The 137,865-nt window shown below is 34.1% G+C and overlaps 12 protein-coding genes and 6 non-coding genes across 23 annotated transcripts; 9 read left to right on the top strand and 9 right to left on the bottom strand.

The window, feature by feature from the left end:
- The first annotated feature begins 424 nt into the window (after positions 1 to 424).
- Positions 425 to 5,671, top strand: LOC123895468 (protein saal1-like). 3 transcript variants are annotated; one of them, XM_045945826.1, is made up of 10 exons: positions 425 to 626; positions 847 to 1,164; positions 1,934 to 1,999; positions 2,140 to 2,279; positions 3,434 to 3,560; positions 3,760 to 3,911; positions 4,071 to 4,206; positions 4,517 to 4,601; positions 4,721 to 4,971; positions 5,164 to 5,671. In XM_045945826.1, exons 1-10 carry the CDS (start codon positions 537 to 539, stop codon positions 5,299 to 5,301), a joined length of 1,503 nt encoding a protein of 500 aa, XP_045801782.1. In that variant the 5' UTR covers positions 425 to 536; the 3' UTR covers positions 5,302 to 5,671. The 3 variants fall into 3 exon arrangements, with proteins under 3 accessions (XP_045801782.1, XP_045801783.1, XP_045801784.1); XM_045945827.1 differs by having other exon boundaries at positions 446 to 626; positions 4,769 to 4,971; XM_045945828.1 differs by having other exon boundaries at positions 461 to 626; positions 900 to 1,164.
- A 1,207-nt stretch (positions 5,672 to 6,878) lies between these two features.
- LOC123895469 (threonine--tRNA ligase, mitochondrial 1-like) lies at positions 6,879 to 13,185 on the bottom strand. 2 transcript variants are annotated; one of them, XM_045945829.1, is made up of 14 exons: positions 12,935 to 13,185; positions 12,454 to 12,542; positions 12,273 to 12,369; positions 12,116 to 12,193; positions 11,763 to 11,847; positions 10,950 to 11,044; positions 10,181 to 10,213; positions 10,007 to 10,093; positions 9,233 to 9,325; positions 8,996 to 9,088; positions 8,685 to 8,906; positions 8,204 to 8,275; positions 8,049 to 8,120; positions 6,879 to 7,146 (listed from the first exon to the last, which is right to left on the bottom strand). In XM_045945829.1, the coding sequence occupies exons 1-14, from the start codon at positions 12,953 to 12,955 to the stop codon at positions 7,051 to 7,053; spliced, it is 1,233 nt and encodes a 410-aa protein (XP_045801785.1). In that variant the 5' UTR covers positions 12,956 to 13,185; the 3' UTR covers positions 6,879 to 7,050. The 2 variants fall into 2 exon arrangements, with proteins under 2 accessions (XP_045801785.1, XP_045801786.1); XM_045945830.1 differs by having other exon boundaries at positions 8,207 to 8,275; positions 12,935 to 13,160.
- A 13,187-nt stretch (positions 13,186 to 26,372) lies between these two features.
- On the bottom strand, positions 26,373 to 29,306 carry LOC123895471 (GDSL esterase/lipase At5g22810-like). Its single transcript, XM_045945831.1, has 5 exons — positions 28,925 to 29,306; positions 28,188 to 28,318; positions 27,722 to 27,955; positions 27,384 to 27,639; positions 26,373 to 26,748 (listed from the first exon to the last, which is right to left on the bottom strand). Exons 1-5 carry the CDS (start codon positions 29,160 to 29,162, stop codon positions 26,555 to 26,557), a joined length of 1,053 nt encoding a protein of 350 aa, XP_045801787.1. The 5' UTR covers positions 29,163 to 29,306; the 3' UTR covers positions 26,373 to 26,554.
- Positions 29,307 to 33,839: 4,533 nt separating this feature from the next.
- TRNAR-UCU lies at positions 33,840 to 33,912 on the bottom strand. Its single transcript has one exon. It is a non-coding gene; the product is annotated as a tRNA-Arg (tRNA).
- Positions 33,913 to 43,084: 9,172 nt separating this feature from the next.
- Positions 43,085 to 47,108, top strand: LOC123895472 (BTB/POZ domain-containing protein At3g44820-like). Its single transcript, XM_045945832.1, has 4 exons — positions 43,085 to 43,442; positions 43,807 to 43,876; positions 44,877 to 46,094; positions 46,188 to 47,108. The coding sequence occupies exons 1-4, from the start codon at positions 43,393 to 43,395 to the stop codon at positions 46,755 to 46,757; spliced, it is 1,908 nt and encodes a 635-aa protein (XP_045801788.1). The 5' UTR covers positions 43,085 to 43,392; the 3' UTR covers positions 46,758 to 47,108.
- A 1,144-nt stretch (positions 47,109 to 48,252) lies between these two features.
- TRNAS-GCU lies at positions 48,253 to 48,334 on the top strand. The gene has a single exon. It is a non-coding gene; the product is annotated as a tRNA-Ser (tRNA).
- A 1,537-nt stretch (positions 48,335 to 49,871) lies between these two features.
- Positions 49,872 to 49,953, top strand: TRNAS-GCU. The gene has a single exon. It is a non-coding gene; the product is annotated as a tRNA-Ser (tRNA).
- A 2,132-nt stretch (positions 49,954 to 52,085) lies between these two features.
- Positions 52,086 to 53,512, bottom strand: LOC123895473 (ribosomal protein S1, mitochondrial-like). Its single transcript, XM_045945833.1, has 2 exons — positions 53,380 to 53,512; positions 52,086 to 53,017 (listed from the first exon to the last, which is right to left on the bottom strand). Exon 2 carries the CDS (start codon positions 52,943 to 52,945, stop codon positions 52,328 to 52,330), a length of 618 nt encoding a protein of 205 aa, XP_045801789.1. The 5' UTR covers positions 52,946 to 53,017; positions 53,380 to 53,512; the 3' UTR covers positions 52,086 to 52,327.
- Positions 53,513 to 55,736: 2,224 nt separating this feature from the next.
- Positions 55,737 to 55,818, top strand: TRNAS-GCU. The gene has a single exon. It is a non-coding gene; the product is annotated as a tRNA-Ser (tRNA).
- On the top strand, positions 55,763 to 59,582 carry LOC123895474 (protein RETICULATA-RELATED 1, chloroplastic-like). Its single transcript, XM_045945835.1, has 7 exons — positions 55,763 to 56,437; positions 56,540 to 56,638; positions 57,683 to 57,903; positions 58,191 to 58,260; positions 58,417 to 58,496; positions 58,809 to 58,873; positions 59,076 to 59,582. The coding sequence occupies exons 1-7, from the start codon at positions 55,976 to 55,978 to the stop codon at positions 59,267 to 59,269; spliced, it is 1,191 nt and encodes a 396-aa protein (XP_045801791.1). The 5' UTR covers positions 55,763 to 55,975; the 3' UTR covers positions 59,270 to 59,582.
- A 5,569-nt stretch (positions 59,583 to 65,151) lies between these two features.
- On the top strand, positions 65,152 to 77,202 carry LOC123895475 (AP-2 complex subunit alpha-1-like). The gene is made up of 27 exons (XM_045945836.1): positions 65,152 to 65,659; positions 67,685 to 67,816; positions 67,978 to 68,103; positions 69,065 to 69,127; positions 69,204 to 69,301; positions 69,397 to 69,604; positions 69,770 to 69,841; positions 69,920 to 70,012; positions 70,599 to 70,700; positions 70,896 to 70,993; positions 71,242 to 71,323; positions 71,443 to 71,531; positions 72,572 to 72,677; positions 72,757 to 72,822; positions 73,149 to 73,255; positions 73,349 to 73,453; positions 73,546 to 73,666; positions 73,769 to 73,960; positions 74,099 to 74,329; positions 74,622 to 74,702; positions 74,845 to 75,009; positions 75,092 to 75,178; positions 75,544 to 75,669; positions 75,754 to 75,834; positions 75,974 to 76,045; positions 76,407 to 76,486; positions 76,574 to 77,202. Exons 1-27 carry the CDS (start codon positions 65,528 to 65,530, stop codon positions 76,743 to 76,745), a joined length of 3,087 nt encoding a protein of 1,028 aa, XP_045801792.1. The 5' UTR covers positions 65,152 to 65,527; the 3' UTR covers positions 76,746 to 77,202.
- A 6,122-nt stretch (positions 77,203 to 83,324) lies between these two features.
- Positions 83,325 to 90,842, bottom strand: LOC123895476 (DDT domain-containing protein PTM-like). Its single transcript, XM_045945837.1, has 9 exons — positions 89,874 to 90,842; positions 88,489 to 89,154; positions 87,214 to 88,252; positions 86,839 to 87,112; positions 86,288 to 86,412; positions 85,743 to 86,200; positions 85,579 to 85,607; positions 84,812 to 85,297; positions 83,325 to 84,723 (listed from the first exon to the last, which is right to left on the bottom strand). The coding sequence occupies exons 1-9, from the start codon at positions 90,659 to 90,661 to the stop codon at positions 83,810 to 83,812; spliced, it is 4,779 nt and encodes a 1,592-aa protein (XP_045801793.1). The 5' UTR covers positions 90,662 to 90,842; the 3' UTR covers positions 83,325 to 83,809.
- Positions 90,843 to 95,700: 4,858 nt separating this feature from the next.
- Positions 95,701 to 105,395, top strand: LOC123895477 (DNA repair protein RAD5A-like). Of its 2 annotated transcripts, XM_045945838.1 has the most exons (20): positions 95,701 to 96,411; positions 96,503 to 96,636; positions 96,786 to 96,921; positions 97,061 to 97,114; positions 97,200 to 97,325; positions 97,412 to 97,563; positions 97,645 to 97,729; positions 97,828 to 98,097; positions 98,236 to 98,382; positions 98,481 to 98,636; positions 99,507 to 99,574; positions 100,230 to 100,352; positions 100,425 to 100,524; positions 100,637 to 100,749; positions 102,166 to 102,444; positions 102,575 to 102,775; positions 103,151 to 103,244; positions 103,344 to 103,415; positions 104,075 to 104,173; positions 104,582 to 105,395. In XM_045945838.1, exons 1-20 carry the CDS (start codon positions 95,917 to 95,919, stop codon positions 104,702 to 104,704), a joined length of 3,027 nt encoding a protein of 1,008 aa, XP_045801794.1. In that variant the 5' UTR covers positions 95,701 to 95,916; the 3' UTR covers positions 104,705 to 105,395. The 2 variants fall into 2 exon arrangements, with proteins under 2 accessions (XP_045801794.1, XP_045801795.1); XM_045945839.1 differs by lacking the exons at positions 103,151 to 103,244; positions 103,344 to 103,415; positions 104,075 to 104,173; positions 104,582 to 105,395 and having other exon boundaries at positions 95,779 to 96,411; positions 102,166 to 102,440; positions 102,575 to 102,776.
- Positions 105,396 to 111,046: 5,651 nt separating this feature from the next.
- On the bottom strand, positions 111,047 to 111,118 carry TRNAP-AGG. The gene has a single exon. It is a non-coding gene; the product is annotated as a tRNA-Pro (tRNA).
- A 4,843-nt stretch (positions 111,119 to 115,961) lies between these two features.
- TRNAP-AGG lies at positions 115,962 to 116,033 on the bottom strand. Its single transcript has one exon. It is a non-coding gene; the product is annotated as a tRNA-Pro (tRNA).
- Positions 116,034 to 116,932: 899 nt separating this feature from the next.
- On the top strand, positions 116,933 to 120,034 carry LOC123895478 (splicing factor U2af small subunit B-like). 2 transcript variants are annotated; one of them, XM_045945841.1, is made up of 6 exons: positions 116,933 to 117,542; positions 117,645 to 117,726; positions 118,259 to 118,385; positions 118,479 to 118,939; positions 119,055 to 119,063; positions 119,783 to 120,034. In XM_045945841.1, exons 1-4 carry the CDS (start codon positions 117,219 to 117,221, stop codon positions 118,921 to 118,923), a joined length of 978 nt encoding a protein of 325 aa, XP_045801797.1. In that variant the 5' UTR covers positions 116,933 to 117,218; the 3' UTR covers positions 118,924 to 118,939; positions 119,055 to 119,063; positions 119,783 to 120,034. The 2 variants fall into 2 exon arrangements, with proteins under 2 accessions (XP_045801797.1, XP_045801796.1); XM_045945840.1 differs by lacking the exon at positions 119,055 to 119,063.
- A 3,992-nt stretch (positions 120,035 to 124,026) lies between these two features.
- LOC123895479 (histone deacetylase HDT1-like) lies at positions 124,027 to 127,498 on the bottom strand. Its single transcript, XM_045945843.1, has 9 exons — positions 127,352 to 127,498; positions 127,092 to 127,165; positions 126,752 to 126,975; positions 126,286 to 126,308; positions 125,917 to 126,185; positions 125,668 to 125,745; positions 125,471 to 125,561; positions 124,384 to 124,501; positions 124,027 to 124,299 (listed from the first exon to the last, which is right to left on the bottom strand). The coding sequence occupies exons 1-9, from the start codon at positions 127,362 to 127,364 to the stop codon at positions 124,239 to 124,241; spliced, it is 951 nt and encodes a 316-aa protein (XP_045801799.1). The 5' UTR covers positions 127,365 to 127,498; the 3' UTR covers positions 124,027 to 124,238.
- Positions 127,499 to 130,249: 2,751 nt separating this feature from the next.
- LOC123895481 (uncharacterized protein At4g22758-like) lies at positions 130,250 to 131,634 on the bottom strand. Its single transcript, XM_045945844.1, has 2 exons — positions 131,006 to 131,634; positions 130,250 to 130,708 (listed from the first exon to the last, which is right to left on the bottom strand). The coding sequence occupies exons 1-2, from the start codon at positions 131,370 to 131,372 to the stop codon at positions 130,476 to 130,478; spliced, it is 600 nt and encodes a 199-aa protein (XP_045801800.1). The 5' UTR covers positions 131,373 to 131,634; the 3' UTR covers positions 130,250 to 130,475.
- Between the last annotated feature and the right edge of the window lie 6,231 nt (positions 131,635 to 137,865).

The following is a 137,865-nucleotide window of genomic DNA, read 5'->3' on the forward strand; positions in this document are numbered from 1 at the left end:
GCTTTTCCTTCACGCTTCCGTACTGCGTCAGTTGGTATCAGAGCAAATCGGTATACAGTTGTAACTTGGTTGTTTTATCCTGATACTTCGTGGTTGATAGTCTGTTTGCACAATTTTGGGCAGTGCCGCGAAACGTCTTAAAGAGAGCGATTTAGTTCGCAACTCAACCCAATAATTTCTTCGGTGATTGAAAAATTATTTTAACTTTTTTTTTTAACTCCGAAAACAACTGTTTCTAATTGCTAAACTAACATAACAGAAAATAATAATGCCAAAATTTTTATAACGTCTATTGTTTAAATAGCAGACGTAATTTTGGTAAGCAGCCGATAAAAATTTTAGTAGGGTGTTTTTTCTCAAAATTTCTGATAACTACGGAAGGGTAAAATGAAAAATACTTAAAGGCACGTGAGTAGCTGGTTGGGTGCCGAAAGGAATTCTCTAATACAAATTCAAACAACACTGTTTCAATCTCTCAAATTTTCACTGCGTGTAGCTTAAAATTGGAGGGAACAACCAAAACCGAAGAGAAGCCCATGGCGGTTCCGGCAGATCCATCCATTGAAGAAGAAGACGAACACCAGCACGATGGTCCCACACATCATCCTTCTGCTCCGTCACACGAGGTTATCATCTAAACCACCGCTTAATCACAAACTCTACTTTTAATTTCACTCACATTTTAATCCATTTTCATTTAAATAAGCTCCAACTTATAATTAATCCCTATTCATTTTAAATTAGTGTTACTGGTAATTGAAAATGAAAACAAGTTTATATTATTTGCCGCTTTTTATTTTTAATTTTGTTTTAAATTCTTATTAATTGATTGTTTTGAAATTGCAGTTTTTTGATTTATCAACAACTGTTGATCCTAGTTATATAATCTCCTTGATAAGGAAGCTTTTGCCTTTGGATTCTGCTTCGGTTAACCGAGGATCGGTTACAGTTAGTAAAGAAAGGGATGCACCATCTGTATCCAAGAGTAAATCTGAAAATATGGATGTTGATGTTTCTTGTGAATCTTCGCACTCGCGAGGTGAATGTCAAGATACGGGTGATGGAATCGAACATTCTGGTGTCTCGGTTTGTGAGGATGTGTGGGAAGAATGTGGTTGTGTTTTGTGGGATTTAGCTGCTAGTAAAACACACGCGGAACTCATGGTATTACTGTATTTTTGTTTCGTGTTTAGTTGAGTTTTTTTGTCTGCATGGTGAAAATGTTAAAATTGATCGTATCTCTAAAACGTGATTCTAGAAAAGTTAAGGTAAAATACATCTAGGGGTCCTTTAAGTGTTGCGATTGTAATAGTTATAGGTCCTTTAAGTTTTTTAGGCAGTTAGGTTCTTTTGTTTGTTGATGGTGAAAAGTGTTAAAATTGATTGTAACTCTATATCGTGATTTAAGAAAAGTAAACAAGTTAAAGTTAATTTCGCCTTCAAATTTCGGTTTGACTAGAAGTGATAAAATAAATATACTTTGTGTTTGGTTGAAGAATTTAAAATCGAGTCTTACTCGGAGTGAAAATAGTTAAACATAAATCACTTTACTTGAACTAGATTTTAAACAATTCAAATTTACCAAACCAATCAAAATCATGATTATCAAATGTACACCTGGATACATCATATATTAGTTTCAATTCAAAGTAAGAGCTCATTTAATGTGCGATGCAGCCATAATCTGGTCCTCACGAAACCATTTTTGTCTTAAAGTTTTTCACTTATGTGGGATTTTTAAGATGATGGTAAATGATTGTTTGAATGTATTCAGATGCATGTTTTCCGACCTTGACCACTCTGCCCATCATCAATCAAGCTTCCAATAATTGATATAAAAACATCATGGCCAATTTCTCTCATTGATTTATGCCGTTTAATCTTTTTCACTGTATAAACTGAAATAAGATGGGTTTATGGTTTAATCATGCAGGTGGAGAATCTCATACTCGAAGTTCTTTTAGCAAATCTCATTGTTTGCAAATCTGTGCGTGTTACTGTAAGTCAATGTTAAGATATAAATATGTACCTTGATTTAGACTGCATTCTTGTAATGGCTTGTTAAAATATAATATTATCAGGTGATGAGATGATCTAAGTTACTCTGTTACTTATTTTTGTATTAATTACATGCTGCAGGAGATTATTATAGGAATTATCGGGAACCTTGCCTGCCATGAAGTTCCAATGAAGCATATAGTGTCAACAAAAGGACTGATTGAGATAATTGTGGATAAATTATTTATGGAAGATCCTCAATGCCTATGTGAAACATGTCGGTATGATGCTTTTTGATGCATGTAAATGTAGTTCTTCTCACTTTCATTTTTGTTAAGGACCAAATTACCTGATTGGTTATGATTTCTGTATTGTTATCCCTGTTTTTCACTTGCTAGTATCAAATGTTTTGTATCGTCTTTTTATATTAAAGAAAAACGTGTACATGTTCCATGCCGATCTAATTAGGCCTTATCCATTCTGTCCATTTCCTTTTAACTTCTTTATTTTTTTCATGAATTTGCCTGTTAGAGAAGTTACCGAGTTATAGTTTCTTTTACTTTTGCTGAATTTGTTCATCTTTCTTCTAATTCTGGTGAAAGACTTGGCGCTCTTTACTTATGAGGGGTTTTCTCTGGTAAATCTTGTTTTCAACTCCTTTCCCATTCTCCTAAGAGTCTCTACAGCTCATTCTAAGGTCAAATCTTATGTTTGGACTGTAGTTTTTACATAATTAATTAACAGCAACCTTAATGACATGTTACTGGAGCATAGAATCTCATTGCGTTGTTTTCCAAAATGTCTATTATGCAATTCTAGTCCATCAACCAGAGATTATCTCGTTTTGCATTGTTTTATTGCTACTTTTTCATAGAGTAAGCTGTGCGGGATTTATGGAGGATAGTAGATTTGTCCTACGGATATGTGTTAATTTCTTTCTCTTGATTTGGAGGTTTTGCTCTCATAAAAGCTAATATTTTTGTGGCAAAGCTCGGTCTCTGCAATTCTTTGTGGTATATGTCTGGATAGGAAATTCTATAATTTTAAAGGGCTCCTGTTTTACTCCAGACTTATTTTTCACAGGGTTGTTATTTTGGGCACCGTTTGGTGTTTTGGACCTGGTGTTTTTAGAACTGGTTCTTTCAGACATGCAGAAATATTCGTGTGTTTTGCTTTTTCAATGTTATTTTCTTGAGAAGTTGACATCCACTTTCTTTGTATTATTATCTTCTTCCTTAATAAATTTCTTTCGGTAAAAGAAGAACATGCACACAGATATACCAGCTTGAATGGATAGGAAGAGGGGGTGGTGTTTTATTTATTTATTTATCAATCCCTAAATTTTATTTGTGTTGTGCTGGAAATTAGGTATCATACTACTTTTTTCTTGATTATCTCTATTTTAGTAACAACCTTTCTTGTGTTATGAAAACAGATTGTTGACTGTGGGCCTTCAAAGTGGCGAATCTATTAAATGGGCTGAGGCATTGCAATCCGAACAAATATTATGTCAAATATTATGGATTGCAGAAAATACTTTGAACCTTCAGCTTTTAGAAAAGGTAATGAATACTTTGTAATTCAGTAATTATCGTAGTTTCGAAACTTTGTGAAAGGTATGCTGTGGAATATTGCACAAGAAACAATTTTGGGAGGAAAAGTAATACAACTATTTTGCTTGCATTTTTTTTTGGCATTGTTTCTAAGTCAGAATGCAAGTTCATGCTAATCGATTGCTAAGAGTATTTTAATTTTTAACAGTGTGTAGGGCTTATATTAGCTATATTAGAAAGTCAGCAGATTATTTTGGATGATCTTCTTCCATCCATGATGAAGCTTGGTTTGGCAAGTATATTGATCAATCTCTTGACTTTTGAGATAAGCAAATTAAAGAATGACAGAACACCTGAAAGGTACCATGATCCACAACCCTCCATTTCACATCAGTGAAATTACGCAGTTCTTATTATCTTCTAAGACCAATTCTGACCACATTATTGACACATGTTTGTAACTATTCGTCCATCAGCTTGGTGGAATTGATTTGACAACTGAATATATTAAAATTTCAGGTATTCAATTCTTGATTTAATTCTTCGTGCAATCGAAGGTCTTTCTGTTATAGATGAACATTCTCAGGAAATATGTTCAAATAAAGAGCTTTTTCACCTTCTATGTGACTTGGTCAAGTTCCCAGATAAAGTTGAGGTACCGTGTTGATATAGTTAACACTTTCCTCAAGATGTATTTTAGTTTACATCAACTTTTGATATCAATAATTTGGTATTTGATGACCTGTAAATTTTTGTTTTCATCCATGTTAGGGATTGAGATATTATCGAAGGAGTATCTTAATCTGAAAAATTATATTCATAGAACTCACGCAAATATCATAACGACTTCTCCAATATAAGCAATACATGCTCTTTTGCCTATAATATGTTCTCGTAGACTGATAAGAAATGAAAATGATTTGGACAACTGAAAAACAATGGTGAATTGGTCATATCTCCTGTAGGTTGGGAACTGCTGTGTTACTGCTGCTGTTCTTATTGCAAATATTTTATCTGATGTACCTGATTGTGTTTCCGAAATATCACAGGGTAAAACATATATCTCCTTCACTCTCGTTCTTAGACGTCAATGCTCTATTTATTTGTTTTCGGTGTATCTGGAGGATTAGTTGTATAATGGTAAATGACATTGTGTTTGTCCTTTCCAGATTGGCGCCTCTTAGGTGGTCTGCTTGATATATTTCCTTTTGCTTCAGATGATTTGGAAGCAAGAAATGCAGTCTGGAACGTACTTGTTAGAATATTGGTCAGAATACACGAAACTGAAATGAACTCGTCAAGTTTATGTCAGTTTGTTTCAGTTCTTGTCAGAAGAATTGATCTGATTGAAGATGAGCTTCTGAACCAACAATGTGTTGACTCCAGTCCTGTTTCAACAACGGATGCTAGAAACACATCTGTATCCTTCTCTTTTAGTTATTTGGGTTTATTGTTTACAATTCTAAGGCCCCCTTGGGATGGTAAGAATTGAAATTTATGAAGAATCACGATTCTTGGAATTAGGTTTCAGTTTCTTACAAATAAGATTTTGCATTAGGCCTTAGACTTATATCTTCCTATGATCTGTTAACCTTAACCTTAATTATAATAGCTCATGAGAATTACCAGCATTGTGAATCAGTGGACTACTGTAAAGGAGGATGCTGAGAATAATGGGAATGCTGAAGTTCTTTTCAATGAGACAGATTTGAAAAAGTTGTTGGATTGTTGTCATAAATTCTCCAAGTAGAATAGTATGTTGTAAATTACAGTTGTCCAGACAATCTTTGAGGGTTTGACTTGTATTGTTTAACTCACTCCTAAAGCCTCATTGTGTAGATTTGAGAGAAGCTTCGTAAGGCTGAAAAATAAAACAAATCTGTTGGTATAAATTTTAGTAAAGTGTCCAATTCAATTTATGTAAAATATATCTAAATGTGGAGGGCATACAATTAATATGTATGCTAATCTGTTTTGCCTATTATATGTATATACCCGGTTTGAAAGGGTATATATTTCTTATGTAATATTGGATACTTGTATTCTTGGAAGCAAATTGAGGAGCTATTGCTCAAACCGATGAAAATTATGAATGACAGGATGATCAAATATTTGAGAGATGCCTTGCTATAATGTGGATAAGCCATTGTACAGAATCATACAATGAAGTTTGACAACAAATCTATAATTGGATGGATCTAAGCAGATTTGAGGAAAAATATTATGGAAATCGGTTTGAGAATATACGAGATATCATTTAGAGTGGTGATCCATTGTATAATACAATGATGATGTTAATTGGATATGAGCCAATGAAATAAATTTATAAGTAGATTTATTTTATTGATCAATAAGTTGTCACTTAGTAATCATCTAAGTAGACTTGTATAAACTTATTGTGAAAATCAAGTTTAATTTATAAACTCAAGAAATTGTGAGATTAATTGACTTTGAGACGTCTTAGTCAATATTTGTGAATTTAGCGGATCCGGATACTAAACCCCTGAGAAGAAAATTGATAGGAATGAACTATGCCATTGAAAAATGACAAGTAATGAGAACCCAACCTTTGTGATTGGAGATCCCATGAAGAAGGTTCATATAGGTAAAAACAAGTTACTTGTTAGTTATGTTAGCACTAAAATAATTTTGTCCATTTCCTATGTGTTATGCTAATGGCTATGAAAAGTGCTAAATTAAAATTAATTTGAGGATTAAAATTAATTTGAGGGGTAAGCTTTAAAGGCTTTTAATGATTACCATAAGCCCTTATGGGTGGTGTATGGTTGTAGCATACACCAGATGGAATCACCTATATGAGTGTCAAGTGGAGCCACTTGCATGAGACCGTGGCGGGTCTCCAGAGCACTCATGAAAACCAGACACGCGCACAGCCTAAATGCGCAACACCGCGTAACACGAGAATTGTGGGGGAGTGATGTGGGTGGTAGACCGCTAACATACATCAAGTGTCTTTGGTTCATATAGCTTGCTACACCAAATTCACTGTGTGTTAAGTATATCATTCTAGCACTGGTTCATATAGCTTGCTACACCAGTTTGATGCATCACACTAAAAAGTGACTCTGACAATATTTTCAAAACAATTTTTAGTTTATTTAATTGTTTTTAAAACTTTTGAAATATGTGGGGGATTGTTGGAAATTTTAAGTATATTTCAAAAGTTTATATTATATTGTGTCTAATGATTTTTAAATGAGAAAACCAAATATATATTTTATCATGAAATTATTGAATTTAATACCCTACTTTTATTTTTCTTAGATACTAAATTGAGTCTCGCAATTTCTCTCAAACTAAAATGAATTGTCACTCAATAGTAAATAATAAATAACACCAATCACTCTAAGCATATACTACATGAGCAACATCATTGTTAATTAGTCAAGTTGAAATGTAAATAATGCACACAGATATGAGTATGACTAGAAAGTTATTGGTGTATAAACTTGTTTGAACAGTTTTCACAAGCAAATTATCAGTGGAAAGCTGCAACTTCTTCTCTGAAGTGTTCGAGCAGGTTATCGATACTCATAACGCCATGGTCTGCCTTATCCCTGACTTGTACACTCACCTGGAGCAATGAAAAACTCTTAGCTTCTTATTCGGAATAAAAAGACTCATCGAAAGATGGCAAAAATATTTTTTTTGAACAAGCGATGGCAACAATATTAAACAAGTCTTAATATAGTTAACTACTTAAAACATAGACGATACTCCTATTCTGATGATACTTCCTAAGATAATGATTTGGATAGAATTAGAAAGCCTATTAAGATTAATAGATGATACTTCCCTATTCTGAATGAGTCCAACCTTCCATCAAATTTATTGGTCTAAGTTTAGCCAAACATTATTGTGCTCGATTCCAGTCTTACATCAAAGTTAAAGATGTAAATTCAGCAATTTTAACAAGCTTTATAAGCAAAGTAAAAGCTTTGTTTGGAGAATAGGTCAAGGATATATTTGTTTCAATCTCATACTCTATTTTATATTTTGAACTTTAATGTTGTATGCGTTAAAACATTGACAAGCTATCGACATTATTCAGACACATAAACACAACTATTTGTGCTCAACAGTTAAAATAAGGTGAATTCTTTGGTACACATATTATGTGGATATGCACCGGTACATTTGTTGAGGTGAATGACTCTAATTGGTTTACAAATAGTATTTATTAATTTTTCTATATTAAATACTATTTGTGAATCAATCACAATCATCCACCTAAGCCGTGTACCGGTACATTATCCACATAATATGTGTACCGAAGTGTTCACCTTAAAATAATCAACAAGTTTGCTTGCGCGCACGCACTCATTAAAAAATTTGATTGACTACAAACCCTATGTCAAACACAATTATATGCATGTTATTATAGCAAGGAAAGGGAAGAGGCTGATTTGGCAACAACCCTATCAGAGTTAAATTTATAAACAATTAATTCATCAGAGTAGTGAAAATAGGAAGAACCTGTCCAGTATTAGCTTCCTCTTCTCCAACAACCAAGATGTAATTGTATTGTGCTAACTGAGCTTCTTGTACCTACAGATTTATTTCAACCTTAGATTTTTTTACAATAAAAGTGTACTAAATAAAAATGTGTTGCCGCTAAAAGGTTGTGATACCTTCTTCTGAATCTTCATATCAGTTGTAATAGCATCTACTTGATACCCTGCTAGATGGATCTGATCGCGTACCTAGAAAGTTGCAGAACAATAGTATGTTATAGACGTAATTACCTTATATTAAAGTTGACTCAAAACAATTTTAGCTATGGTATAAAACAAGATTAGATTTTAATAACCTTGGTCTTGAAATATTCTTATGCTATAATAAATATGAAAATTGTCTTTTAGCAATTATAAATTAAAAAACAATCCATATTGAGTATTGGTCGGTGGTACCTTTAGTGTAATGGTTTAAAACGAAAGAGAGTGTGCTAAAACTAAAGAAGGTGAATAACTATAAATAAGAAGTGTACGAGGCAGTGTGATGCAGTTTTGAATTGAAGGTAATTAGCTTTAAGTATGGCATATTGCTCTTATGAGTTCGCGAATGGGTTCTGACTATGACACCAACAAACAACAGAGAGTCAGAGCTATGTACCTGCATTGCATAAGCATGTGATTTCTTGGACACAGGGCACACAATTGCTTGACGAGGACTGAGCCAGAAGGGCCATTTACCCTTGTAGTGCTCTAAAAGTATGGCAAACATGCTTTCCACAGATCCTAGAATGGATCTGTGTATCATAACAGGTCTCTCAATTTTGGCTTCATCCTCGGTAGAGAATTCTAACTTAAACCTATTAGGAAGCAGAAAGTCAAGCTGCAAGCAGACAATTTATCCAATGATCAGTAAAAAAAAAATTTAACAACTTAATCATATGAATGCAAGTCAAGAGAAACAATCTAAACCTGTAGAGAACCACATTGAAATTTCCTATTCAATGAATCATATACACCAATGTCTATCATTGGTCCATAGAATGCACCATCGTCTTTATTCACCTAGAGAGTTTTACTCAAAAGATAAGCACAATAAAGATCTATGTAAGTATAATAACATAAAAATAGGTTTGGTCAGAATTACAAGTTTACAACTATAGATTTGAATCAACATCTTACAGCTCACATTAAAAACCTCTAGAATACCTGCCATGGCTTGCCAAACTCATCCAAAGCTTCCCTGAGAGCATTTTCAGTCATCTCCCACTTTCCAATATCTACAAGGCATTTCGCTGGCCTCTATTGAAGGGGACATAAATAACTGAGTTATTAAATAGATTATAACAATTACTATTAGCAATGTCTATTTACGTATCAAAAGAGAAGAAGCTACCAAGCTTAGATAATGATCAATATTCCCTACACTAATCAATAGAATTCCAATCTCAAAATACAACATGCATCTCTTATTGCTGTTCTTGGAGATTTAGGTGTAAATCCAAAGAGGGTTAAGGGACATAGGGTTGCAGCAAAAGCAACATGGGACTCGTGAAAATCCACCTGCGATAAACTTGCAATCCCATGAGTTGCAGTGAAACTCACAATTTTACTGCGGTCTTCAGCCATGATCGCAGCACGAGCAGAGGTGTTTTGATTGCTATCAATCTCTGAAGAGAAGGAAATAACAAATGGAAAGGCTCCCAAACGTCAATGATCCCTAGCCCCAAAACTATTTGATTATCACTTTCCTATATATAACAAACATCTCTTATTTTTTGCTACCACCCTTCCTTCGCTCTCATTTCCTGTCTAACGTAAAATTAGGGTCCTTAAAAGATCAATACAAGCATCGGTTGGCCAAAACACCTTTTCCTTTGCTGGAAATCAAGATAAGGAAGGAGAAAGAATTTCCTTCTTTATATCATATGAGCATCAGGGCTAAGTGACGGGCATTGAAAATAATAAAGAGCAAAAGCATACCGTTGAAAGTTTCAGTTCATACGTGAAACCAAATATTTGATAGACATCATCTATGAAATTCAAGGCTTTCTTGACTTCATCTTTTATCTGTAAAATGAATTGAAAAAATAATTTAAGCTTCAGCTCAAAAAATATTTCTAAAAAGTATGTGGCATAAATTTACATTCAACACACCTGGGACTCCCTGCAGAAAATGTGTGCATCATCCTGTCAAATACACAAAAGCAAAGGACATAAATAATACAAAACTTTAATGCTCCTCCGGTTGTAATTGTACCAAACCTTTAGATAAATGAAAACATAATCATGATAGAAGAAAAATTGGAAATTTGTTTACACTGCAATTTGCATTCACTCCAAAATAGTGATAAGATGAGCAAACCATTGTAGGTGTGCAAACATAATCCCTAGTTTGTATAAAAACTAAACATTTCCAAGACACGTAGCATTGTTTCCGCACCAAGTTACAACATTAAATTATCAAGATTAAAAAGGCGTAGTTTTAATTCCCATATGAGATTTTTGTATTTCCTAGTATTCATTGTGTCTGTGTACAATACCACAAAATTAAAAGAATTCCCTGTATACCTTTCACTTACATGAATGTGATCCCTAGTTTAATAAACAAAAGCAAATGCCTGACTAAGCAGCATGCAGGCTGGTAAGAGTCAAATATGATGGAATTGAGATATCAACAAACCCCATTGTAAATCCAGTTCCCGTCACCAAAGTGCATGTTATTTTTCAGGCTCACCCACCCACCCCCCCAAAAGTGAGTTTGAATATAGTGTTCACTTTCAAAGCAGCAACATTCAATTGCAGGTCAAAAGCAAAAGCCATCATCACCAATCTACATTTTGAGCATGCCAAGACAAGAAAGTCATTTTGGACACCGAGAAGTTTATTTTATTGTTCTTAAATATAGCAAAAGAGAAAGGTGTACCTTTTGAAATCTCCTAGCATGTGTCAATCCACTCAAGGCACCACTGGCCTCATTACGATGCAAAACCCCAAAATCAGCAAAACGAATCGGAAGCTCTGTAAAATAATAAAAATGTGGTGAGATTACATTTCATTTGAATATATCCACTCACCAAAATCTATTCAAACTATACATTCAATTACTTACAAATTGGAAACTAAATTATCTCTACCGCCCATATGTAAGGACCCCCAGAATTGAATACAAATGAACGAACAATTTTATTAAAAGATTGAAAAAGGAGAGAAGGAAATTGGAGAGATCTCTCCTCCAAGGGTTTCCTCTTCACAATAGAGTGACCACTCTATTCACAAATGTTTACGATATTCAATGCTACCCTTCTCTATCACTATATTCCCTATTTATACAAATACTTCTCTACCTAAACAAATAACTATTGTTTCCTATTCTATATCCTAATACCATTAACCCAATGTTATAACTTTTTAGTCCATTTGAATTCAATTTGGGACATAGATGATGGAGCTCTATATGCCAAAATGATATTATGTGGGAATAGTACAGCTTGAAAATAAAGCACCCAGTTGTGCTATATATGTGAATATGTAAGGATGATTCCATATAAAATCACACCAGACAGGTATTTTTCAATGTAGGCAAAATCAATTAATTGTCAATCAATTATACAAGAAGCTCAAACAAGTGCATTATCCCGATTTTAACAATAGATAAACTATGAACCAACTCAGCCACAACAAGTATGAATACAAAAGATGCCATATGAAGGCAGACATTTATGTAAATGAAAATTACCTCTATATGATCGAACCTTGTGCTTAAACACCAAGCAGTGCCCTGGGCAATTCATTGGTTTCAATCCAAACTCTTGTTTGTCAATCTAAAACATCCGATGGTTAGATTAGATGACTTATTGCTTTCAAAATAAAAACTTATTCGAATGGTGAAAGGAGATAGTAAAACTAAAAAACTAGATGAAATAATTTTCGCGCAAAAGGCATATACTAAGCCCATAAATATTTACAGCAATTAAGCTCGAAGACTCAAAGGGTGACAATGAAACTGTAAATTATTATTTACTAATTGAACTTAGACCATTTTTTTTCATAAAACTTAGACTATGTTGTTGCATCTGATGAAAAAATTACCTGTAAGACAAACATATCCTCTTTATTAGATTTTGCTTGTGCCCATAAATCCATGTTGAAGACATTAGGCGTTATAACCTGATCATTCCAAGCCATTGAGCATTTGGAAAAAAATTGTTTTTAGTAATATCAAGAAACTTCTACAGTAAACCTTTACCTCTTGATAACCTCTGTTCCAGTATTGATTTCGAATTAAGTCCATGAGTTTGTTGTAGATATGTGCGCCGTGTGGAAGAAAAAACCAGCTTCCCGGGCTAACATAAACGAAGACAGACCAAGAGTCAGCAGTAAGAAAAACTTCCTGAAATCAGACAAGAATGAACTAACTATACCAATACCTCCACTCATGTTGAATAATAAGCTCTTGTTTGACACCCAAAACAGTGTGATCATACTTTTTAGCCTCTTCAAGCCCATGGAAAGATTCCTGAAATCAAATGATGAAGTTGTAATAAACCAAATGGCATGGGGCCACAATCCTACCACTTGACCACAGCGATTCATTAAATACAAATAAAATAAGTTGTCCAATTTCACCCTGAAGAATAATGGACCACCACATTGCTTAATAACAGTTCCTAATCCCAATGTCTGAAAAATCAAACTGGTCTTTAAGTAAAAAACTCACTTAAATCTTTTAGGGTGGTTTGTTTCAGATTATCTTTCTTAAAAAAATCACTTAATCTTTTTTTGTAAGTAACCTAGTGGCTAGAAAGATAAGTGGAGTGTCAGGGTTGGAACCCCACCTCCTGCGTATATAATAACGCCATGTCCCTACCAACAGACAAATCACGTAAATTTTACAAAGGAGTTGTTTACCATAGATTTCGCGAGCAACATGCAAAGGAGTTGTTTGCAGCAACCGCAGATTCAGATGAGGAGGAATGGTAAATGAAGTGAAGAAGAACAATCGACGCGTACGGAAGAAGGTATTTAGGGTTTTGAGTGTGATGATGATAATGTTGTTAAGTTACTTATAAATCATGGCTCGCCATTGGTTTAAGGGAGTGTTTGGTTTAGAATAGGGTGGCAAGCAATTAGTCCGGGAAAGTATAAGATTTTTCCATCATGGTCCAAGTGAGTCTCCACCATTGATTATTTATTTAAATTTTTTTTTGGTTTAATGATTATATTTATTTAATTGATTATTTATTTAAGGCTGATCAATTTATTCGTGTAAATTTAGGAGTTTTTGGTTTTCTTCATGTATCTTTTTTTGTTTTAAAATAGTTCTTGAATGTTCAAATCCATTTGGTTTTAGTCCCTAACGTTAAGTGTTGTTATAAAATTGATGACGTGTCAAATAGATGTTGACGTGACAATGTGTGACGTGGCAAACGATGATGTGCAAATAATGATGCTCAGTCATCCACTTAAATGACCAAATTCAAAAATAATATTGCAGAGAGGATTAAAACCAAAAAACGAAATTAAACCCAAAAATAGACTCATATTTTTCTAAATCCAGAAATTTGTGTTGAATGTACTAAAACGATATTTTCTTCTTCTTTCTTCTCCCCAACCTAAAATTCCATAAAACTCTTTAACCAACAAAAAATTGAGTTTCTTATGCACCATTTATTTTGATTTAATCAAAAGATCATATTAATTTACTAATCACCATCTTCAAAATTTGACATGAATTTTTAATCAAACAACTTTATATATTATAAAATTTGAGTTCCATTATATCATCAAATGTCAACCAAAAAATTCACAAACTTTTAAGATAAAATGACTCATTTTTAGTCATTTTTTTCCTTTTGAATCTCTCAAATCGCATCTATTAAAACATGTTTTGCAATTTATTTATTTTTTTGGATACATATTTTGCAATTTATGGGTTCATATAAATATGAGTCAATTTATGAGTTTAGAGAAAAAAATTGTTTTTGGATGTAATTTTGTTTTTTTGGGTTTGGTCCCTCTATGCAATTTTATTTTTGGATTTGGTCCCTCTAAGTGGATGACTGTGCATCATCATTGAAATGTCATCCTCGTTTGCCATGTTTATTTTTGGATTTGGTCTCTCTAAGTGAATGATTGTGCATCATCATTGACACATCATCATCGTTTGCCATGTCACACGATGCCACACCAGCCTCTGTTTGCCACGTCATCTAACATTAGAGACTAAAACCAAAAGGATTTACACATTCAGGGACTATTTCAAAACAAAAAAAAAAAGATAAAGGGACGAAAACCAAAAACTTACGAACTTGCAGGGACAAATTGATCATTTAAGCCTTTATTAATTTAATTTACAGTTTGTTTCGATAGATTTAGAAAAAAAGAGAGAAATAAGGAAGAAAAATATGACAAAAAAATAGATATTTAACGGCAGCTTGTTGACAGTCAAACACACCCTAAATAGATACTATCGTGGGGTTAAATTAGAAAATACAGTAGTGTTTGATTAAAAAAGTCACGCTAAACAGTGTCTCCAAACACTTGTTAAGCATATTAAAAATAGAAGTTAATGTTTTTTTAGGAAGATAACTTTTTATGATTTTAATGTATTAAATGCGCAAGTTTTATGTTTAACTAGTGATTCTATTTAGCATTTTTCAAAAAAATAAAAAATAGTCGGTTAAAATTTGGTGTCAAACTAACGGATCATCACTATAGTTTGGATAAATAAATAAACGAGGAGAGAAAAATATAATTAGTGTAACGGTCCAAAAAAACATTTTTCTGTATGACAAACACAATAAGCTAGTTTATAGCTGTTTACGTTGGAATTTGGTAAACAACCGCTAGTTTAAGTATTTAAACTCGCGAGATCAACTAGTAAATCTCAGGACAATTTTGTGTTTATTCGCTTCAAGAAAACTGTTTGAATGTTCGTTTGAATAAGGAAACAAACACTTAGGAATTAAAATATTTTAAAGCATACAAGAGAAACTAATTCGAATCGCCTCGAAGTAGCAGTTTCTCAAGCAAGTATCTGGATTCAGACTTAGAAAAAATTACTGGAAAACAAATTGCATTGCATTGAATGAAAAACAATTACAAATAAAGATGGTTCACAAAACATACATTTCTCCTTCGAATTCCGTTCGTTCGATCGCTGAGTACTTAGAATTTTTTAGAGAGAATGTTTGTATAAATTTTGTGACCCTTGTTCTGAATGAAAAACTGCTATAAATACTACTACAAAGTGGTAACTGTTTCTTGATCATCTGGACGCTCCTTCATTTGCCACGTCGACCACGTTTTCCACTTTCATCTTTCATTCCTTCAGCGCGCGCCAAGGCCTTTTGGGCCGTTCGTTGTTTCTTTTTTGGGCTTGGCCCAACTATCTCTCGATTCGATTTTGCGCCTTCGATAGCCTTCTGGTAAAACCAAAACTATACGCATCCTCTACAGCTCTCGAGACGCTTTTCTGCTTCGACATAGGGAGTTCTCGACACCAACTTTGAAAGTTTTGTTTTGATAATATAACCTCCAAAATAAATATTGGACCCACCAATTATATTTAATTGATAAATACCAAATTTATGTCCAACAAATTGCCCCCCAAAAATGCCATTTTCGACGGTGTCTATCGAAAGAGGAAGTGGCATTTTTGAAAGTATTAATGGATAACTTTCTTTTCCATTTATCTCTCCTATCGTTTAGGCTGCCATTCAAACTTTGGATTGGCTCCAAAACTTGTTTTTTTTTTTTTTTTTTTTTTTTTTTTTTTTTTGAACACCACTTCGAACAAGCTAATAGTTGCAATGCAGAGGTCACAACTATCAAGGCTGCCTCTGATGAAGCTCTTGAGCAACTTGTGGCTTGTGAGAACAATATTGCTCAATGGCAATCTGAAATCGAAGCGCTAAAGGCAAAGATTCGACAAGAGGAGGCTAAGATGGAAAAGCTAGCTGCAGTGGCCATTGAAGCACAAAAGGTTAAGCTTGATGAGCTAGCACGTGAAGGTATCCAACACTACAGTGATGGTCTGGCTGTCCAGAAGCGAGTTGAGCACCTTGCTAGTGATAAGGAAATGCTACAACGTAAACTGGCGTCCATTCGAACTCAGTATTACCAATTTCAAGCGGCCAATCGAAAGCCTCCTTCAACATCCCAACAACAACCTTGACTTTATAAATTTTCCTTTTAGTCTCAAGTTTTTGTTATTTTTGGATGTCGTAATTGTAAATCTTTTAACACTAGCAACCGTCGAACAATGTCGTACATGCTTTTTTAGATGTATGCCCTTTTTGGCCTTTTATGCTGCATGTTCATATATTTGCTGAGTATTTTATTTTTCTTGTTGCTTGCTTTCCCTCTTTTGGGCTATTCTCCCAAGCCTTATTAATGACACTTTGTAAGGAATGAAGCGAACATGTTTCCAAAGCAGTCAACATAATTAACTACATGGCTTTGAGCATTAATGCAATGGCCTTTCCTATGCAAACTGAACGTGGTTAGTTGTAACTGCCCAGTCATTAACGCGTCTTAATTCTTCTATAAATACCCACTGCAACTCTTTTTGCTCGTCACTTCATACAAACTAACGCATCAACACCTCTCCACAAAGGATGGATAACAAGAAAAATCTTCCTTCCTCTACCCCGGGCTCAAGCACACCACGTCCTCTTGGAAGGGGACGAATCAAGATTCCAGCTTCCAAACCTCCACGCACTAGAATCCTTCGCCCTAGGCCGGCACCAGCCAAGGTAGTAGAAACCATCATTCTCTCTTCTGATTCTTCAAGCTCTAGTTCAGATGATGAAGATGAGGATTACCTTGAATTCCTCAGTACCCTAGAACCTGATGAAGAATACCCAGGAACTCCAACTCCTTCTTCTGAGGATGAAGACTCTCAGATCTCAGAACTTTCCAATTCTGATTCAAAGGATGAGGGAACTCGGGTTCAGGGTAAACCTTAAGTGTTTATCTTTCAACATTCAACCATTTCTTGTATTTCTTGACTGATTGGTTGTATTGTTGATTTTGTATGAATAAAAATTGATTCTTGGCATTTTCTTTTACCATTTCGCAAATTTTATTCTTACGTTATTCATTTTTTATGGTTATTTCTTGCAACATTGGCTTGTATTTCTTTAAATATTTGCCATTCATGTTGACTGAACGTTTCTCAGGAGTTAACTCTTCAATCTCATAAGCTCCATTTGACAACACTTGAGAAATCTTAAATGGTCCTTCCCAATTGGGTGACCATTTTCCAAAGACTCGATCTCGCCTGTCCATGGGGAGGATGACTTTCCAAACTAAGTCTCCTACGTCAAAGAGTTTGGATTTAACCCTTTTGTTATATGCTCTAGCAATTCGTTCTTTTTGTCGAATCAAAGCATCTAACGCCTGCAACCTTTCCTCATCCACGTCTGTTAACTCATCTAACATTATGTTCTCATAGTGATCAGGAGGTAGTTCCCATTGCCTTTGTACTCGAATCGACTGCATCATTATTTCAACAGGTAACACGGCATCGTGACCATATGTTAGTCGAAAAGGTGTCGAACCTGTTGACTCTTTAGGGGAATTCCTACATGCCCATAGGACTTGATCCAAGGTCTTATGCCAATTCTTTGGCTTTTGAGCAACGTGCTTCTTAATTAAACTAATTATAACCTTGTTGGCTGCTTCAACTTGGCCATTTGCTTGAGCATAGTAAGGCGTCGAAGTCATTAGCTTAAAACCCAATCGTTCAGCAAAATCTTGCATCTTTCGACCAACAAACACCGTTCCTTGGTCTGTAGTGATCGTCTCAGGAAGCCCAAACCTATAAATAATATGGTCTTGGATAAAATTGATCACTGTCTCCTGATCCACATTTGTCAGGGCAACAGCCTCTATCCATTTGGTAAAATAATCAATCCCAACTAGTATATAACGTTGGTTCTTGGATGACGCGGGCCTTATCTCACCAATTAAATCTAAAGCCCAGCCTCTAAAAGGCCAAGGTTTGATAATCGAATGCAACTCACTGGCAGGGACGTGTTGTATCCCCGCGTGTTTTTGACACTCTTGACAACCTTTCGCATATTCTATGCAGTCCTTAAGCATGGAAGGCCAATACAAACCCTGTCGAAACAAAAGCCATTTCATCTTGTGGCCTGCTTGATGGGCACCACAGGCTCCACTATGGGCATTTGAAACTGCTACATACGCTTCGTTTTCATTTAGGCATTTCAACAAAACCCCTTCAGGAGTCTTCTTAAATAGTTCATTTCCCATGATTGTGTAATTCAAGGCTCTATACTTAACCTTCCTATCGGCTGTACCTGTTGGATTTTCTATGTATTTAACAATGGGTTGTCTCCAATCCGTGTCAGCCAAATTGTCAATCACAAAGACTTCAGTCATTACTTCATCAAAATGTGCATCAGCCACTTCGGACTCCCTTTCGCCATTTGGTTCATTTGCCCCCAGCTGATAGGGTATTACCTCACATGAGATTAGTTTTTCTTTAATTTCAACTATCTCATCTAATTTTTTCCCCGTTACCTTATAACCAGAAGCAATTTGGGCTAGGTCATTGGCTTCTTGGTTTTCGATTCGAGGCACGTGTTGAATGTCGCACGAATCAAACCGTTTTAGTAACGAGAAGGCAATGACAAAGTATTTCATCAAATGTTCTTGAATGCATTTGTATTCCTTTGTCAATTGTTTTATTACTAACTCAGAATCTCCTCTGATTTTAACATGTTTTGCCCCCAAGTCCAAAATAATCTTTAGACCTACAATTAAAGCCTCGTACTCGGCTTCATTATTGGAGCAAGTACCATTAATCTTGTACTTAAACTTTGTTGGAATCTTTGAAGGAGAAATGATTAAGATTCCAATTCCTGTACCATGTTTGTGCTTCGAGCCATCAAAGTACAATATCCAAGGTTCATGTTCTACGTATGTTATTGGGGTCTCAGCCACCGAGTGGTCAACAAGGAAGTCAGCCACCACTTGACCTTTTACAGCCCTCAGGGGTTGGTATGTCAATGAATATTCAGTTAAAGCTAAAGCCCATTTCCCAATTCGACTATGCAAAATTGGTTTTAATAACATATGCTTAATGATGTCAAAATGGGAATAAACATAAACATGAACTGGTTTGATATACTGCTTAAGTTTGGTACAAGAGAAATACAAACATAGACAAAACTTTTCTATTGGACTATATCTAGTCTCAGCATCATTCAAGATTCTACTTAGATAGTAAATAGCCTTTTCTACGCCATTTTCATCCTCTTGTGCGAGCATGCTTCCAATAGTCGAATCTGATGCTGCGATGTACAACTTCATTGCTTTGTTTCGAATAGGAGGCATTAAAGTTGGAGGCTTCGACAAGTATGCCTTAATATCATCAAATGCCTTTTGTTGTTCCATTCCCCATTCAAATACATCACCTTTCTTGAGCCTCAGCAGTGGAGAAAAAGGTTGAGCTTTACCACTTAGGTTTGATATAAACCTTCTCAAGAAATTGACCTTTCCTAGCAAAGATTGAAGCTGTTTCTTCGTTCCTGGAGGTTCTGTCTCCATGATAGCTTTTGTCTTATTTTGATTAATTTCTATGCCCTTCTTATGCACAACAAAGCCAAGGAAATCTCCTGCATGTACACAAAAAGCACATTTCAGTGGATTCATTTTTAATCCACATTTTCTCATTCTTTCGAACGATTTTTTAAGATGTTCGATATGTTCATCCTGGGAAGCGGATTTCACAACAATATCATCAATATAAACCTGCATAAATATTTCGATAAAATCATGAAAAATTAAGTTCATAGCTCTTTGGTATGTTGCTCCAGCATTTTTCAATCCAAAAGGCATCACCACCCACTCATAGGTGCCTAAAGCACCAGGGCAACGAAATGCGGTTTTTGGCACATCATCTTCATCAATAAAGATTTGATTATAACCTGAATAGCCATCTAACATACTCAAATATTCATGCCCTGCTGCTGAATCAACTAACATTTCGGCTATAGGCATGGAATATTCATCCTTAGGTGTAGCATTATTCAAGTCTCTAAAGTCTATGCAAACCCTAAGTGATCCGTTTTTCTTAATAACAGGAACAATGTTAGCTAACCATTCCACATACCTGGTTGTTCGAATGAACTTGCATTTGAGCAACCTTTCAATTTCTGCTTTGATCTTTGTCATGATTTCTGGTGCAAACCTCCTTGGAAGCTGCTTTACAGGTTTCTTATCTGGTCGAAGGGGTAGCCTATGCTCCACAAGATTCCTGCTTAACCCAGGCATTTCGTTATAGTCCCATGCAAAGCAGTCTCTGTATTTCTTAAGCAACTCGACCATTTTTTCTCTTAAGGTTGGGTCTATATTGGCACTAATGTAAGTTGGCCTTTTAACAGAGCCATCTCCAATATCAACCTCCTGCAAAGGGTCTTGGGCTTGCATTCTCTGAATCGAACTATGTGGATCTTTCTCAAAACCCAAAGGCTCATCATCATAGATGCAATCTAACCTTTGCTTGTTCCCATCATTTACTTCACTAGCCTCCAAGGCCAGTTCGTTCCTTAAGTCATCGTTGGCTTCGACAGCCATATTTTCTTGAACATTAATGGCCTCAAGAGCCATTTTGATTCTATTCTCGGCTGCGTAAGCCGTAATTCGATCCCATGCTGGGGACTCAATCATCAAACTCATCATGGTTGACCCATCCAGATACTGGTGGGTATGCATCCTCACATAAGGGTTTCTCTATATCTTCCCTTTCCCAACAAAAGCCATGGGTTGGATGCAACTTAACTGAGTGGTATACATTTTTTGATACCACTTCATTTGGATCGAAGGCAGCATCTTGCTCACCACAAGGAGCAATCGAAGCCAGGTTTTTGTCGAAATTCTGTAAAGTCACAGTGCCTGTCTCTGAAACATATGCACTCTGATCTGCTTCTACATTCTCGACTAAACCATCTTCTCTCCAGATGATTAATCTTTGGTGCATGGTTGAGGGAACAGCTCCAACACCATGCATCCATTCTCTACCTAATAACAGATTGTAATTAGGCTTGACAGCTATGACCATAAACAAGGTCTTTCGAACTGTACTACCAACACAAACTTCCAACTGCACTGCCCCCAGGGAATGACCAGTTTTTCCTTCATAGTTGGCCAACACCACATTGTGGGAATGAAGGTCTGTGTCATAGAGACCTAATTTCTTCAACATGAAGTGAGGCATGATATTCACCACAGCTCCTCCATCCACTAAGACTTTATTGATTCCCACGTTATTCACTTTTGCCCTGATGAACAAAGCCTTCAAGTGGTTTTGCATTCCCAGATCTGGCTTTTCGAAGACAGCTTTTTGCTCTTCGACACAACCATTTTGCATAACATAATAACACATTGGCTTATGATCAGCCAAATTGAGGGCTTCGAAGTCCTCTTCCAGCTCATTGACTTCAGTAGGTATATCATATTCCAGTGGCAGAATCGACACCACATTGACCATGACATCAAAATCAGACCCCTCATCCAGGAGATCATCATCCTCCATGTCATCCTCATCTTCTGCCCCTCCTTGGGCATTTTCAGCTATTGGCTCTTCCAATATTATGGAAAGCCTCTCCTTAACTGGCCTCTTGGCCATTTCAACCTTTTCAGCCTTCTGGGTTGCTACAGCCTTGCCCCCAGCCTCAGCCTCTTTTGTTGTCAACTTTTGTTTCCTCTGGAACCTTCGCCACTGAGTGCGGGTCATAGGATTTTTTCCCTTATAGTTATTCCTATAAGAGTATTTGTTGACTTCAGTGGCAGCATTCACTTTTTCCTTCCCAGCTACCACTTTTGAACCCTTGGGTTCAGATACAATGTTCACATTAACATTGCTAGAGCTTCCATTTTCCATCATCCTTCGATTGAAAGTGACGTACTGTCCACTCACCCATTGGTTAACAGGTGCTCTCCCAGATGGTTTGAAAGTGTTTTGGGGGCCTAGCCTTTGCTGGATCGAAAGGCCTTTGGTAATAGGCTTTCCCCAGTTGGCTCCTTTGTAAGGCCAAGCTTTCTGATTTGGCCTAGATTTTGGCCATTTTCTCTTGTTTTCAGCATAAGGTACAACACTTTGAAGGCCTGCAGTAGCCTCTTTGTCGCACACAGCACTGCATCTAGGGCAAAGCATCACTTCAGCATTCTTCAGCTTGCACCTATTTAGGAAGTCCACCAATTCTTCCTCAGCATTGGGGTACACCTCACGTACCCTCTTTTCATACTCCTCTTCAGGCACAGCCTTGATTGGAGCAGCAGCGTCTATCACTTCAACCATGTTGCAGTCATAGACTTCAACATAGGTAGCGTCTGCAGGTGGCAAGGGATCTGAATCTACCTTCATTGGAGGCTTTGCCTTATCAGCATACTTCAGCCTTCCTTCATTCAGCGCTTTTTGCACCAAATCCCTGAAAACAACACATTGATAAGTTTTATGTCCCAAATAATTATGAAACTTACAATAACCTCTTTTCTTTCTTTGTTCTATTGGTGGTATTTTCATATCTTTTGGCACAATAATTTGGCCGTCAGTCACCAATAAATCAAAAATCTCATCACATTTAGTAATGTCGAAAGTATAAGTCTTTGTAACAAACTTATCATTTTTTGGTTCGATAGGATTTTTTCCATTCGACGGCCTCAACAATTTGCAAGTGTAAGGAGGCCCAGGCTTTAATTCAGCCACATTAATATCACTATCGTCGAAATCTAAGTATTCATCACTCGTTTCATAATCAATTTCATTATCATAGGAATCAACAAAACCTATTTCTTTCTTTTTCTGAAACTTAGAATTTCTAACTTTTTCAGCTTTTAACCTTTCGATTTGTCTCACTCTGTCAGCCAACTGTGACATGTCTCGAAGGTATTGGGTATCCAATTTCTTTCGAATTGAATAATCTAACCCACCAGCAGCCATTTCCACTAGCTCGTGTTCAGGCACTTGAGTAAAGCACCTGGATTTCAGCAAACGAAACCTATTTAAATAGTCATCAATTGACTCTAGGTTTTTTCTTTTTACACTGGCTAACTCTTTCAGACTTATCTTGGTTTGGCCCATATAAAATTGCTCGTGGAAAATCCTTTCCAATTGGGCCCAACTATTGATCGAATTGGGAGGCAAAGTTGTAAACCAAGTAAATGCATTCTTGGTAAGCGAATTAGGAAAATACTTCATTCGCAAATTTTCATTATTCGCCAAATTCCCAGACTCAGCTAGATACCTGGCAATATGTTCTACGGTTGATTCATTAGTGTCCCCAGCAAACTTAGTGTATTTTGGGACTTTCCAACCTCTTGGTAACTCGGTTTGCAGCACATATTCAGTGAAGGCAGAGACAAAGTTTGGCCTTCGACAACCCGTGTTTAGGCCGTTTTGGGCCAAAATCGTTTCGACCATGTTAGCCAAATTGTGTTGGCCAAGCAAATTATTGTTTTGCACCTCTCGCACTACCTCGTCAGGATCCTGGTTCCTCCTAACCATTACCACTGGAGGGTTCTGATGTACCACTTGTGGATTTGGGTTCATAACAGGAGGGTTTTGATGTACTAATTGAGGCATTTGATTAACCTCGTGAGGATAATAGGTTTCCTCTTGTACAACTGGTGTAGGTGTTGGGTTAGGAACTGTTTCAGTAGCCACATAGGTTGGCCTTTGCTGCACTGGAGTCGAAGACATTGCAGGTAGTATTACTTGTGGAGTAATGGGATTTACTCTAGGAGGTGGTGGGGGTGTCCCAAAAAAATCTGCAATTCGACTCATTTGAAATGCCAACATTTGATAACTCTCGTTGGTATTCTGAATTAATGGATTAAACACAGTACCCATTTGTTGTGTTAAGAGATTAACCATTTCATGGTTGCTCTCATCCATTTGTTGTCTCAAAGACAACACAGATGCAGTCGTTAAGGGTGTAGGAGTTACCCTTGACGAAGTATACCTATCAGATTCGAAACTTGGCATCCCTAAACCAAGTGTAGGGGGAGGCCCATACATAAAACCCTGACCTGACGGTGGTTTCGAACGTCCAAAACCAGCAGTTACGGACGGAATTGCCATAGTTGGAATTGGCAAAGTTGGAATAACATCATGCACAGTCGAAATGGTTGGACTGGAGAATATTGGAACATTCACTAACTCAGATGTTACCACACTTTGTGGAGGTGGATCGACTCCACCACTCGAACTTGCTTCGCTACTCATCGCACTAGAACTTGGAGTTTTACTAGGATTAGATCTCTGAGTAGTTTTAACCATAACCTAACTTATCATGAGTTATATGCAAGTAACAAGTTTTTTATTCCACAATATAAAAATAAACACGACTTTAACAAACACAAAACCAGTCCCACTGGGCGTGCCAATTTGTTTACGTTGGAATTTGGTAAACAACCGCTAGTTTAAGTATTTAAACTCGCGAGATCAACTAGTAAATCTCAGGACAATTTTGTGTTTATTCGCTTCAAGAAAACTGTTTGAATGTTCGTTTGAATAAGGAAACAAACACTTAGGAATTAAAATATTTTAAAGCATACAAGAGAAACTAATTCGAATCGCCTCGAAGTAGCAGTTTCTCAAGCAAGTATCTGGATTCAGACTTAGAAAAAATTACTGGAAAACAAATTGCATTGCATTGAATGAAAAACAATTACAAATAAAGATGGTTCACAAAACATACATTTCTCCTTCGAATTCCGTTCGTTCGATCGCTGAGTACTTAGAATTTTTTAGAGAGAATGTTTGTATAAATTTTGTGACCCTTGTTCTGAATGAAAAACTGCTATAAATACTACTACAAAGTGGTAACTGTTTCTTGATCATCTGGACGCTCCTTCATTTGCCACGTCGACCACGTTTTCCACTTTCATCTTTCATTCCTTCAGCGCGCGCCAAGGCCTTTTGGGCCGTTCGTTGTTTCTTTTTTGGGCTTGGCCCAACTATCTCTCGATTCGATTTTGCGCCTTCGATAGCCTTCTGGTAAAACCAAAACTATACGCATCCTCTACAGCTCTCGAGACGCTTTTCTGCTTCGACATAGGGAGTTCTCGACACCAACTTTGAAAGTTTTGTTTTGATAATATAACCTCCAAAATAAATATTGGACCCACCAATTATATTTAATTGATAAATACCAAATTTATGTCCAACAATAGCTTATATTTTATAATTTATAAGCTATAAGACATGTTTGGTAACATATTTTTTGTCATGAACTTATGAACTTATAGCTTATTTTACTAGCTTATTTTTCAGACGCTATTTCCATTAGTTTATTAATTTATAGCTTATAACTTATATTTTTTCTTCCACTTTTACCCTTATCATTTAAACTAAAATCCATTTTTATCCTTTATAATTTATTTTAATTTAAGATAACCATAAATATGCAGCGTGCTGTTCTTTTATTTTCAAAACAAAAACGAGCTTTGTTTTAAGAAAAAAATTAAAGAAAGTTTTTTTAGGTAGAACGTTTCGCTTGATTTTTTTTTCTTCAGGTTACACGTTTCGATTGATTTTTTTTGTTGAAGATTATAGTAAAAAAAGTTATATGAAATAAAATATGTCCTTTTAAAAATGGATATTATTAAGATTGCTGATGTTTAATTATGGACATGCAAAGTCATTAGGTTTAATTTAGTGGTGAGGGATTTTAGTAGTATTCTAAAAGTCCTAGATTCGATCATAAGCTCAATTGTAAACCAAAAAAATTATGGACAGGCACACCGCACCAATAAAATAATTTTGGATTTTGGATCCAAAATTTTATTACTTAAAATAAAGTAGAATGACTCGAAATAATGAATAAATACATCTATCTATTTATTATTTCGAGTCATTCTACTTCATATTTAGATATTCACTACTAATTAGTTACACATTTATGTTACCTATTCATAAGCCTGTTTTTAAGAAAAAAAACGGATTTGCTAAAAGTCAAGGACTTGCATTTCGCGGATAACATGGATTATTATTTATATAAATGACTCTATTTTAGGCTGGAGAGGGGGCTGCAAAGGGGGTAACCGAAGCAAAAGTTGATGAAAAGAATATATTTAAGAATATATTTTTTAAGGATTACGGTTGAATTGTTGGACTGACACATTTTGTTAGTAAAAGTTCAACATATAATGCCAACCTCAATGATCCCTCTTTAAATATGCTTACTATAAGATCTTGTATAAGTAATTAAGCTCTACTTTAATGCCTATAGTTTGAGTTTATGTCACACAAAACTAAATCAAGGTAAATCTGCAGGAACAGCTTAAAATACTGAAACAGAAATTTACACAAAGCTCTCAAGAATTTTGGTCTTATTACAGTAATGAAACACCAAGTGAGCTTTGTAGTTAATCATATTCAAGCTCCTTATACATAAGCCAAACTCATTTAACAGGAACAGCCACACATAATACTTAAAAGTACAATAATAATAATTATAATGTAATAAAGCTGATAGTGACCTAAAAAATGTTGGATTAGGATATGAGAGAGATGCCAGAAATCAGTAAATCATCAGCCAAAACCTTGTTTGCAGCCTCAGAGGGATGAAAACCATCCCAAAATACATATTCAGTAGCATTGGCACATGTTCCTATGGAGTCCTTATTGCACAATATAGATGTCTCTATCAATCCAGTTCCACAACAAGCTCTCCTTGCTTCTACAAATCCTGTAAAATAGAGCAGTGTATTCAACATAGAAACTTATTCATAAGATTGATTAATGTATGATTAATTTTAATTTCACTGATTTTCCCTTACAAAATCATTCAAAACATGAAACAAATTGAAAACAAGACAATACTTCATCCGGCCACTATTATAAGCAAAAAATCACTTTTTAGATTGATTGAAAAACTTATGTATTTGATCTATAATGACTCTGTTGGGATTTCAAATAAGCTAGCTTATTTTCAAATGCTATTTGAAGTAGCTTATGAGCTTATAGCTTATAGTTTACTATTTTTTCTTCCAATTTTATCTCTATCATCTTACTTGAAAAAAATTAAATATTAATTAAACATATTTTTTTTTATGTCATTTCATACTTATAAGCTAGTTCAGCTGCTAATTTTACCAAACACTACAAATTCAACCAGCTAGTTTATTCGTTATAAGCCATCTGTTATTCGCTATTTTTTACCAAACAAAGCCAATATAGACCATATACATCTGTTTTCCAATGAATCAAAAAAGTGATTTTTTGGTAATAGTAGTCCGGAGTAATTTTTACAATTAAAAGCAAAAACATGAAATGAAAACAGAAAACAACTTCTCAAATCAAACAATTAGTTTACTAGTTTACCATTTTCACTAGGCTTAGTGACAAGGTCATGGAGAGGTTGGTAGATATCAAGAACAGCCAATGTGAGGTTACTAAACACTTTTTGCAAGTTCTGAGATGTGATGTTTAGCTTATTATTGAAGTTAACAGCATCATTATTTAGCCTGTCCACACATTGATTGCTATGAGAGCCAAAGAGAGTAACGGCTGCTGGCAAACAACCCAATGGAGGTAATGTTGTCACACCAATTTTCCTTACCCCAAGTGCATATAAATTCTGTAACATACATGTTTGAAAATGATAAATCAGTTAAGTTATTTGTCAAAGAAAGTTTAATTATAAGTTGCTAAAGACATACCTGAATGAAAATGACATAATGTTGCAAGAGAATATCTGAGAATTGATCAGCAGTGTAGACTTTGTAAAGTAGAGGATTTATGTAATAATTCTGAACAAAGTCACTGCTTCCAGCACTAATAAGATGTATAGCCCTAGATATAATTGATGAAGCATTTGTTTTCCCTGCAACTCCCACCAATATATTCTGGCATTCTTTATAGTGTTCTAGCTGTTGGTCCAATGAAATTGCATGCTAGATCCAAAGAAACAAACAAAAGAAAAAATCGTCACTAATCAATATGATCAAAGTAAAGTAGGAAGAATCACGGTTCGATCTCCCGCAACTGCGATCGAGAGGGGTTTGGAACCACTTGATGTCAGATTAGGCGGTACAGTGGACCGCATACTGGTGGTGGAAACAAAAAAAGTAAAGTAGAAAAAAAAGAAAGGGTTCTTTTAGTTTTGAAGTTGGAAAAAATAGTTACATATAGTTTGGCTGTAGGTTCATAGTAACCAGAAGCACCAGATGCAAAGTTGGCACCATTCAAGAGGTTGTTTCCTTTGTCCTGTAAGTTGAGATATGCTGGTGGATAAGTAGTAAATCCAAGGTTTTCAGCTGCAGTAATAGAACAAACAATAATATGAGTGATGTGATAGGAAAAAGAGAGATTTTCTTCTCACCTCCCTGGAAGTTCTCGTTCGGCCCTGGAAATTTCAAAAATACCCCTTCGCTACTTAAGTAGCGAACACAGGGGGCGCATAATATGGGAAAAACACATTTCACCTTATAAAATAGAGGTGAAGGAAGAGGGAGAAATACAAAAATATAAGATTTTATAAGCGAACTGTTTTTTCCCCAATTTTTGCTATTTACACACCCGCATCCTACGTTGCGAGGGGGTAGTATTGGAAATCCTGGGGCGCATGTGAGACTCAGGGGGCGCAAGAAAAAAGAATCAAAAAGAAATTCGTTATCTTATTCTATTAAGCGTGAATACTAGACGTTTAGACACAACACTAACATTCACATGTTGACAATGATAATAATTTAAAAAAATTTAAAAATTAAATATGACTACATGTGCATGTATGTGACCGACATATTTTAGAAATTGAATGTAATCATAATAGTGCCGGACACTGTATACACATGTAATCTAAAATGTCGTTTTTTCATAGATTTTCTTAAATCTAAAATTTGAGGAAGGAGAAAAAAAAATACCTGTAAAATCTGCTGCAAGTTTTCCATTACAAAACCTCCCTGTTGGCATGTTATTCTTGAAGTCTCTTCCATAAGGAGGGAAATTTGATTTAACAATTGTTTCTAAGTTATTGTTATTTCCTGCATCAACAACAGAGTCACCAAATATGAACAATGCAGGGACAAGAGGTTGTCCTTTAGTCACATTGAACACTACAATCAGAAGCAAAAAAGTCAAGAAATAAGTTGAATGTTTCATGTTTCTTGTTTCAAATTTTCTTCAGCAATGAGCTTTTTTAGAGAGAAAGAGAAGGGTTTAGTGTATTGGGAAGTGATGATCTGAGGAAAAGGTGGTCTTGTGCATTTAAGGTGTAACCTGCAGTGTGTAGCAAAGGTTGTAGTTTCGATGATGTTATAAATGCTTCAACCTTAGAGTTAAAGCTTCAGCTTCACTGTGAAAATGTGCACAAGTCAAAATAGAAAAATCAGTGATGATTTGTTTAATTATGTTTGGCGAATTTGGAAAGTGATTGCATGCTTTCATTATTCTAGGTAACTATAAATTGACAACTGGATGTGCTAATAAAGAACCTTTTTGTGGTAACAAACAATAGTTTTCTGGTGTAGTATTCTATTTAAGAGATTAATTTTGGCTCTCACCTCGGGGTTAGTGTTGTTGTTATCAAGTGGTTTCAGTCATCTCTCAATCGCAGTTGTGAGGATCGAACCGTGGTCTTCCCTATCAAGTTCAGCGTCAATATTTAAGAAATTAATTTGTATACACCTACCTAAACATTTTTAAATATACATTGATTCAAATACCACATTTTAAAGTTAATTTATTTTAAAAAGAAATCAATTTATGAAAATTAATCTCTTTATTTATTTAATATGTGTCTATATTTCTAAAATATGAATAGAAATGTGTTCAACTGAGTTCTCATCTTACACTCTATGAAACTTGTTTGGGTTATATCTCAAGATTCGAAGAATACTTCCTATTCTTACATTGGCAATGAGTTTTGTCATGAATACGTCAGAATTATGGTGATTTACCGTGATTTTATATAAGCTATACTTTATAGTTTTTAAAAAAAATCGGTGAATTATCGTGATTCTGACTTATTCACCTGATATCAAATATAGGGTAAAAATGGCATTGGGTAAAAAGAACACTTGGTGTAAAAATCTCACTTAAAATGGTTTTGTCCTTTTTACATTATGAAACCATGTGAAAATTTGAAAATCTTCATGAAAAAATTTAGGAATTTATATAAATCACTTAATAAAATACGAAAAATGTTAACATGTTAACATGACCCATAAAATATTTGAGGGGAAGAGTTTTCACCAAGAATCAAACTCAAATTCTTCCGAACAATTCATCTTAGAGGGAGCTCACTAATCACTTGAATCCAATATCTTAGTTTTATCCAACCAATTTTAGTTTGGAGTAATAAATAACCTTAGTTGTAACCACATTAATTTTTATTTTTTTGAAAGGGGTGTAACCATATTAATGTCACTTAATTTTATGGAAATGTTACCAGTAAGTCAAATGGAATTATTTTAGAATGTCTTTAGATACAAGATACCCTTTATAATTTAGTCACAAAAAAGAAAAAAATAAATAAATAAATAAAAAGAAAGATACCTCTGATAGCATACATAATTAAAGAGAGCTAAGGTATGGTTGAATGTAGTTTTCATCATACAATAAGCTTACTCTAATTTGAGAAGCAAATAAATGACATAATTTTAGATTATTCTCTTCTTTTTTTGTTTTGTCTGTATATTCTTAGTCTATTCTATAAATTTCCAAAACTTAAAAATTGACCAACATTTATATACTGGTAACAAATGATGATGGTTACAAACTATACTCTTGTACGCGTTGTACTGAGTTGTCACAACTTCATCAACAAGCATGTTTTATAAAGTGTTCGGTTATATATATTTCAATTAAGTGCTTATTCAGTAGTATAAGTTATAAAATTAACCTTGTTCCAAAAAAAAGTTATAAAATTAACCAACTCGCTTATAATAAAATGAATCATTTGAAGTTTTATATATGCCTAAAAAAAACTTTTACACTAACAAATCTCTTACAATATGATCGGTTACCATACCAACTAAGTTTTTTTTTTTTGAAAACTTGGTATCCGGCCTTAGGACCGACTAATTCAAGGGGACCAATCCCACCGCCCACTTGCGAGGGCCCCATTTAAAGCCAAAGTTTTATTTTTTGCTCTGTATGGACTTAGCCCACCGAAATTGGCACCAGTGGGAATCGAACCTGAGACCTTGAGAGGAGCATACTCCAAGGGCTCAAGGCAACACCACTCGACCAACCCCAAGTGGGTTTACCAACTAAGTTATTGAACTCAAGTGGTTAATGAACTCTTCTTAAAAAATAATCTTTAGGAAAAATTTTGAGTTTAATTTCCAAAACAAACTATTTTTAACTAGACTTTACTTAATTCTCAACAGAACTCTGAATTACGGTGGAACATTCTCCTAGAAAACGGAGAGTAATTTTGCGACACAGGTTAAAAAATTATTAATTGATACTAGTTTTTCTTTTTATAAAGAACTAGGTATAGTTAGACATTAAAACTGAAAAGCTAAAGCATTTAGAGATATAAAATGGAAGTAGTTATGACTTTGCATCTTAGCTTCAATGCACTTTTTCAATCACGATTACTACTACTATGTATGGTCAACATTTTGTATTCGTAAAAATCATAAAAATTTGGCCAACTCTACTATAATGCTACAGGATTAGATTTTTTTTTAAAAAAATTCAGCTCATGTAAATTGTAGTTCATTATTTGATATTTTTCTAGTTGTAATGTTTGAGTCTTTTATGAAAACACTAATTGCCTAACTTATGGGCAACTGCTTAGTGTTTCTTGTTACTTTAGGTTTTAAGGTGAGGAGGGATTTAGAAATTCAGAGGTAAGATACTATGTCGTGAGTGAGGTTCAACCCACATCCACTAATAGCATCTTTGATGGTCTTTTTTTTTAGCTTTTTTTTTAAAAAAATCAAATGTATTATTTGCGTGCAACCTCTCGAGGTAATTGAGATCTATTTAAAGAGTTAAGTTCTCTCAACAAATGTTTTTTCATACGCACCGGATGATCGAACCTAGGACAAAATAGTTAAGAGATTCTAATATTTACGACTTGTGTCACACTGTGTTGATTAGGAATTTATTTTTAATTTCACACCTACTAATATGCAATCTCTACAATGTAACACGTATACTCCCTCCGGTCCTTAATACAAGAAAAAGTTCACTCTTTAGATACATTGACAAATTGATGTATCTAGAATATATTATAAATTATATACATCAAACTTTTAATGTATCTAAAAAATGAATTATTTCTTATATTAAGGACTAGAGGGATTATATTTTACTCCAATAGTAAAAAATAAGGTACCCTATGTCAATGATGATAAAATATTTTATTATATAATCAAATAATAATAATAAAGATATTGTACCTTATTTAAGTTACTTCACATATTTTCATGCTACCCACTTTATCACGTCAAATTTTTTCAATAAGAGAAAAAACAAAGAGCAAGTTCATCATTCTATTTGTGGTAGGGGTGTTGCCAACTTTGTTGAGATTTCATGGACAGTCATAACTATTTTGAATTTCTCAACGATAAGTGTATCCAGGTCCAAGCTGATAAAAAGTCCAAACCATATATCTACTACTTGTGATGGTGAGTAGGACTCCTCCTTAAGATGAGGCCTACTCAGATCAGGACAAGTATGAGCCAAAATATCTAATTAAGCTGATAAGTATTAAGGGTGTGATGACGAAAAAGGGGGGAAGGAGTTGAGGAAATGAGAGGAGTGGACCTCATTTCACTGATTCATGGATTCACTATCCAAAAATATTCAAAAACCATAAAGTCAGTCTCTTGCTCATCACTAGCCTTATACTACCATAAATTTTACGTGAGAACACCTCCTCTTCATCTTTTACACCTCATGAATTTATAAAAAGAAAAAAAGAAAAATACTATTTACAGCGAATGGAAAACTCGCGAGTCCCATTACTACGTGTCTTCTATCCAACAACAATTTGTTGACTTCCATATTTTCTACTAACCATCCGTGAATTCTGCCAATCTCTTCCTTTTCATTGACTTGTTTTTGATTCGTGAATTATTTTTTGCTATAAATAGCAATGCTGAAAAGAAAAAATTCATCATTCTATGAAACTCACTTAAATATACTCTCATTAGAGATGCTGTAATTTTCTAACAATGTATTGTTGGAGAACTTTTTTTTTTGTCAAGTAGGCAAGTGGCTAGAATACAAACTAACACAGAAACCCTAATATGTCTATAGAAAATAAAATGAACTTCTAAATAGTCAAAAAGTGATTGTACAAATATCATTTCTCTTCTATAATTATGTTACATGCACTCTAAATATCCACTATCTAAAAAATTCAATAAATTTTCTTTTTGACTAAATCAAATATAATAGATTTTGTGACATGGCTTTTCCTACAAATGTCACTAAAATTTGCAAGAGTAATCCGATCAAAAAAATTATGTCCTTTTTGTCATTCAATTTTGTTTTTTAGCATATTTATATATTAGACAATCTATATTAACACCAAGTATATGTTTAAAAGATGTTACTGTACTCAATTAAAAAAGAAAAATTATATACATATATATATGCCTCAAGGTATATATATTTTTTATTTGACATGACCTCTATTAAGAGAAAAATTAAACATTGAGGAGAAATTATACAGCATTGACACTAAGTTTGTTGAGTGTTGAGGAGATTTGTGTGGGCTTAGTGCTTGTATGAAAAAGTTGAAAACGTGGGCTTCGGCCCATTTGCTTAAGAAGAAAAAAAAAAAAATCGAATTATGAAAATATCAATAATTTGAAACACGCCCAGTGGGACTCGAACCCACAATCGCCTGATTAGAAGTCAGACGCCTTATCCATTAGGCCATGGGCGCTTTCTTGTTGACTTTTTTAAATTGGATAAAATTATTATTACTCGTATTATTAGGAAAATGCTAACATAGACATCGTTAGTGTATTAAAGATTTAAATTTTTATTAGAAATTGTGCATCAACTTTCTTGTAAAGTATGTAGTAAAAAAGTAAAATAATTTTTTTAAGATATAATTTCTATTTGTTGATTTTTAACGGGTGATTTGTGTAATTGCAACCATATCCGAATAAGGAGGATTGACACCTTGATAAATCGAAAATTACTTACATGATCACAAATATTTAGATTTATTATTTGACCACACTCACATGAATATATATTATTTAAATATTTTCTCTTTCTACCTTTTATGAAACATGTATATGTGAACTAAATGGTATAAACCAAATTATTGTGTTCACTCAAAATTTTATCCGGAAAATCATATATAAACCTCCTCAACCAAATTACCGTAAAGAATCAAACTCTAATACCATCAAATGAGGAAAAAAAATGGCCAAATATTCTAACCGATTTTTTATGTTTGGTAAAGTAACTTAGTGATGATAATTTACCTTTTAAACTAAATAAATGGATACACTAAATTTAAATTTTAGTTTTATATTACATACAATATCCCTACTCACTTAAGTTATACTCACACTCTAACTTATTTTTTTATTATTAACATCTTATGAGAAACAATGCTACAATACAAATATTGATATACAAATGCATGCTGACTCAGCACACTTCTTAACTAATTCAACAACTAACTAAAAAATAATGAAAAAGAACTCATAATATAATGATTATTGATGGCTGTAAGCCACAATCTTGATTCCTAACCACTTTGGCTCCACCATTGCAATTCCAAAATTTCTTATCATCCACAAAAGTTTATATTGGATGCTTCTAAGAGAATACTACTCCTAGAACATGTATGGTATAGTGTCAGACATTTGAAATAGACAAACAATAAGTGGTGTTATGTAAATTATTGAGTTTAAGAAACTTCAATTGCAACTTCTTATAATGTTGTAAAACGTGTAGAATCCAAATTTAAAATCATGCAATGAATTATTGTAAAGTGTTTCTTTAAAATATTTTAAAGTGTGAGAAACTAATTTTTTTATTTTTTTATTTTTGTTTTTCACTACCAGTTGAATATGGTTCGGGGGTCAGTTCTGGCATCAAGTGGTTCTAGTCCCCTCCTGATCGCAGCTGTGGGGGATCGAACTGCGGTTCTCCCTACCAAGTTCAGCGTCAATCACCACGGAACCAACTAACGATTAGTGGAAACTAATCTTTTTAGGTTGTACCGTTTTGTAAACTTTTTAAGAGATTATTTCTCTTTTTAGCATGATTAAATTTTGAGGTAAGAATTTGCACTCATTGTGTAGAAAAATAGAAATTACTTTAAAATTCTCATTAAAAATCATATTAGTCAAAATTGTTCTATCTCTAACTTATAAGAAAAAAATCGGTTGAAAGAAAAGAACTTACTTTATAACTGTGTATAGATTTTCCAACATCGTAGTGTCATTGGATTTCTTGTCTAACAATATTATAAAAACAGTAAATAATGAAGGAAGAAAATGCAAGCAACAAAGTTACACCTTTTTCTTTTGTTGCAAAAATATGTTTATGTGAAGAAGTGGAGCTAGAATTTAAAATTCAAATTTAAACTTCTGTAAATCAAAAGTTCATGTAGCTAAGTAAGGAACTTCGCGGCTGCTCCACTTCGCCGCGGTCTCATGAATTGAACTTCCTAGCCTTCCCGCACGAAGCGAATGGACGTTGTGATGTAGGTCAGTTTCGGGGCGGGGGCAAAAAGAGACCACAAAAATGAATCATTTGGATCGACGAGCATTTTCAGCCCAAAACTAAGAATCTAACTAGTTTTGCTAAAAAAAAAAAAAAAACCTAACTAACTAGTTACTTACTTACTTCCTTTAAATGCGCCAATAACATAATATTATGTTCCTTCTATACACAAATGAGGATGTTCGTCTAACTTAATTGAAAAGTTTAATTATTACGACAAGTACCGTCCCTACATTTTAAGGTGACAATTGTTGTCCATCACATATCTGAGTTCTTCACTCCTATTAATTAATGATGATCAAGTACACATTTTTCTTATAAAGTAAATTTATTTTGGAGTGGTCGATCGGGTTCGAACCCCGGATTTCATGTTTCTCCACATTCAGATGTGTGAGTCTTGTCATTTAAGTTATTTGACAAAAAAAAATTAATGTGAGAGTCTGGTTCCACATTTTAAGATACTTTTTTTACATAATGAGTAGAAAAATATAAAGATATGTGAATAGTTCACATAGTGAAACTGAGTCGCGGAGTCTGAAGAGACTTTCAATTTGCTGGACTTAGTTTTAAATACTACAAACATTGTTATGTTAATTCTTTTATGTAACGGATTTCGATATTTAATGTACATGTCTATTGAAAACCTAATAGGACAAGCCAAACGCTTAGCTTAGTTCAGCCATACTCATTTTGAGACGAAAGGAGTAAAAAAAAGTTTAGATTTTAAAAAGCATTTACAAAATATTATATTTATTACTACTAGTAGGATTCAAATTTGATCCTTTTCCATAATTAAGATTGCCTTTTTTTTTATTACTAGACTAAATTATTGTAGTTTAAGTTCGACATTTTATTGTGTTAAATATGAGGTGGATTAAGTTTCATATTGATTGAGTATTTTATAAGTTAGATGACGCATAAACACAATGACTTAAGGTTTTAGGTTAAAAATATGGTGTTCAACTCACTTGTGTGGTTGCTTTTAAACACAATGTGATGATCCCCAAACTCTCCTCGTGACCCAATACATTTTATATAATTAATTAACTCAAGAAAATCTATTAATGAGTTTAAAACAAGAGTCATGTTAATATGTGTATCGGGCACATCCACACATGTTAGAGAATCCATAGGGTCAAGTCCAGAAGGAAAAAAAAACAACGCTTAACTAATGCGAGAGTATAGAGACTCCAATAAAATCAACTGAATAAAATGATCTAACTTGAATGAGATACTGGCATACTGCTCATATAAAATCAAAGAAGAATCACCTTCACAAGCTAACAATTTATCAGCAAACATAAGATGTGAGGGTCTATTTCAACTACCCAAGCCAATCACCTTTATCTATTCTTCCAAAAAAAATTAACAATTTTTAAGTTTTTGAAAAATAGAATGTGCAATTTTCAATACAAAATTTTACACCTTTAGTATACTAACTTGTGTTCAATACAAAATTTTACACCTTTAGTATACTAACTTGTGTTCTAAGTTAGGTACATGTTTTGATTAGGCTTGAGGTTGACTCAAGCCCAACTTTTAGGCTATATAAAGTCTCACGTCACAATTTCTCAAAGTATGCTTCATAATTCACTTTAACTCTAGCCACCACCTCAAACATATACTAATTTGAGCGTCAATATATTTGCAGGTAGGGTTGGGAATAGGCCAGGCGGCCTACAGGGGCCTTCGGCCTGGCCTATATAAGCCTGGCCTGGCCTGGCCTGATTATTAAAAATGTCAGGCTTAGGCTTTGAAAACGGCCTGTTTACATAAATAGGTCAGGCTTAGGCTTCTAAAAAGGCCTACGAAGCCTGATAGGCCGGCCTGTTTATAATAATTATTAGTTATATAATATTATTATTTATATCTTATAAAAAAATATTATTTATATAAATATTATTAGCTTTTAATTATTGCGACTTTTCGTAATCGTATTTGTTATTTGATTAGTTTTTAATTATTGTGTTAATTATATTATTAGCTTTTTCTTAATGTTGTAGAAATTATAAAAATTTAAATGTGAACTTTTTAAGGCCTGTTTAGCCTATTTAAAAAAACTATATAGAGAAGTTTTAATGTAACACAGGCTTTTAAACAGGCTACAAGGCCAGACCAGGCTTTTAAAAGGCTCAGGCCAGGCCAAAAAAAATATCATTTAATAGGCCACATGCCAGGCTTAGGCCTGAAAAAAAATCGTAGGCCAGGCTCAGGCCTGTCAAGGCCTGGCCTGGCCTGTTCCCAACCCTATTTGCAGGTACACCTCCTCCATCAGGGTCGAAGAAGATGTCAAATTCGACCAATAATCAGCATTTTTAAATTTCTAAAGAGTCGTCATCAACTAATTCAGCGTTGCTATTGTGAATCTGAGTTCTAGATTGAAACAATACATTTTTAACATTTCCCTTAAAACAAATATAACTTTTTAATCGATTTATAATGAGTCATAACGGATGGTTAAGCTAGTTGAGCTAAGGGTTAAGGAGCAGAAGGTTCGGGGTTCAAGTCCTGGCAAAGGAGGAAAAAACTAACATAATATTGTAATACTAACAACTAACCTTGCTTATCAAATAATAATAATAATAATAATAATAATAATAATAATAATGAGCCATAACTAGGTGTTTATTAAAATTTAGGTTTTTTCTAGTTTACCCCTTGATAATTTGGATGTATTTACCCATGAAATAAAAGTTAGTTATAAGTTAGTTGTAGGTACTAATGCAAATAATTATGTGATTTATTATCATTGATTATTGGACAAATATCTTCAAATTATCAAAAGTATGTATATCACCTTAAATTTAAGGTGACTACTTCTCTACCCTCACATAAATTGAGGGTAGTTGCCCTATGCTGATGTGGCACCAATGAAATTCATCCACGTGTATTTAAGTCAAACATAATTAATTTTTTACCATAAATTATTTTGACTACTTTTATTTTCAATTAATTATATTTTATGTTACTAGTTTTCTTTAATTATATTTTAGACAATGTGTAAATATAATTAGAATTAATTTGATCATTAATGCTTGTTTCTAAATATTATATATTGATTCTAAAATATCAATGTTATTAGTAAAATAAAATCAATGTTATAGGCTCGAAAAAATAAATATATATCAATGTTAGTTTAAATAAAAATAATAAGAGAACAAAAACAACAAAGAAAAAAAAACCAATATCTCTAATTTAAATACACAATTCCACTTGTACATTTATTAAATGAAATCAAATAATGCTTCAAAAAAAATCAAAACAAATAATTTATGTTATTCCGGTGTAAATACTCCCTCCGTTTCAAATTACTTGTCGTTTTAGAAAAAAAAATTGTTAACTATCTGAGTCACTCATGTAAATTCCAAATATTTAGGAGTAGTCGAAACCGTAAAAGATTTATATATTTGGAAAATTAAAGTTTGTTTTTTTAAGTTTTCAAAAAAAAAATGTTTGTTTTTAAAAAAAATTGGTACATAACATATTAAATTTATTGGAAAGATAAAATGCATGGAAAAAAACAAATTAAGCTTATTGGTGAATTAAAATAAGGTATAATAAGAAATTAAGTGCAAAAATACACTTTCTTAATTTTTTTTTTCTAAAACGACAAGTAATTTGAAACAGATGGAGTATATAGTATTTATTTTTTCAATCTCTTTAAATCATTGCATAGATTAACGTTGGTTGACATGATGTCGATCTTAGAAAAAAGAGGGGAAAAAATTAGGTTAAGTAATTAGGTTTAGGTTTGCGACAATGGTCCGACCTTTCTTTTAGTTCAGATGAACTATTTATATTTTTACTTGTGATCAATAGTTAAACCCTAAACCCTAAACAAGTTCAAGAGTTAGTTCGTCTTCTTATAATAGTCGAACCTTTTCATTTTGATCGGATAAATTTCAGGTAGACCGCACTTGTGATCGGGCGAGCTCCTGTGTGTATGTTTTCCGACAATGGTCCGACCTTTCTTTTAGTTCAGATGAACTATTTATATTTTTACTTCTAAACAAGTTCAAGAATTAGTTTGTCTTCCTAATTTTGTTTTGTCTTCTCTAAACTATTTTGTTTTCAATTTTTTCCCGATATGGACAACCAAAGCAAACAAAAACAAAATGACGATGAATAGGAATCACATTCTATGACATAACAGGAAAAAATAAGGAAAAAAAAACAGGAAAAAATACGCTAAAAAACATAACATCTAAGAAATTGAAAATCACAAGTTTTAGAATCTTGAAGAAATCCGGTAGATCGGTGGCGAAGGCTGCAGTAAAGATTGACATCGGATAACACAAAAGCGGAGGAGCCGTAGAATGCTAACATGACGGTGGTGGAGGCTGCGGCAGAGATTGAAAGCATTAAGAAGAATAAGAAAGTTTTTTGACGATAAGAAGAAAGTTTTTTTTTTTTACGCGAAGAAGAAAGTTGTTTGAGACGTAATACAATTTGAAGAAGAAGCAAACAAATCAAAAGTAATTAGGTCCAAAATATAAATTCATAGAATATAATACATAAAATATAATTAATTGAAAATAAAAGTAGTCAAAATAATTTATGGTAAAAAATTAATTATGTTTGACTTAAATAAATGTGGATGAATTTCATTGGTGCCACATCATCATAGGGCACCTACCCTCAATTTATGTGAGGGTTAATTAGAAAAAACCTAAATTTAACCTCTCCCTTTTGAAGCTGATAATTTCTCAAATAATAAACTCAAAGAACAAATGCTACCTTATGGTTTATGAGTAGTAGTAATAAATAGTGGGTCCTATATCCACCTAACGACCGTAACCACAAAACAAAGAGCATGCCCCATATTGGAAGGTACTCTTTCTTTAAGAAGATCAAAACCACGCGTGTTATGGTTGGACCATGATTCTCCAATTTAAATAGGCAAAGTTGTTGTGCACAAACCAAAAGAATAACCAAATAAACATTAATGAATGAGAGAGAGAGAGAGAGAGAGAGAGAGAGAGAGAGAGAGAGAGAGAGAGAGAGAGAGAGAGAGAGAGAGAGAGAGAGAGAGAGAGAGAGAGATGGCAAGGGGGACAACAAATGATATACACAACATATCACACTCACTCACTATTTACATGTCATATTAATGTTGTTCTTAGCTTAGATGTGTGAGTGACGCTCCTCTATGCTCTTTCTTATCTGCCCCCCATTTATATTCATTCATTGCTACTAACTCACAATTCACAAACAAACATCTTCTTGGTTAAGTCATAAGCTGTTTGTGTCCTATAGCATATAGTTTAGGTTAAGTCACTATCTATATGATATGCTTATCAAAAAAAAAAAAACTATCTATATGATATGATAGAAAATTCACTATTTAAGTCTTATGAATATGTTGCATATCGATAATTGTGTTGTTCTAGTGAGTTTGATTCAGTTAATAGGAACATTCATTATATATGTAGGGGTTGAAGTTTGAATTTCGGACACATCACTTATCTATTGTAAGGATATAATTTTTAGTCATGGGAGTACTTGACAAAAAAAAAATTACATTTGTGTATGAATGGAGAGTAAAACATATTCTTAGCAAAAAGAAAAGAAAGTAAAACACTTATTAAGTAAAAGACATCATTCTCACTCTTCAATAAAGAGTACATTCTTTTTTTCTCCCACTCTATTTATTTATAAGACTATTTTTCACTTTTTTTTTTCACTAACCATTCATTAACCCTTCAAAAATGTTACATTATCCGGGTTCTTTCTTCAAAAAAATATTGAAGGGTTAATGATAAAAAAATGCTTATAAATTATATCTCAACCGACAAAAATGTTAAAATTATTTGGCCTGACATTGTAATCATAGTACGCACCTCGGCTTCTCCAAAAAATATAGAGCGTCATCTTCACATCTTTATATATGAAATTATAAATTAGGAGTATTGTTATTTGTCGCGGTATGTAGTATCGCGAATTCATCGTAAAAGTCCTTGCTACCGTTAGATTTCATTTCATAGACATGGATGGATGGATTTAAAGAATAGATCGTCTGCTACGGTACACATATATAGTGTCGTGATGTTATCGGAAAAAAAAATATTCGCGACATGCATCATTTTTCTATAATTTAGAACTTCTTTATGATTGTATCGTGATCACAATTAATACATTTAATAATTAGAGTTATTGAAAATATTTATATAATTTCAACGGACAATGAATTGATCCAACGCTCGAAAAAAAAAATGAATTGATCCAAGCGGTAAAGATTTTAAGTTTCTTAAGTAGATGATCAGGGTTCTATTTCTGACTCATACATATGAAAATAATTCGGTTGGAAGAGGAGAATGTACTTATTTTGTGTGCCTCATATAGGTTTTCTGATTAAGATTAGTCATCGCTAACAGTGGTAGAAACTTTTAATACGTTAATGGTAAAAAAAATCTCAGTTTCAATTTTTCATGATATACTAATAATTTTTTCATAATAACATTTAATATAAGGTGCATTACTTCCAAATTATATTATTTGTTACTTTATATGTTTGATATATTGAATAAAACAATTTAATAAGTTTAATTTGATAAAAATTACTATTTTTTTCCCTTCATTTATATAACCTCTCCTTAATTTATATAATACAATGATATAACATACATAATATTTTTTGTAAAAAGGAGAGAAAAAATTAGAATATCTTTTAAAGTTTGAGATAAGGAAATATTCAAACTCATTTTTGTCCAAAAGAAATATTCTAAATTTTTTTGTGTTCTTTTTCAATTCTGGAAAAACAGGTCTTATAATCTGAAAATCAACCGAAAAATAAGTAAAATTTACGGAAAGAAAATTGTTTTATCAAAAATTCAAATTCATATTTTCTCAAACAATTATTCTTTGGTTTTACAATAAATTGACCTACGCCAACCCAAAATTTTGAAAGAACTCATCATTAAATACTTGAGTTTAATCACTTAATTTCTATCTCTCAAAAAATCACTTAATTTAGTTTATAGTTCGCACTTTAATTTTGAGGAACTCGATTCGATACTCGACATTACCATTTTTTTTTTTTTACTTTCACCGCCAGTTTTGATATCAAGCAGAGGATCGAATCCTTCCTACCAAGTTCAACGTCAATCATCACTGAACTAACCGCGTACTTTAAATCTGATTCGAGGGGTTAGTTTTGGCATCAAGCGATTTCAGTCGCCCTTCCGATCGCAGTTGCAGAGCCACGAATTCTTCCTACCAAATTCAGCACCAATCACCACTTAACTAACTAACTTTCGGCTTACTTTATTGACTTGGTTAGAAAACATTGTAATTGTAGTGACTCTAAAAAGTGGTTTGGCTTAAGACAGTGCCGCTCTTAATTTAATCTAAGGTTGCTTTACTTTACCACGACCGTTCCTGCCATCACAATCACTCTGTCATTTTCCATTCTCTCCTTATTTTCTTCTCTTTGTTTTCTACAACAACAACCACTCTTTCACTCTTGTCACAAAAAAAAAACTGTTTTTTTTTTTTTGTATAAAGACACAACACACAGTTACCTTCACGTCTTTGTTGTTAGTCTCTCTTTATTCCTTTCTTCATTCATTCATTCTCTCTTCTTTTTTTTTGCTTTTTTTTTTTTGTTTAATGTAAAAAAAATTTGTGGCAACTATGATAGAGTAACGAGAAAAAGAGGGTTTTTTTTTTCCTTAACATGCCTCCATCTGGAAAGCTTTCTGGGTTTCATCGTGAAGGTCATCACTGGTATTTCCCATCTCTAAAGTTTCATTTTTTAGCTTCAATTCTTCTTCTTTTTTGAATTTTTTTTAAAATACTTTATTAGTTGAATTATTGCTATTCAGAAAGGTCTAGCGGCTCAGCTTGTTGTCTGTCTGCCTTTTGTTCATGTATGATTATCTGAGTTACATTTTCTGAGATGAATGATATGATCATCAGTTTGAATTAGTTTTCCTATGTTATTGTTGAATCTGTAAGATAATAATGACATGTTTTGTAGAAGTGATTATTTGGTTAAGTCTTAGTCATACATGCATTTTTCTAGTTTTTGAAGAGATATTTATGTGATTTTTTATTTTATTTTTTCTTCCAATTTTTTTGGATTTGATAGGTTTAGTGATTCTGGATTGCCAAGTGATATTACTGTGTTAATTGAGGATTTCAATTTCCATCTTCATAAGGTATGATTCATAATTTTTACTTTTTCTTCAATAATAATCTATTCATAATTTGATGGTGAAGTAGTTGTTGAGTTGAGACTTTTGTGTGGTTCTTGTTTATCTTGTATTGACTTTTGTTGTTTTGTTATTTGATTTGATCCAAACTGATTAATGATTAATGTGCTTATGTATTGTGACTTAGTATCCTTTTAATGTTGGTTTTTTCTATCTTATTGTTTAATTGTAGAGATTATGAATTTTATTTACTTTAATACAGCTTCTTAATTGCTAGTACTTACTTATTAATTGTCCTGTTAATGATGAAGTTGACATTTTAATCTGTTTTGCCAAAGGTTTCATCTTTGCCACATAGTGATAACTACTACCTCCGACTCTAAATATATACTCTCTTGAGATTTTTTACTTTTTTACTTTTATATAATCTCTTTCAAATTTTCATCTCTGTTAATTATTTCTTTACCAACGTACCACTAAGTATGTTCTTTTTCTGCAACCTGTAATAAATAGTACTATGATGGCAACATAAACTAATTTTCTCTCGTGAAGGGTAAACTTGTATAAAAATATCAATTGTCAAGAAATTTAATACTAATAGAATTTACTTAATTCATGTGATTTAGTCAATTTAAGGACGGAGGTAGCAAAATGCATATAGTTCACTTGATCTTCTGTTTTGGTAGTTGAATTGCTAGATGGATGAGGTCTGTCGCATGTGATAAACACATGTTCTTGTTCATTCTCAATTAGTTTTATAGGACCTCTTATTAGAATTAAAACGAAATAGTGAATGTTTTGAGATATTCGAGAAAACTTCTTTGGGAGCTGGTTGTTTTCTATGTTTCAATTCTGACTTGCCGCTTAATTGCTTAGTGAAATAGAGGGTGTTCCCGTTTCTGTGAAATAAAGATTTTGTATACGATAGTTGTATGAAGCCTTTGATATGAAAAATTGCTTTTAATGTTGTGTTGGAGTTTGAGTAATATGTGCTGTGGAACTGCAGTTTCCTCTTGTTTCGAAATGTGGAAAGATTGTGCGTGTCTATGAAGAATCCAAGAATACCAAGGAGAAGAACCCGACGATGGTGCTGGAAGATTTTCCTGGGGGTCCTGACACTTTCTTGATTGTGGCCAAATTCTGTTACGGGTTTCGTGTCGAGCTGACAGCAAAGAATGTAGTTTTAGTCCACTGTGCTGCAGAATACCTTGAAATGACAGATGAATACGAAGAATACAACTTGTTGACGAAATCAGAGAGCTTTTTCCATAAAAATATATTGCGCAACTGGAAAGATTGTATTTTGGCTCTCCAAAGTTCTGAGCCAATTCTATCAAGAGCTGAAAATCTTCATTTAGTGAATAAGTGTTTAAATGCCCTATCCATGATGGCTTGTACGGACCCGAGTTTATTTGGATGGCCAATGATGATGTATGGGAGTTTTCAGAGCCCTGGTGGAAGCATTCTTTGGAACGGTATAAATACGGGTGCTAGAATTCGGACCTCAGAATCCGAATGGTGGTTTGAAGATATCTCATATCTAAGTGTCGGTTTGTTCGAGAGGCTTATTAAGACGATGCGGTCGAGAGGTATGAGACCTGAAAGCCTTGCCGGTGCCATAATGTATTATTCTAAGAAGCACTTGCCAGGTCTAGGTCGGTGGCAGGGTGGACAAGGTGGAACAACGAGAACAGTCGCAAGCTTTAGTTTGACGCCTGCTAGTGCTACCGTCAATCAAAAGGTTCTTTTGGAAAGCATGGAGAAACTTCTTCCTCAAAAGAAGGGAAAATCTTTTTGTCGTTTCCTACTCGGACTTCTTCGGGTAGCTTCAATATTGAATGCCAGTCAAACTTGCAAGGAATCTTTAGAGCAGAGAATAGGGATGCAATTGGAACTGGCAACTTTAGATAGTCTTCTTATTCCAGCTTATGCCGATTCTGACGCATTATATAACACAGACTGTATTGAACATATTGTCCATCATTTTGTACGTATGGAGTCAAATTTAACCGCCTTTTCTCCTTCATCACTTGATCCTCAAGCATCATCATCATCATCTGAATCATTAAGAAAAGTTGCGAAGTTGGTAGATAGTTATATTGGAGAAATTGCGTCTGATGTTAATTTGAAACCAGAAAAGTTACGCACTCTTGCGCAGGCCCTCCCCGAGTCATCGAGATCATTGCACGATGGACTCTACCGAGCACTGGACATATATTTCAAGGTTCGATTTGGTTTTCCCGAGCTACATTTTCACTCATTTTCTTATTTATGATCGTGAATTATTAGTTTAATGAATGCTTATGTTGCTTCGCAGGCTCATCCTTGGCTTTCGGATAAAGAGAAGGAAGAACTATGCAACATTATCGACTACCAAAAACTCTCAATCCATGCCTGTGCTCATGCCTCCCAAAACGATAGGTTACCGCTAAGAGTTGTTCTTCAAGTGTTATTCTTTGAACAGCTGCATTTGAGAACAGCATTAGCCGGATGCGTCAATACTTTACACAGTGAAAGCGCTCCAGCAGCTCCTGCTCGATTGTCTGCTCGAGGTGCTACAACCGGCGAAATCGTACAAAGAGACGGATGGGTATCTGTTGTGCGCGAAAATCGGGTTTTGAAGGTTGATATGGATAGAATGAGTACTAGAGTTGGCGAACTTGAAGAAGAATTCAGTAAAATAAAAAAGGAAATGAAAACCGCGACCAAATCTCACAGTGCACGCGATTCTCCTCGGTTTCTTGCAAGGAAACTCGGGTGCAAACTTGTTCCTAGATTTTCAGACGCTCAACCCGAGTCCCTTGATCGTTCTATATCCACACCAAGAGCATCAGTTGACCGAGCACGCCGGTCTCATAAGTCAAGACACACCGAAAGTTTTTCTTGAGAATCAAGAAACCATAGTTCCTCTTTATTTTTACATAAAATATATATACACATGTAATTGTTGTGTGGTTTAAAAAAAAAATTGTACGTGGGAAAGGGAAGGAAAATGTTGATTAATCCATTATGCTTTTTTATTTAAGTAATTTGCATATATGTGAACATTTTCCATTTCTTTCCCATGTCTAAAGTTGGTTTTAACTTTGTACATTTTTTATAAGCAATTTCACATATTGTCTTGTTTATTTGGGGCTTAGCCCTTGTATTTATCCACATAGATTCATTCTTCATTTTGAGATATTTGTAGTGAAAATTGTTACTTTAGACATCAATTGTGAAGGTCATGTCGATGAAACAAAATTATTGTCAGGTAGTCTAGTGGTTAGAATTCAACTTTTAAGATGAATAAGTAGAGTGTCTAATATTCAAACCCCAGCTTAGGCATACAAAATGTGATGTCTACCAACTGAGTTAAAGCTTGTGCGGACAATTACGAAAGATATTGCATTATTTGTATAATTGTGACACTAGTTGAATTTCATTGTAAATGACAAAGCAAATATAGTATGCTAGTTGGCAATTGGCCTTTCCCCTTGTCCCTTTTAGGGTTGGCATTTTGGTATAATGATATCAGTTGATTCTCGTATTTATTATTACTATTAAATTAATTAAATTAAACTTTGGTTAGTTGAAAACAATTTGTACTCAGTTCTTTGAATTGATCTAAAATAATTGGTGTTTTTTTTTTATTGCTGAAAATAAATTATATTCGTTCAATTAAATTAATAGAATATATTGATGCATATAAATTTAAAGTCTTAAAAATAAAAATAAAATGACTACATTCAAGTGTGCAGAATAAACCTACAAATATGTAATGTTATGGCCAAAGTCTTTGAATGCATATATGCATTGGATCAAAACTAATCTTTCAATCTGAGTTAAATAAATTAATCTTTGTAGCGTATGTAAGTCAAATACAAATTCAGTTTTGTAATTGTATCATGTGGTAAATAATTTCAAAATCACACACTTATCCAATTAAATTTAAATAATATGTGCCATTAAGATTGAGAGTTATAATGATGATGACTTTGTGGGTGACGTGTGAATAAGATAAAGCGTGAAGTGATAAAGAGGTAAAAAGTTCGATTCTCACCTACATTAAAAACTAAGAATACTAGTTATTAACCACTAATACTACGTAGTTGTTTAAAAATTAAATAAGATGATTTACATCCGTAACTATCTACCTGTATTCTATGTAATGGAGAGAGGATGTGCTCTCATTTTCTCATCTTTAACTAACCATCATTTGTAACTTGTTAAGGGCTTAAAGCCTCCAACAAATTTTTTTAAGAAATCAAAGTTTTCTTGTAGTGCACAAAAATTTCCAATGTATCTATGCATCAATATTATTTTATTTTTTTTAAACAAAGTCTTAAACTACTAGGTACCAAAATAATATAGTTATATAACAAAGTACCATAAACAACGTTGTCGCTTTGGCCGAGTGGTTAAGGCGTGTGCCTGCTAAGTACATGGGGTTTCCCCGCGAGAGTTCGAATCTCTCAGGCGACGAATTTTTTTTTAACATAGCCGGCCAACTAGCCAGATTAAACTTGCCGCTCACTCTTAATTTTAAAAATAAAAAGAAGAATCTATGAACAAACTCATATTATATATCAATGTTAATAACGGCAAACTGAATAAACCTACAAATATGTCCATATTCAGTCATGTTATATGTTTCTGCAGAACAGGTTTTCAGTGGAGCTTATTGACGCAAACACGGAAAGGGCATTGAAGAATCTTTGGTTGAATGATGTTCCGTCGAAAATTAGTATTTTTGGTTGGAGATTGTTGCTTGAAAAATTACCAACAAGAGAGGCTTTATTTGGCAAAGGAATCCTCCTCAATCCTCATGAAAAGTGTTGTGTTTTATGTTTTATGGAGGAAAAAGATATCCAACGTGTCTTTTTTTATATCGGTTCTCGGTAGAAATTTGGAATAGCATTTATAGATGGCTAGGCATCAACTTTATTCAATTTGAAGCGGGATGGCATCATTTTAATATGTTTGGTAAAATAGCAAAAGGAAAATATAGGGCCAAGTTTCTTCACCTTATTTGGCGTATGCGTAACAACATTGTGTTTAGAGGAGCTTATGCCAATGTGTCTTCCTTGGTGGACCAAATCATTTACATTTCTTGGTTTTGGTTAATAGGTAGGATAGGGATCAGGATTACCTCAGGTGGAAAATGAACTTGAGGAGGTGCAGTTAAATCTGAACTGTCCATCTTAATAAAAATAAAAACAACATTTAAAGAGTAATAAAACCAATTGAAGAGATTGCACTGCAGAGGATCTTTTCTCGAAGGATAAGGGGGTAATGTTAATTTATCTTTTTCTCAATGGTGTAATAATCCCTTAGATTATTTCCAGAACATCTAAAGTGGTTAATATCGAATTGTAAGGGTTAAGTACACCTTACTCTTTATAATTCATTATTTTTGCTTATAAAAAAAAAGGAGAGAAGTGATAAAGAGGTAAAAAGTTCAATTTCACCTATATTAAAAAAAATAATAAATAAGATGATTTACATCGGTAACTATGTGTCTAATGTCTATGTCACACAAGTACTATAAGAAATTTTGTTTCATATAACTGAACTCTTATTAATATGAATATGTGTTTTTTTAAATGAATTTATAGTTAGCGGCAAAAACCAATTCGACACTATAAGAAATAAGTCTTCGAAATTTTCTCCATCATTTGACATACTACTCTCTTTTCTCTTTTCTCTTTTCAATCAACTTTTACAAAGCCAACCAAATACAATCACACAAACCTCTTACAAAGGTTTCCTCGTGAGAAAGAGCAATGGAGATCTACTCCCTTAAAATTCAATTTCTTCATATTTTTAAATTAAAGACCAAGATTTTACTTGTTAAAGGCTTAAAGCCTCCAACAAATTTTGTTAAGAAATCAAGGTTTTCTTGTAGTGCACAATTATTTTCAATGTATCTATATATCAATATCATTTTTTTTAAACAAAGTCATAAACTACTAGATACTAAAATAATATAGTTAAATAACCAAGTAGCATAAACAACATTGTCGCTTTGGCCGAGTGGTTAAGGCGTGTGCCTGCTAAGTACATGGGGTTTCCCCGCGAGAGTTCGAATCTCTCAGGCGACGAAGCAATTTTTTTTTTCAACAACATTGTAACCTGCTTGTTACCTTGGCGGCACTACAGCAACAGAAACATGACACTTTCTTCACTCACTTAAACCACGACTTAGTCGCGTACATACATTGTATTGAAAATGGCCAAACCATACTATTTGCTCTGTATTCTCTCTGTCTCAATCTATTGTTACTTCTTCACATGCTTAACAAATACCAAAGACAGTTTCCAACTTGTCTTCCCTTGAAGAAATCTACTTAACAAATACTAACTCCTTATCGGGTATGATATACTCGCTTATCGGGTATGATATACTCGCACCATTACAATACAGCATGCATTGATTGACTTTAATTGACCTTATTTGCTGGACCAAAAAGACGGCAACACTGACACAAAACCGACACACCAAGAGGCTATATCTAAACACAGCTGATTCTGTCAAAAAGACAACAACCCAGCCCTAGCACCTACTACAAACACCTTACACCTTCTCAGAACTCCTTACCAAACAAGCAAACTCTAAAATAAAGAACAACAACAAGAAAAGTGCACAACAGCCTGAAATCCTGCATAAACCCGAAGCAAAATACGGCAAGCAAGACAGCACACAATGTCACAAACCGGTACAACAAAAGGTATAATAACCCGAGACATATGTCAACAACAAAACCAAACAAACCTCAACCATCTTCAGGTAAAGTGATTTATCTTTTTATTTTTGAAATAGCAAATTTTATTAATGCTCCCTCCCAAAACAAGATGTTCAAGAGGGGCTGCAAACAAAAATACAAAGGGAGCAAAGGACAACAAAAACAAAACCCCCATACAAGCAGGACACTGCTACACCAACAAAACCCAGACAATTCGGAAACAACAAAACACCAGTGAGTCGACCCACAGCAGCAAGAAAAACAAGCCAACAATTAGCGAAGCAAGCATTCTCCGGGGTCCCATGTCCATTCGTAGAACATACTTGGAGCCACTTTCAATCTATCTAAACTCCATTTCCAACTCACCACTTTGATCTCGTCAACTATTTCCTTGGGGCTAAACGAACCGTTGCAAATATGGAGCTATTCCTCGCCTTCCAAATCGACCATAGAGCGGCATGCCAAATCATCAAAAAACCTTGCCGGACCTTGGCATTTCTCGCCGATCCCCTCAAAGATCCCAACTCCAATCATAAAACAAACACAGGCTTTTTCCAATTTTCCGAGGAACCGACGAATGGCCAACACCTTGATTTTATCCACCACGGTATTGTTGAAAAGACGGTCATTCCTAGCCTTTCATTTCATTTAAATTAGAGCTTGCCAAATACTTCTTCCGATTTCATATATAAGCAAAAATAATTTTTTAGATTCATTTTCGTTGAAAAGGTAATGTATCTATCTAACCCATTCTTCCTCCATGTATACACACACCAGACCACCCAATTAAAGTATTAAAAGAAGTGAAAAGTATGGTGGGTTGATAAGAACAAGACCCGACCATTTAAACACCCTATACCAAAATGTCACTCGCAGATCTATAGTATACCATTAGGTGAATGGTGTTACCTAGTGACAATTCGCACAGCACACAACTTGTCAATGCCGTGTGCAGAATAACACCTCTCCTTTGATTCTATCAAGAAGAAATTGCCAAGACATAGTAAATATTAAACCTGGCCTTCTATAAAAAATGGAAAATAATTAGAACTCAAATGTCAAGTTAAACTAAAGTGTGTAGAGCAAGCTATAAGTGAAAACATGTTACCTTATTACATCAAATTTAAGTAGAAATTAAAGTGAGACCCACATTAATTTCACACAATAACAAGGTAAGTGTTACAGAGAGTGTTCCTAACACTTGGTAAAAAAAATTAACAATCAACAAAACAAAATAAATTATTAAAAGGTTTACATAACCACTCATTGCATTCACATAACCATTTCAAAAAGAACTTACAAAGCATGAAAACTAAGCTATCTATTATAACATAACTAATCAACACCTCTTCGATCTTGCATCCAGAAATTAGAGAAACACGGATTGATAAATTCAGGGTAAAAACACATAACAGAACCACAAAGAGATTACAATGAGTTCATACATTAAGATTTTGGGCAATGGCAAATAAAACAGATAACAATAGCAATGAAATAAACAATAACATGTGAATAAACAATAACAATAGTGATTATCCCACAATCAATATGTCATTACAATTGTAGTTATAATAAGATGCAATGGAAATAATAAGAGTTAATAACGAACCACTAAAACGAAAGAAAACATAGGAAATAAACAAAGTTCTGCCGGAGTCTAAGAAAAAATGACTTCCCCGTTATTTAACTTTTTGGGGTTAATACCACCAAGTTATTGTGTGCTCTGCCTCTATTAGAACACCCTAATATTTGATGTTTTGGGGTTAATGCTCTCAATGGTGAATTGATCATTCCCTATCCTCCTCATTATCCTTTTCTTGTAAGAACTGAATGGAAGAAACGCAATGAAACCCGCAATGGCTACTGAATAACCTCCTCGAACTTTATCAACAATAAAGCCTTTTACCTTGGTATTCGTTCGCCAAATCTTGTTCAATTTCATCCATGCTCGGTTTTGTCTGAATCTTCGTGGAAGAAGAAGAGGCGTTTCACCGGCCACTACATCAGTGGATCCCACCAAATCATTAAACCTGGAGGCTGCTGTCTCTCTAGTTAGTGACTCTCCGGCCACTAGATCCATGAATAATCTCTCCAAATTCTTCCTTCTGATATGTGATTCACCGGCCACTCGGTCCAAGAATCCGACCTTATTCTCAAACCTAGTGATGGCTTTGTTGATTGGCACTCTTGTAAGCTCATCTTGCATACAAGTTCTGGGGGTCCCAGTTCCTGCATCCACCAAGAACTTATCTTCGCCTATGCGTAAAACTTGAGATTGTAAGGCCTTTCCACTGGTTAAGAATAAACTTGAATTACATCTCGGAAATAATCGGTTCAGATAGATGCTCATCTTAAGCTTGTTTTTCCTACTCCTCCTCCTGTTCTACCGATTAGAAGAATCCAGCAGCGCCACGAAATGGACCTAATCAATACAATTAGCATTATTGATTAAAAAAGTATTAATTAATATATAGAAATCATAGGCTTGTTCAAAAATATAGAAATCATAGGTAGTTAGTTGCATCATGTAAAAGAAACAATATTGAAGTTAAGAAACAAACATTAGAGAATAGAAAATCAGCATTAAAAATATACAATACACAGCTAAAAAAACACAGCAAACATTCTGAAAAAAAAAAAAAAAAAAACAGCAACACCACATGATGATCCAAAAGTGCAGAGTAATAACAAACTAAAAAACAATAACAAATTCAAAATAGATTGACTATTTCTTCAACCTAATTTTTTAAATCTTAAAAGAAATAATAACTAGTACAATCTTACTATAGAGAACCGGCGGGCGGTGTATGGCCGGAAAATGGCTGACGGCGATTAGGGTTGGAAGGAAAGACAAAAAGAGGCTTCGAGAGAGAATTATACGGACTCCACAAAAATTAAGCCAAATATGGACTCAAATTAAATTTCAATTTATTTAATTTTTCAGTATTATTTTAGTGAATTTAAATTAGGACAAAACTTATATGCATTTCTTTAGATGCTGTTTTTCTTGTTCCTCTTACAAAAAGGTAGTTATTTATATTTTTTAATTAAAAAAAGAAAAAGAAAAATGTTTTTAAATAAAAATAACTTCCTCATGTATCTAGCACAGTAAAAACTGTGTATATGGAACTGTATATAAGTTTGGTCCTTTAAATTATATGCACGTGTAAAATACGTCAAATAATATATCACACATATGGTATTCAAAAACACATGATGTGTCACGTCCATTAGATGGTGTGGCAACACATCATTGAATGCATGTGTAAAGAATCTTTACACTTAGAGTGCACAACAATTAAACTCTATTTTATTAAGCACAATATGGACTTCAAATTCAAACGTCCAAAATCAACTCAATCAAAATGGTAATGTTACTCATTGTACTTGGATCAAATATGATATCGCCGGTGATACTCCTCTTCTGTTCAAATAAATGGATGGGGTTGTGTACCTGCAAGTGTTCCACCGCTTAAGTCATAATGAGTGTGAAACAAGATTTTCAGATATAGATAGAATGTACTTGACTCCTCTATATGAGAGAAGTATATATAGTCCCTAGACAGAAATGTATTTTAGCTAAATGATTTGGTGCAAAATTCTCTTCATGAAGTGTGTGAGTCGGGTCGACATTTCGATCCAAAAGAAGAAGTTGGTTGGTGGCTGATATTAGGCTATGTTGTGAATTCGTTAATAAATCACACCAATACGAAACTTGATGTGTTGAGCAATTGAATCAAGCAACCAATATATGAAGTAGATAGAGATGATGATAATAATAATCCAAAAGCAAGTAGACAAATAAAAGAGAAGAATAACAAATCTTTGTTTACCCAGTTCGGTCAAAATAACCTAGTCTGGGGGAGAGAGCAGTCATTCGTTCCACTATAATCAAATAGTCACCTTACAAGAAGAAATTTCAAATTGAGTTACAAGGATTAATCCTAGTTCTACCCAAAAATCCGAATCTCTTTTTGTGGTCAACAAGTTTGCGCCTCACGCAGCAGACAGATTCACACCAGATTTTTTTCCTGACTTATGTAACTGAGATTTCAAGACATATTTCAATATACCCGCACTTTTCCTAAAAGGAAATAGATCAATTATAAAATATCATATCATTTTAATAAAATTAATTTTTTTTAAAGATTTTAATGATGACTAACCTCATGATAAAGTTCATATTTTTTATGACATATTCACATTATGTTATAAATAAACATTTTTTTATTAAAAATGTGTAATAGTTTAATAGGGTTGTATTTTATTCAAATTGATATACATATATTATTATATAATAATATAAATAAAATAAATAAATATATACTATGTGGGTATGAGGTGGGGTGGGTATTAAGGTACCCGCGCCCATACCCGCTCACTTTTATGGGTAATTACTCATACTCGTGTCCGTACCTAAAATACGAGGTTTTACCCTACTCATTACGGGTGTTTTTTGTTGATATCCAATGGGTATGAGTCAAATTAAAAATCCCTAAATCTACCTAGGCACGATAACGTGTTCCACCTTTTATTGGATTTGTCCAAGCGGACTTCACATGCTAGGTGGTGATTGTGAACAACTCTTCCATCCAAGGAACATGCATCATATCCTAGATATAAACAAATTGTAATAAGTAAAAAATACAAATAATTAAACTTAGCATTGTGATTGAAATTAATAAGTAACAATACTAATTATTAACCATTAAAATTGACTATTTTAAAAAAAATTAGACAAGACGATTAATATCGGTAATCATAACACATTTTCTATGAGAAATCTTATTCCATATAACTCAAGTCTTATTGATATATGTGATTTTTTAGATGAATCTATAGTTAGTGGCAAAACCAATTAGACACCGTAAAATATAAGTCTTTGAATTTTTCTCCATCATTTATAAATGTAAGAATCTGGATTATGTGCATTCAAAGTAGCATGTAGTAAAAAAATTGTGATCATCTGATTAAGATTGAACGGTATCAAAAATCTAACTACATACTGCCTACACCAAATGTGACTGCATCTAATCTATTTACACAGTCAAACAAATACAACCACACAAAAAGCCAAATCAAAAACTACTAGGGTACTTAAATGTTATAAGTACTGTAGAATAGATTGCATTAACAAGATCGTCGCTTTGGCCGAGTGGTTAAGGCGTGTGCCTGCTAAGTACATGGGGTTTCCCCGCGAGAGTTCGAATCTCTCAGGCGACGAATCAGTTTTTATTTTTTGTTTTATTTGTTTTCAACAACGTTTGTAACATGTTTTTGTTTTGTTTCATGTTAGTTCGAAAAAACCGTTCTTTCTCACAGAACAAACAACACTGGTTACCTCTGACGGCACTACAGCAACAGAAACAACAACAACACCATGACACTTTCTTCACTCACTTTCACCATTTCCAACACAACAACAGCAATTCAAAACACACCACAATTCAACAACAACAACGTTGTTCCTGTTCCTTCTCTCAACACTTTTTGTTCCATCACTCTCAACAATTCATTCAACAAAACCCATCTTTTTAGAATCCATTGCATAAATCAAGACCCTCTTTCCCCTTTAGAACCTCTCAAATCCGATCAAAATCTACCTTTTGGTAATGACGGCGGAGATGATGACGGCGGCGACAATTTCGGCGGAGGAGGCGGCGGAAATGATGGAAATGGTGGAGAAGAAGAAGGTGATGAAGAGTTTGGTCCTTTGTTGAATTTTGAAGCTGTTATGAATGAAGTTGAAGCTCGTGGTGTTAAGTTACCTTCTGATATGGAAGAAGCTGCCAGAATTACTGGCATTAGAGAAATGTTTCTTCTTCGTTACTTGGAATTACAAGTGGGTTTTGTTTAAAGTTTTGATTTTTGTATTTTTTTTGTATTCAAGTTTAAGTTTTTTTTGTTTTTTGAAATTTGATCATTTTTTGGTTTTTGTTTGTAGGGTTCTGCCTGGCCATTGTCTTTTCTGATGAAGAATTGTGCTATGTTGAGAAATAGAATGTTAGCAGATCCTTCTTTTCTCTTTAAAGTTGGAATTGAGGTTGGTTAGTTGGTTTCTTTGTGTCTAAATTGTTGCATTGGTTACACAATATGGTTATGAATCTATGATATTAACCTATGAAGCAAGGATACATACACCGGATACATACTAATCCGAGGTGTGTTTGTGCTTCATACAGTAGATGTTAACTTGATTGTGTGCTTTTTAGCTTTTGTTGGATTGGATTAGTGTGAGTTGCGCGAGAAGCTTCAATTTATAGCATTATAAAATCACATTGAAAATGATGAATTTGCCCCATGGATCCAAACATAGGGTTAGTGTGAGTTTCAAACTTTTGAATTTCACGGTAATATTCATCTTGGGATGCGAGTGTTAGAATTGGGAGTTGCGCCTAAATCAACCCTATAAAATTGGCTTGTAAGGTGAGGATTGCCTACTTATAATTAAACCCATGTCCAGGCCATCTCACAATGAGATTGCAGATTTAAACATAGAAACAAAGAGTCTATTAGTGTAAGCTTGTATGTGGGTTTGATTTGGAATAGAACTTATTTTGTAAATTTTATTTGGGAAAATTTAGTTTGGAGACAACTGATTTAGCACCTGTTTGGTTCCGTGTTTAATCTCCAATCTCGTGTCCCGATGTTGTTTTCAACGCAATTTCAAGAAGCTGGATATTGAAGCTTCCATCCCACTGCACATCCACGTCCACCCCACCGCCAGAACAAACACATAAGTGTTATGCGTTTATCAAACGCGATTTTGAATCGAATTTCTTTTGTAAATTTTATTTGGGTAAAATTAAGTTTAGAGACAGTTGATTTATGTTTAGATGTTTTTACTCTGAAAACAAGTTTGATGTAAACTTCATTTTTTTTTAATGCAAAAGTTGCTTTTTTATCACTTATAGCCCAAATGGGATTCATAGACAATCAATTTTAACCGGCATTTAACATCATACGTATTTCCATTAAAATCACATATGATTTGATAGGAAAAATAAAGTTTGATGATATTCAACGTGAAATCAAACACACTTAGACGCAGTATCCAAATTGATTTTCCTTGAATTGTCACGTGCAGATTGTTATAGACTCTTGTTGTGCAACGTTTGCGGAGGTTCAGAAAAGAGGCAAGGATTTCTGGGCTGAATTTGAGTTGTATGCTGCTGATCTTCTTGTTGGTGTGGTTGTTGACATTGCTTTGGTGGGTCTGTTGGCACCTTATGCACGAATTGGGACGCCTTCTTTGTCAAAAGGTTTACTAGGACGCATTCAACATGCTTGTGCTGCTCTTCCTAGCAGGTTAGTGTCTGCTTTTTTGTGTGTCGATTAAAGATGATGTTATTTCATTGTCATTTTTATCGCAATGTTTTTACACTCCTTCCTTCCTTTTGTATACGGAAGCTGAATTTAAAAAGCAATCAGGGTTTAGGGTTTAGTACAAGTCTTCAATTGAAATTCTTTATTCTTATAATTGTTGGGAATTCCTTCCTAAGAATAGTTTCTCTTTCCCTTCATTTGTGCGCATGTTGATTTTTTTAGTTGACCCGGCATTATCAATGTGATACTAAATTATAGCTTGAATGCAGTGTTTTTGAAGCTCAAAGACCAGGATGCAAATTCACTGCAATGCAGCGTGTTGCCACGTTCTTCTACAAGGTGCAGTGTGTTCTCAAACTTAATAGCGATAAATGAGTATTTAATTTTGTGAACGAAATATAGGACATATGAAAAATCCAGCAATAATAGAATCAAACTTTGGTTGCATCTTAGTTTGGTTTTCCAGCAGTAGTTTATTTACATTCATGTGTTCAGGGTGCATTGTATGGATCTGTTGGCTTTGGATGTGGTATTATTGGTCAAGGAATTGCAAATATGATCATGAATGCCAAAAGGTATAACTTTATTATGTCTTATTGACTACTCCCTCCAGTCACTGGCAAAAAATCATTTTTTAGGTTTATTGAAAAACTTATGTATCTGGTGACCAGATACATATGTTTTTCAATTAACCTAAAAAGTGATTTTTTTTGCTTATAATAGTGACCGGAGGGAGTATTTCTTTGGTTGGCTGCGTTATCTTATCATCAGTTTTTGACATTTTTTTTGTTATATAAAGTTATAAGTACGCTTTTATTACTATCATTATGGTGGATAATTTTTTTCATTTGTAAATTATTAATGTAATTCTTCATTTAATAAAACAGGAGCATTAGTAAATCTGAAGATGACATACCTATTCCTCCTCTTGTGCAAAGTGCCGCCCTTTGGGGTACGTGATAACATATGACATACCTATTACTATCGTTGTGGATAAACTGTTTTCAGCTTATTTTCATAAGCTCTTCAGGATGGCTTATGTAAACAGTTTATATTAAAAACAATTCGACTTTATTTTATCTTTTTGTATTCAAACAGGTTCTTATTGCCACACATTCTTAATTTTCTTAATTGATTTTCCCGCTCTTTATCAGGTTTCTTCCTCGCTGTGTCATCCAACGCTCGTTATCAAATTATCAACGGACTGGAAAGCCTCGTTGAAGCGTCTCCAGTGGCAAAGAAGATCCCACTTGTTGCAATGGCATTCACCGTTGGTGTACGATTCGGTAACAACATATACGGTGGTATGCAGTTTGTAGATTGGGCCAAATTGAGCGGCGTACAATAAGTACCCTCACCTACACTTCCCTTTCGCACCAGCGCCGTTGAAAAGGTATATCCAAAGTTGGTTCAGGCTTAGCTCATTATCGTCGAAGTGGAAGATTCTTACTCAACAGGTGAAGCTACCATCATATTTTGTTTTCATCTGTTGGGAAACCTCTATTGGGATTAGAATAGGACCATAACCCTTCACTCATGTCACTTTTTCTTTGGTATTGTTTGATGGTGTATAACTTAGTTATATCAGATTTTGTTTTCTTCTCAAAATTTTGTAACACAGTGCTCAATCATTAGTTTATTAGTAATTACTCTTTCATTGACATAAATTTTTAAGAGTGGTGCTATTTGAAAATTTGGCTGAAATTTAATATTTGAAAAATGCTAAAATAAGGGCACATAAACCAAATGTGTAACTATTGTCTCGTAAATTGTGCATTTAATGGATGAAATCGACGGATTCATATGGTTTTGGACGAAATTGGGAAAATAATTTAGAGACTAATTGATGATTTATTTCGTCTAAACGTACATTTTTGAAAAACGAAGTGTAGACATGCACGACTTGCACGTACAATTATTTTATATTAATAGTCAGGCATTGTTTGGTAAGTTTAATAAGCTAGCTTATAGCTTATTGATATAGCTTATAAGCTTGTTTGAAAAAAATGTGAAGTGTTTGGTAACGAGCTTCTCTAACTGGCTTGTAGCGTTTTTTGAGATGCTATTTTAAGTAGCGTATGAGCTTATAGCTTTTTCATTTTATTCCATATTTACCCTGATTAATTTTATTTATTTATTTTTTAAAAATTATAATAACTACCCACTAACACTTACAAAAAAAAAACTACCCACTAACCATGTATTTTTATGTCATTTTGTACTTACAACAGCTAAATTTGTCAAACACTTTGATTTTATTCTACTAGCTTTTCAGCTATAAGCTATCAACCATCAGCTATCAGCTATAAGTTAGTTTTTCAACTATCAGCTAGCTTATCAGCTATCAGCTAGCTTATAGCTTATTTTTACCAAACAAAGCCTCAATGCACTGAATAATTTTATATCTACATTTTTCATCATTTTTAACTAATAAAGTGTTAATAAATTATATTCCCTTCGTCCTAAAATATAAGTAAAAATGCGTCAAACAAACTTTATATATGCAATTAACAGTACTATTGTTGTAACGGTGGGAGTAATTAATTTTTGGTGTAAACTATGGAATTGAGTTAAGTTTAATCAGGCCGGATGCAATTAACAGTACTACTGTTGTAGTTAACACCTCGAAATTAACTATCAGATCGAGATTGGACAATTCAGATTTTAAGACGGTTTTTATTTTAATTTATATAAAATTTTAAGGTTGAAATTTGGAGAGGCTCTTGAGTTTAGTTTAGTTTAGTAGTTTACCATCCACAGTTAAGTTCATGGATATCTGGCTGCTGGTGTTGAGCTGCAATTGGTGGTTTGCATACTATTCACTATTCAGAATCACAAAACATTAGTACTAAGTACTGACTAGACAGGGACAGTTTTTTAAATGTAAACAGAAGAAAATTTGATTAAGGAATAAAGGCTAGCAGAGGGGCCAGTTAGTTAGTGTATCCTAGCTGTGAACACGATGCTTTCTGTGATTATTAACAACCCTCATAGCTGTCAATTTATTACTGTACTACTAGAAATGAATACTCTTGCTCTTGGCTATAAAAAAAAGGATTATTAATTATGTGATGTATTTATTTTATTTTTTAGACAAAATAACAAACACCATTAAAATTCATACGTATAAATGCAAAATCTTGAGTTTGAATTCAAGTAGTGTCCGATATAACTTGGTGATCAGCTCTAGGCAGAATTAGATGATTCTGATGGCGGGGTTTAAGATGGTTACTGTGGAGGTAGAACACAAGTACGGCGAACCTCTTTGAGGGAAGTACCAGCAAGACACATTAACACTTCAATGCTCAAGTCAGTATGTGAGCAGTAGAGACTGAAGTTAAAAATAATTGAGTTGTGTACTTTGGTGTCCAAGTTTGCCTTTATATAGGAGTTCGAACTCCAACAATGATGTCGATTGTATTTGTAAATGGGGATCCCTAGAGAAATTGTCATGTTTAAGGATTCGAAGGTGGAGAATTTTCCCCACGAGAATGGGGATGGAGGAGAAAGTTTTCTTGAGAGATGTTTGGGGACGAGATGTTATTTTTCATTGAACGGAGACTCAATCCCCGTACAATTATATGAAAATAATATTTATATGTGTATATTCAAGTACTTTATATATTACATTTATTTATATTTTTACAAAATATGTGTATGTAACGAAAATTATTTCTCCACACTTAAGTAGTCTAGTGACTAAACTCAGACACTTTAAGTGTTAAACGGAAGCTACTTTCCCACCATCTAAAATATATCTCATTCGTAAACTCCAAATTTCTTATTTCCTCGCACTTAAAGTGTGTGAGTATAGCCACTAGACTACTTAATAAAAAAAATATAAGTGCTTATATACAACTCATTTAATACTTGTACATATGGCAACTTTTTAGTGAATCATACAACGATTAAAAAAAAAAAGTCTCTCTGACCCCTCTCTCACTCTCATTGTTGGTCATTATGTCCCTTTCATCTCTCGTGTGTTTGACCATTATGTCTCTTTCATTCTTTCGTGTGTCGCCATTTCTCTCACTTTTCGCGTCACTCTCACCCTCCTCATTGCTGCTCTCTCGCCCTTGTGTCTCTTTCACTCTCCAGCATCACCCTGTCTTGTATCTCTGGCAACATTTATTAACCTTCGTCGACTCTCTCTCCCTCTCTCATTGTCGCACAAAATCATCGTAGATTTGGATTTGTACGTTGTTGTTGAAGGTCGAAAGTTGTGCAAACAATCAATTTTAAGGTGAGTCATATCTGTCAATTAATTTTCGGCTTCCATTCAAGTTCATGTTTCCTAATCAAATGTAATTCCTTTTAATTCTTAATTTTATAGGTTTGCATTTAGGGTTTTTCTTTACTTTTGTGTTCATGTATAATTTTTTGAAAATAACTTAGATAGATAATTATTGATCATCCCAATAATCAAGTGTTTAACCTTGTGGCTGAGGTAGGAGAATGCAATGACCTGCCAACTGAGTATTTTATTGAAATTACATTTTCTTGTTTCCCATAGCACCGATCTAAATCAAGTAGTAAATATCCATATTCTTGCGTTACACCATATCAATATTGTACATGTATATTGTTTCAAAAAAAATATTGTACATGTATTGTAAAATGACTAGATAGATTGACTTAGCTAGATTACTGAAATCACATTGTGATTATCTAGAGGTCTATAGTTATATAATCAATAGTAATTTTGGGGTGGGCAAAATAACCCAAAAATCAAACCAAACCACCAAACTAAACCGAACCAAACTTGAAAAAACTGAACCATAACTAATGGTTTTAAAACTGAACTGAAACAGTTCGGTTCAGTTCATGGTTATCGGTATGGTTCAGTTCAGTTTGATTTAATGGTTCAGTTATTTTTAGTGAAAAATTAGTTATGGTTTGGTTCAAAACCATAAAACCAAACCACTTTAACAATTCAGTTCGAAAAACAAACAATTCAATTCGTTTCAGTTACTATGAATTTTGAAAATAATTTGGTTTGGTTTTGAAAACCGAACCATGCCCACCTCTAGTAATTCATACCTAGAAAATCTATGATTAATTTTGTTAGGATAAAATCTTTACCCTTGAGGATTGTTTATGCAAAGATAAAATAGTAGTACATAGAACAATAATTTAAGAAGGAATTAAAGATCAAATAATATTGAACTTCAAACAAATTTGGTTAGATGACACCTAATGAATGTTGTATAGTTGCCATGTGATTGATGCCCTTTTCCTGGACTAATGCACATAATTTCAAACTCAATATCGTAATAAACCCAAAAAATATGACTTTGACCTGTCCAAGATACCATTGACTTGGACCCCAAAACTTAAAAATAGACATAGGAATATGAAACAAAAATTACACCTAAGAATTTTGTCCCAAGAATTTTGTACCTCTTATTTAAGATAGTTAAGAGTTAATCTACTTGAATTAATTTTGCAGTGGCTTAAAACATTGAAATAGTTTCTCTTAAGATGTGAAGTTTGATTATCCAGTGTCAATTTTGGTCTATTAGTTTAGTGACGAGATTCACACATTATAATTATAGAGAAGTGGAGAATCTGACGTTCAAACTTCAATCCCCATTAACGTCCTAATAGCTATCAGCTGAGTCACTCTTACGACAATCTAATCATGATATTTTTGTTTGATTAGTCACTAGAAATTTCACCTTTAAGGTGAATAAATGAAGTGTACGAGATTCGAACTATATAACTTTTATACAGCCAAGTGACTAAAAATTTCAACTTTAAGGTGGATAAATGAAGTGTATGAGATTCAAACTATAACCCCTATATAGCCGAATGACAATAAATTTTATCCTTAAGATGAATAAATGAATTGTATGAGATTTAAGCTATAACTCCTATATAGCCGAGTAGCTAAAGATTTCATGCTTAAGATAGATAAATAAAATGTCAGAGATTCAAACCATAACTCTTATATATACAATATATAATACAATATTTCTATCGACCGAATTAAATTCACGGAGAGATATTTTTATCACTAAAACAAATAATGGCTTAAATGCAGTTTTGCCCCCCCTGTTTTGATTAAATCGGAATTTTACCCCCCCTGTTTTAAAACGCAGACTTTTACCCCCCTGTTTTATAATTTGTTGGATTTTGCCCCCCCTAAAATTCTGCTTTCGAGTCACAACTTTAAAGCTTCGCACACAACTCAATTTTGATCAATAATTTACCAAAAGGATATCGAAATGACCGTAATCGAGTTATCTTTCCAAATAATCAAACTCCACTGAATTTGGAGTTACAAAGAGAGATTAATTACCGTTTTAGTGAAGGTATGTCCCCCAAAATTCTGCAAATAATTTGCTTTTGAGTCACAACTTCAAAGCTTCGCATACAACTCAATTTGGATCCATAATTCACCAAACGGCTACCGAAATGACCGTAATCGAGTTATCTTTCCACATAATCAAACCCCACTAAATTTGGAGTTACAAAGAGAGATTAATTACCGTTTTAGTGAAGGTATGTCCCCAAAATTCTGCAAAAAATCTACTTTCGAGTTACAACTTCAAAGCTTCGCATACAACTCAATTTGGATCCATAATTCACCAAATGGCTACCGAAATGACCGTAATCGAGTTAGCTTTCCACAGAATCAAACCCCACTAAATTTGGAGTTACAGAGAGAGATTAATTACCATTTTAGTGAAGGTCTGTCCAATTACTAATTCTGCAGAAATCTACTTGTGATCTTCAAATTCAACATCGTCTACCGAACACATCGTAACTCCAAATTCGACGAAATTGAAATGCCAACAAGGGTAATTTCGTTAGATTTCCATACATGTAAATAGTATTAAAAAATGAGCTACAGGGTGAGTGGAATGACGAGAATACCAGTAGTAGTTTCATACGATAATTAATTTGAACAGACCTTCACTAAAACAGTAATTAATCTCTCTCTGTAACTCCAAATTTAGTGGAGTTTGATTCTGTGGAAAACTAACTCGATGCGGTCGTTTTGGTACCAGTTTGGTGAATTATTGATCCAAATTGAGTTCTGTGCGTAGCTTTGAACTTGAGGCTCAGAAGCAGATTTTGTGCAAAATTTTGGTGGGGGGCAAAATCCAACAAATTATAAAATAGGGGGGTAAAATTCCGCATTTTAAAATAGGGAGATAAAATTTCGCATTTTTCAAAATAAGGAGGGTAAAACTGTATTTAAGCCACAAATAATTTAATTTTTGTATTAAATCAGAGGGAAAAGAAAAGTATTACAAAGTGGATGAGAAAAAACAGAAAATGAAAACGATGAAATTAGTGAAAATCTTATGCAGATTGTAATAATTAAAGAAAATCCAGCGCAGTTGGTCGCGAGGGTGAAGCTTTTTCAATTTTCGTCACTCCTTCTTCTCTCTCTCTCCCCTTTCAAACTCTTTCTTTCTCTCTCGCTCTAGATCAACAATTCTCAGTTTTCTCTTCGATTTTCGGAGCTGAAAGATCCATAACCGTTTCATTTCGGTGTTGGATCTGTGAAAATCTTCACAATAATCCAATCGAGTTTGATTTTCGGGATCTAGAACAATTGAATAGAAGGATCTAGAAGAAGAAGAAGAAGGTGGCGATGGCGATGTCGGGGATGAGAGGACTCTCCGTATTTATAAGCGACATCCGCAATTGCCAGAATAAAGAACAAGAGAGGCTTCGTGTTGATAAAGAATTAGGAAATATTCGTACTCGTTTCAAAAACGAAAAGGTGTGTGTGTTAATTTTAGGGTTTTTCTTTAGATTTTTCACTTCAATTTCAGGTTTTTGTTCTGTTTAGTTATTGTTGTGAATCTGTTATTTGAAACCTATAAATTGATAATTATGAAAGTGGTTCGTTTTTTTTTTTGAAATTGATTTGTGAAATTTGATTGAAGTTGGTTAGATTTTGAAATTAGGAAACCTTGAATAGGACCACATTGACTTTGTGCTGTATACTATTACTGGTTATGTATTGATGATTCTGTGGAAGAAGCATCGGTGTATGTCGTCGTAAGTTGAAATAATTTTAGGGGGTTTTAGAGGAAATACAGTGCAAGTAGGGTAGTTTGACTCTGCTAGAAAGCTTATTCTGATTCTTAGTTTCAGTAGATTTGGTAGATTAAATACATTGCAAGTCAAGTAGTATGGTTAATTGGTCATGTTATGTTATGAGATAGGTTCATGTGATTGTACTTTTAGCAAATAACGTTGTGGCCTGACCCTAAACGTCATCGTGGAAGAAATTATAATATAATATAAGTCAATCCTCACAAAAAATATTACAATTTTTTGTGTAATAGTATAGGCCATACTGTTATTTGTTTTTATGTCTCGTAGATGTTCTATCTTTTTCTAGTTTGGTTTGTTTTGACGTGAATATGGTTTTAGTCTTGCTTTCAAACATGGAAGAGATATACGAAACTGATCCAAGTAATAAAGTGTAGTAGTCCAAATTCATTCCCATTTCTCACTAGTTTCATAACTAATTAGCAACTCTTGGCATTAATTATATTTGGAAAATATCAAAATATAAGGCTAACGTTAAATTCTATAAAGCTTGAAAGAAAATGCGCAATACGCCACAATAACAAGTTAGGCTGTAAGCATGCCATTATTGAAGCTGGTAGCAATTCAATTTCACTTGGTTTTTGGAACTATTATTTTGAACTGAGTTATCTAAAATCTAATTGATCAGTTGATTTGGAGATTACCTTCATTAACTGGTGCCCAATTCCTCGCCTCATCAATCCCTTGTAGTTCCTAAAACCCAATTAATTTCTTAGCATTTATTTTAAGTTCTCAACGATAAGTCTCTAATACTCAATTACCGCCATTCTTAGAAAATTAATAGTTATGGTTTGACATAGTTTAAGTTTTGCATTAATATTCTAATTTTTCTCTCTAGTTAAATTTATAAATGATCAATTCCTAAAAATATTAAGAACATTCAATTGAATACAAATAAACTTAGATTAAATCAATAGGGATCTAAATACATCATCATTCAGACCAAACTACATATTCACTCTAGCACAATATTGAATTCATCATAATTAATGGAAATAGCAAATAAAATTCGAACATTAAACCCTACTTTGTGTGTTTTTTTAATCTTTTCAAACATCCTAGCTGTCTTATAATGTAATCACAAACTCCTTTTATGAGGGCTTACTATCCGACAGCACTCCTACTACCTCAAAGATATAAGATGAATTGAAAGTTCTAGTAATTAAAACCCAAAGGTATGTGCAATGTCACAGCATACCCTTTCTTATAAGTAGTATAACTATAGGTATTGGCATATATTAGATATAAGATGCATTGCATCAAGTCGTAACACACATATGTATTAAAAATTGGTGTGACTTTGACTACTGTTTTCTTATAGAAATTGAGGATCCCTGGATTGCCACGTCACTAGAATTTCTTTTGCTTTCTAGTAAACGAAAATGTTTGATATTGGTTATGAACAATCTATTCAGGCTAGCCCTAGACCGTGGTGTTAGATATGGAAGTCCCCCAAAGTAAAAATATATATGGATAAAACGAGTTTCCCCTCTTTTAATTTTGATGGTCTTTCTTCCTTCTTTCTGTTGGGTGAGATTTGGAATCTCTTTCGGGAAATTAATTAGCTTTAACTGATGACTTTTGAAAGTTTTTTTACAGTTGCTGGTAATGTGGCTTTTTTTGTCATGCACCAACTATCCCAAAAGAAACTGAACTTATTTTTTTTACTTTTTTGATCTATCTTCAGGCTTTGACTCCATATGAGAAAAAGAAATATGTTTGGAAAATGCTTTACATATACATGCTTGGCTATGATGTGGATTTTGGTCACATGGAAGCTGTTTCTCTTATATCTGCTCCAAAGTATCCAGAAAAACAGGTTAATTATTTTCCGTCAATGTGCCTTTTATATAGTATAGATTTGTTGCTGTGTTGTGTGTGTGATTCTTGTGAATTTTCAGTTTATTTACATGTTCATCTAGCAGAGAAAATATATGGATTGAACAGAAGGAATTCTAATACTGTCATAAATGTCTGCAGGTTGGGTACATTGTAACATCAAGTTTGCTTAATGAAAATCATGACTTTCTCAGACTGGCCATAAATACCGTGCGTAATGATATCATCGGTCGCAATGAAACCTTCCAGTGCCTAGCATTGACTATGGTATGATAATTTGATAAACTGCCAACATATATGAAGCCCGTTCTTAAATGTGAATATTTTGTATTGCTTATCATGTTTCTCTTATCTTAATGTACTAGCAAGAACTCCAAGAGATTTTTTTTCTGTTTCTGGTGGACTTCCTCTTCACATTTTGACATCTTCTGCTTATGCATGTGTCATGACAATGTTTTTACTTGTAAATATGTATATAATATTTAAACAACAAAATTCATACTTGATCTGATCAAAACATTCATAATTCATAATAAAATAAAGGGAAAGTGTCCAACCTGGTAATGGTGCTACAGAGTTCCCGCTATAATGGGGTTTAGGGAAGGGGAGGATTCATTGTGAATCTGTTGTAGGTAGCTTTTTCCCTGCATTTTTCACTGCAAGAGGCTAATTCCATGACCCATATCTGTGATCTTGTCACTTGTCAGCAATTCCATTTGTTACACGAAGGTTCCCCTTCAACATTCATATACAAAATAAAGAATTAAATGTTCTGTTTGTAAACCAAAAACTGCTTGTGGTTAACCATTAATAGTCTTAAAGACCGGCAATACAATGCTTAGGGTAGTGACTTTAGCATTACAATTAGCAGGATTTGGTGACTGGTTTTAGACTTCTAACATTTACTGAAGGTTCCAAAGGTAGTGGCTTACCAAAACCAGAAAGGGTTACTGTGGCACCAGAGGTGCTGACCCGTTCTGGACCTCCGGTGCCTTGCTTCAACCAATGAGGAGAGCAATTTTTCTCTCAGATTGTTGAAGTTCATTTTTTATCATCTACTTTTGCAATATATGTTGGCGTATTCATTTTAGTATCTTCTGTAAACCAGATTCATTTTATTCTTTTATTTCCATGTCTACCAAAAATATGATATGACTGTACATTTAAAACTCTGTTGCCTTTATAAACTTAGAGTCACTGTTACCATATTATGTCTTCTATTTCGTAGGTTGGAAATATTGGTGGCAGAGAATTTGCCGAGTCCTTAGCACCTGATGTACAGAAGTTGCTGGTGAGAAATTATCCACTATTATTAAATAGCTGGCATGATTGGAAAATATTGATCCTAACTTCCTTTTGTCATCTAGTTATCTAGCAGCTGTAGACCCCTTGTGAGAAAAAAAGCCGCATTGTGTTTGCTGCGACTGTACAGGAAAAATCCCGATGTTGTCAATGTAGACGGATGGTAAATGTGAATGTAACTTTGCTGATAATGCACTTCTTTCCTCATTGCTTTCTTTCAAATATATCTGATTAGTCCCCTTTTACATTAATCTTAAGGGCGGATCGAATGGCTCAACTTTTAGATGAACGAGACCTTGGTGTTTTGACATCTTCTATGAGTCTTCTTGTAGCATTAGTATCAAACCAACACGAAGCATATTGGAGTTGTCTTCCTAAGTGTGTCAAAACTTTAGAGCGGCTTGCTAGGAACCAAGATATCCCACAAGAATACACTTACTATGGTATCCCTTCTCCCTGGCTTCAGGTTTGTAAAATTTTTCTTTTGGTAAAAGATAATTCTGTTGGCGCTAATTTTTCAAAAAATTTCAAATGCTACTCTTACTGCATACCTTTATTGAGAACTAAAGGTGTCAAACAATTTTTTTTTTTACCTAACCTAAAATGCTTGCCATTTTTTTGCTTAATCTAGGTCAAAACAATGAGAGCTCTTCAGTATTTTCCCACCATTGAAGATCCAAATACCAGAAGATCATTGTTTGAGGTTTGTAGTACCTCAATGATGCATCCCAAATTTTTATTTAGTTAACAAATTTTATTGAGCCTTAATTAATTATTTCAGGTCTTGCAAAGGATACTGATGGGAACTGATGTTGTGAAAAATGTCAACAAAAATAATGCTTCCCATGCTGTTCTTTTTGAAGCCCTTGCTCTGGTATGTCATTGCACTGCACTGTATTGAAAACAAATACAATTTGTTCATTCTTTATGATCTTACAGATAGATGACAATGTATGTGTACATAAATGCTAATCCTTAAACCCTAACAAAGGAGGGGAAAACTTTATGCTATGGTGCTCTGGCACGTTTTTTCTCTTGGTTCTATTTTTGTATGATATATTTGATTCTGTTAAATATTTGATTCATATTCGTTAAGTCTGTTATTTATTAATATTTGCATACTTGACTGTTTGAATAGATGCAGTTATGGACCTAACCGAGTGGCTTAAATGATGCATGTAGGACTGTCCCTTATAACATTCTTCACACATAAAAGCACACAATAAACATCAAACCTAAAAATATTGATAAGAGGGGTGAAATCCCTTCTCTTTCCCTTCAATATATTTTGCTTGCTTGGCTATCTTTGTTTAGGTACTCTGCTTTGCACAACCATGTTAGGATGTTTATAGTGTCCATTTGGTGGTTCTGCAGTTCTTACATTTGTTACTCATATCGTACTATTGAGGTGATACATGAGATGTTTTAGTTATATTTTCTATTGTAATTGCTCAATTCAGGTAATGCATCTGGATGCTGAAAAGGAGATGATGTCTCAATGTGTGGCTCTTCTTGGAAAATTTATTGCTGTCCGTGAACCAAATATTCGTTATCTTGGCTTGGTAAGTTGGGGAAACATTGGATTTATCTATATTTTTTTTTGCTGGTTTATTTTTCTCTTTCATTTTTTTTCCTTGTTTGTATGGAGGAACAAGGATTCTATGATCATATGACCAATATTATGCGGTAGATCTCATTGTTTGAGTTTAGAAGGTTTGATTATATCTCAGTTCGTAACATATCTTATTGCGGTGCAGGAGAATATGACTAGAATGTTGATGGTTACAGATGTGCAAGATATCATAAAAAGACATCAAGCCCAGATTATTACCTCATTGAAGGACCCTGACATCAGGTTACATATTCTATTTTTGAAATCATCGATATTGTGTGTATCATCACTGAATTTTTTGCTTGTTGAATCGAGCCTGTTACAGATTTTATCGGTAACATAATTTTACATGTATGTATAAGCTTGTGGTAATTTGAAGGATAAAATGGCCATTGATGAAAGTTCTTCAATTGAATGTTTGATAGAGTTACTTCCTTTTTTGCATTGTCACTTATTAAATCTAATAATTCTAACTGCGTTGATTTACACAGTATTCGGAGGCGCGCTCTAGATTTGCTTTATGGCATGTGTGATGTTACAAATGCAAAGGATATCGTGGAAGAACTACTGCAGGTATGGAACTAAATCCCCTATCTCTCCCCAACCTCAGAACAAATGAAATGGAAGAAAATGAATTGACTATTTTATGTGAACCTGAAAATGATTACTTTACATTTCCAACTGTTTTGTAGTATCTCAGCACAGCAGAGTTTGCAATGCGCGAAGAATTGTCACTTAAAGCAGCTATTCTAGCTGAGAAGTTTGCACCAGATCTTTCATGGTAATTCATTAAAGCCTACACAAGAATCCATTAATGAATTGCTATTGTAGCAAACAGTCATCATTGAGTACTCTTGAGAACTTGTTATTGACTTTTGTGGGTCACTGTCTACTGTGTGTAACTGCTTTACTGTTCGTATAGAAGGTTACATTACATCTGTGTTATATAGCCCTTATGAATTTTTCATTTAAAAAAGTAAGACTGAAAGAAAAAAACTTTGCAAATATCTCCTCAATATACTAAACGGAATCAATAACTTCTCACACCTTTAGGTATGTTAGGCTCAAACAAGGAGAACAGTACGGAGAGGAGGGATTTAATTGGATGGCTTGTTTGGTTTAAATAAGAACAGGCAAAATAACCTGATAGTTTTGGTAGGGTCTATAGGAGTAAACATAGTAAGAAGAATGTAGGGGAATATTCTGATGTAACTAATCCCATGAGTGCTGCTTGCAAGGGACAGATGGCAGAGAGAGAGTCGGAGAACGTGTCTGAGTCTGAGCACTATTAATGATAGAATCATCATTATTAGTGGTTATGCATGAATGCAGTTAACATTACTGCATGGGTGACTCTAGGCTGCTCGAATTGTTTAGCTTAGTTTTCTGCAATTTCATTTCCATTGTTCACCCATTGTAATCCTCAGTTAGGTCCCATTTGAACTCTAACTTGATTTACAGCAATAATATCTTCCATTTTCCATCAGAATATACTTTTTTTTTAACAGCTCCATCAGAATATACTGTTTAATTACTTTTACAGTCCTAATACGATTGAATCCTATCATAACCTATTTTAATGTAGGCAATGCAATAATTTACTTTTTATATCTGCATATATTATGTGTAAGGAACTAACGATATTTTTATCAATGTTTACAATTTAAAAGGCATCCCCTCTCCCCTCCAAATCCCCTCTATATTGGAGGAGTGTCAAAATCAAGTTATGGGATTTTGCAATTGTTTTATGGTACTTTTGCGATCGGCCACCATCCGAATTGATAACATTGATATTTATACCATTCCATCCTTTTTTTATAGGTATGTTGACGTGATTCTTCAATTAATTGACAAGGCTGGGGATTTTGTTAGCGATGACATCTGGTTTCGAGTGGTACAGTTTGTTACAAACAATGAAGACCTACAGGTGAGTATGAAAGTTGAATTGACAGTTGCTGCTTCCTAGTTGACACATCACTCACAGGGCATGTTATATCTTTGATCAGCCTTATGCTGCAGCAAAAGCTCGAGAGTATCTTGACAAACCTGCCATACATGAGACAATGGTTAAGGTTCGTGTGTTTTCACTAGCATGCTGAAATTGTCCAAATTCTAATAGTGTATGTATAATATTTACCTGTTAATGTGCCACTCACTGACTATGGCTTCTAAAATGTAGAATTTGTTTGAAATAATTATCCATATTGGAGCGAAACTGTGAGATCTTTGTTAAAGAGGACAATTTGAGTTAAATTCTTTGTTTTAATTCATGACATCATATTAATTCATAGTTACTAAATGTATTGCTTGAACAAGTTGCTGTGAAATAGCTAGAGCTCCAAATTTTAGTCAAGAATTTGTTTTAATATATTTTTCACATCTGAAAACATTTCAACAGGTTAGTGCATATTTACTAGGGGAATTTGGACACCTTTTGGGGAGACGACCTGGGTGCAGCCCAAAGGAAATATTTAACATTATACATGAGAAGCTTCCTACTGTATCGTACGGAAAACCAAACCTTATCTCTCTCTCTCTCTCTCTCTTGTAGTTCAAGTGAATGCCCTTGATACCTTACAACACATACTTTATTTTCAGGATTGCTACTATTTCTATTCTTCTGTCAACATATGCTAAAATTCTGATGCACTGTCAACCACCAGACCCTGAACTACAGAATCAGATATGGGCAATATTTAAAAAGTGAGATTTATCTCTGATGTTCAATTTTCCATAGTTATGATTCAATTATTTATGAGGCCATAGGTTTTTCTAAGCCATTCTCATCCTTTTAGATATGAAAGCTCAATTGAAGTTGAAATACAGCAACGGGCAGTTGAATATTTTGCATTGAGTAGAAAAGGTGAAGCCTTAATGGATATATTGGCCGAAATGCCCAAATTCCCCGAACGACAGGTACTTTTGCAATGTTAATTCAGAGCACCTTGTTTGAATTTTTTATGATCCGTTGAGTAACCAATGACATAATAATCATGGATTAATAATCTTTGAATCCAGTCTGCATTAATTAAAAAGGCCGAAGATACTGAAGTTGATACTGCAGAACAAAGTGCCATTAAGTTGCGTGCTCAGCAGCAATCACAAGCATCGAATGCTTTAGTTGTAACAGACCAAAGTTATGCTAATGGAGCTCCTGCACCTGTTGGCCAACTTAGTCTTGTAAAGATGCCCAACACGAGCAGTAATGTGGTTAGTTTACACCTATTCTTATCATCTTATGTCGTCAGTTTGCTTGGCATTATATTGTTTACAACGTCCTCCTTTTTAACCATAAAACATATCCTCCTATTGTTTCTTATTTTGATACTGACTTCATCTTATACACAGGGTGATATTTCGGCAGATCAAAGATTATCCCAGGAAAATGGGACTTTGAATCAAGTAGATTCTCAACAACCCTCTGCAGATCTCCTTGTCGATCTGTTGGGTCCTTTGGCTATTGAAGGCCCTCCTAGTAGCAGTGTCCGCCCTCAGCCAAGTTCAAATCCAGGAATAGAAGGGACTGTAGTCGATGCCACAGCCATAGTCCCTGCTGGACAAGAGGCCAGTTCTGTGCAGGTACTTTGGTTGATTAGTATCAAATTAAGTAGTCCTTAGCTTAACCTGACGTGAACTGAATTCTACTATGAAATTCCTTTTGAAGATTATTTACCTTACATTTTTTACATTGGACATTTTCTTCTACACATGATTAGGATATTCATGATTAGCCACGTCACGCTAAAACTTTGCTGTACTATGAATGTAAATTTATGATAGTAGACTCCATTTTTGATTTTTCAACATCAGAAAAATATTCCTAAAAATATTTGTGGGCATTAGAATATAATTTCCACCTCTGTTTGTGCAGCCAATTGGAAATATTGCTGAAAGATTCCAGGCTTTGTGCGTGAAGGATAGTGGTGTTCTATATGAGGATCCTTATATTCAGGTTTTTTCATCATTTTTTTGTAACATTCTTAGTATATATTTTGATCTGATTTATCTGTAGCTTACTTGTAAAGACCGGCATTTGTGGTAATTCAAGTTGGGTTCAATCTTTGTGTTAATTTTTTATTTATATATATGTACAGATTGGCATTAAAGCAGAATGGAGAGCTCATCAAGGGCATCTTGTTCTCTTCTTGGGGAACAAGAATACTGCTCCTCTTACATCTGTTCACGCTTTAATATTGCCTCCCATTCATTTGAAGATGGAACTGTCTCTAGTACCAGATACAATACCACCCCGGGCACAAGTAAGAATAAATTTATTACCGTTATCTGTTGCTTTCAAATATTGTTAGTTCTGATTACATTCCCCCTCTTTTGATTGCGTAGGTGCAATGCCCTCTTGAGATCACTAATCTCCACCCAAGCAGGGATGTTGCCGTTCTTGACTTCTCATACAAGTTTGGTAACGATATGGTACACAAATTAAACTTGTATGTTATATTACTAATTTTAAAATCGATTCTCCTCCTCTGTAGTTCAACTCTTTATAGAGTTGATCATGTTCTTTTGAGGCTAAGCCAGAAAACAAATGCGGGTTGAAGAAATCAAGCATAGATAAATTGAAAAGCCAGGCATGCTTCACCAAAATTGTGATAAGCCCAATTTTTAATTGTTGGACAATGTTATTTTACATCTAGCTGTTCCTCGCCATCAAAGAAATTGAATTGAAATATAGGAAACAAATTATAGTACTAAGAGCTTATATTTAAATGGCACGCTTAAGAAAATCGGATTATATGTGAAGTTAAATGTTCATTCGTTTGTGTTGTTTTTCATAGGTCAATGTCAAGCTTCGCCTACCAGCTGTCTTAAATAAATTTCTTCAGCCTATAACTATATCTCCTGAAGAGTTTTTCCCGCAATGGAGATCACTTCCTGGACCACCTTTGAAGCTTCAAGAAGTCGTATGTATTATTTTTTACATTTGCCGATTTGGTTCTGGTTCTTTAGGTCATGCAGTAACCGGTTCTTTCCTATTCGTTTTGCAGGTTAGAGGTGTTAGACCACTTCCACTGGTCGAAATGGCAAACTTATTCAATAGTTTCCATTTGATAGTTTGCCCAGGGCTTGTACGTTATTGAAGTCCCTCTTCTTTTTTTTTTTTTGATAAGCTTGAAGTTCCTCTTCATAAATTTAATTATATATTCCCAAAATTTTCAACCTGTACTAACTTACAGATAACTTGTTTCGGCTATGTATCTTTTTTAGGATCCCAATCCAAACAACCTTGTCGCAAGTACAACATTTTATTCAGAAAGTACAAGAGCAATGCTCTGTTTGGTAAGTGTAAATGTCAAAACCATATATATTGCACTGCATTCCCCACTAGGAGTATAATCATAAATTCATAAATTATCTGATATAAAAACGGAGAGGAAATTGAGGCAGCAATCATGTATGTATTGGTGTTTCATAAAGAACCTCCATGTGTATCAAAGACTATATAGATGTTTACTTTTCCACTAGGAAACACATTGGGAGTTCAAATTCGCTGTTTTATTATCGATTGACATTTTCAAACCTTTTTTGTATTGGGCTTTTCTGCCGGTCTTTCATGATTAAATTTAGATGATAACCTTTGTTTAAACTTCTGAGGGAAATGTTGTTTCAAGTTTTAACATTTTATGTAAATGATTTGCAGGCCAGAATTGAAACAGACCCGGCAGACAGAACCCAGCTTCGAATGACAGTTGCTTCAGGGGACCCAACGCTAACACTTGAGTACGTGATTTAAATTTCCTGCTTACAAGACACTATCAATCAATATACTCTACAGCTTTTACAGATCATTCTGACATTTATTTGCAGGTTGAAAGAGTTCATCAAGGAACAATTAGTGAGTATCCCTCTAGCATCCCGTGTACCACCAACGCAGGCAGCTCCAATGTCTCCGGTGGCTCAACCAGCTAGTGCTCCTCCTCCTCCTCCTCCTGCAGCAGCAGTGAACGATCCCGGCGCATTGCTGGCTGCTCTTCTATGACATTATAGAGGGTGTTCATTAGTCATTAATTATACACTTGTAAACATGATCTTCGCAGCCTAACCCACCCATGTGTCCTTGAAGCTATAGTGTGGTGGATAAACGAAATCATGAGCAAGGGCTGGCGGAGTTAGGGTGAGCTTGTTTACCACCTGAGTGTTCCGACGAGGATTTATGGGTTGGTGGGCATTTTTGAGATTCTTTCTGCACAAAGTGATTGTACTTTAAGCCAGATTTTATATATCATTTGGGTGAGGGTTTTCGGTTTTCCTATATTCTTTTTCCCTTCCCAGTTTCACTGGATTGTTTGTGGTCTACCTCATAGCATTGTAAGATATTGCCTTTGATAGAACCAATTGTAATAGTTTGGAATTGTTCTGAAATTATAGTTGCAATAATAGCTTGTGGAGAGTAAGCATTTTAATTTCAAATACTATAAAAGTGAACAATTTATTAATTTGTTTTTTTCGGCTAAATTATTGCTTTCCTTATCAATAGTTTAATTATATTCTGAACTTGTAACCGAACCAACACCTTTGTATTAATCAAATTTTACATTTTATATATTGGTTTATACCTTCATAAATATTTAAAAATTGTCTACAAATTCTTAATCAATCGGCAAAAATGTTGTAATTGTTAGATCAGGTGCGTTTGACCGGAGTTAGAATCTGGCTCTTCTTTATGTGAGTTTTTAATTGCTTTGTCTTTTCATTTATCTATAAAAAAAAAATCACAAATTATAATAGAATTTCACTTTAATATTAGTGGGAGAAGAGAATATCAAAACGATCTTGTGACATCCTTGCGTGAGTCCATTTCTTGGTTGGAGTTGCCCTGTGGCTTTCAATGTTGATGGAAGTGCCTGTGCTTCCTTGGAATCAGTAGGTTTTGAAGCCCCCATTTGTGACCACACCATGGTAGTTTCTTTGTATTGTTTTTATGGTGACAAGAAGGTTTTAAATTGCGGACCGCATCACCTGATGCGGCCGCAATATTACGGATGCGGTAGGCAGCGCAACCCCATCAGACCGCAATTGTAGTGTGAACTCAAATCACACATGATGTCGCAACGTAACTGCAATGCAACGACGTTTTGACCGCAACAGTCATTTATGTCCCAAATCAAGGAAAAAGAGTAAAACAAAAATCAGAGAATCTCAAATTCAATTTCATTAAAAAAAAAAAACACAAAAAACGTTTTAAGAGAAATCAGAATCTTAGGCAAAAGTTCAAAGACTTACTTTTATTTTTCTTTTATGTCCATTCCATTCATTTTAGAATCTTTGTCCTATAAATCATTGAGCTGGTGTTGCGAAGAGTTGTAGTGACTTCATTTTATTGTTTTCTCTGAATATTTTTTATTGTCTCTTCCTTTCCTCTTTTCCATCGGTGTGATCTGCTCTCTGTCAAGGCATGTTAACTACTCTTCCCTTCACTCTAGTTGAACATTTAAAGAAAAAAAAAAAGATGAAACACTAAATTTTCATTCATGTTGTTCTGTTCTATTCTAGAAGAAGAGGTAAAAGGAAACAAAAATGTTTCACTTGAAGATTCTTCTTCTTCTTCTTCTTCTTCTCTTCTTCTTCTTCTTCTTCTTCTTCTTCTTCTTCTTCTTCTTCTTCTTCTTCTTCTTCTTCTTCTTCTTCTTCTTCTTCTTCTTCTTCTTCTTCTTTCTTCTTCTTCTTCTTCTTTCTTCTTCTTCTTCTTCTTCTTCTTCTTCTTCTTCTTCTTCTTCTTCTTCTTCTTCTTCTTCCTTCTTCTTCTTCTTCTTCTTCTTCTTCTTCTTCTTCTTCTTCTTCTTCTTCTTCTTCTTCTTCTTCTTCTTCTTCTTCTTCTTCTTCTTCTTCTTCTTCTTCTTCTTCTTCTTCTTCTTCTTCTTCTTCTTCTTCTTCTTCTTCTTCTTCTCTCTAGTATTGCTCAGAGTTTTAGTGACTTATGTGATTGGTGATTCTTCTCAAAATAGTCAACAATCTTATCCACCTATTTATCAATATCCTTATTTCAACTCATATAACCAATATCCAAGTGATCAAGCTCCTTCCAACTACTAACAATAACAATGAATTACCAAGATCCTTATTATCAACAATCAAGTGGTTGATTTTTAGGTTATGTCTTTGGACAAGGAGCTACACAAGATGATAGTCAGAGTGAAAAGTACAAATAATACTCCTCCACGTCATTCCACTTCATTATCATGTAAGTTACATTTTAAAGAATTTAACTTTGTATTCAGTTAACTTTTTGTGATGGAAAATCTTAATACTCTTGAGTTATTAAAATATTTGGTTACTATATTTATATGGAGACAACATGGTGTTGCTTTTCAAAGTCAAAATTACAGCTTAGTGCATTTATCTATTTGTGATATATTTATGTTAATGTTTGTTCAACTGGAGTCAAATTTAATATTATTCATAAATATGATATAATGTCTTAAAAATAAATTAAAATTTATAGAGAACTATAAGTAAAAGATATATAAGGAATTACAATAATTATAGTATTTTTTCTGTGTTTGTGCGGATAAAAAATAATTTCACGCCGCAACTGCAACACCTACAACCACATTCGCGACCGTAACTGCAATTTAAACCTTGGGTGATAGTGGTAGGTTTTGCATTATTCATTTTGAGATTTTGTCACTTTTGCATGGTCTCCGATTTGTGTTGTCACATGTTTATTGAATCAAATATCTTAAACTTTCGATGGAACTTTCATAATGAGTTGAGTTCACCCTTTTGTCATGACTTTCTCTTGTCAGCTTCAACTTCTCTTTAATTATATGAAAATTTGGTTTGAATGATTAATCTTAAACTTCTTCAAAATATCACTTGCATACTTCTTCTGAAAAATGAAGATTCCATATATAAACTTGAAAACAAAAAGCATATGCCAAGAATACATCGCTAGTACAAATTTGTTTGCTCAACATGGAATTGTGCAGCAATTAACAAGATACACAGCTCAACATAATTATAGATATGGTGAGATGCGCAAGTCAAACAAATACCTAAAGAATTTTGGGCAGAAACTGTGGTTTATATTTTGAGCTTACCGTAACATCCCAGAAGACTTTACGGATTGTCTCAGGATCCCTCTCATTCCGATGTGATTCGTTTTTGCCTAGAAGCTTCCAGGAGCCGCTAATTGTCATGCTTCATGCACTGACAACCACTCCTCGCCCGAGTCTGACTCGGGCGTTACATGCCCACCAACTTCCGCTTGGTTCATCCCCAAACCACATCGTACTGAGAGAGGTCTGCTCTGATATCAATTGTAACATCCCATAAGACTTTACGCATTGTCGACTAACCCTACAAACCAACACGGGTCTTTTCAGCGTATCTTGTCCTCACTCGCACGCTTTCCGGGAAACTTCCCAAAAGGTCACCCATCCAAAGACTACTTCAACTTAAGCACGCTTAACTGTGGAGTTCTTATCGAATGAGCTACTGAAAAGAAGATGCATCTTATTGATATAGGTAGTACCAAACAATTCTTATATGTCTTCCTTCAACCATGCAGTCTCATACTTGCACGGTCTCAGGATCCCTCTCATTCCGATGTGATTTTTTTTTGCCTAGAAGTTGCCAGGAGCCGCTAATTGTCATGCCTCATGCACCGACAACCACTCCCCACTCTCATCAGACTCGGGCGTTACACTTACTACGAAAAACTTTAGATAAAAGACTCTTGAAGAAGCTTGGAGCAAAAGAAGACCTTCAATTCGAAACCTCAAAGTTTTTGGATGTTTTACATATGCCCATGTACCGGATCAACTCAAAAAGAATTTAGATGACAATTGACAAAGGTGAAAAATTTATCTTTATTGGTTGTAGTTCAAACTCAAAGGCCTACAATCTCTACAAGCATGATACAAAGGTGATTATCTATCGAGGTGTGACATTTCATGAAGCACGAATGTGGAATTGGTCCTCAAAGTCACAAAAAAAAAGGGTCATGTTGGATTTGCCTTTGTTTTGGTTGTTTCAATTCATTTGTCCCACACATTAAAGATAGTTAGTTCTACTATTGGTTATTGGTGTGGTTTTCGATTCAAATTCACAACAATTGGCGCCCACCGTGGGGCAAAGGGTTAAACGAATTAAGTACCATGGGTTCAAAATGAGTTATCGAGGGACTTTCCGGAAACAATTGGGAATTGTGGAAAGTGAAGATGGGAGTAAGAGCAATTTCAATGTCTGGGATGATGGATAAAACATGGTGTGTTGTTATCCGGTGCCTCGGAGGTAAAAAGCTAATGGAGATTGTGATGGTGAAGAACAAGGTCGGCCTGGAGAGGCGGTGGAATAATACTCGACATCAACTGGAGAGGCGGTGCTAAGAATACTCGGTTACAAGGTGGAAGACATAGTGGATATACCGGTTTTGAGCTTTGATGGAGGAGACTCGGTTTGAGGTTGAGGGACACCAAAGTGGTATGACTATGGAGATCTTGTGTGGAAGCAATGATGATCAAACTTGGCAACTTGTAGGACTGCTGGAGGTAGTTTGATGCAAGGAGAGTTTGATATTGCGTCTTGTGGAACCACCTAAAATTCCAATGTTGGTTGGAAGCAAGCATATCTTCAAGAGTACGGAAAGCTACAATCCGGGGTTTGAAGAGGGTATGGTTTAGCTTGTGGATTGTCCTAAAAATCTAAGGGCAAATTGGAGGCAAGCATTTTTCGGGAGTATGGAGAGGTAGACTCCGGGGGCTGAAGAGGAGTGGTGTAATCAAGGTAGAGTGGCACGATGGTTGGTGGGAAGTTGGCACCACCATCAATTTAAAGGCAAGGTGGAGATTGTTGGATTTGCCTTTGAATTGGATGTTGAAAAGCATGAAAAACAATGATCAGGGAGCCTGGAGCTGCTGGCCTTGGCGCATGGTGTGCCAGTGCTGGCGCATGAGGCGCAGAACTGTGGCTTGGCCTCTGCCTTTTGCGCATGATGCGCAGGTTTTGGCGCATGAGGCGCCAGTTGCAGTATATATACTGCTGTTCACTTTTCTGCAGCCGCCAGGGAACGGGAGGGAGCGGGTGAGAGAGGAAATGAGGGTTTTGAAAAGGGGTTTTTCACCAACATGAAGGCTAGGGTTAAGAGGGTTTCTCTTGGGTAATCTCTAGGGTTGGGAACTCATTCTTTCATTTTGTAAACACTTATTGATTGAATCTCTTGGTCACAGGGAGAGATTCGGAAAAATGGTAGATTTAGGAGAACTCTAAATCTTGTAACTCCATGAATCACATTGTAATCAAGTATTTTATTTATAGTGGAACGGATAACTCTCTCTCCCCATAGTAGGTTGGTTTTAACCGAACTGGGTAAACAATTTTATAGCGTTCTTTATCGCTTTCGGTAGTTTTAGCTTGTTTGATTATTGCTCGTTTTGGTTGCTTCAATTCATTTGTCCCACACACTAAAGATAATTAGTTCTACTATTGGTTATTGGTGTGGTTTTCGGTTCGAATTCACAACAAGTCCGTAGTGACTTCAAATGATTACGAAGAGAAAATGAGCATGTAGATCCAACACCTGGTAAGCCAGAAACATCTTACAAACAACAAAGAAAGCAGAGGTTACAAGTCAGACTGCATGATTGTGTTTTGGGTAACGATAATGACTCATCTGATAAAGAAATTATCGACTTTGATTTTATTTGAAGATTGTGAACAAATGAATTTTGAAGAAGACTCAAGTAATAAATATTGGATAAAAGCTAATAGACTTACCAGCAGACAAAAAGCAAATAAGGGTGAAGTAGGTGTACAAGCCAAAGTACAAATTCAGTGGTGAGGTATTTGCTCATGTTGCAAGGTTGGTGGCTAAAGGCTACAAGCAATAATCAATTGTTTGATTATTTTGAGGTATTTGCTCATGTTGCAAAGCTAGATACAACTTGCATGCTTATTTCAATCTCACTCAAAATAATTGGAAAATACATCAAATGAATAGTTTGCATCAAAAGAACGATGGAGCATTCAAAGCCAATTTTCAAGCCAGTTGAAGTTGACAAGAGAAAGTGATGGCAAAAGGATAGATTCAACTTATTATAAAATTTTGATCAAAAGTTTAAGTTATATTTGACTGCGACAAGGTCAAATATAGTATTCGGAGTTAGATTACTTAGCAAATACAATGAGGAGCCGCGTGTTAGCCAACAAATTGATTATTTAGATCCAAGAAAGTAGTTGATTTTGGAAATATAACTTACTTTTTAATACATTAAGCAATCAATATATCTGACCTATAATATAAACTAGGTATATTAGTTATTAATATATATAAAAAAAAAAACAAATTTTCTCTTATATTATTGAATGTAGTACTACGTACTGTATCTTGGTATTTGGGTAAAAAAGTGTATTTTAATATCTTACAAATGTTTTTTTTTTTTTAACGTATTCAATTGTTTGCCTGTTGAGTATACCAAACACCCTCAACTCTAATATATATATATATATATATATATGGTCTTATTTTAGGAAAATAATAAAGAAAACTATCAAATTATGAACATGATTTTTGTTTAAAAAATAAATGCTACAAAAGTACTGAATTTCTTGTTCCTGAAGCACTTAGGGATGTGCTTGGCTCAGGCAGTACAAACCAAAAACCCAAGAGTTGGATCAGAGGTTAAAGTATCAATTTTGACCGACCAAAAAATTGTACACATTATTAATCTGTGCAAATAAATACTGTCAGATAAGCACCCTAAAATCCTGCTTATCTCCCGACGAGCAAATTTATGTAAACCATGCAATGTCGGGGGAAAAAATTGATATGAAACTATGGAGTATAAGTCGGCCGATATTGAGTATATAAGAACCACTCGATCATAATAGAAGAATCGCTCGATCAAAATTGGGACCCCTGGCGCTGGGGAAGTTGCCGCCATGATCTGTGACAAGAAAAATCTCAGCACCTTGCATTCCATTAATCTCTGCAGGACCACTGCAATGAATTCAACACTAATCCATGCACATTCATTGAGACATCTGGATTATATGATGAGATGAAACTAGGAGGTATAATTCCGCCGATATTGACTAATTCAGTTATTGCCATTCCCTACAATTACCACATCTCCAATCTCCAAGCCTAGATGGTGATTCAATCCAGGGTGAACACTTGCTGTGAATCCACATTTTACAAATCAGACAAGAGAGATCGGGGGCTGGTTCTGTTTTTGAACATTGCGAACAATTATGAACATTTTGATGTGATGAAATTGTAGGTTCCTGGTTGTTCTGTAAACTAGTAGTTGCACGTTCTTCGGGAACGCCTAGTGTACAAGAATCTTTTGCAAATCCTGATAAGTCCCTGGGCACATCAGCTTCCTCAAATTGACTGTTATTATCTAGGTTCAGAAGTTCAGACAGGGAGAAATCAGTTTCGGATTCAAAATCCATGTATTCATTATCTAAAGTTTCCGAGTCATTCAGAAGATCGCAGTCAGAGAACAGAGAATCAAGTTCTACAAAAGGTGGTAAAACCTCTGCTGGCAGATTATTCATTTCATCCCGTGTTGAAATTTCAGCATGCCGAACTTCACCCCCAAAAGTGCCATTACTTTCCTCCTCGGGTATTTTCTGAAGCCCTGACCCAGAGACGACGTTATACTCAATGCCTGCATCTAACTCTGACATGGGTTCTGCAATCAGTTCGACATTTGAAAGAGAAAACGGCAGAGGACTGTTCTCTTGTTTAGAAACATCTTCTATAGGAAAGATAGGAGTAGCAGGCTCCCTTGCTCTTGTGTCAGCTAGTGTTCCAGAACCAGAAGACTCTGCTCCATAATTTTTTCTCTTAGAACCCCGTGAGTGTGACTTCTCTACAACTTGCTCCTTGCACATTGAATCAGAGTAAGGACAGACAGGTGACTTTATCTTGCGACACCTGCAACATTTGAAGCCCAGCATAGAAAATATTTTGGACTCTTCAAGTTCAAGAGCTTCAGCATGATACCACCCTGTAAAGCCCACAAACAAAGATTGGATAATAAATTTTAAGTAGTTAAAAAGTGTTAGCTATCACTTATAACCAGAGAAAAAACTTACTGGTACATGTTTCACAGCCTATATACATTAGATCAGAGTTATATGGCTTATGGCATAAGTGACAAACAGGTTCTAATTGAGGCAAGCTTGAACGGGGTCGCTTCATAATTATGTTTTTTAGCCTGAAATCGATGCCTGTGTCTTCACTATTATTCTTTCTCCATATAATACCCCAAGAGGATTTTCTGCTACTGCTTTTGGTTTCCAGAGGGGTCTGGGAAGCAACTTTTTTCATGTCAGGACAACAATCCTTTACCCTGGTAGGTCTCAGTATTTGATCATCACATTTAGGCTCTGGTTTCTTCAAAATTGTCGAAGAGCCATGTTCTCTTCCTTTTAACAGTAAGGGAGTGGTTGAAGATTTGTAACTGGTCTCTTTCTGAGCAAGTAATCTGGTATGATAACATTGTTTGCATGTGATCAAGAACTCAACATCTTTATATGTAGAGAATGTTGAATTTATTGAACAGCCCTCATGACAATAACCTGACAAATATATACACACCCATATGCTACAAAATGTTAAACCAAGACACAAACAAAAATCAAATAAGATAAAAAAAAAAAAAAAAGAAGACAAAAAAAGTCTTTCAAAAAAAAAAAAGAGACACAAACAAAATCAAATAAGATAAAAAGGCATGAGATGATTAATTTTATTCTACGAAGAATGATTCATTTTATAAAAAAATCAAATATTTCATTTCAAGAATTCCCAAAAACTTCACAACAGAATACTATAGTAAGGGAAAGGATAATGCATGAGGTACCTTGACATGCACTACACTTGAGAGCATTCCTGTAATCCAAAAAAGAGAGAAGAAAAAGAAAGAAAGAAAAAGAGGTTTTAGAGTGAATAGGTTTTAAAAGAAAAGAAAAGAAAGGAATACCATAGAATCATGTGAACAACTATAAACCAAGTCAGGGTAATTACCTAAATAAAACACCCTGATTACATACAGAACATGATAACATGTCTGTTTTGTCTCTCTTGCAAGTGAGGTAAAAAAATATGTCCTTGCAGATAGCATTCAACCGCCTTTTGTGCCATCGAGATGCAACATTCAAGTTATCTTTACGAGATGGCTCTTCTTTGTTTCTTACTTCATAGTCTTTTACCAAATATAAAGGAATGAAAGTTTCAGAAAACCAATACTTCTTTCCATCTGGCCCTTCATCTATTGTTTCAGCATTCTTCATTATCCGAGAAGGAATATGCTTTTGGCTCCCAAAATCTATACCATAGGATGTTTTGCCCTGTGCAAACTTTTTGTCATGAATAGTTGCGTTTCTAAAAGCATAAATTTCAGTATCTTGACCTTTTCCATCCTGGAGGTTACACTCCGGCTGAATCAGATCAATCCATCTGATATGAAAATCTAGATATCGGACCTGTGCAAATAATCATATCAATATCATCAAATTATAGTTGTCAGAACCAATATACTGTGATACATCTTATAATAATCAAAAGGGGACCTGAAGTGCGAGCTGTGATGCATTCCTACTCATCTCAACGGCAGCTCTCCAAAACAGCTGACGGCTTCTTTTAGGAATTACAGAGACTTCAGGATAGACAATACCCAAAATTTTCCTCAAACCACCTGTTGCCCACACAACAATCAGTGGTTTTACTCTCAAACAAATTTAAACTATCACAAACAAAGGGCAAAATTCTATCAGTGCATAAATTTGATCAACGAAGCTACTACATCATTTCCTTCTAAATTGTCGTTTTAGGGTTGTTTGCACATACCAATAAAATCAATAAATTATTACTTTTGATAGAATTATGTCATTTCCCTATCATTATCTATTTATTATCTCACTTCACATATTTCTCACTCTGTTCAAATAAATAGTAAGGGATAAAATTTGACAAAACAATAATTAATGCTACTTTGAACTTTGAAACAATAAATAAAAAAGAACAAAGAAATTCTTAAAAGCGTCACATAAAAACGAATGGAGGGAGTAGCTAATAATTTATTTCCAGTTAAACATAGTATAACATGTACTTAAAGAAATACCTTGACGAGCTGCTTTTCTGACCATAAATTTTGGCAATGCAGCTTTCTGAAATACAGATTTGGTAAATTTGCCATTCCACCAGCCAAAGTTTTCAGGGGAAGTGTCAAATGGATATTTGATAGGTAATTTTCTACATCTGTCGCATGGTGCACGTTCCTGTGTTGTTCCAAGAGTAGATGTGGCACTTTGGATTGTAGGAGATTCAACCAACCACTCATCTGCAAGCTTCACCCAGTCACCACAAAAAGCAATTGTGCGAATGTTCTCCTCAAGCTGAAAATGGAAATTTATTACCCATAGAAAAACATATAATTACACATTAAATAATTAATAAATATCCCTAATTTTAAAAAATAAAATAAGTAATTACTTACATGAAGTAAAAGGGGCTTGATGTTACTAAATGTTGTGGCCCTTTCCACTTGTTCACGCCATTGCTTTCTATAGTTTCCGCTAAGAAAGGGCCCATCTATTAAACCACATAAGCTTTCCTCCATATATATGACATAGGTTGCAATTGTAGGGCTAATTCCTTCTCCACTCCTTACAGGAGCAAGACCAGAAAGGATTTTCATGGCGCTTTTGGTAGCACATATAGCAGCATGATTTAACATACATCCTTTCTTGCTTGAAACAAGGGCTTTACAAGAAAGGCACCAGCCACACCTCTCTCTTATAACCTCCGCAAGCTTCTTGTCAGAACTTGGCCAAAAGAAGCGTGAAGCTGTTAGTGAAAATGCTTTTGCTAACAGGTTAGTGTTTTCAGATGCAGCTTTCCTCAAGTCAGACACGTGACCCTCTGGTCTAGAATCGTCTGAAGAAAGAATAGCCAAACTAGCAGCTGCAGATGCAGCAAAGTCGCCATGCATATAAGTATTAACATATGCTTGTTGTTTATAGGAATAGCCCCTATACACAAAATCATTAGACTTTCCAGGACCTAAGTCACCTTTAGTTTGCCCACAATTTATAAATTGATTGCTTACCAAGGTGCTCTTGTCAGGAATAGCGGCAGATGACTTGTTAGTATTGCCATTGGTTTCACAAATGGGACTACTGGTAACCAGTGCAAGAGATGGGGCCATATTATCACTACAGACTCCATTCACAGATGTTAAACCATATTCTGCTTTCCCTAAACTAACACCTTTATGGTCATTTTCAACCACATGAGGAAGTAATGTAGCAGAGATTTTTTCATCTATCTTTGAATTTTCTGAGTTTATATGTGTTCCATTTGGAACACAAAGGTGTTGGAAGCTTTCTGAAATATTCCAATATTGTAACATCGCCATGCAAATACCAGAGTATACAGGTCTATGTTGAATGGAAGCACAAAGCACTCGGATAACTTCAGGAATGTCATTCTGATTGTAGTATTTACGACAAACTTCCCCATTGTTGCCACTGAGCCTGCAATCATAAATAATCATACGTTAAAACCTCAAAATTATGAGTACAGCACTGCAGCTACAGCGACAATAATGGCCAAAAGTTAAAAGTATAAGAGAACAAAACCAAAGCGCAAATTTAAGTCTATGGGAAGAAAATATAACTGCACTTTGAATTTCATTAACTTCAAAGTAAGGCACATTTATCTGGCATAACAAATGAAGGAGTTAAAGATACACAGCAGATTTTGAACATACACCAGTAAGTGGTCGCAAGTACCGATGAAAGACTGCCCGTACAAATCATTTCCAAACATTTCAGCCCCCCTAAGAGATGTTCCCCCCCGTGCAATTGTTGGCCCAATTGTATTTATTTTGCATTCCGGACAATGCCATTCCCCATCTGATATATACATCTTCATCACACCGATACACCTTGAATGATAAACAGCAGGACATCCATCACAACAAAGCAAGGTCCCATCCATGCCACAGAGGCGACATTCATCTCCATTTCTATCAACCTCGTCCTCAGAATTGCCAGGTAAGTTCACATCATCTAATTTTGAAACAAACTTCATAGATTCTTCATCCTGGCAATCAGCAGTGTTGGCACATCGTCGATGGACTCTTTTCGGTCCCTTTTCCGCATGAGGAATATCCTCAGCATCATAATTCTTCCCGGCCTCTGATTCTTCACGCATGTTGATCTCGGCTCTTAGTTCCTCAGACTCCAAAACATCATCACAGAGAATTTGTAATATTTTTAACTTCCTAGTTGCAGGCAATGAATAATACTCGCCGTGAAAAATCTCGTCATAAAATCCTTTCCACTCAGACCCCTTAGTCCATCCATTAACTGCTAAATATTGAACTAAGAAAACAGGCCAAGTCAATGTATCAAGCAAGCTCCATTCACTGTACCTGGAATAATACATGTTCAAATTGATATCTTTTTTAATATAAATAATAAATATCTCATAAAAAGAATAACACCAGCACAAATTGAGAAATGTTAAAAAAATGCAGCAATTATGTAAATGACTTGATGTAAAAACTAGTCGGTGGTTATAAACAGCACATTCAGCTGCTTTCAAATTCCTCAACAACAATCGTCAAGTCTCACAAAAAATACACATATCATGCCTCCAGTGTCTTCGGATTCTAGATGACAAATACTTCAACCAGTGGAACAGCAGCAAGGCACATTATAAGGTGTTGTTTTCCTCTAAAAGTGACAATAACTTTTAAGACTCGTATCAGCAAGGCCTAAGGACCGACTAATCGGATGGACACCAATCCCATTGCCCACTAGCCGGGGGCAGTTAAAACCAGAGCCTTTGCTCTGTATGAACTACTCATAAGTCATAACCCTCCTTCAGAATCTGAAGCTACAGCCTACAGCACCTATAGTAATGTAGCATTGTAGGTAAATTTTGTCCTATGTTATTATGTTATACCGGGTTTCCACTGTTAATCTCTATCGATTTCAATTTTAAAATAATAATTTATCACATTGGATTCAATTTAGAGACTGGATGTACACAAAACAGTAAACATGTGTAAAGCACAACATAGTTTCACAGCATAAAAATTGTTCTAGAGACGAAAAAAATCAAATCAAATATGAAGAAAGAAATCACCTTAGACATCTTGATGCTATCTTTGAGCCCTCAGCTGAAAGATTTTCCAAATGGCGTCTCAAAGCCCGCATCAAAGCATTATGTACTGCGTCAATCAAGGTATTCGAAACTTCACAGTTAAGGGCGCCGACAAATTCATCCAAACTAAACGGACTCAAAAATAATCTTGTACTAAACGATCGCAGAAATGTGTAAACTGAAAACAAATCATAAACAGAACTCTCAGGAACACCAATAGTTCCTGAAGAAGGCGGTAGCATCAATTCCGGTGGCAATTCTAACTGCGGCGGCAACTCAACCGCTGTCTCAACATCCGAACTCAAATCAGCGTCGGTATCTAGCATTTCCTCTTCCTTATCCACATTCAATTCGCTCGAATTCTTCTCTTCCTCATCCACATTCAATTCGCTCGGATTCTTATCCGATTCATCGACTATCTTCCTCATCAACGATTCATCCAATTCATTTTTTCGTCGAATCAAATCATGATCCAAATCAAAGTCCTCCAACATAATCTTCCTAATTTCAGAACTATTTAACTCTTCACAGATACCTCCTTCAAATTCCACTCTATAAATTCCAATCTTGTAACTAATCACTTTACCAATGCAAACAGCATTTTTCGATAACTTTTTCGAAACATAACGGCCAATCAATGCAATTGGCTTAGAAATATTGGATTCATCCGTTACTGTTTCATTGCGTTTTCTTCGCTGTTTACGCGGGCGACCTCTCCGCTTCGAAACCGAGGGTTGTTCCGTCGCTTTGGATTTCTGTGGGAGCTTCATAGTTAGGGTTATGTGACGGGTTTCTGTGAGTTGAGGGAAAAAGAAGAAGAAGAGTGAAAAGTGAAAAGTTTTAGGGTTTTAAGATTGGGAGGGTTTTATATTGTGAAATAATAACTGTATAAGTATGCGCGCGCGCTTTTGACGGATTAGGGTTGTGTGGGGATTGGGTCGTCAGCACGTTTGAACGTTACTTTGCTTAATCTACTTATTTCTTTCTTTTTTTTTCCTTTGAATTTTTCTTTTTAAATCGAAACTACCATTTGTGTCTAACTGCAGAGATTAATAATTTAAGGCTAAAATTATATTATAGGTTTTTTTATCTTATATTTATTTGTAATAGATTGATCATTTATCTTTTATTTTTCCTTTCAAGTTTGCCATTTATCTTTCTTTTTTTCCACTAAGGTCTTTTATCTTTATAAATGTGCACTAATTATAAATTACACTGATTAATTTTTTTTATTATAAATTACGCATAAGTTCATCCATTTTGACAGCTCTATGTGCGATGGTTTCACGTGTTCCAACCCCGACCAGTCGTTTTTAATTTTTAAATATATAAAATTATAATTAAACGGTCAAACATTGACACGGTTAGTATTAAAAAAACACGCTTTCCATTTTGAAATATATTAAAATCGCAATCAATTTGGTCAAAAGAAATCACAATTAAAAGACCGAACATTTGACCCAAACAGTGTTAAAAAATGCTGAGTCACGAGTTCTTATCGAGTTTGGTTGGATAGCGCTGATTTAATAACATAATCGACGCATTTGCCCATTTTTAAAACATTAATTTTATGTATATGTATATTAGATATTAAATAGTAACCCTGATCCACTTAACCAATGAGATTCTTTCATTTAGGCACGTCAGCAAGTTACATCCAATTACATTGTTCTACCACGTCATATTAAATCTTAAATAGTTTATGGTTAACCCTAATCCACTTAACCAATGAGATTCTTTCATTTAGGCACGTCAGCAAGTTACATCCAATTACATTGTTCTACCACGTCATATTAAATCTTAAATAGTTTATGGTTAACCCTAATCCACTTAACCAATGAGATTCTTTCATTTAGGCACGTCAGCAAGTTACATCCAATTACATTGCTCTACCACGTCATATTAAATCTTAAATAGTCTATAGGTTTGTTTGTGGTTAACCCCAATCCACTTAACGAATGAGATTCTTTCATTTAGGCACGTCGGCAAGTTACATCCAATTACATTGCTCTACCACGTCATATTAAATCTTAAATAGTATATATGTTTGTTTATGGTTAACCCCAATCCACTTAACCAATGAGATTCTTTCATTTAGGCGCGTCGACAAGTTACATCCAATTACATTGCTCTACCACGTCATATTAAATCTTAAATAGTCTAGGTTTGTTTATGGTTAACCCTAATCCACTTAACTAAAGAGATTCTTTCATTTAGGCACGTCAACAAGTTACATCCAATTACATTGTTCCACCACGTCATATTAAATCTTAAATTGTTTATTGTTAATCGTAATCCACTTAACCAATGAGATTCTTTCATCTAGGCACGTCGGCAAGTGACATCCAATTACATTGCTCTACCACGTCATATTAAATCTTAAATGGTCTAGGTTTGTTTATGGTTAACCCTAGTCCACTTAACCAATGAGATTCTTTCATTTAGCACGTTGGCAAGTTACATCCAATTACATTGCTCTACCACGTCATATTAAATCTTAAATAGTTTATGGTTAACCCTAATCCACTTAACAAATGAGATTCTTTCATTTAGGCACGTCGGCAGGTTACATCCAATTACATTGCTCTACACGTCATGTTAAATCTTAAATAGTCTAGGTTTGTTTGTGGTTAACCCTAATCCACTCAACCAATGAGATTCTTTCATTTAGGAATGTCAGCAAGTTACATCCAATTACATTGCTCTACCACGTCATATTAAATCTTAAATAGTCTAGGTTTGTTTAAGCTTAACCCTAATCCACTTAACCAATGTGATTCTTTCATTTAGGCACATCAGCAAGTTACATCCAATTACATTGCTCTACCGTGTCGTGTTAAATCTTAAATAGTCTAGGTTTGTTTATGGTTAACCCTAATCCACTTAACCAATGAGATTCTTTCATTTAGGCACGGCGGCAAGTTACATATATCCAATTACATTGTTCTACCACGTCATATTAAATCTTACATGGTCTAGGTTTGTTTATGGTTAACCCTAATCCACTTAACTAATGAGATTCTTTCATTTAGACACGTCAGCAAGTTACATCCAATTACATTGCTCTACCATGTCACGACCACTTCCAATTTTATGAAATAACATTTATATATCTTTTTTCACTTTTATTCTAATAGCTATAAATATGTAATCTCTCCCACCCACCATATAACTATTTGCTAATCTCTCCCAACCACCATATAACTAATTGCTCTTGTTAAGCAATCGTTAAAAGGTATGTTGGATCGTATTGTTAATTCAGAGGAGTACCTGTATCTCAACATAATGAAACTTAAGTATAACACATATTATATCAAAATTGATATAAGTTATGTAAGTTTCTATTTGTTTATTTATTATTTTGTGCATTTTATATTGTTTAGCGTCATTGCTAAACATCAAAGCAAAAAAAATTATTAATTTTTTTTCTTTTTTCATATGATATTCTAAACTTTAAATCCATATCATCTAATTTTAACCGAACAATCATAATTTGTCTAACTATCTTAACCTAACCTGTTGCTTGCATAAATTTCTGCATACATATGATATGTGTACATGTTGGCGCATTAGTATCTTATGCGTGCTACCTCTGAAATTGTTGTCACTATATAAACTCTTGGTTTGTCGGTTTTTAATTACAATTTTTACTCAAAGTTCTCATTTTTCTTTCTCTTTCTTCAAGTCTTACCTAAAATCAACTTTCAACTCAATCATAATGGTAATGTATATCCATTTCAATCATAGTGCTAAGTTTAATTATTATTTTTTATTTATTTATCTTATTACATTTTTTTTGTCTCTAAAGATATAATATACGTCCCTTGGTTGAAAAAATTGTTGGCAATCACCACATTTTTCACAGCATGTGAAGTGCACTCCAACAAGTCCAATAAACAGTGGAACAAGTTGTCCGCTCTTTACTGGATTTGTTGGAATGCATTTCACATGCTGTGAAAAATGTGGTGATTGCCAACAATTTTTCCAACCAAGGGATATACACATCATATCCTAAGAGACAAAAAAATTGTAATAAAAAAATAAAAATAATTAAACTTAATGGTGCAATTGAAATGAATATACATTACCATTCTGATTGAGTTGAAAGTTGATTTTGGACAAGACTTGAAGAAGGATAAAGAAATATGAGAACTTTGAGTAAAGATGGTGATTAGGAACTAACAATGCAAACGTTTATATAGTGACAACGATTCTAGAGGTAACCCATATAAGATAATACGCGCCATCGGGTACAGAAATCATTTATATGCATAAATTTATGCAAGCACACAAGTTAAGATAGTCACCCAAATTATGATTGTTCGATTTATAAATTTTTTTTAATGTTTTGATGTATTTTGTTCTTATAAAAATAATCTGAGAGTACACATCATAAGAAATTCAGAAGTAACCACAATTTTAATGCTGAGTTTTTAACTGATAAAATTAAAGAGAATATAAGATAATTGTTTTGTGACAAGGAGATTGAGGATGAGTTTCACGTGTTCCTTAACTGTATAGTAGCTCGTGACAGTTGGTGTGCAACTAGTCTTTCTTCAGTCTTACATAACTTGTACCAGCAAACTGATGCTATGGATCATATTTTTGCTTTGTGCAGCAACGAGAATAGTGATACTGTGGGAAGAGTGGTTATGTTACTCTGGAGTATTTGGCACAATCGTAATTATAAAATTTGGAATGACAATGTCCAGATGTCGAGCCAAATCGGAAGACATGCATTTGATGCTTGGAATAATTGGTACACAGTTCATAAACTACAACGTAACTATGTGAGTATGACTACAAAACCAGGTCTATTACAGTGGGTAAAACCAAATCCAGGCTGGGTTACTAGCTCTTGGAAAACCTCGTTGGGATTGTGTTTTCGTGATGATAATGGTTAGTTCATGGCTGGTATGACGCAATGACAGCAGTCTGTGATTTCAACTTTAGAGGGAAAAACATGAGCATTACTGTTAGCTATGAAAGAAGCTAAACATAGAGGATTAGATCGAGTTCAATTTGAAAGTGATTCAAATGTGTTGGTTGATGCTATTAACATGAAGCTTAGAGGCAATTATGAGTTTCTTTCAATTGTTCACGATATTGTTATTTTTATGTCATCTTTTATAAACTTAGAGGTTAAGTTTGTTAGGAGGCAAACAAATTCGGTTGCCCATACTATTGCTAGGGCGGCCAATTCTTAGACTATCTTCCATAAATTTGAGATTTTTCCCTAAACATTTGATAGTTAATGAAATGCATTAAGTTTTTGTTTGATTAAAAAAAATTGTTTTGTAGTTTAATTAATATTTAAAAAACATGTCAGCAAAAACATTGACAAAAATGTTGTTTAGAAAAAAAATTATATATGATAAATTAAAATAATAATAAAAATTTAAAATAACTATTTCATTAATAAAAAATATAAAAGAAAACAAAGAGAATAAACATATAAATTTTGTTCATAACAATAAAATAGTTTTATTAATTTAATAAATTCCAAATATTAGTCCAACTCATCAAATTAAATTGGCTATTTCATTGTGAAAACGAACTCTTAAGTTGTCGTGAAATGTCGTGAAATATTAGTGCAAGCAGCCTAGTGAGTATACTGACTGAAAAATTCACTTTATGGACTGTCTTAGATTCGAACTCGAATTTCTGCACATATAGTGTGATGTTCCTACTAACTAAACTAAGTTCGATTACTATCTAGTTTATGCAACTAGTCAACTATATAAAAAAAAAATTTACATTTTAGATTAATTACAATATTATTGTATCTAGACAATAATGTAGTCTAGATACATCAACTCATTAAAAAAAAATTCTTACTGTATAGGATTAATGAACGAATTGGATATGGCGGGAATGGAAGACAAATAGTCACGCGCCTTTCACGAGAAACTCACCGCGCCTCTTTCGTAATTTATAATTTACGAATTTTAAATTTTCTTCTTCTTTTTCCCAATTCAAAACCCTTTAACGCTAAATTAGGAAATTTCTAGGGTTAGGGTTTCAAATGGGAAGCAAGGTCACCGATCCCAATCTCTCCACCGTCCGATCCATCGTCGGTTCCGAATTCTCCGACATGGACATCATCAGAGCTCTACACATGGCCAAAAACGACGTCACTGCCGCCATTAACATCATCTTCGATACCAATACTCCTAAATTCAAACCCACTCGCATAATTAGTAAACAACAAGTTTCTTCTCCGAAATCATCTCCACGCGCCGTCACCACCAGCTCCAAGAAAAACAACGCTGATGTAGAAAATAAGAAATGTTCCGTTGCGACTGAGTTGGATTCAGAATCCGTTGATTGGTGGTTCGTTGGTTCCGGTGATGTGGCAGGGCTGTCGACGTGTAAAGGAAGGAGTATAAAGTCTGGTGATAAAGTTATTTTCAAATTTCCAACTAAAAAGGTTTCTGTTTCGCCGTCTCCGGGTAAGGGTTTTGGTCGAGCAGCGAGTTGTTCGGAGATAGTTCGATTTTCTAATGAACAAGATTGGGAGGTAATTTATAATTGCGCAAAATGGTAAATTTAGATTGGGTTGTTTTGTGTAATTCAATTTTGTGATTTAATTGATGTATTTTTTTGGGTAGATTGGTAGAATACCGAATGAATGGGCTCGATGTTTGTTGCCGCTGGTGCGAGATAATAAGGTTAGGGTTGAAGGGAAATGTGAATTTGCGCCTAATGTTTTGGGCATCATGGATAATATCAATTTGTCGATCAGGTATATATGAGTTTTGCGAAAAGCTAATTGGCTTGCCACACCATGTTGTTTACTAGTTACAGTGTTTGTTTGAAGTTTGTGTTTATGAAATTCTATGGTTTATGGTTAATTTTACTGGACGGTAAATAAAAAAAAAGTGTCTGTTTCAGTGTTTTCATCAATAGGTCAATGTTTGTTAAGCATCACCATGTTTCTCTTAAGGATGCTACAAGTTCAACCGATGAATCAGTGTTTCATCCTCTTCCAGCCCTGTTTCGATTGCTTGGCCTGAGCCCTTTCAAGAAGGTGGTTGTTGGGTCTCTTTTATATCTTTGGTATATTCAGTCTATATTGTTTGGTTTTCTTGCTGCAGGTGGCAAACTTGCTTGTAAGTCTTAAGTAAGTTGTACTAGAATATTGACTTGCATCATTGCTTATTTTTTAGGCAGAGTTAACTCCTGGTGATTTCTATTCCAACAAGCGCCCTTTCAGTCAAACGGTAAAAAGGTTACTGATATAATTGCTTCAGACCACGTCTTAACTAGCATGGTTGTTTTCTTTAACAGAAGGGGTTTTCTCTTCAGGTAACATCACTACATGCCAAGTCTGAGCGTCCTTCTCAAAATGGTCATGAGAATGAAAATGAGGACCCTGTTTCCGAGTTTGATCTTGATAACATTGTTGGTGTTGCATCAAGCTCAGAGTTAGAGGTGCTGCATTTTAAGAGTAACATGTGTTTTACAAAAATTATGCTTATAAATGATGTAATGAATGCTAACCTGAATGTTTTGTTCAGGAAATGGACCCCCCTGAAAATCTTCTTTGTGAACTGCGACCCTATCAAAAACAGGCTCTTCATTGGATGATTCAGATGGAGAAGGGACGGTCAAGGGACGAGACTACAACAACCCTTCATCCATGTTGGGAGGCATATCGCCTGGCTGACAAGTATGTGCCTCTTGTTGTTTGACATACACAGAAAAAACCCATGAATGGTTCTGATGTAGTAGTTGTGCTTGTGCTTTTTAGGAGGGAGCTTGTTGTTTATTTAAATGCATTTTCTGGTGAAGCCACAACGGAATTTCCTAGCACCCTAGAAATGGCCAGAGGAGGAGTACGTTTTAAGTAGTTAACTCTGAATTATTTTGTTGTTTCCACATACTTTTCAATGTTTGTAAATTGTAATGGGATTATTTTATTTTGAAATTGAAGATTTTGGCAGATGCTATGGGACTTGGAAAGACTGTAATGACCATATCCCTTCTCATTGCCCATTCCGGAAGGGGTGGATCGTTAGGCAGTCAACCCGCAACTCAGTCATTTATTGAAGGTGGTGATACTGGTACAGTTCCCAAATTTTCAATCATTCCAAAGAAGGCAACCAAATTTACTGGATTTGATAAACTGACAAAGCAAAACACTTCTTTATCAAGTGGTGGCAACTTGATAATATGTCCCATGACTCTTCTTGGGCAGTGGAAGGTATTAACAATGTGTAGCTATCTGGTTACTGCATTTCTTTACTTGAAAGTCTTTATTACATTTGTATTCAAATTGTGGGATATATAGAGTAATTTAAACGCTCTCTTTCCAGTTCTGAACATTTGACAATTTCTCCAGGCAGAGATTGAAACTCATGTGCACCCTGGGTCCCTGTCTCTATATGTTCATTACGGACAAAGTAGGCCCAAAGATGCAAAAAGTCTAGCTCAATGCGATGTTGTAATTACTACATATGGAACTATGGCCTCTGAATTTTCCAGTGAGGTAATTGCAAATCTGTCTACTCTTATAGTTTTCCGCCTATTTGCTTCATTTCTTAAATCTTATCAACTGATGCATCCTTTTATGTTTCTTATGTACAGAATGCAGAGAATAATGGTGGACTCTTCTCCATTCGTTGGTTCAGAGTGGTTCTTGACGAGGCACATACTATAAAATCTTCTAAAAGCCAAGTTTCTATGGCAGCATCTGCTCTAATTGCTGACAATCGCTGGTGTCTTACTGGGACTCCAATCCAGGTGAATCATTATATTACGAGTCGTACCCTTATACCATATTCTATACCATATTCTTTTTTGTATGTATGTATTAAATCCAGGATGAGAATTTTCGTCCAGATTTTTAGAAGTCCACTATGTGATGCATTAACTCGATATACCAGGAATCTTCAATTAATGCTAGGGTTATATTGTATGATTAAACTTACAAATCTTTAGTCAACCTTGACAGTACCCTATGGTTTCCATATTTGGGCTGTATAATTATAATCTGCTCTGAATTGCGGTTATATTCCCATCTTGCATTTTGATTTCTGTTTTACTTTCATTTATTATTTATGTTTTATCCTAATACTGTGAGTTGAGCTTTATGTTCAAGTATGAGAACATTTAGTTTGTCATGCAAATTTGCCTTCCAATGCTGGCAAACCCTTAAATGTGTTTGGGTAAGCTTTGTTGCTGTTCTTTTTTCAATTCCAAAAGTGGATTTGGTTTACTTTTTTTTTTTTCTTTTTCTTTTCGGAAAGTTAAAAAATATCAGCTCTGGGATTATTTAGTGACTTCCAAATGAGTCGGTAGTTAGACACTTACAGTCCAGAGGAGGGAAGGTGCTCTTGAATTCATCCACTTCTCTATTCTTACTGTGGTTAAATTGATCAGAGGATTCATGAATGATGATACTAGGGTTCAAGGCCCTAATTTTATTCATTCATTTCAAAATTTTCATCCTTACCAGTTGATTCTCAGTTCTTCAGAGTTTTCTTGCAATCCTATTTGTATTTGTATTGAATATTAGTTCACTTAATTTTGGTTTGTCATCAGTCTCATGACAGAAGATATAGTCATATAGTTTTTATGCTTTTCTGACATTGAGTCGTTTTTTATCTACAGAACAATCTTGAGGATGTTTACAGCCTTCTTCGCTTTCTGAGAATAGAGCCTTGGGGTCATTGGGCCTGGTAAAATTTCTTTCTTCTTAGTGTTGGCTATTGTAACTCTAATTGATTTATGTCCAAAATCCAATATTTTTTTCTGTGCTTCCTCATTTTTCATTATTTTTGGAAGGTAAATTTCAGGCTTTGATGTTTAGTTATGATTTTTTTGGTTATATATGTTTACACTGAACTTTGTATTCCCTTTATCGAATATAATCTATATTATACTTTATCTCATATTCTAGGGAAGTTTTAGCTCTCAAATATTTCCTTCTGAGGATTGATGCAAATGAAAGCAGTAACAAGACTAGTACATAAAATTTTATTGGGAATTATAAGCTTAATATTAAGACTACTGGGCACTGTTCTGGCTCTCTTACTTTACTTTTCAAGCCTCTGTTGGTTGATGATGATGTCATGATAGAATCTGTTGGTAAAGACGGAGGATATCACAGTACCTTGTGATTTATTTGGGTTTTTATGATAATAATGTTTTCCAGTTAAAATTTGCCTAACATAACTGGAGTATGAAATTGTCCTGGATGTTATGAATGCTTAGCATTGTCATCGAATGCAAATCACTTACTTCTTCTCTGTTAATTACTTTGGTTATTTAATCTTAAGTGGGCATGTTGTGGCTGGAAAGCTGGACTCTGAAGATTTTTCTTGTTTGATCCAGGTGGAACAAGCTTATTCAGAAACCATTTGAGGGTGGTGATGAGAGAGGATTGAAATTAGTTCAGTCCATTTTGAAGCCTATCATGTTGAGGAGAACCAAGCATAGCACAGATCGAGAGGGCAAGTTAGTAAACTGATTAAGTATTCGTGTTGTTTTAACATCTAATATATACTGTTAACCCATTATTTGTTGCAGGCCTATACTAGTTCTCCCTCCCGCCGATATGCAGATAATTTACTGTGATCCCACAGAAGCTGAAAAGGACTTCTATGAGGCCCTATTCAAAAGATCTAAGGTTTTATTTTCTTCTTAAAAATGTAAACTGTAATCTATATTTAAAATTTTCATATTACTCTTGGCACTGAAAAAGGTCACATTGATCAAACTTGTTGGTGAACTTTATGCAGGTAAAGTTTGATAAGTTTGTTGAGCAAGGACGCATTCTTCATAATTATGCTTCAATACTAGAGCTACTTTTACGTCTTCGGCAATGTTGTGACCATCCATTTCTCGTAATGAGGTGCGGTGTCTTACATTTCTGTTATATACTTGATGGTTATAGTGAAAATGTGCTGCCGGTGTAAATTGTCGTAACTTTAAGCATCTGGTCTGGTCAATTGGCTTTCAGGAAGGAACAGTTCATGAACGTAATTAACATGATCTTACTTTCTTACATGTTCTGACCAACATAATGCAATTTATAAGCTAATCCGAGTTGGTTTTAGTTAGGTTTTTTTTCCTGAAGAAAATCCGGGAACGTTCTCAATAAGAAACATAATTTTTTTTATAAACATCAAGTTCTGAAATATACTATATGGTGGTTACAGTTTCAAAGTTGATTTTGAGATATTTTATAGCGAACTTCAGCTCTAATTAAACTGATCAGAGATATCAGGTTTACAAAATAATGACAAAATGCTGAGTGATGGTATCAGGGAGGCTGAAAAGCAAAATGATAGCTGTGAAGTACCTTGTCATATTGATCTAAATGTCGATCTTCTTTCTCATTTCAACAAAATCTTGTTACTTTCTGAAATTGAAGCATATTAAGGAGGGAAATTACTGAAAAATCAAAATACTTTTGGTGCTAATCATATTTGGAAGGCCATAGATTTTTAAGGTGGAACTATAAGTCAGTACTTTGATTCTTAACAGGATTGAATATAATATTGTGTTGTGCACCATTTGGATTAGTTTTTTGCTTAGGACTAAAGTATATGGTTCTTAACTTGTGATGTTGAAATTCTGAAACTGATGGAATCTTGAGAGAGAGAGAGAGAGAGAGAGAGAGAGAGAGAGAGAGAGAGAATGGTAAAAGAAATTTGGTATTTGAGTTGCTGAAGAATGATAGAGTGCAAGAATTATTTATTGGAAACTGATGAAGTTTATCACAGATCTGTTGCAGTAGAACAATCTTATTACAGTTATAATTTATAACTAACATCTGTCAAATAAGCTCTGACGGTTAGAGCAACATAAGACTTAGAGGTGAATTAGACAAAGGAATTTGATTACACATGTTACTGAATGTGAGCTAGGAATGAGAAAGGATTACAGAGCAAGTGGTCCTCCCACCCTGTTCTCATCACCCTTGTGCATGGCTTTCTTGATTGGTGGCCCTTGCTTATTTGATTTTGCATTGTGGGCTCATGACTCATCACAAACTTTGTTTTCTTGAACACAAAGTTATACATAGTCAGGTGTTTCCTTGCATCTGATACTATTCAGGAATGGGTACATCACATAGGATGATTTTCTTGGCCTTGCTTGATGCTATTTCACTTTTGATGTTTCTCGGGAACTTTGTTTAACACAAAATTTGATGTAAAAGCACTCTTGTGATGAAATTCTCTTTGACCCTTGCATCATTTACTTGTTGGCTTATGAAGCCTTACTTTTTCTGTCATGGTGACAATTGATTTTTTTATTTTTTTAGTCGAGGTGATACTCAAGAATTTTCCGATCTAAGCAAACTAGCTAAGCGCTTCCTTAGAGGAACCGGTAATGCTTCAGAAGGTGAAGTAAAAGATGCAGTCTCACGAGCTTATGTTGAAGAAGTTGTGGAAGAGTTGCGTAATGGAGAGCAGGGAGAGTGTCCAATATGTCTTGAAGCATTTGAAGATGCCGTGTTGACACCATGTGCTCACCGCCTTTGCCGGGAATGCCTCTTGGCAAGTTGGCGAAATTCTAGCTCTGGCTTATGTCCTGTTTGTAGGTATTTTTAAGTTCACCTGTTAGAATTTTGTATATCTTTTATTTAACTTGAAGATTGTTTTTCATTGCAGTAGTATAATACATGTGGTTATAGTGCATACTCCCAGTCCTAACAATATTATTTTTAACAGGAAAACAATCAGCAAGCAGGACCTTATCACCGCCCCTACTGAGAGTCGATTTCAGGTTGATATCGAGAAGAACTGGGTAGAGTCATGCAAGATAACTGGTCTTTTGAATGAACTTGAAAATCTTCGCTCATCGGGATCTAAGAGCATAGTTTTTAGCCAGTGGACTGCTTTTCTAGACCTCTTGCAGATTCCCTTTACTAGGTAAGATTCTTTGCTGGTTTAATCGTTTTTTAGGAATAACATGGGAGGATTTGAGTGAATGTGAAATCTTAAAAAGAACTGTTCCCATAGAGAGTCATGGTTTTCTACGTTGTGTTTTAATTATTCTATTGAAGTTTTATTGAAGTTTATTTTAAACTTTAGTGATTTCTGTAATCTTGTGACATGCTTTATTTGTTCCCTTCTGCGTCATGCTTGACATTGGTTTGGTTTACTGTTGAATCAGGGTGGTCTGGCCCAGTTTTTAAAACTATGATTATATGCGTAGTTTTTTAATCGTTTTTGATTCATTTTGGTGATTAACAATGATACCAGAGATTCATTAATCATTATCTTTGTGTTATCATCTTTGTCCAGGAATAAAATATCATTTGTTCGACTTGATGGGACATTGAATTTGCAGCAGCGTGAAAAAGTTATCAAACAATTCTCAGAAGACAGCGACATACAGGTATTAACATATTTTTTCATGTTTGTCTGTTACCTAGTCAGTATATAGCGAACTGTTTCAATGCATTGACTAACCATCCATAGTTATTTCTTGCACCAGGTGTTGTTGATGTCACTAAAAGCTGGCGGAGTGGGTATAAATCTAACAGCAGCTTCCAATGCTTTTGTCATGGTACGTGCATATCAGTTTCTGTTGCTTAAACTGACATGTATTTGTCTAGCTTCAGGTTTTTTAACATAGGGTAAACGAAGTATTTGAATTTATTGAATGAGAAAAAAAGAGCACATATGGTGAAACCATGTGTTTCAACCACACAATGAACTCTCTTTATAGGCTTCAACGCAAATAATAAAATAAGTACAGAATATTCTATTCTTATTTACACGATATATGATGCGATATGCCAATCCTATACAATAAAGTAAATACAAGGATCCTAATCTTATTTTCAATAGGATTCTTTCGAGATTTTCTAAAAAGGTTTCAGTTGATACTTGATAGAACCCCTGCCTTTGATTAATTTGAAGCTGGTAGATAAATTAACGCAACAATGCAAATTTAAGTTATTATACCCACAATATTTATATTGGTTTACATATAAATTTACAGTTTTTTGTAATCCAAATAGTTGGTTGTTTTAGTTATGCAATGCATAGGGAGGAGCAATGAATCTTATATAGGAGCATTAAGTATTCAGATATTGATGCAGCAGAATATGTTTATGAATAACCAACCTAACTGATGGGACAAATATTACTATAACTATTGATATTCATAAAGTTGTCTTTTTAAAAGTAATTTTGATAGGGATAGTTTGTCAATATGAACAGGACCCATGGTGGAATCCAGCTGTTGAAGAACAAGCTGTTATGCGCATTCATCGCATTGGACAAACAAAGAAGGTGGCCATCAAACGGTTTATTGTGAAGGTATATTTAAATCCCAATTTTTGGAAATCATACTTACATTGTAACATAGGTTTATTATTATATACTTTAAATTGGACCTTCTTAATTGCTTCACTGGGTACGAGGAATCTGGTAGTGAACTAGTGAAGTTTGGGTAGGGTAGTGAACTAGTTGAGCTGAAAATTTTCTTTTCGCATCTGAATATTTCATTTATAATTATTAACTTGTTTAGTTGAAGGGTTCAAATTTTAATTAGAGCGGTGCTTGCTCATGAGCCTGATATATGAGATCGTTAATTACGTGAGGTTTTTTTTTTTGGAAAAGGATTACGCGAGGTTGTTAACATGTCAGTTTTGGTGCATATCACCAAATAACGCGACTTTATTGATTCGGATAAGGCATTATTTATTCTTATCTTTCGCATTGCAGGGGACAGTAGAGCAGAGAATGGAGGCAGTGCAAGCACGCAAACAACGAATGATTTCTGGTGCCTTGACTGACCAGGAAGTTCGATCTGCACGGATTGAGGAGTTGAAGATGCTTTTTACATAGACCAATGAGATAGTGAAAAAATTGTGTTCTGTTACTTGCACCATGCGCCTTCGTCATTTTGCATCACATGGTTTCCTTTTTGCAAGTGCTTGTGTGCTTCTTAGGTGGGCACATGAGCTAGGGAGAGGTGAAGTTTTGAAAGGGAAGGAATGGCGGGGGTACTTATTTTCCCTTGTTTTAACGTTTTTTACAAGTTAAAATAATACAAGGGGAACTCCCAACTCTTATATGCGACTTGAAAATAAAGCCGAGGGAAGGGACAAATTTTAGTAAAAAAAAAGGGAAGGGATAAATTACTATGTACCTTTGTTATTCATCAACTATTCAATTTATGCTTTACTCACAATCTGGAGGGGAGGAATTCTTGAGCTTTGAAAGGAGGATAAGATGAGATCATCTGTTCTATCTTAAATTCTTATGGGTCATTTCTCCCTTTCTAACATTTATTCAAACACTACATTGTAATTAGGGTTCACTAACTGTACAGTAGTCTGAACTATCTAGTCATGGAGAACATTGTGATTCCACTGTAATACTAAGTAGTATGTTCACTTGCAGAATTTGCCATAGTGGCATCAGATGAGATTTTTGTTGTGGTTCGCGTTGTGCTTTTTTAATATTTTTGTAATAGTTTATATTTGTGTATGAGTATCAACATTCTGATTCACAGATGAAGTTTCAATTTTTTTTTTCTCAATATTTATTGGTTAATTTTATTATATACTGTATATTTTTTACCATTGGATGCAGGTCATGGGATCTTATATTTTCTCACTTGAAAAATCAAAAGCTTCGATCTATGCTAGTAGTATGAAGCAGGAATCCAAATTCCAATACATGTGAATCCAATATTTTTTTCTCTCTTGTTAACACTTATCTTACTCAAAATGATAATCAGATACATAAAAAATTGAAAAAAATAGAATAATTACTTATAAGTTAATTTTATCCCTTTTTACCTTAAAATTCAAAATTGATAACCAGTATTATATTAGCCTAGTAAAAAAATTATATACTCCCTTATAAATCAGACACACGCATATTGCTAATTACACCCCAAAAGAATTTTCAGTTTTAACAGTTATTGATCGGGGCAGTTTTCAGTTATGGTGGCAGTTGATTAGTTAGAATTAGTTATAACTTGTAACTAGTTAGTTACATTTCTTTCTTAACTCTCTTACACTACAAATATCTCTGAGTTCACATTCCAATACTTTCTTGGTAATTTTCTTGTTAATTGTAGCATAGAAAGGTTTCTTTAATGGAGGAGGATCAGAATGAAACTGAGCCACCAAATAGCGATCCATTGTTGAACCAGCAAACTCCAGAAATTGGTAATGTTAATGATTCTGCATTGAGTTCTTTGAATTTTGAATATAGTTCTTGGTAATTTTCATATATGTCCCTTCAAAAATATATTCCCCTAATGTTTGTTTGATACTTGATTATGGTGAAGGTGGAAGTTTAGCAGAAACATCTCAGGAAAGTTTCCATCATGTCGTAAATTTGAATACTGGCCAGGTATAACATGCAGTTTCCTGATATATATTATGTGTGAAACCATGCAACTAGGAATTCAATATATATAGTCTTGGAATTAATTGTTTTGCAGGATGTGATGGCGAGTTTATATGAAATTTCTGCGCATTATCGTAGGGATGTTTGCGTACTTTGTGCTGCAGGTGCTGTATCAAGCGTTGTCCTTCGTTCTTCACTTGGTACTTTCACTAGACGCGAGGTACATAAATTCGACTTAATTCTGTCGATCACGATGGTTGGATTACTCAAGATATTTGACTTTAATCATATTTATATCTTAGTAATTGGTCGACGATGTAAAGAGTTTCACACTAATAATAGATATACATGCAGGGTCACTTTGAGATAATGTCTTTAACTCCGACAGATAAACCGGGTAGCTTTTTCGCTTCATTTGCTGATACTAATACTGGAAGGGTTTTCGGAGGTGTTGTCGTCGGTTCACTCATAGCTTCTGGTCCTCTTCATGTATGCATCTAACTATCATGACGTATATGTACAGTTTCACTTATGGTATATACAAATTAAATCCTTAACGTATATAATTAGTTTACTAACGTATATGCAGCTTAATGTGTCCGATTTCAAGCAATCTAAGGAAATTCTGAAAAAAACTCAGCTAATTCTTCTGCATCTGGTAATTCGGGTTCAGAAGTTCATAGAATGTTATTAACAGGCGAATCGAGCGGCTCTTCATCATTAAAGACATCTGAACCTTTGCCAACAGAAACAACTGATCATGATACACTACCAGCTGGAGGAGGGGTATCAGATAATGTCAGCATTAATCCTGCAAATGCTCAGAACATGAACTCTGCTTCTCAAAATCAATGAGATTCTGTAAATAATTAGAAATTTAATTCCAATGTCATGAATATATTTCATCTGTTAGATCTTTTTTATCATCTGTTTCTAGCTCATTGTTGAGGAAAACATGCATATACTATATATATATATATATATATATATGGGGTTTTCTAACTTAGACCCTAGTTAGGTCTAAGTTAGCAAGGTGCACCTTTTCAATTGGACCAAAATACCCATTCTTTTAATTTTTGAAAGAATAGAGCAATAGGGGCATTTCTGTAATTTTACATAAAAAAAAAAAATACTGACACGCGCCCCCACCTTCTTAAAAATTAATAGACGTGGATCCAGTGTCGCGCGCGTACGGAAGGACCATGGTTACAGACCGTTGATTTCCATCAGACAGCCAAGATGTGATCTCATTAAGGCTGTCTGATTGATCAGACAGCCCAGATCATCCTACCATCTTGTCTGCGCCACACTAGATTATACGCTGGAGAGAGAAAATTTTACTTTTGAAAAAGGCAGCCACGTGTCAGCATATGAATGGGTCTGCGTGATTTTTTCCATTTTATGCTTTAAACTCGATTATTTCGTCGTAAATTAATTTTTTATTTTTTAATTTTTATACCAAAATTCATAATTTTTTTTTCTCTACAAATAGAGACTTGGTTTGTTTGATTTGGACACCGAAAAAAAAAACGCAATTTTTCACTACTTTAAACTCGATTATTTCGTCGTAAATTAATTTTTTATTTTTTATACCAAAATTCATAATTTTTTTTCCTACAAATAGAGATTTGGTTCGTTCGATTTGGACACCGAAAAAAAAAACGCAATTTTTCACTACCTTAAATGAGATAAAACGATAATTAAAAACTAATGTTTGCTTCTGAAACCATTTATCTGGTACAATGGTTTCAGAGAGTTGTAATCTGAAACCATTTTGCTGGTAGAATGGTTTCAGTAAGTTGATTATTAGTTATTTGCTTCTGAAACCATTTAGCTTGTAGAATGGTTGCACATAGTTGTATTCTGAAACCATTTTACTGGTAGAATGGTTTCAGTGAGTAATTTATTAATTGTGTTTGCTTCTGAAACCATTTATCTGGTACAATGGTTTCAGAGAGTTGTAATCTGAAACCATTTTGCTGGTAGAATGATTTCAGTAAGTAGATTATTAGTTATTTGCTTCTGAAACCATTTACCTTGTAGAATGGTTGCACATAGTTGTATTCTGAAACCATTTTACTGGTAGAATGGTTTCAGTGAGTAATTTATTAATTGTGTTTGCTTCTGAAACCATTTATCTGGTAGAATGGTTTCAGAGAGTTGTAAACTGAAACCATTTTGCTGGTAAAATGGTTTCAGTAAGTTGATTATTAGTTATTTGATGAGATTAAGGTAGTGAAAAATTGAGTTTTTTTTTCTGTGTCCAAATCAAACGAACCAAGTCTCTATTTGTAGAGAAAAAAAAATTATGAATTTTGGTATAAAAAATAAAAAATAAAAAATTAATTTACGACGAAATAATCGAGTTTAAAGTAGTGAAAAATTGCGTTTTTTTTTCGGTGTCCAAATCAAACAAACCAAGTCTCTATTTGTAGAGAAAAAAAAATTATGAATTTTGGTATAAAAATTAAAAAATAAAAAATTAATTTACGACGAAATAATCGAGTTTAAAGTATAAAATGAAAAAAAATTAACGCAGCCAATTAAAATGTGACACGTGGCCTTTCCTTTTTAAAAGCTTTCTCTCTCCGCGTGTGGCCTTCACCCACGCGCGCCTGTCGGCGCGTGTGATGCACGCGCTTGGCTTTTGTCAAATAACGCGCTGCCACGTGTCCTGGGGGGGAAAAAAGAAGTGGGGGGTGCGTGTACTGTTGCGTAAAATTACAGAAATGCCCCTGTTGCTCTATTCTTCCAAAAAAATAAAAAATGGGTATTTTTGTCCAACTCAAAAGGTGCACCTTGCTAATTTAGACCCAACTGGGTCTAAATTAGCAGCCCTATATATATATATATATATATATATATATATATATATATATATATATATATATATATATATATATATATATATATATATATATATATATAGGGGTTTGCTAACTCAGACCTCACTTTGGACAAAAAAACCTTGACATTTAGTTATTTTACACTAGAAAATTGAGGGTTAATTAGGTAAATTTTATTAAATGTTGGTGCACTCATTTGCTAATTTACACCCACTTAATTATAAATATATGCAATCTAAATAAACAACATAGGAAATAAAAAAATGACAACTTAAGAAAACATGTTACTAAACTTTGAAAACATGCACCTTGCTAACTTAGGTCTTCATGTTAAAACATCAAATCAGTTTTACTAAACTACCCTTGACTTGAAACTATATTAAAATAGTAAAAATGAGTGTTTTGGTCTAAAGTGAAAAGGTGCACCTTGCTAACTTAGACCTTCATGTTTTTAGGTGGGTCTAAGTTAGCAAATCCTATGATAAGATTTCTTTCCTTCAAATTTTAGTCACTATTTTTTTTTGTTACCATGATATTGGTACGCACACAAGGTGGGTTATCCCCTCCCAACCAAATTTTCTCCATATGCATGAGCTAGAAATCGAACCTCTGACCACATGCTTAAGGGGATCAAGATCCTTACCACTTGAATCAATTAAATAAATAAATCAAATGATAAAAACTATATTGATTAAGAAACATAAAAGAGTTAGTAAAAAAAAGAAAAGAAACATAAAACAGATGCAATAAGTTCATATATATATATATATATATATATATATATATATATTATTGGTTCTATAAAATGTTACATTAATTGACTATTTCTACATATTTCTCGTGCGTTCCATGCGTTACTATTTTTGCCCTTCTGCTACTTAAGTAGCGGACGTTATAAAAATGAAAATATTTGTAAATGTTGTCCACTACTTAAGTAGCGGACATTATAAAAAAAAATATGGTAGGATGTTTTCGGGGAGAAGATTAGGGAAGGTTTGTTACAGTTTGGTTGCACCTTCAGCAAGTTAGTACCTATCAAAGTAGTGGTTGCTATAAAAATGCGATTTTGAACTTTTCAAATAATAAATAAAAATAATAAAAATTAATTTACTACTTTTTTTTTTACAATAAAAAACTCATATCATTTCATTATTCAATAAAGGAGTAATACAAAAAGGTAACGTCTCACAAATATAGCGACTAGACCAAGAAATGGCCGCCCGAGCAAGAATGTGAGCAACCATATTCGCTTGTCGCTTTATAAACTTCACCACAAAGTTTGGATTAAACATCATTACATTTTTAATGTCACAAATAAGAGAATTGAACTCTGAAGTACCACCACGTAAGTTGTGAATTCCACCACATTCTTCGAATCCGTCTCAAAGATGCCGTGTGTGATGCCTCTGTCCTTCACCTCTTTCATCGCTTCAAGTACTGCAAGCGCTTCACCTTCAATTATAGAACATTTACCTTCATTCCAAAAAGTTCCAGCCTTCACAAAACTTCCCGTGTGGTCTCTCAAACACCAACCAACTCTTGTTTTACTCGTTATAGAAACCTGCATCGGCGTTGCATTTATACCATCCCGTAGGCGGTTTTTGCCATGTTAAAACCTGTTGTTGCTGCTGCGCCTGGCCTTTGTTGCCATTGAGTCTGCACCGAGTATCATTCACACCAGAGCTGCCTAGCTTTGAACCCAAGCTTCGTCCCGCTTCCGTCGAACCATTCCAAACCTTATCATTTCGGTTGTTCCATAAGACCCATAGCAGTACCGCAAACAGTCCTGCAGTATCTCTATCCATGTCATGACAGATGGATTTAATCACATCATGAGCTCACACCTGTGATGTGAGGATGCTTCAAGGTTTTAAGGATAACGAGTATATATTAATGTGTACTTGCATTTACATTTATTAAAAAAATAAGGAAGATGAGATCTTGGTATCCATAAAATAAAATATAATTAAGAAGAAAAGGGGCATTCCGAGAATTGAACTCGGGACCTCTCGCACCCTAAGCGAGAATCATACCACTAGACCAAATGCCCTTTCTTGAACAGATTTGAAAACTGTTGAATCAATCAATAGCATTTGCTGTCTGTGTCATTTAGAATTCCAAGCAATTTTAGGTCTTGCTTATTTTTTTTGGTTTAATTAATCTATTGGTCCCTTAAAGACATTTTAGGTTTCACAATAGTCCCTTAAAGAAAAAAAATGCTCAGATTGGTCCCTTAAAGAAAAAAACGTCCGGATTGGTCCCTTAAAGACATATATAACTGTCATATTGGTCTTTTCCGTTAAATTTTAACTCCAAATATAACAAAAAATTCCAATGGTTAAAATTTTAAAAATTAATAAGGTTTTTGGTAGATCACTTACACCTAATGGCATCCACAATCCAGTCAATTAAAACTAACGTTTTTTGTAAAAAATTGACAGAAAGGACCAATTGAGAAACATATGTGTCTTTAAGGGACCAATCCGGACCTTTTTTTCTTTAAGGGACCATTGTGAAACCTAAAATGTTTTTAAGGGATCAAAAGACTAATTAAGCCAATTTTTTTTGTTAAATCATTAAAGATAAATTGTCCCTTCTTCTCTACTTTCGAAAAGTGTTAAATATTTTTTTTTCTATGTAATCTACTCCATTCGGTCTTAGATATAAGGAAAAATCAAAATTTATTTAGTTCAAATACATTTTAATTTTTGCTAATATTTAAGATCAGATAGAGTACATCTAAAGTGCTCTTCGTTCTATAGAGCACATATCTACTCCATCCCTCTCAAAACAATTGATTTAGTTGATCAAGTCACACATTTTTTTTTTTGAAAACTTGGTGTCCACCCTAGGACCGACTAATCCAAGGGGATCAATCCTATCGTCCACTTGCAAGGACCTCATTTAAAGCCAGAGTATCTTTTTTACTCTGAATGGACTAGCCCACCAAAATTGACACCAAAGGGAATCGAACCCAAAACCTTTAGAGGAGCATACTCCAAGGATCCAAACCAACACGACTAGACCAACCCCAAGTGAATTTCATGTCACACAAATTAAGAAAAATATATAAATAAAAGAGAGATAATAGTATTTTCTTTTTTGCAATAATAGTATTTTTTACTTGAGTACCCTTATTGTATTCATTTTTACCGCAAAGTAAAATATATTGAATTAAGAGTGAAGAAAGTAGTGATTAATCTATGTCTAGAAATTATAATGCATAAGTTATGGATGGAACCCTTGACCAATTATAATGTCCATTGTTCTCAACCATGGCTTCTTCCATATATTAATACTTTGCCCATTTCCAACACACCATCGTAGTCCTCCTCTGACTATTACATCATTTTCCTACGAGTTTATTATATTGTTTATTTGTAGTATTATTAGTTTATAGATTACTTTGATAAGCTAAAGTTTATAAGTTAACATTTTTTATTTTTATTTTTTAATTTTACTCTTGTCATTGAAAAACTTGAAAGTAAATTAAATATTAACTAAAAACATATTTTTTATTTCATTTTATCTTTCTTAGTCCTTTTATATGTTGGACTCTATCATGTTTCTTAATAGTTTAAATTATAATGAAGGAAATTTAATTGAATCATGTAAATTACCTAGAATTATAAATTCCTCAAAATTTTCATTTACCTCACACAAACACACTAAAGAGTTTTTAAATTGTTAACAGTTATTGATGAGTTGGCAGTTTTCTGTTATGATAGGTAGTTGATTAGTTATAAGCAGTTATAAATAGTTAGTTACATAATTCCTTCTTAGCTAGCTATCTCTTCATTCATATTTATAGTATAAATATAATTCATTCCTCTCTATATTCACATTCCATATAGTTAATTTCTTCACATTAATTACACATTCCATAGTTTCAAAGTTTATTCTTCTTGTTCTTGTGGTTAAAAAATGGCGGAGGATGACGCGAAGAAGAAGGAAAAGATGATCGGCTCCACTACTGATCATCATCAGAAAGAAGGCAGTGATGACGATGTTTCGGTGAATCAAGGCGATGGTGCAGAAACTCCTTCCAAGAAACAGGAAGAAGGACTCTCTTCTGGCTCAAAAATGAAGGAGGATGACGCGAAGAAGGAAAAGATGATCGGTTCCACTACTGATCATCATCAGAAAGAAGACAGTGATGAAGATGTTTCGGTGAATCAAGGTGATGGTGCAAAAACTCCTTCCAAGAAACAAGAAGAAGGACTCTCTTCTGGCTCAAAAATGAAGGAAGATGACGCGAAAAAGAAGGAAAAGATGACCGGCAGTATTGATTCTTCAACAACGGCATTGATGAATGCTATCATGTCAACACCAAAGAAGACACCAAAGAAGAGAAAAGAAGAAATTACTACTTCTGCAGAAACAGAAACTCCTTCCAAGATACGAAGAAAAGAAGAACGCTCGAAAAGACCTTCAAAAACTGCTACTGCAGTAACTGTCAAGCACTTCCATAAGATGAATGTGAAGGTATAACATTTTGTTTTATTAAAATGTTAGTGATTTTGAATTAACAATCTTTATGTATTAATTAGTTAATAAGATTATTGTTGCGGCCACTTTTAAGGTACCGAAGAAAGATACGAAATCAGGTGAAGAATCTTCTGATAATGCTGTTGATGCTGCTGCAAATTCATCAGATTCAGATGCTTCTAGTATTTTGTTAATAGAAAGACAACGTTGCCCTTCGCCAACAACAGGACTTTTTCCAAAAGCTTCACCAGAGACAGATGGAAAGAATTAGTAGTGCAGAAAATAACAAGTACATGAAGTAACCGAAAAGTTCTTGATTAAATTTGGTCTATAGGGTCGTGAAATGATATTCCGAAAACCAAAATTGTTTCCTTTTGTTTTCACTTTCAGTTGTTTTTGTTAGAAGACATGATGACATATTTTAGGTTTCTTATGTTTAGGAAAGTGGATTTAAGATGATATTTCAGTTCTAGATAGTTCTGATATTGATGTGGATGTGAAACTTGTAAAATAGGGATATTGTCAATGAAATTCTTATGGTTTTTCTTTCAATATAATAAATATGTCGTGCATTGATTTCTATAGTATTTTTTAAGACATGTTTTAATTTTAGTATAACTTGTTCTGAATTTATTTAAAAAATAATTTGATTGATTGTTGTTGTTGCTTGCAAAGGTTCATAGAATAGAAGTAGTAAACTAACACACTTTACTGTGTATTGGTCATTTACATTGTGTGTTTGTATCTAATTAGTCTCTTGAATGATACTCTCATTCTTGAAAACATTAAATCATGAAATTCTGTTGTAAGCATATATTCTAAGAAACAGAGATTCAGCTGCGCGCCACGCCCGTTACTTCACATTTCACGCAGGTAAAGTTTAACCTGCTGTGTGCCACTCTGCTTGTATTGCGGGTCACGCAAACAACAGAATCTCAAAGGCAAAATTTGAAGCCATTTGCGTGCCACTCAATCTTGCCTGTGCCACTTGTGGAACAATCTTCTCTTATTTTCATGCAATTTCCTCTTCTTTAAGGCCTTAAAACCATCCAATCATCCTCTTACATCCCTTGAATTATGTCACTTTTAGTGTGTAATAACGGAGTTATCATCGCTCACGTGTGATTCAGCTGGCTCAGTGACTACTGGCTAAACATAGCACATGGCACAACGGATGATGGTGCTACGGTAACAAGAGACACTCACAGGGTGCGATCAAGGCATGTCTATTGTATTTAGTAGGCATCACATTTTCGTAAATATAACATAATAGCCACATGAGCTTAATTAACGAAAATATTAACAAAATTAATACATTATTAATTTAAAGGTTAAATTGTAATTTTGGTCCCCATGTTTCCTAATTGTGCAATTTTGGTCCCCTTAGTTTCAAACAAGTGATTTTGGCCCCTCGTGTTTCGTAATTATGCGATTTTGGTCCCCTAGTTTCAAACGAGCGATTTTAGTCCCCCACATTTGCCCCTTTTGCATTTTTTGGTACTGTTAACTAATTGACCAAAAAACTGTTGACATGAAATTTTTTAGACACGTGTATAAATTATATTGGACAACCAATACATTGTTTTTATTGTTTACCTATACATTTTTTTTATTGTTTTTTTTATAAAAAAAAACCAAGAAAGGGTCAAGTGAGTTTTTTTAAAAATGTCATCATCTTTGAGTGCTTGCTCTAATCTCTCAATTGCAGAGAAGCTTCGACGAAAGCTCTTTGTGCTGCACTGATTGAGATGCTTAAAACATAAATTTTCTAATTGTTCCTTCCAATTAGATATTCCTAAGCGATTGGCCAAAGGTGTAAAAATCTTCAAAGTCTCCTTTGCAAACCTTTGCTTCTTGGCAACCAGCAATGCATCTAGCGTCATCATATTATGTAATCGATCTGCCAATTTAATGAGAACATCTCTTGCATTTGCCATGACAAAGAACATTGTATGCAGGCGGCTAGCTTCAACACACTCAGGTGACCCTTCCTTGTTTTTTTTATAAAAAAAATATAAAAAACATTTTTAGGTTGTCCAATATAATTAAGGCATGTGTCAAAAAAATCCATGTCAACGGTTTTTTTGTCAAAATAATCAACATGGATCAAGAAAGAAGGCCAAAAAAATAAGCTGCAACTACCGAGACAGATTCGGCACATTCTCACCGATCAGAATTAAGCAACAACTTATTCATAACAGAATTCTTTACATCTTGAAGAAAAGAGACCAAATGCAACATATCCAAGGCTCCTCGCAATGCAAAATGATCAGTGCCACATGTCGAAAACAGGTTGTGCCATTTTAGTCTGAACATGACCAATGACCATATGCATGTTCAGAAAACTTGCCAACCTTAGAGATAATTATAGTTTCCTTAAAAAGGATAAGATATTTAAGAAAAAAGGGGCATTCCGAGAATTGAACTCGGGACCTCTCGCACCCTAAGCGAGAATCATACCACTAGACCAAATGCCCTTTTTTGATTAGTTTTAAAAGGTGTTAAATTAATTCGCTTCGCTGTTACTACACATATACCAAACTTTGATCTTTTTTGTTATCTATCTGCATAAGTCAACAATGTATTTTGCTCTCCAAGAAATTGATGTTTTTCGTTAATTCATTAAAGACGATAATGTTGAAATGTGAGGATTGAATTGAAGTCTAATAGTATATTTTAGTGCCATAGCCCATAAGTAAAATATTTGTTCAAACAAAATATGTAATGATTTTAAATTTAATTGTGTTTGTCATTTTTTTAGTTTGTAGAGGAACTAACAAACACAACTTAAATCTCACATAGTCAATTGCTAAGTTTCGGGTTTAAATTCAAATGAAGATGTTCAAATTATCATAGTTGGTGGTATAGTTTTTTGCTATGTTTGAGTCTTGTATGATTGATTGTTTTTCTTTCTGTGATTATTTATAAATTTTGATAGTCTATCGTGACACATCTTGTACTGAGAAGACTGTTTTTTGTTAATATACCGTATCTCATTTTAGCTTTTTATAAAAATTAATATGTTCAATTTAATAATATCGACATTGTTAATTGAGATAGATTTTACGGATTGGTTTTGTGAAAATTATTGTGATGATAAAATAGTCAATCTACAAATAATTTTTTTGGGTGGAATAATTTGCCTATTTGGTAAGAATTAAACATAATAGACTAGGTTTACCTCTAGAAAGAAATTGACTTAACTTACTTCTAACAATACGAAATACAGTATAATCACACACATATTGACAAGAAATGAAAGAAAAAAAAGGCGACGATCTTGCTAAATAAATTACTAAAACAATTTTTAATACTACAAAAAGTAGTTTTGTAAGAAAAAGAAAAAACTTACGTAAAAGTTTATCTAAGGTGCTGGCTGTGAGGTTCGAACCCACACGAAAATATGTGCAGAAGATCTTAAGTCTCGCCCTTAACATCTCGGGCAAACCAGCTTCTTGATTTATCACATTAAAATTCAAGTTAATAGAATTTACAGTATTACCTTCAGAACATTCTAGAACTACTGAGAAACTTCGAATCGAAATCAAATCAAAATAATCCCAAATAACATTACAAAATCCACAAACCCTAACACACACAAAAAAATCCCTTTCTTCTCCAAACCAAATCAAATCAACAATCTCAAACTCATTCATTCATCAATGGCGGAACATTTAGCTTCAATTTTCGGCACAGAAAAAGACAGAGTCAATTGTCCATTTTACTTCAAGATCGGAGCATGTAGACATGGCGATCGATGTTCACGACTCCATACAAAGCCAAGTATAAGCCCTACCATTTTGCTATCAAATATGTATCAGCGTCCTGATATGATTACTCCTGGTGTTGATGTTCATGGTCAACCGATTGATCCGCGTAAGATTCAGGATCATTTTGAAGAATTTTATGAAGATTTGTTTGAAGAATTGTCTAAGTATGGTGATATTGAAAGTCTTAATGTTTGTGATAATCTCGCTGATCATATGGTATGATTGATTAATAATTAATTACTAAGTTTCTGCAATTTTGGTTTTGGATTTTGATTCTGTTATGATTTGAATTTGGATTTGATTTTTTTTTTGTTTCAGGTTGGTAATGTGTATGTTCAGTTTAGAGAGGAAGAACATGCTGGAAAAGCTGTTAAGAATCTTACTGGAAGATTTTATGCTGGTTTGTTATCTCGATTTTTTGTGATCTTATGGAATGTTGATAATTGATGAGTATTAGATGCTAAATGTTAGTTATTATGTGTGTTTTTTGGTTAATGAATGTGATTATGTATACATTTTTTCAAATGTTGATAATTGATGATAATCAAATGCAAACTGTTAGTGTGTATGTGTTTTTTCAGCTAGTTAGCATAATAGAGTATATAATTTTATAGGGATTTAGTTTATATAAGTCAACAACTGTTGTTGATATTAATTGTCGATGAGAAAAACTGTTGATATTGCAAGTTTGCAACACATTTGTAATTTGTTGTGTACTAATGCATGTTTTGAACATGTTATCTACTTGCGATTTTGTCATCGAAGATTGAGATTACTTAATTTATTTGTGAATTTGATTTTTCGGAGTCAAATCCTTTTGATAGATGGTTATAGGATTGAATTTGTGGATTGTCCAATTCTGTTTCATTATCTGTTTGGTTGCAATTTTTTGTGAAGTTTGAATATCTGACTGTTCGCTCACTTGTTTGCAGGTAGGCCAATTATTGTTGATTTCTCTCCAGTGACAGACTTTCGCGAGGCTACGTGCAGGCAGTATGAGGAGAATACTTGCAACCGTGGTGGTTATTGCAACTTCATGCACTTGAAAAGGATTAGCAGGTAATATTTTCGATATTGGTTTATAAGCCTTTTGTGGTTTGGGTGTTTTTGAGCTAAACGTGTTGGTTACTGTTTAATATGTACTGTGTCCAGGGAATTGAGGCGCCAGTTGTTTGGAAAGCGCCATGAGAGGCACAGCAGGAGCCGGAGCAGGAGTCCTTACAGGCATCGGAGTTATGAGGAGCGGTCTCATCGCAGTCGTAGCAGTAAGTATGATGACAGGGACAGAGATAGAGAATATCATCGTGACAGTGATAGCAGGAGGCGCAGGACTTCAAGTCCTGGAAGGAGGAGGGGAAGGAGTCCCAGTCGCAGTCAAAGTCCTGTTGGAAGGAGGAATCGCAGTCCAGTCAGGGATGGTAGTGAGGAGAGACGTGCGAGAATTGAGCAGTGGAACAGAGAGAGGGAAGAGAAAGAACCAGCAAGTAAGGTTAATACTGAGGAAACCAATAATGGCAATAACGGGGGGCACTCTCAAAATGCTAGCACATTTCACGAGAATCAGCAGCAACATCAATCTGCTCAGGAGGGATATTGATCTGTCTATGTTACTGGTTTGTATCCACTCTCTCCTATTTGTTGTTCTATAGATATAGGCAAACAGTTTAAATTCTAGCACAGACCACCCACAGAACAAGTATAGCTCACCACCCATTTTCCGCTGTGCAGGTGGTGCAGGTACACTGTTCCATGATGTGGAATATCCCCCCTCCCCCCTTGGGATTTTTCCTTTTTTTATGCATGATGTATGATTGTATGTGCATGCCTGTATCATTTTATGCAACATTCACAAATTGCATCCCTAGTTTTAACCATATTTTCTGCATAGATCTCAACAAGGCTAGTTTCATTGCATTCTTTAGTAGGCTATCCGCAGTGATCAAATATATTAGAAGTACTGCACAGCTGAGCTCTTTCTTGGTTCCAATGCATATGTGTGATTCATCTGGAAATAGTGTTCTTAATCCCTTCGTGCTGTCCCTAAGTTTTTTAGTTATCCTCGATTTACATAACATGTTACTTCTTTCAAAATTGCTGTTCTTTATTGACCTTTTTCCAGAAAAAATAGCAGTGTCCCCTTTTTCAATTAGCTAATTATTAACACTCAATAGAATGTGTGCTTGCTTGTTATGTGGTTTATTTGCATTTGCTGGACATATGCATTATTTTTTTACAGTCAGGGACCCTGATCACCATCACACGTGAAGACTAGTGAACGACCAATTTCAACAGTTCTTATAGTGGTTTTTGTTGTCTATGGGCTCTGTTTTAACCCTTTTGAAATTGAAAAAGCACTATTATCTTACATGTTTATGAGTTTTGCAGGTTCAGGTATCCCTGCTTCTAAGAATCGAGCTCTTGACTTAATTGCAGTTTACCGTGAAATTTGTGTACAGGTTCAGCCTATGCTTTGGGAGGATGTTTTAATGGATCTTTCATCATGTATTAATTTGTCGATCTTGGCGAGCTGAGCATCTTGGCGAGGACAAAGATGACTTTAATTTTATTTTTCTCCTGCATGTTAGAATCCTTTCTTATTGTGTAAGCTTTAGATGCCTATCGGAGACTGACTATTGAACTTGGTATTTTTATATTTCTCTTGTAAAATTGTTACTGAGGCGAGGTGGTAGATTTGAACGTTAACAGTGCATGTTTTTTCCATTCAATTAAATGCTGATGTAGTATTTTCCTTGTTGGGCGACTATATTTCGAAACATGTTATGCATCAGTGATTGCTTGAACCCTTTTAATTTAGGAGACGTTTCACTAGATATCATGCTTAGGAGGCTGTTTAAATAACTTCCACCTTAGGGAATTAGATGTTCCAAATATTTTTAATTTGGAAGCGTAGACAAATATTTATTAATAATTACTTTGCTTTCCCAAGACTGTCACACACGTACATGCTGTTACTTGATGACGAAAATTGGAAAGGTATCGTCACGACAACAAAATTAGCCTAGTAAACTAGTCCTTATTCTGTCTCGTGAGCTTAACAAAAAATAAAGTTGTCCTGAAAAGTTGTCAATCAAAGTTGTTCCAATAACATTACTCTAATGGCAATAACGAAGGGCACTCGCAAAATGCTAGCAAATTTCATCAGAATCAGCAGCATCATGTTATGCAATGGGACAAATTGTATGTGTATGATCGGATGGAGTTGAGATCAGCTCCATTAATGTATCCTCCTTTTCCTCCGTTAGTTGCCTAGATCTGTGACATGTGGCAATAAAACAAATCAACGGTTCAGGTTAAAAAAAAAAAAAAAAAAAAAAAGAGAGAAACACCTAAACTCCGTCCCTCTTCCTCTTCTTCCCTTACACAGTTCCACTGATCAGATTCCTTGGTAATCATTCACCGCCGTCATCTCCTTGCAACTAGCATTTGATATCAACTCTGTCTGTCTGAACACCATTCTCCGCCATCACCTCTCTTTGTTAGTACCACCGCTCGCTGTCACCCTCTATCCATTTCGCCGTCGTCGCCGTAATTTTCACCGTTTTAGTTTAACGGTAAACCCACCATCATGAGTGAAACTCTTTATTCCTCTATATTGGCTTTGCTTATTGAGTTGACTTTGATATTACCAGTGTCGACAACATCCGTTGAAAGAGCTTTTTTCGCAATGAAGATTATTAAGACTAAATTGCGCAACAAGATCAACGATGTGTGGTTTAATGACTTGATGATATGTTACACCGAGCGGGAGATATTCAAGTCACTTGATGATGTTGATATTATAAGAACCTTCACCGCAAAGAGGTCTCGGAGAGGGAATTTGTCTCCTAGTTTTATGTAGTGGCTATTGGTATGTTATATTTCATCCCTCTTATTTGACTATGTTTTGATGGTTTTTTCTAGTTTGTGTAGCCTCTTATTTTGTTAAGCCTTAATTATGTTGGAAACATGACTATACTCTTGCTTGTTGTTTCTTGTTCAAAAATTCTTTTCAAAATTAAATATTGAAAAATAGGGTTTAAATATTTCTATATTCGAAATTTGGGTTGATAAAATTATCTCCAAAAATTTGTCCAGACTCTCTAACATTCCTGGAGTCGCTACTGGCACTGATATAAAAAAATGTCAAAGTAGCAGTATTTGAGATGGAATTCGGGATTACACCTGATAAATTATTTTCTCCAATTGGAAAATATTGGAGATTAAGGAGAGTGTGAAAGAGATGACATATTATAAAGGCATTTTTTTCAATTTGGTGACAATAACTTGGTGGGAAATATTCCACAAGAAATATGCTTCCTGAAACAGTTGAAGACTATAGAAGTTCATGTCAACAAATTGTCGGGTATATTTCTTTCTTTGTCTTTATAATATGTCATCTCAATTGGGTGGAAGAGAGCCACTAAATTGATTGGATGCAATTGAGATGGCAGTAAGAGATGACATATTATAAATACAAGAAAGAAATGTGTCAGATAACCGATTATCCCAAAAACTTAAGTTTTTATGATCGGTCACATTAATGGTTTTATATTATTTCTAACACGTCCTCTCATGCAAGAGGCTCTGATACCATGTTAAATAACCGATTATCCCAACAGCTTAAGTTTTTAGGATCAGCCACATCAATGGTTTTATATTATTGTACCCGACAATTTGTTGACATGAACTGCTATAGTCTTCAACTGTTTCAGGAAGCATTTGGCTAGGTATTATACCAATCAGTTTGTTTCCACCTAAGAGCATGGTTTTGAGTTCATAGCATTTTGTCGGAATAAGAAATATCTCTCTCTCTCCCCCTCCCTCCCTCCCTCGCTCTCTAATATATAATTATGACTATTTGGAAGTTTTAATAAACACTGAGCTACATGATTTTAAATTATGGATGAGGTGGTTGCGATTGTCGTCATTGTTGTTACTAATACTATGACGAGCATTACAACTATTGGTGTGTGAAATAATTTTAGCACCACTTTACCAATACACTATTTATCCATCAAAGTAGAGTCTCGGTTTGCTCTGTAAATATTGATTGGGAAGTTGCTAGAAATAGGGATGGTAATGGGCAGAGTATGGGTATGGTACTATAGTACCCATCCTCATACCTGCAGTTTTTACCCAAAATGCGGGTTTTTACCCTATCCGTTATGGGTATTTTTTGCGGGTGTCCATAGGTATGGGTCAAATTGTCATCCCTAGCTAGAAATACACCGTTGAAGAATATTTAACGTAAGATTTTTCACTATAACTAAATTAGATTGGGATCTGGGGTTCAAAAATTTTAATTTTTTGTCGGTAGATTGTTAATGAACATGGCCAAAATAGTTTTATGGAGTTTCTGACGTGGGATGTTTGCCGTTGCGGAGGTGGCCTAGAGGCCACACACCAGATGTGGGACATTATTACCCACAAAAATGAGTTTTGGTTTGTTGCACAGTCAGAATGTGAACTCAATTTACACTTTAACTAGTGAACCTTAAAAAAAAATTGGCTACCATCCAATACTATGTTTTGATTGTCCACTTGAGTGGTTGTGTCGACTAATCACACACACAAGTATAATTTTAAAAGGTTCGGTACTTGGGTAGCAAACTCAATTCACTACTTAGGTACCTAACTATTTTTTTTACCCGTTTTTACTATATATATACACTCGCTACTTATCTACAAGGAAATAAAATTGAAATTTTAGAGGACGCTTTAGAAGATCAGGGAGCGAAAAGAATTTTTTTAATTATTTATCTCTCCAAATCTCGTTACTATTCTAAACTACAAAATCAATTCCATCATTGAACAAACATAATTTGCTCATAGATAAAAAATACTTGTTAGAAATGTTTCGGCTGAACCAAAATTTTCTCTCTAATTCTTTCGTTAGTAATTAACTTTCATAAACAAATCAATAAAAAGTTATAGTTAATTTTGGTTGATGTTACATAACATGATAAGTGGCGCCATATGGTAAAATTTATAATTATCCATGGTGTTATAGACAAAAAAAAAATATTTGAAGGAAAACAATAGTCCTTTGTATCGAATATATTATATATCACACAATCATGTTCCGAATTTAAACATCCATTTAATCAAAGAGTAAACAAATTAAAAATTCCAAAGAAACTCAAATCAATCACAGATAAATAGTAGTATTTGTTTTTCATTTTTACATGGCAAAATGACTTCAACACACAAGGAATTGGATCTGGTGCAGTCATTTTTCCATGCAGTCGTTTTATAGCCGTCCGATCGTAATCGGACGGCTTAAACAAATGCAATCAATAAATAAGTTTTTAAATCATAACCGTATGATCTTTATCAGACGGCTGTAGATGGCCTAAATGCATGACTGCACCAAAAAGGTGACTGCACGGAATCCGGGTCCCAACACACAATCCTAAACACGAATTTCAATTTTAAAAGTTCGATTAAACAAAGTTAAGATGTATTTACCCCATAAAATTGCAACAAATTTCTAAAAACCAGTCTAGTATTCCAAACATGCTTAGTGGTATAGCAACTCAAGTAACTCTTCTAAATAAATTGTCGATAGATTCAAAATAATAAAAACAAGTTCAAAAATAAAAATATGCGCTTAAATAGAAAGTTGTATCTAAGGATGAAAAATAACTTCATTCCATACAAAAATAATAACTCAATAGATTAAACTAAAAATCAAGACCAATAACCAGTAGAAAATCTTAAATAAATTTAGGCAATAATCAAATGTATCCAGCAAAGTAAAACCACTTCCAAAACATGTCATCGCCACAAAACTTCTTCAGGTTTACCAGATCAAAAAACAAGGATAAATACACCTAACATCCTTAGGATACTCGACGAAATACATACGATAAACAATCATGCATTAGTTTAAACCTAAAATATCAAGCAAAATTACTGAGCACCATGCTTGGCTTTGCTGTGTTGTTGCAGCCCAGTTTCAGAGTTGAATGTCCTAATAATAAATAAAAAAATCAATCAATCACAAACAAAGAATGAGTAACAAATATATGTCATGTGTTTTGGTTAAAAATCTTACTTGCTGCAGCTACCACAGGATAGTTGTCCTCCAGATTTGGGGCTTTTGGCATCTGTGGTTGGGGTCTTTCCTCCCTTCTTAGGGTGAGGAGTTGCTGTATGTACAGCTTTCTTACCATCTGACACAATTTAAGCACAGATTATTTATGTAAAGTAGAAAGATATATGAAAAATGAATGATGCAAACAAACTTCAACTTAAGCATTGACAATATATTCAAACATAACAGAATGCTAAGGGTATATCCGTGATCAGATAATAAAACAATAATGCAAGAGAATGTGAAAACAAATCTAAATTCAACTTAAGCATCGAAATGCAATATTCAGACAAAACAGCATGCTAAGTTCATATCCATGATCAGTTAATAAAACCATAATGCAAGAGAGAATGTGAAAACAAATCAATCTTCGACTTAAGCATTGAAATGCAATATTCTAACAAAACAGCATGCTAGGTGTATATCCATGATCAGATAATAAAACAATAATGCACAAGAATGTGAAAACTGAAAACAAATCTAAATTCAACTTAAGCATTGACATGCAATATTCAAACAAAACAGCATGCTAAGTTCATCTCCATGATCAGTTAATAAACCAATAATGCAAGAGAATGTGAAATAAATCTAACTTCAACTTAAGCATTGACATGCAATATCCAAACAAAACAGCATGCTAAGGAATCAAGCACTGAATCAAGAAACAAAGGAAAGAGCATACTATTATTATTTAGGTAAAGTAGAAAGATATGTGAAAAATGAATGATGCAAACAAACTTCAACTTAAGCATTGACATGTAATGTCCATACAAAACAGCATACTAAAGGTATATCCATGACCAGTTAACAAAACTAATGAAAGAGAATGTCAAAATAAATCTAACTTCAAATTTTCATGCAATATTCAAACAAAACAGCATACTAAAGAATATAGGCGGGTGGTCGTTTGACAAAACATTAATATAAGACAATGTGAAAATAAATCAAGTAGTGAATCAAGAAACAAAGAAACATATACTTGTCCAACTAGACAAAAATTGTAAACAGATATTAAGATGTTCATTACAATGTTACAACTTAGACTCACCAGTCTTTTCAGGAGTGGCATTTTTTGATTTCTTGGGAGGAACTGGAGTTTTAGAAGCAGATTCATTGGCCCTCTTCTTTCCCTGCTCCACCTTGAAAACCAAAAAAAAATAAAAGATGAACAAATTTTCTCAACTCACTATCATAAAGATAATAAGTATTATAACAACAAATGAAAGAGAAACAATGTGTAGGTACCTTTTTCACAGGAGTCTCTTCCTCATCCTCTTCGTCGCTGTCATCCTCATCTACTTCATCACTGTCAGCATCCTCCATCTACAAATATAATCATCAAAACAATTAAAAAATCATGAGATTGGCAAGCATTAATCAAGACATTTTGTAACAAAATAAAATCAAAACATTTAAAGACATTTAACAGACGACTTATACACGAGACTTATACATGAGTAACATGCAAAACTAAACGAAACATTGACCAAATACCTCATCATCATCAGAGCTTCCAATTTCATCATCTTCATCAGTGTCATCGTCATCTTCAGAATCTTCTTTAGGATCAACAACCTTAACTTGTTTAGTTGGTTTCGCAGGTGCAGGTTTCTTAGGTTCAGGTTTAGCAGTTGCAGGTTTAGCAGGTGCAGCATTCTTGGCAGGATGAGTACTCTTGACATCAGCTTTTTTAGGTTCAGCAACCTTCTTGTCCTCTGCTTTTGTCTCTGCAATAGCCAATGGGATCTCTTCCTCATCACTATCTGTTCAGAACAAAGACAATTCAACAATGTCTTAGCATCCAACAAAATTAAAATCCAATCTAACATAATAACAATTTTATGAGAAAGTTTGAAGCCTCACCAGCAAAATCATCTTCCTCGCTAGTGCAGGCAGAAACACATCAATGGTTAAGGACAAAAATCGATGGTGATACAATATGACTGCTATTACAACATTAACTATGCATTTAGACAACACTTAAACAGTTAAATACCAACATAATATTCTATACAATAAAATTTTAAAAAAAAAAAACAATAACTAAGATGATGTCAATGAAGACATTAAACTATTATATAGATGATGATATCAAGATAAAATTTGAGCTACTACAACGTTAACTTCACATTTAGACAACGCTCAAACACTTAGAATACCAACATAATACTCTATTCTCTAAACTTCTAATAAAAACATGATTTCAATGAAAATCTAAGGTAGAATCATACAGTAAAACTTAAGAGGTTAAACAACATGACAATTGAGATATAAAAATATTAAACCATAAAAATTTCAAGCAAAAATATAAATAAATGATCAAGGATATTCTTCATCATTTTCAGGGTAAAGGGCTCTGTATCCACAGAAATGGACACTAGTAGTTTTGGAATTATGAGAAAGCTCAAACTCCTTGTCCAAAACCAATTCAAGAGATATCTGAGGGATTTTGTCCTTAAGAAGGGTTCCCAAAACTAGCTTCTGTTCACCAACTTTGACAGAAAGAACCACAGATTCATTTGCTTTGTCTTTCTTAGATTCACCTAATGCAGCCTAAACAATAACCAATAAGAAATTCAGTAAAACAACAACAACACAATCATAATCATAATCATAATAAATCATAAATCATAAAATAGAATAAAACAACAACAAACCCTAACCCTAACCTGTGATAGATGAATGCAAGCATCATATTCCAATGGGTCAATCTTAAGGGTTTCTCCAACCTTAACTTCAGCACCTAAAACACAAAATCAACTATTTAAGCATAATCTTCAAAGTTGAAATTTCATATAAACACATATCAATACATAACAAAAACTCAAAAATCAAAAGCGATTATAACAGGAAAAAGTTCGAATCAAAACAACAAGAATAAACAGATCAATGGTGATACTAAGAGGTGAAAGGAGAAGAGAAGGTTTACCCCAAAACTCCATTGTAAACAGAGAGAGTATGCGCGGTAGCTAGGGTTTTGGATGGTGAGAGTTCAGCGAAATGGGAGAGAGGAAATGGAAATGAAGGGTTTTGGGGATTATATATAGCGGTTGAAGAGGAATGTTATTGCAAACTAGGGTTTTGGAAACGTTTCTACAGAAATTTCTATGGGCTTTGAGTTTGGGCTTTTTGCTAATAAAATTCTACCCACTTCTTTTAATTTGCACATTTGTGGGGGGTGTTGGGAATATATGAGGATAAATTTGTAAAAATAATATTAGGTCGTATAAGCACTTTTTTTCTGGTTGATTGCGTTTGGCCCGACTTTTTTTCAACCTATAAGTTAATTTTAGCTTAAAGTTAAAAAATATAACTTTAAAAATAAAGTAAAAGCTGTTTGGAATCTTTAAAATATTTTTGACATAAAAGCTACTTTTAAAACAATTATTTGACGTTAATAAAATATTTCTTTTTTTTTTAAATAATTGATAAAATATTTCTAGAAAAACTATTTTGTGTATTTTAAGTTTCTTCCCGATTATTAATTGTTAAAGTGTGTATATATTTAAGTGAAATATTTTTAAGTATGTCAAAGAAAGGGGTTCTGGTAATTTAGAATTCGGCTGTGAGGTAAATAAAGTCTTGTTCAAATACAGAATTTCACATTTAGTGTACTTTGTCTTTATAGTATATTTAGTAAAAAAAATTATAGTTTGTAATTTAGATATCCAAAAATCAGTTCAAAGTAAACCACAATAAATTTGAACGGGTCATATTTTTGGTGGACTAGTCCATACATAGCAAAAAAACTTTGGATTTAAATGGGCCCCGCAAGTGGGCGGTGGGATTGGTCCCCTTGGATTGGTCGGTCCTAGGACCGGATACCAAGTTTTCAAAAAAAAAATTGTTGTTGTTAAGAAGGCTCACATAGGTTGCGAGATGGTCTGAATATGTGTTTATAAAGTAGAGGCAATCATCACCTTACAAGCTGGTCTTGTAAGGTTGAGTTAGGCGAACTCTCAATTCTAAGATGGTATCAGAGTCTCATCTATGATTCGTTGGACCGTCAACTATTATGTTTCAGATCGGACAATCCATTATTTATATCCGCGCCCCAAACCCAACAATGCTGAACAAGAGGGAGTGTGTTAAGAAGTTTCAAGTCGGTTGCTTGAATGCATTCCAACTAAAAAACTCAAGTGATTCACCATAATCCATTTTTTTTATTGTGTATATTTTGTCAACTCTAGTCCCACTGAGTACATGTCTATCTCTAGTTGTTGTGATTAACTCTAATCCAATATTAATTAATTGCGAGATAACCTGAACATGTGTTTATAAAGTATAAACAATTTATACTTTACAAACCAGTTTTGTAAGGTTGAATTAGATTCAACTCTCAATTTTAAGAGTTGCAAAACTGATGAAGAGTCATTGTTATTTAGAATGAGCACAATATAGACATCACATTTTCTCTTATTTTGAATAACTAATATTGGCTTCAACACTTGCCCAGCTGCACTTGGAATTTCTGTTGTTACCCATTTACAAAGGTAATAGAGGTTGCTTAAGTAAATGAAGACTTTCAATATGTAAGAATAAACAAATTAAAGGTTAACTTAGTTGGTAGAGATATCACATTATATATACAAGGGTTATAATTCGAACCCGAGACACTCATTTATTTACAAGGTAAAATTTTAGCAATTATACTACTTGCATTTGGCACAATTTAAATTTAAAGTAAAATACATGTTCAAATAAGCTATGCAAAAAAAATGGTATATTAATATCAATTTGTGTTGATCGGCTGAAAAAAAAAAAGTTATTCAATACAGAGATACAGGGTGAGAACTCTCACCCAAGATTTAGAGCTATAGTTACTAGCAGCTCTAACAAATGCATAAGCTGCAAAATTCTTAACATATGAGTACAATCTAATAAGATAATCTGCTTAATAGCTGCAATACTTAAATTCGAAACACACATCCATATATCATCCATCTTAATTGTATTAAACCTGTTAACAGCAACAGAAAATTGGTCCCTGTGCACGCCTACATATCACTAAAAATAGCATGCCTTTTTCTTAAAATACTCTTACGTAGCCAATGACAAAGCAAGCTCCATTTCTAATTACCTTCATCATCCACAACTTGACATCATACAACTCGGTTGGAACATTAACATTCTGTTCAGAGACGCGCAATCCAGCATCCCATCCACGCATTATGCTAAGCAACCACATCGCGTCCAACACCAATTTCTCAATATCAATAATCATACAACTTCAATTTCAAACGAACAATTTTCTTCCACAAATTAGAGTTTGTAGCTTGAGTAACAACATCTCCACATAAAATCGCTACAATTGTATTTTCCTCAAAGAACTTCGCACCAAAAATCACTTGCACCAACAAACAACTTCCAACCCAACACAAGAATACAAACAAGCTTGATCATAGCATTGAGCTTCCGATTATGGCATCGAGCTTCCTCAAACCAAGATATAACATGTAAATGTATTTTCATCCCAATTGTTTTTGTCCCATGTTGATCTAACATATAAATTTAAATGATTTTCTCTTATTTTTTATCTTGAAAACTCCTCTACCAATTTTTTTTTTTAGATTATTCCACTATACATCCCCTCATGCCACTCATTCCCAAATAAAAAATGGCCTAATTGTGCCACTCATAACTTTCGTCGTTATTTCGAAAATATCAACACGCATAACTAAATTTAAAAACAAGAGTTGTCGTTACATGATTAGAATAATAGCATAGTTTGTTAAATGAAGAATTCCTTGCCATAGAGGAAAACCAAAAAGATAAATTTGTAACCAAAACATAAAAAACATTAAAAAAGACAGAAAACTACACCAAATTTAACAGCTTTAAGATTTTCACATCAATATCATCAAGTATATGTGTTAAAAACCACATATATCCAAATTTTTACAATTTTCTCAAACCTTATCCCTATACTTGCCAACCTAGTATTTTACAAAGTAACGGCAATTCATTCTTCAACCAACCAAAAATTAAAATAACTTATTTTCTTAATTAAATATTAAACAAATATAACTAACCATACCATAACCAACAATCAATTACATCATGAAATGCATAAGTTTGAACCAACCAAAACCACCCCCACCACCACCGGCATATTGCCGCGCTTTTTCAACCTCTTTACCACACGACGCTGGAAATGGCTGCGGTGTCATTACACAACCTTCTTTAGTAATTCCAGGAATACCCTCCGCTGCATGCGGAGTGTTCTTTGGACACAGAAAGAAGTTTCTAGATCCAAGCTTCACTACTTTCTCCTCCCTGTTCAAACCTTCACATAACAAAAATAATAAAAATTAATCAAAACCAAATAAAATCAATCAAAATAAAGTTTATTAAAATCAAATTAACTTTCAATTTATGAAACACGGACACCCGACGACACCCAACATCAGACACTTAGATTATAATATTATTTTCTCATATTATTATCGGTGTGGAGACCATAAAGTATAGATGATCATTTTTTTCAAAATTATTATCGGTATCGGTGTATCTGTCTCTATCGTATGTGGTGTCCGTCCTTCGTAGATTATGATTTATCATAATAGAGATTATGGATACTCACTTTCTAGGCTAAATTGTGAATAGTGAAGATCAAAATCGGAAGCAACATTTGAAGGCAAAATTGGACGGCGACCTTCACTAATATATTGCCTAACCGCCGCTTCCACCAGATCACCGACGGTTGATTCCGGCTTCATCAACATCTGAACAGGACCAAGGCTACCAAGAACCGTCACCTTCAAAAGCAACTTCGGCGGCTGTCTAGGTAAACCTTCCGATACCGGAACAGAGTTATTCCGATAAGATAAAAGATCGGGAACGGTTTTCGGACGACGAATTGTAGCGGTTGACATAACGTTGTTACCGTGAAAAGACGATGATCTTCGATCTAACCTTTCTTTCCGTTGATGATTTTTAGGAGTTGGCATCGAAAAAAGGGAAATATGTATATATACAGGGGTGAAATTGGAATTTAAGGAAGTTTTTGGTTATCTTAGACGGCGGTAGCGAACATATCGGAGATAAGGAAAGCCGAGAGCTGTGGTGGAGCTTCGGCGGAGTTGTTTACGCCGATCAAGAGCTATCATAACCAGAAGGGTATAACCGTAAATATAACCAAAGTAGCGAAGAATGAAGGGTTTGAATTTGAAGATGGAATATGATTCGTTTGTGGGAATTTATATGAATAATAAAATGGGATTTTTAGTTTTTTGTTTTTTTTTTTTAAGAATGAGGATGGGAAAATAGGTTAACCGGTTATAGCCGGTAAAGGGAGGGTTTTGCGGGGAAATTTGGGATTGGGAGGTTGTGAGAGATTAGGTTACCAGATTCTGGTCGACACGTGTGAGGTCATCAATGACTTGGTTTGGGATAGATAGGGTGAAATGATCTGAGATCCTCTCTATTTTCTATCATTTCCATTTCTTTCATTACCAATGTTTTTAAATGTTTTTGGGTGTATAAAAAGTATTTGGACCCACTTAATATCACATTTTTGCATTTATATTCCCAAAACTATATAATAATTGAGGAAATGGAAAGAATGAGAAATGGAGAGGATCCTGACTCGGGTGGAAATGTGTTTGTTTGATTGGGACATGTGTAGAAATAAATGAGGAGGAAATTCTGAAATTTTTGTGCTTAATAAACACATTTTAATTAGGATTTAGGATTTGTAAAAAAAATAAATAAATAAATTTAGGATGCTTCCTTTGGACAAGTTTTGGTTTCTCTCCTTGGTCCTTATCATCTCAACCGTTTATTTACGTTTTTTTCTCTCTTCAAAACAATTTCTTTTAATTAATTTAATTTTTGTAAACTATCAGCCATTAAATGAAGAAAAAGAGGAATGATTTAACATCAGGCAGTAGGATCCAATTCTGAAATTTCATATGAGTTATGACTGGGAAGACCAATAAATTAGCTTATAGCACATTACTTAGATAACAATTTTTAAAAAATTAACTCACTTTGGTTGGTTTGGTGGTATTGGCTTGGGACCTACTAGTGTGCTCCTCCTTAAGGTCTCAGGTTCAATTCTCTCTGATGCCAATTTGGATAGAATAATTTTGCTTCTTCAAAAAAAAATACAATTTTTTAAAAAAGAGCTTATAGCTTATTATTTTTTCTTCCAATTTTACCTCTATCGTCTTATTTGAAAAAAAAGATATATATTAATTAAATATATATTTTTTATGTCATTTCATACATATAAGCTAGTTCAACCGCTAATTTTACCAAACATTACATACTCAACCGGTTAGGTTATTATCATCTGCTATAAACTAACTATTTGTTATAAGTTAGTTTATCAATTATCCGCTATTTTTTACCAACTAGAGTGATGGTTGCAATTTTTGTGTAGTACTAGTATTACTATTATATGTAGTATACTCTTTTTATTGAATTGGATGTGGATTTGGATGTAATTATATGTCCTGTTTTTTAGATAAACATATTATAATAACTATTAGAAATTCCATACATGAGAAGTCAAGTTTCGAATTCCAGTCAAAGTTTACTATATGTCCTTTTTTTGCTTTATAATAATTATTATAGCATTTGTTTCATATGACGGCTTAACTCAACTTACTCAACTCCAACAAATTTCAATATCATTATATTTGAAGTCTTCATTCAAATTCGAATTTAGAGTATTGTAGTTGTATGTGAGTTTTTTTTTTTTAAGAAATTAAAATGAGATATATTACCACAACAGCCTCCCAAGCACAAGACGTGTCAAGATAGGCTATAAAAGTTTACAAAAATTCATAGAAAAAGAATAAAAAACAATCATACAAAGCCCAAACAAATCATAGGACTAAACCACCAGCTATGTTGTATGTGAGTTTTTGTGATAATTATCATTTTGTTTACGAGCAAAACAAAAAAAAATTTGTTGCATTTGAAAGAAAATTATGGTGGTGGTGAAGGGAGGTTGTACTTGTACACACTCCGACGCTAAAGTTATATTATGCGAGAAGGTTTTTGAGAGAATGAAAAAAGGTATTGTGCCTTATGCACGATAATGATATATATAGTCCCCCGTGTGAAGTCAATGCATACATGTGAGATGGATACAACGTCCTCGCCTTATTAATGGTTGTTAGAATATCGACTGAAAAATCATAATTGACACTAACATGGATTAGAGGCGGGAAAAGGCTAGGCCGAGCGAGGCTTTGCCAAGCCTGAGTCTGGCCTGTCAGAAAATCAAAGGCCTGAGTCTGGCCTGTGGCCTATCATAAGCTTATTTTCTAGGCATGAGCCTGACATTTTAAAAGTCTGATATAGTCTGTTAGCCTGTTTAAAAATCTATTTCACATGAACATATTTAAATAACTAATTATATTTATTTTTAAATATACTTATGAACTAATAAACCAATATTTTAATATTTAACATGATATTTTAGAGAATTTGACTATATGTATCATCATATTTAAATTTTGGTCTATAATAATACATTTATATATGTGAGAAATTAATGTACATTAATAAACTTAAATTACTGAAAAAGTTAATAGATCTATAATTTAATCAAAGTACAAATTTGAATGTATAAATAATAATAGTAGTAAAAATGTTATTCATATTAACTTAAATAGGTCAGCCTAGTATGCCTAAAAGATTTTTTTAATGGCTTGTAGCTGAGCTTTTTTAGCTAAATAGACTTATGAAAAAAGCTTTGGTATGCTCTATTTAAAGAAATAGATTGACCTAGTCTGAACCAATGTAGGTTAGGCCATAAACCCCGTAGGCCGGCCTGACCTATTCCCAACCCTAACATGGATACACACTTTTTATACAATTTTTTTTAACTCACCCCGTAGATCGGCATGACCTATTCCCAACCGTAACATGAATACACACTTTTTATACAATTTTTTTAAACTCCTTAAACAAGTATTTAAGAACATTTATCAGCATTTTATTCTTGTATTATATATTTCTACCCAAATTAGGTCGGCAAATAGGGACATATGATTTGGTGTGGAAGAGCTTCGTCTAAGTAAAATAATACATGAATATATAGTATGATAGAGCTGTTAAATTTGGTCCACTCAATTTTGTCTAATTATTTCTTTACTTTTCCTCTATGACAAGGAATTCTCCATTAACAAACGGAAAAGATATTAGGAATCACCTAATGACAACATGTGTTTTATAAACTTTTAAAGTTATGTATGTATTTATTTTTGTGTGGCACAACATCGAGTAGTACCAAGTTTTGTATCTTCCGGTGTAGGCCACAACTACACCAAAATGGGTATACGCAAGTTAAACGAGTGATGGTGGCGATGCTACACAGAAACAGAGCCTTCCAGTGCAAATCCAAAACAGCATGTGACTGGAAAAGGACAAGTCAACTGATGTTTGATCATATGATTAATTTCATCCGGTATACATGTTTGTATGCTCATTTTTTTGGTGTTGGTATTTGATACTTGGGGTTTTGGTGAAAATTAGGCAGTGAACATTAGGTAGCAAATGTGATTTTACCTGATTAGAGCCAGCGGTGATTCTTTGCAGTACTGTTGCTCCAAAGGAGAATGGGTGTTGTATCTTCCGATACTCCGACACTAAAGTAAAAATTTGCATGAAGTGAAGATTTTAGAGAGTTATATTAACGTGAGGACGAATATGACATCCTCTCTATTAATAGATGTCGGAATAACAACTGAAAAGCCATAAATATTAATCATTCCGATGTTGGCTGTCACATAAGGCCTATTTCCATGAACGTTGGGCAGGAGGAGGCAATCTTAGGCCTTCGTCCAATTTGGGCCGAGTTCGGCACAAACATGTTTGGTTTTGTTGTGGGTAAATTTAATATTTAATGAATTGATTATGTAAAACTGATTCTAACTAAATAACTTTTTGAAAAATTTGTGAAATTGATCTATTCAATAACAACTTTTCATTTAATGATTGAATTGACGAAATTAAACGCTTATGGTGTGTAATAGTGGAGTAACTCAATAAAAAGTTACCCGTGATCAATAAATTGCTAACAAGCGTTCCAAGGACTAAACATGACAACAGAGTGGTGAAGAGATGGATTTTGCAATCTCCAAACTAAATCCATAAAGTTTAAGTATCCATATATTCGTCCAATTTTCAACCGAATGAAATATAGAACCCTAAGATCATGTTAACATATCTCAAAGGCACATGTTAATGGTTTAAATACGATAATATTCTCTTAAACATTTGCATTTAAATTATAAAAAAATTAAATTAAATGCACAAATTTGAAAGAAAATGTTTAATTAATTGCACAAATACGATAACATATCTCAATAAAATACTTCCTTCGTGTTTAATTATAAACACTATTTGAAAGAAAAAATTTGAGTCAACTATAATATTTTTCACAAAAAACTATTTAGTAATTATAATATGTAAAAAATATGCATTAATTACCCAAGAGCATATGCTCTCATATCCACTTTACCCCAAGTGCTAGTTTTAAATTTAATTTTTTTTAAAGGGTCATTCTAACCAGTGCCCCCGGGGCACTAGTTAAGGTTACTAAAAGAAGTAACTTTTGCATTGAAAAGAGCATTTTTTATACTTATAAAAAGTAGATTACACAATTTTCAATACATTCATACCTTATTTAGCTCCTTAACCAGTGCCCCAGGGGCACTAGTTAGCATTTTCCTTTTTTAAAAAGCTAATTTAGTCCACTCAAATTGGCACAAGAGAGAATCGAATCTCAGACCTCAAGAGGATCACACTCACAGGTCTCAAACCAATATCAATACATCAACCAAGTGGGTTATTAGTTTTAAATTTAATTACAATTACATTTTTAATTTTCTTTTAAAAAAATGAACAGTTGAGATGTTCACTGAATTGCATCAAGTAAAAAGTATACTGGAGGAAATTCATTCTTAATTACACAATTAATTTTCTTAATATGTTTAAAAAAATATCAATAAGTGCTTATATAGAGAGGGAGAATTTTATTTTATTTTTTTACTTAAATCATTAGCACATGCATGTTAGCATTTGATGTAAATAACTAGATAGATATGCATGCCAATAAAATTTTCATATGTGTGAATTGAATTGAGCAAGTTGGATAGGTAATGTGTATAGAGTAGATAAGCTTGCATGTGGTTGAAAATGGGCATTTGCCAATAGTTTCCCCAAGTTCCCAAATTTTATAATTGCATTGCGCCAATAATTTCCTAAGTTCCCAAATTTTATAATTGCATTGCATATGATTGTCTCCTAAATTATTCATCCCATAATAAAAAAAAGTTGAGTACCGTGTGACGTGTCTATAATGCTATTGGGAGATTCAGTAACAAAAAATAATGTTTGGTTAATAGTTTACGCAATAAAGCCTCATTAGTGGACTAGATTCATTGTGTATAATTGAGGTTTAATTTAACCAATTGAAAACAAGTAAAAGATTAGTGACGTAGTATGCACTTAAGAATTAAGATAAGGTTTGGTTTGGACGGCTAATTTAGATTAGAGAGAAATTTAGACGTTAATTTGAAAGTGAAAAACAAATTTTTTGTAAGTGAAAATTATGAAAATCATACTTTACGTTTTTATTGTATATTTCCTTTTGTCTTAATTACATATAAGCAAAATTTTATTTTTTAGATTTATTAAATAATTAATGTATATGAACTATATTATAGTTCAAATATACCAGATATTCATTGATCCTAAATAGTAAATTTTAGTTTATAATTAAGGTCGGAGGGAGTGTACGTTAATTTTTTTTTCTTTCTCTTTTTTCAAGTAGTACGTAGTTTAGTAACTAAAAATTTCACTCATAAGATAAATTAAATGAATTGGATGACCGGTGTTCGAACACAAACCCCTACATATATAATGTAATGTCCTGCCAGTTGAATTAAGCTCGCAAGACATGTTAAAAAATGTTCTACTAATAAAATATGATAAGTCAATAAGCTATTATCACATAAACGTGTAAGCTATTATCACATCAAATCAAATAGTCAACAATTCAACAACTTTTAAATACTAATAACTCACAAATAATGAACTTCACATATAACATCACATCATAGTAGGAACTGGATTTAATGTCGTAAATAAAAACACATGTTGTTATACATTTAAGTCGTTTGATCAAAATTATACGGTCACGATTGTTTTAAGGATTTTATAATTGTGTTAATCTGAATCATACAATCAACAATCAACGACCAAGATTTAAAATAGCGTGAAAACTACTGCAACAAATCCTAGTCTCATCATAGTACTCATTACATCTCTACTATAGAAGTCTTATCTTATCTTATATATGTAGTGTTCTTAAACATTTTAACCTAACGAATGAAATGAATAAATTTATCTTTTATTTTACTTGTCTTTCTTTATTACTTTTCTTTATGTTTTCATTAAAATAGTTTTTAGCTCTCTATCATT

The sequence above is a fragment of the Trifolium pratense genome, linkage group LG7, assembly GCF_020283565.1.
Source record: "Trifolium pratense cultivar HEN17-A07 linkage group LG7, ARS_RC_1.1, whole genome shotgun sequence".
NCBI classification, from domain to species: domain Eukaryota; kingdom Viridiplantae; phylum Streptophyta; class Magnoliopsida; order Fabales; family Fabaceae; genus Trifolium; species Trifolium pratense.

Coding starts and splice junctions, on each gene's coding strand:
- LOC123895472 (XM_045945832.1), top strand. CDS start 43,393: ATGCCTCCATCTGGAAAGCTTTCTGGGTTTCATCGTGAAGGTCATCAC. Junction 43,877..44,876: donor TCAATTTCCATCTTCATAAG/GTATGATTCATA, acceptor GTGGAACTGCAG/TTTCCTCTTGTTTCGAAATG. Junction 46,095..46,187: donor CACTGGACATATATTTCAAG/GTTCGATTTGGT, acceptor GTTGCTTCGCAG/GCTCATCCTTGGCTTTCGGA.
- LOC123895476 (XM_045945837.1), bottom strand. CDS start 90,661: ATGAAGCTCCCACAGAAATCCAAAGCGACGGAACAACCCTCGGTTTCG. Junction 86,201..86,287: donor CATCACAGCTCGCACTTCAG/GTCCCCTTTTGA, acceptor TTATTTGCACAG/GTCCGATATCTAGATTTTCA. Junction 85,298..85,578: donor CAAGTGTAGTGCATGTCAAG/GTACCTCATGCA, acceptor TATATTTGTCAG/GTTATTGTCATGAGGGCTGT.
- LOC123895475 (XM_045945836.1), top strand. CDS start 65,528: ATGGCGATGTCGGGGATGAGAGGACTCTCCGTATTTATAAGCGACATC. Junction 75,835..75,973: donor TGATAGTTTGCCCAGGGCTT/GTACGTTATTGA, acceptor TATCTTTTTTAG/GATCCCAATCCAAACAACCT. Junction 76,487..76,573: donor GACCCAACGCTAACACTTGA/GTACGTGATTTA, acceptor ATTTATTTGCAG/GTTGAAAGAGTTCATCAAGG.
- LOC123895468 (XM_045945826.1), top strand. CDS start 537: ATGGCGGTTCCGGCAGATCCATCCATTGAAGAAGAAGACGAACACCAG. Junction 2,280..3,433: donor TGCCTATGTGAAACATGTCG/GTATGATGCTTT, acceptor TTATGAAAACAG/ATTGTTGACTGTGGGCCTTC. Junction 3,912..4,070: donor AATGACAGAACACCTGAAAG/GTACCATGATCC, acceptor TTAAAATTTCAG/GTATTCAATTCTTGATTTAA.
- LOC123895471 (XM_045945831.1), bottom strand. CDS start 29,162: ATGAAACATTCAACTTATTTCTTGACTTTTTTGCTTCTGATTGTAGTG. Junction 27,956..28,187: donor AACCTACAGCCAAACTATAT/GTAACTATTTTT, acceptor CTTTGGATCTAG/CATGCAATTTCATTGGACCA. Junction 27,640..27,721: donor ATTATGTCATTTTCATTCAG/GTATGTCTTTAG, acceptor TGTATGTTACAG/AATTTATATGCACTTGGGGT.
- LOC123895481 (XM_045945844.1), bottom strand. CDS start 131,372: ATGCCAACTCCTAAAAATCATCAACGGAAAGAAAGGTTAGATCGAAGA. Junction 130,709..131,005: donor TTCACAATTTAGCCTAGAAA/GTGAGTATCCAT, acceptor TGTTATGTGAAG/GTTTGAACAGGGAGGAGAAA.
- LOC123895474 (XM_045945835.1), top strand. CDS start 55,976: ATGACACTTTCTTCACTCACTTTCACCATTTCCAACACAACAACAGCA. Junction 56,438..56,539: donor TTCGTTACTTGGAATTACAA/GTGGGTTTTGTT, acceptor TTTTGTTTGTAG/GGTTCTGCCTGGCCATTGTC. Junction 58,497..58,808: donor ATGATCATGAATGCCAAAAG/GTATAACTTTAT, acceptor TTAATAAAACAG/GAGCATTAGTAAATCTGAAG.
- LOC123895469 (XM_045945829.1), bottom strand. CDS start 12,955: ATGTTGCTCGCGAAATCTATG. Junction 12,194..12,272: donor GGAACAGAGGTTATCAAGAG/GTAAAGGTTTAC, acceptor TGGAATGATCAG/GTTATAACGCCTAATGTCTT. Junction 11,045..11,762: donor CAAGGTTCGATCATATAGAG/GTAATTTTCATT, acceptor ATTATTTTACAG/AGCTTCCGATTCGTTTTGCT.
- LOC123895478 (XM_045945841.1), top strand. CDS start 117,219: ATGGCGGAACATTTAGCTTCAATTTTCGGCACAGAAAAAGACAGAGTC. Junction 117,543..117,644: donor ATAATCTCGCTGATCATATG/GTATGATTGATT, acceptor TTTTTGTTTCAG/GTTGGTAATGTGTATGTTCA. Junction 117,727..118,258: donor TACTGGAAGATTTTATGCTG/GTTTGTTATCTC, acceptor ACTTGTTTGCAG/GTAGGCCAATTATTGTTGAT.
- LOC123895473 (XM_045945833.1), bottom strand. CDS start 52,945: ATGAGCATCTATCTGAACCGATTATTTCCGAGATGTAATTCAAGTTTA.
- LOC123895477 (XM_045945838.1), top strand. CDS start 95,917: ATGGGAAGCAAGGTCACCGATCCCAATCTCTCCACCGTCCGATCCATC. Junction 96,412..96,502: donor CTAATGAACAAGATTGGGAG/GTAATTTATAAT, acceptor TTTTTTGGGTAG/ATTGGTAGAATACCGAATGA. Junction 100,525..100,636: donor CCCTATTCAAAAGATCTAAG/GTTTTATTTTCT, acceptor AACTTTATGCAG/GTAAAGTTTGATAAGTTTGT.
- LOC123895479 (XM_045945843.1), bottom strand. Junction 125,746..125,916: donor GAAGCTCTGATGATGATGAG/GTATTTGGTCAA, acceptor TTATATTTGTAG/ATGGAGGATGCTGACAGTGA. Junction 125,562..125,667: donor AAGAGACTCCTGTGAAAAAG/GTACCTACACAT, acceptor TTGGTTTTCAAG/GTGGAGCAGGGAAAGAAGAG.